Consider the following 115,685-nt stretch of genomic DNA (forward strand, 5'->3'; position numbering starts at 1 on the left):
AACAAAGCCCCATGTACTATATCAGAGCATGCTAAAGAATTCTAGATGGTTGACATTATACGAAACTATTTGGGGTCGCCCACTATGAATCTCTTGCAGCCCGAGGTGCTTTGGGAGGTTCAATTCTATTAATGAGCCAACCAGCAACATTATAATGTAATAGTGAGGACCATTGATTGATATGTGGGGTTTAACGTCCCAAAACCACTATATGATTATGAGAGACGCCGTAGTGGAGGGCTCCGGAAATTTCGACCACCTGGGGTTCTTTAACGTGCACCCAAATCTGAGCACACGGGCCGACATTTTCCGCCTCCATCGGAAATGCAGCCGCCGCAGCCGGGATTTGAACCCGCGACCTGCGGGTCAGCAGCCGAGTACCTTAGCCACTAGACCACCGCGGCGGGGCAATAGTGAGGACCAACAGAACCTGCTTGAATAAAATAGTTTAAATATTAATGGGATGAATTTAATTTCATGGACGCATGATATTTAAGACTTTGCAAAATGCAGCAATAGAAGCATAGCTGCATTACCAGATTGACTGCATAGAGATTATTTAAGTTTATGTTGTGATGACAAAAGTCGGCAATGCTGCAGGAAAACTTCAACACTTATGAATCTACATCACAAAAGTACATAAACAGAATTAGTGACTGTGTTGATTAGTTTAATGAGGGCAGACAATAACATGGAAAAACATGACTGAATTGCAGCAACTTTCTTCCCCTTGCACCATTTTTTGGCAGTCCTAAAGAGTAACAAAAACAAAAGAAATGAAAAGCCAATAACAAGCAGAGTTCCCTCGTTCACTCTTTCGCTTCTCCATTGACTTCCACTGGTTCTGCAGTTGCACTGCACTTCTTGCTCATGGCCACAATTCTTTGTCGAAGGTTGTTTATAACATCTTGCAAAGCTTCAATGTTTCTGTTCTGGTTTTCGATTTCCACCTTGGCTTTAGCCAGTTGCTTCGTCAGCTCCTCGTTTTTGATGCGCTGTTCGTCAAGCTGTGTGCAGAGCTCCACGACAGTCCCAGCCGAGGGTCCGCCTGGCGCAGATTTGGGCGCGGCCGCTGGTGTGGCGCTTTCGTCCAAAGCAGTGGTTTTTATGGCCTGAGACCTGTAGGCTGTGGGCGGCTCCGCAGACTCACCGTCACTACATTCTTCGTACTCTTCCTCGTCTAGACCCAGGGCATCATCGGACTCGTCGCCAAGATCGCCATCGTCGCTGATTCGTTCCGTCTCCGCGCTTTCGTCCAGGTTCGATTCAAGTCGGGCCGCCTTCATCGGGGGTTCTTCGCCGAGGTTGTTGTCGAAGTCCCCGGAGCGCAGCTTCTCTGGAAGTCTCTTCATGCGTGATGGTCGGCTCTCCGGATCGGAAGACGTGATGCGGACGATGATTGGCCGTTTACCGTCCGCTTCCTTTGCTTCGACACTCATTCGCTGGCCAACGGTCGTCAACTGCGCCGGCGAAGCCACAACTTGGCGGAGTTGTTCCTCGTCTAGGCGGGAAAGATGAAACTTGGCGACCTTAACGGGCTCACTGTTCAAGAGATTGCCTTCATAGTCAAATGCCCTCCCTTCCACAACGGCTGGTACGAATACTACTTCTTCCCTCTCTGGCGAAGGTGAAACAACCCTTGATGAAGAAGCATCGCTTTCTCTTGCACATCGCGTGCCCTTCTGCAGATGTTCAGGGATCTCGACGACAGTAGGCACAGCTCCAGTGTTGAGGTACACTCGTCCGTTGAAGTGACGAAAACAGTTCGGCTCAAAATGTATCGAGCACAACTTGCTGTTTACGGTGGGCTTCCAAAGGCCTTTGCCCCTTGCTTTAGACACAAATTCGATCCATTTCTTGAGACACTCCTCGTCTTTCGCTGGGAACCTTCACAGACAGAAACAAAGCCGTAAGCCTCCGTTCAACGGGCTTTACTGCCACTGTTTGCTACTTTCATCAATCTACGCATCACGATAGCCGGTTGGGGGCTGGACCTATTTACCCACATTCCCTTGGGATGTGCGGAATGGGAACTTCGAACAGTTTCGAACGCGTCATAGGATGTTAATTTAGGTCCTTACGATAAGGAATTTACATTCAACGTACCCCTCGCGTATATCACCAAATTCTACAGTCAACGATTTAATTGAGATGATGAATACCACCTCTGAGCTAAGGAGAGGTCGACAGGTCTAGCGAGTCTAGTACCTCTACTACACGTCACGACAACCTATCCTTATAGACGAATACTAGCAGAACACTCACTTGTGAAAGGTCGTTTTGGTGCCATTATTGGATCGGTTTTTGCACGCCGAACAATTAGCGGGCATCTCTAGGCAGGCTTTGCAAAGCGCTTCTCCACATTCGTTCGTTGTTGCCACAACGCCATTGACGACGCCAGAGAAAGAAAAAGTGTGCGCGAGCTTAGAGGGCGCCACTAAACATTCGCCACATATTGAAAAGAGATATAAAAAAACGAAGCACAAGAAAATGATGTTCTGTGCAAGCATATCGAGTGTTTGAGCTCTGCACATGATATCTAGGATAATATGTATGTACTCACGCTAACTGCTAGCGAATCACTGATTTAATTCAATATTCAGTCACGAGTACCACGCTTTGAGGGCGAAGTAAAAGCTGGTAGGCAAGCGCCAGGTACGTGCTCAAATCGCGCGCCTTTGCATTTCGCACAGCTGATAGCGCAGCAATGACAGAATCTGCTGATTCGAAGAAACAGCTTCTGTCTTTATCCCAAACACCGACAAATTTCAACGACGATGCGTTTCAAGTAAGACTTCTTTCCTGTGCAGCATGATGAATGTGCATGCAGCAATTTTTTACAGGTTGGCTCTCTAGCAAAGTTACAACGTATATGGGTATTGTTTGGTAATCGTTTTTCTGTTTTTTTTTTACATTTCGCGCTTACAGCGGGAGCTCCTGCAACTTCGGGCCAGCAGGATTCACACATATCCCACGACAATCTTCGCCAGAGGTGGCCTCACGCCGACTGTGCCCTCGCGTAATAGCATAACTATCACGGGCCGGAATGTGTCCCGAGCTTCGCTGTTTGAAGCTTCGCCCTTCGACTCGGACGACGTCAGAGTCATGCAGACAATGTCGCCTGAGCATATGGAGCCAGCTGCGAGGACTCCGGAACCGCGGCCGCCGTCTTGCGAGAAGGTTGACGCCAAGACTCCGGAGTTCTAAGACTTCCTATCGTCATGCAACCTGAGCGGCGCAACCACTAGACTAATTTGAAGTTGCCTAAAAAAAAATCACAAACTGCGCAGCGCGGGTCGTCCTCCGACAACAGAATAAAACACACTCCATTGAGCAATGTTGCGCTGTCATCTTCATATTTGATCGGAGTTTTTCATTGTACCTGTTAAAGAATCGTTTTAGTACCATACTTCGGCATGGGTATCTTTAGTATTTTTGCCGTAATAGTAGCTAAAACGAATGTCGAAGTCATGACAGAAGCTGCACATGACCGAGAACACAAACAGGAATCATATATACTAGGGGAGGTCAGTGACAGCAATACTAGTTTTGGTAACGGAAACCAAAAGTGTGAAAGCTTGGGCTAGTTGGTATGACATGACGATGGTTATAGCGCGAGAACAGAACGACGACAAAAAGACAAAGTCGTGTCCTTCTTGTATCTTTGTCGTCGTTGTATTCTCGCGCGATAACTATCGTCATGCAAACCAAAACTCGCGCTCTTCTTAGTCTGTGTGTGCGTGCGTGTATCTGGCGGCTACTGGGCGTGAATAAGGTCCCCAAATGAAAAAAAAAAAACGTGGTAATAGTGGCGGATTCCGATAAAAAAAAAATTCTCCGCATGTCTGTAAATACGGATCACGCGAAATAAATAAAATCTCGCTGTAAAATTGTCTTCGTTTTATTTCTCTGCAGGCCAGCCTCGGTGCCATCGAGTTGGACATGAGAGTGATGAGAGGGCGTTCACATCAGACGCTGGTCTCGAATTTTCTTCGCTGCACGTGAGGTACGCACGCTTGTATTCGGTTTTTGACTGCTGCTTCTGTATTTTAACCTTGCCCAGTTCACCGGTGATTAACGTTAACAGATGCCGTGACTGTGTGAATGTGTACCTAACCTCCAACAGATCTTAGCGGCGTGTTTTTTTTTCTGGTCGGGTCGTGGGCGCCTTACGACGAGCGCAGGTCTCGGTGCGCAAACAGCCTTGTTTACGTTGCGAGGTGGTATTATTAGGCAGGTATAGGCTTTGTCGACACTGTCTCGTACGTGTTTGTAGAAACATCGCGCGCACGTTTTCATCGACTGAAGGATCGGTAGGCGCTGTTATTTGTTTCTGTAATCTTGAAGCAAACAGCTTTCCAGGCAAATTACCAGCGGCTTATCCTGCCATGACACTGCGCGTTAGTTACCTGGACGCTCAACGCTTCTCTCTGGTGTTTTCGAAATAAGCAAATAAATAAAGAAAGAAAGCGGAAGTATTTATTTTTCTGCTTATGCTAGCCACACGTTCCGTCTCAGTAAAGCTTGGCCGACGGATTGGCCATGCAAACGTTTTGCGAAGAACGTGCGATGCAACGCTAGTGCGCGTTTTTTGTAGATCAAGGGAGTGCGATGTCTCCGGGCTTTTCTACATATATGCCGTCTGGTAGCGATACCGAATTGTCCGATCTGCATTATTGGCGATACATTCACTGTTATTTGAGTTACCGACGGCGGCATCAAGTCGATTAGTTATCTTCCAATGCGATCGGCTAGCAGACACGTGCGCAGATGCCATTAAAAATTTGTAGAAAGTCGCCTTTCTTCTTGCACAGTACGGCTTGTTGCCTATTGCGTCTGGTTGCAAATGAGGTGTGGGCGACATGCTATTAAATGTGGACTTTCTTTTTAGTGCTGGGCGCTCATTGAGGTGTGCAAAGATGTCGTACCTTGGAAGGGAGCAGCTGCGTCAGCTGGAAGCCTTTGTGGATTTCTGCAAAATGAAGCCCGAGATCTTGCACAAGCCAGAGCTGAGCTTCTTCAAGCAGTACCTGGAAAGGTAATGCCAACTAATCCACTTACCTCTAGTAGCCATGTCCTGTGATTTGAAACAGCCATATATTCATAACACTTACATTCTCTTCAGAATATTTCCACAATGGAAATGCTGTTGAGGGTGCTAACTCGCTGACGCTTGGTTGCGTCAAGTACACTACTTAAGGGTTCACATGCATTGCAAATGAGTGCTCGTAAGGTGTGTTTTCTTTTAATCAAGCCCCCCCCCCCCCCCTCCAGCCATGCAGATGATTGTGCTCTGTTGAACAGAATACGCAAAGGGTGGGTACTTTGATGAAGCCTGTGAGCTAAAGATGTGCTGTTTGGCCTGCATCGATTCAACGAAGAGCATTATTTCATGTCTCATTCTCCAAACTATCAAACGTAGACCTGCATAGTTCATTAAAAAGGCGATTTGCTAAAGTAAACATGTCGTGCAAGCTAATTCTTTCTATTTTTTGTCATGCTTGCAGCCTCGGGGCTAAAATTTCACCTGCTCCTCGTTCACCGAGTCCACCACCAAAGACCAAGCAGACGGTTAGTCTTTGTTAATTATGCTCCTATGTGCCTGTGCATCAAAAAAGATTTAAAAAAAATGCAGTGCTGAATGATGATGTGGATTATGTTTCCAGCCATCCGAGCCCCCGTTCTAGAAAACCTAGACGCAGCAAAATGACTGTGTACTTGTATTGAAAAGCCCAGCGTGGTTAAAGCTGCCAAAAACGGTAAAATATGGCATCCCTCGTGCTTTACAATGCACCTCTGGAATGTAAAACCTGGTATAAGTAATTTTTATTTTGCTGTAACCGTGAAATTCATGCAACGAACATCTTTGCTAACATTTGCTTGGTCCCATAGCCTAGCTGGCTAGTAGAGGGACCAATCTGCCCTTTCCATTTTCCCGTGCTGGCCTCTGCCGCATTGGTGGGCACTGGGAAAACGCACTGCTAAAGCATAGGCTTCCGAGACTAGGAGGTGTTCCGCGACATTTCCACCAGGGAAGGGCACATGCACCGGGACATCAAGATAAGAGTGTATTGTGTGACACGCCAACATACGTGTAAAAGAACATTTAACAATGACAAATGACAAGAAGTTGGATATAGATACTTAAAAAAATTCAATTATGCAGAGAGTAACAGCAGGCAAACTGTACATTAAGTGCTTCATGGCAGTAGAAAAATTATTCACAGCCGGTATGGCACTCCAAATGAGAGCGCCTTAAAATTCTGTGAGCCTATGGCGGTAGGTATTTCTGGCAACTGTTAAATTAAGCCAGTTGTTTTCTGCAGCTCATGTTCAGTGCATGGGTAACGTAATGGGTCATTATGTTTTATTATTCTATGCACTATATCAGCAACAATGGACACATTTTGTTTCTTCTCCCGTTAACATCATGTATAAGGGCCCCCCTGAAAGTTTCCAACTTTGGGGCTCTTTGTGTGTATTACCAATCCTGTACGCACTTTTCTGTAAACTGACGTTGTTGAATGAAACTTGAAACATGAACCGAGTCATGCGGTAGTATATGCACTAGTTGAAACAGTTGTTTTGCTTTATCTGCCCTGTTTAATTTTAATTGCCCTCTTTTGTAAGCGGCTAATACATTTCATGTGGGTTTTATATGTACAGTCACACAAATCTCTATCGTGTTCAACAGTGACCTTTCTGTGTGTCAACGCCACATGATCAAACGAAGTTTCAAAAAATTGTGTGGGCATGGGGTAAGTGGGCATTCACAGGCCCTCATCCTTTTTCAAGCATAATTCAGTCTTACAGTGATGATACACAGAAAATATGGCCACTCACAATTGATAGTTAGAGGTTTGGGTGACTGGATTACATAGCTATGCAGTAGCTCAAGTGTCTCCACACGAATGGGAAACACAGGATGTGCGGAATCATTGCACTGAAACATTCACGGGTTTTTAGTTGCTTGTGACACCCATGTGCCAGTTTCTAGCATGTCTTTTTTATATGCAATTTCTAATTCACATTAGGGTCAAGCATGACCCCTATGTACTTAAACAAGGCTACTCACCATTGCATAGCAGTATCTGGAACCAAGTCGAACCTTGCAAAATCAAGCTGCTTCTTCCTAGAGTTAAAGAACATGTATTTAGTTCTATCTGGGTTGATATTTAGGTGGTTTCGTTTATACCATAAATGTACACTTGGTAAAACTGTTTGTTAATTTTACCTTTGTTGTGTGGGACACGAGCGCAGCTCATCGCACAAAGCGAGTAGTGTGTCCTTGAAGGACAAGCAACAACTAACTTTATTCCTTGGATTGTGCTGCCGCTGTGGCTCGGTCGTGCATCCTCACACTGCTTCTCTTTCTCGCACACAACACGATAAGATTTCATCGAAAGGTGGGAAAGGGTTCCTGGCTGCTGCTATGCGACCATGAGTCCACCACACCTTCAATATCGCTTCAGCTGTCACCAATAAAGATTAGTGCCATATCGTCGGCTTACATTAAAGTTTCTAAGTATAGTAGAATGGAGGGGAAATCGTCAACATACAGTGAAAAAAGAGTGGGTCCAATAACTGAGCCTTGTTGTACCCCAGAGACTATTGATTGAGTAGAGGACATGACCCTATCTATCAATACCCATTGCTATCGCTCGGATAGCTAGCAATTAAGGAGCTGGTGAATTTTGCCTCGAAAGCCATAGTCATGAATCTTACTTAATGCGATGTTGTGGTTGACAGAATCGAAATATTTACTCTGATATCCAGGAAAAGTATGGCGGAAATATTGCTGTTGTTTGAGGCATTGTTAACTTATTTGGCCATTACCAAAACTTATTTTCAGATCAAATGCAGCTTCGTTACAATGAGTTCTGAGTCCATTTTAACACAGATATTGGTCTGTAACTTGAAGGCTCTTGAACGGTCACCATATTTGTATTCAGGGACGATTTTGCCCAACTTGAGCTCATTTGATCACAGTACTGCATGTGTCGAAACATGCAGAGCAAATGCTCTGCCAGAATGCCTCAAGTTATTTTTTTTATTTAACTGTAGTAGTATCGAGCCCACCCATGTTATTGGCATCCAGCTTTTTTACTATTAACACAATATGGGCCATTTAATGGCTCGATATGAGGCATGTAACATTTGAATTGATTTAAGTAATACACATTGGTTCTTGGCTGCTTCCCCCTTTGGTACCAGTAGTCTTTTTATTTCAGTATTGCCAGAACACCAGACAAGTTTTGACTTTCCTCTCCGTTTCTGCTGAACCATCCTTAGTAGCTCACAACTGGGCATTATTTGTGCTCCCAATTTTTCTCTTGCTTTGTTCTGGCGCATCCTGTCATACTGTGTGGATGACATCAATACAGTGTGTGACATAAATTATGCTCGGCAAATTTGTGATTTACAACGGATGACATTAGGTGAACTTAATGCTATTTTAGCTGCCCCTGGTCACATAATGAAAATATAATATGAACGAGAACTAACATACAATAATGCCTAGGAAAGTGTAGGGGATACACATATACATCCCTAATATACATTTAAATTACAGTTACTACAAGTGACATACCCTATACTTTTCTTGTAATGTAGATGTGTATAGGGGATGTGTTTGTGTGTTATTGTCAGTCAGTTCTCATTAAAGAAGACAAATGAGCCCTTAAATTTCTCCTCTGACGAAAATATATACTTTAAAATGTTGCCGATGACCTTACCCCTCATGAGCCGTGATCTTGGGAGAAATGAAAATCTGTCAAAATCTTGCACATGCGTGCCTGTATCCTTGAAAATAATTCCTATCACTAAAAACCTGCTCCAGGAATATAAGTGCAGTTGTTTTGTACAATTTGCCACGGCTGCACGACACAAACAAGCTCCTTGTCAAGGCGAGAGCAAATGAAAAACCAACATGGCCGATAATATGACCAACATTGGATATGAGAGTGGGGGGGCACAATTGACTCTTTGGTTGCACGTATGAAACAGCAGCTTGTGTGCTCACCCCCTTGATCACCAAAACACGTGCAATCCAGGAAACATTAGGGCTTTATCACGCGACATTGCAAGACAGCGCATGCATTTTTGTTCAGGTTGGCACGGGCATTTTAGTTCCGCATGAAAAAGTTTAGTGCTTCCGGCAGGACTTTCTTGCTTCGATAAATGATGAATGTCTCAATGAAGATTTGTGTTGACATTGTAGGAAGAAGTCAACATGGAGGAACCAACCCCCGAGGCAGAACCAGAACCTGTTACTCCAGAAAGCGAAGAGAGTGAAGTTGGTGAGAGAACTGAGCTATTTTGAGCAGTTGACCCGAATATTGAAGTCGAGAGAGTGTGATCTAACTTGACAACTTGCATTTGCAGTGCATGTTATGTGCAGTGAACTAAAACATGGTTTCAATACAGGCCTATGTCCATGCAATGTGTTGATGAGGAAGCATTTGCTACACTTGTTCTCATAAATTTCGCCACAAGTTGTATTTATGTCATATGTTCTCTCTATAGACAACAAAAGAAGAATGTATTTTTTTTTACGAGAGTTACATAACGAGTGGCCCGGAGGGATTTAAAAAGGCAAAACGAGTGTACTTGGTATTGGCGAGGCTTGTGCATGTTGTTGTAGCCCGAGTTTTGTGGGGATTGGCAGTGAAAGAGTTAACAGAGCCATTTTATTGCGATAGAAGTTATATAGACACTGTCGACTGCTTTTTCTTGTCACAGTCATGTCACCTATATTTTCCGACGCATGGAATCGAGCGAGCGACCTGTCACTCTGCAGCACGTGGCATTAAGCATTGTGCCACAAAAGCACTCGTGCTTTAATATATAGTCGTTTACAACTTTAGAAGTCGGTCGCATTTTCTCCCCAAAGGCAGATGCACACAAGCCTGCACCAATGGGCATGTACTCCAAACTGATGTCACGAGCCAGACGGTTGTTGACCCTGCCTGCAGAGAGCATTGCCGAGAGCAAGAGCAAGACTATTTCTGTAGTCGTTAAGTGGATCGGCTGCCGCACTTCGATTGTTTGGCCGGGTCCTCTCCCGACTTCTGAAGTTGTATCCGACTGTAGTCTTCACATATTACGTACATTTAGCTATTTATATACACCATTTACTGCTGATGGTATGCCGATCTCGAGGGGAATATTGGCATGTTCTCAGCATTACCAGCGAGATGGCAAGCTTGGCGCCCTGCTCCTATGAACATGTGCGGGGTCGTGCACGCGCTTATTTAGTGAAAGGGAGGTTTGTACATCCAGGGTTTTCACTGGAGCGATTGCGTTGCACAGTAAAACTTGTAGTTGGGTGAGTTGGTTCATAATTCTGGGTAACGTGGCATGTGCAAATGCAGACGAACGATGAATGTCTTGTGGGAAATGTTATGTAGGTCATAAGGGTCATTGCGTGAACAACTATGCAAGGTAACATGAACTTTCACTTAGAAATAACGGGATCGTGCATTTGGCCGCGCATTGCAAGGCTTGCATGGGCTGACAGGTTTTCTCAGAGATTAAGATTTTGGGTCGAAGTGCTGATACCACAGACAGTGAACTGATGGAAGCCTTTTGTGTTAGTGATACGTCAATATTATTACTTGATATTGAGCGTGATTTTTTGCGCGGCCTGCTATAAGATGTTTGGTTCGCGCTTGTCCCTGTCTATGCTTTTCTGTTGTCGTTCGTCTGCATTTGCGCACACCAGGCTACCCAGAATTGCATTGTAGTTGCAAAGCACACGCAGGTCGCTTCTCCCGCTGCCGAGTGAGTCCCTGTTGGCGAAAAGAATGCGCTGTGCAAACACAGTGAAGTAACAACGCTGATGCGATTTAGTTCGCGGTCGTCCTCTATATGCCTGTGCGTGTACAATTCATGCATCCTTTGAGTTTGAGTAGCACGTTGAGTGTTGAGCAGGGAATATTCTTAGCTTTTGGACGTCCTGCTTCTGTTCTTTTTGTGTGTTCGTTCTTTTTTAGCAGTGTGTAACCCGTATTGATCTGCTTGCCCTTCTTTGTGTGATATTTCAGTTTGTTGCTATTGTATTCTTTGTTTTGCCTTTGCGGCGAAACTGCGACTTTTTTTATTTATTTTACAACTTAACTGAAGGTTAACTTAATTTTTTTTTATTCCCAGAACTCTTGCTGCAATAATGCTTTTGTGGTGCTAAAATATTTCAACTCCTGTTCACGGATCTACCTTGGTATGCTTCTTGTATAATACAGACCCTTTCTATCATTGTAAAGCTAGCTTTTCTGCGATGCAGTTTGCTCATCTAATGGTGGTTTGTCGCTTCTGCTAACAGCGTGTTCTAGCATAGTTTGCTTGTGCTATGACGTGAGCAGGGCAGCCACAGCTGTGTTGATATTAACTGAATATACACCAGCGCTTGTAGTGCTACTACGATCTCCTTTCTAAGTGTAGCACAACACGGGCTGCCATTAGTAGGGTGAATGCGCAGTGCAGGGAAGCACATTGGCAGGTGAGAAAAAGTCTGTTAAGCTGCACATTTCAGAGCTCCGTTTCCTACAAAAGCCCACCGCGGGATGTTGTCGCTCACATTAATAGACAGCATAGCCAAGTGTTCGGTGTAACAAAGTAAAAGGACAAGTATGCAAAGTGCCATTTGTTCATGGTTTCATTTCGACCACTAATTTCATTTAGAGTTGGACAACAGTGGAGTTGTGGAGCCTGACCATGATGATCCATTGCCTATGGGGGACAGCAGTGTTGAGGTGAGTACATTACAGTTTCAAGTCGAGCTAATTATTTTGTTGAACACATTTTTGTCTTGGTGTGAAGGACTGCGAAAAAATCGGCATGACTTGTTATTAACATTTCTGGCTCAAACATCGGACGGTCCTTATGACATTGGTTAAGTTTGTCGTTACTGCATCACTTTATTACTCAGATGCATTTCTATTTCAGCATTGAAGAACATTATTCCTATTTCTGTAATGAGAACCTTCTTTTTTTTTCACAAGTGCATTTTATGGATCTCATGGTTGCCATTATATTAAGGCATTGTTGCCTTTTTTAAGTTGTAGTGTAGTGTAGGGGACCAGAAGGTCGCATGATCGAATCCTGCCTGTGGTGACCATAGTGTGATGGCCACAGTGTGATGGAGACAAAATGCTAAAAGTTTATTTGCTCGTATATAGGTACATAGGACCCCGCCATGGTCGAAATTCACGGAGCATTCCTCTGTGACATTTCTCATATTTATGTAGAAGTTTATTATTTGGAGTGTGCTGTAGGCAGGGTAAGCACTTGGGGGTGGGGGGGCAGCTGCTTTCTAAAATTTTCTCCAGCCTCCCTCTGCCCGCTCCCACTCCCCAAAAAAAGAGAAGACATATGCAAAGCACAGCTTTTAACTTCAGAGTGCCCCCTCCTCCCTTCTATTAAAGGGCCTGTCAACAGGCTCCAAAACGCGAAGGATAAGCTCACGCATTTTTCCTGCGCGTGACCAACCTCCTTCATCGCGCAGTGACGTCAACTCGGCGATCGGCGACGTGCTGTAGCACGCAGCTCGTCGATTGGTATCAATAAAGAACCAGGTATCCAATAATGGTATCCAATAATACCAGGTATCCAATAATATCCAATAACCAGTAACCAATAAAGAATAATGTAGTGAACATTGCCGATCGCCGAGTTGACGACACTGCGTGTGGAAGGAGGTTGGTCAGGAGTACGAAAGATGCGCGACCTTTTCCTGCGCGTTCCGGAGCCTGTTGACTGGCCCTTTAAGGTAATCCTCGTGCTACCCCTGGCTGTAGGTATTAACAGATATCAATAGGAAGCTTGTAATGCTTTGCGGGATGTTGTATGGATTGGTTGTAATTGAAATCAGACCTTTCATTTTCTCTCTCTCTCTCCAGGTTACAGAAGAGCAAATGGAACAGAGTTCTGAAAAGAGGGGACAGGCTATGGAAGCTCAAAGTGAAGGTAGGGCTTGACTTTATGTTTGGTAATATTGTTGGTATAGAACGGCTTAGACACATTACTTTCTTATAATTTTCATCCTTACTTTTTTTTCATTCTCTGTCGGAACTTCTCCTGGCCTTTTTCTGGGGCCCTGTTTAATCATAGCCAACTGTTTAACTGCAATAGAGATGGTGTTCGTGTTTCAGAAGGTGACCAGATAAGGCAATGTGTTTGGCCAGCATTAACGTGAACCTTGCCTTAGTTTTTCCGATATTTTTGTTGCTCAGTGGTGATAATATTGCATTTATGCCGTGATTTGAGTGAAATGTGGAAATCTCTTCCTGCCACGGAAATGGATTAATATTGGTCCATGAATGATTGTAAGCTTGGCCTTCCCTTTCCTTTCTTTTTTTCTGCAGGCAAACTTGAAGAGTCATTGAAGCTGTGGACCGAAGCCATTGAACTGAATCCATCAAGTGCTATTCTGTTTGCCAAACGAGCAAAGTGAGAAATTTCATTTTTGTATCGTTTTAGAGGAGAATTATTTTGAGTGTTCAGCCATTTGCGTTACTGGTTTTTTTTTTCTCTCAGAAAAGTTGCGCTTTCGGTCTGGTTAATTCTTGTCGTGGTACAAGCATTTCAGTGCCGGCAAAGTGGTATAGGCCCGTGCATTGTGCGTTATCAGTGCATGGAAAAGAACTCGAGATGGTCGAAATTTTCAGAGAAGGCATGTGTCTTCATTATAACGTGGTTTTGGCGTGTAAGCTCCAGATATTATTATTATTATTGTCATCTTAGGCTGGTTGTTTGCCAATTCAAATTGAGAATAGCCCATCTATTTGCGTGTACTCACATACTTGCCTTAAAATGCAGACCTTTCTCTGTGTGGGTAAAATGCTCTAAGGTTACATTGCTCCACTGTTTTCACATTTTCTGAAGCAGTGGTAGCACCGACTTGGATAGCTCTGCTTGGTGATGTGAGTTTGGCCTCCATCCGCAACGGCCACATGTTGGCAGGTATGAAATACGCAAACACCTGTGTACTTAGATACAGTGGCTCGTTAAAGAAACCCCAGCAAGTGGAATCACTCTGGAACCCTTGACTATGGTGTGCCTCATAATCATATTGTGGTTCTGGCACATAAATCAGCAGAACTCATTATGTATTTAGTGGTGGCAGATGCGTATTAAGTAGCTTAGGGCTTCATTTTAATCTCTCGTATTGTCACAGTGTAATGATGGTAAATCAGCAGAACTCATTTTGTATTTAGTGGTGGCAGATGCGTATTAAGTAGCTTAGGGCTTCATTTTAATCTCTCGTATTGTCACAGTGTAATGATGGTGAAGGAGCAGTAATGCTATGAGAAAGAACAAGTGAAGAACCAAACGCCAAAAATGTAGTGTTTCAGTTGTGATACCTGCGGGTGTGTTTCTTTTTTTTTAAGCGTGTTATTGAAAATGGAGAAGCCAAATGCAGCCATTCGAGATGCCAACAAAGCCTTGGAGTTGAATCCTGACCAAGCTCTGGGCTACAAGATTCGGGGCAGAGCACACAGGTTAGTGTTTCATGCACTCTGAATTCCCGTGATGACGTTATGGTTTATTATAGAACTTCACTTTGGGTTGCCTGTGTATTTTTCGGTTAGGTGTTACTTGGTGTTAACCTAATACAGCCGAGTGTCACGAATTGGTGACATATAGAAAAGCTTTGAGCAAGCTAGTCATGAAATGAGTGCGACCTTTAATGCCAGCTGTGAAGCACTCCCGGAAAAGTAGCTTTCAGCACAGAAAATTAAGCGCCGTCTCGGGCAAGGTATTCTATGCCAAACCCGATTGTATTATAGCTGGTGGTGGAGAGTGCAAAGCACGTGCTACAGCTCTCACTTCGATCTCTCTCTTTTGGTGATGTATGTTCTATAATAAATAATTTTGTTTATTTGGTGTGTACGCACCCAAGAGGTGGCACACAACATGTTACGTTGTTCTGAAGTACATTTTTGTTGAAAGGTCCTCATTTTTGTGGCATATCAAGAATTCACCACATACCTAAATGTATGCATTAAAGTTGCATTTTAGATAATTTAACTGCATAAGAAAATCAAGGCTGCTATTTAAAGGCAGAAAATGAAAGCAATGGTTATTTTGTTTGGCAGTTTCATAATTCAGGCATTGAGAGGTAACAACACTTCAATATAAAAACTACAAATGATGCTTTCTGTGCTCTCCGTGGATTTGTTATCTGTAGGCTTCATGGAGTGTAACTCAACTTTTTTTGCTTCCTGTGAAATTGGTGGCAGTAATTTGCGTAAACCAGAATTGTTGCTTTACTTGCAGGCTGTTGGGTCACTGGGAAGAAGCTGCAAAAGATTTGGCCACAGCCTGCAGGCTGGATTACACTGATGAGGCTAACGAGTGGCTGAAGGAAGTCGCACCAAACGTGAGCTTTGCAGCTTGTTTCACTTTCCTAGTTACTACAGCTACTTTTCACCCTGTGAGGCTCTTTCAATTGTCCAAATTTTCCGATGGGTGCATTTAAGATCCAGTAGAACTCGTCGTTTAAGATCAGTAGAATTCGTCAAGCAGTGGAAAGGAAAATGATAGGTGTAGCAGTAAGAGACAGGAAGGGAGCAGATTGTCAGACGCTGGAAGTTGTAAAAGACTGTCTACTTAGGACAGGTAGTAACCGCGTAGCCGAACCATGAGAGTGAACTAGCTAGAAAAATGAGAATTGGTTGGAGCACATTTGGCAAACATTCTCAAATCATCACTGGTAGATTGTCACTATTGCTCACGAGGAAAGTATAGAGCAGCTGCATCTTGCCGGTACTTGCCTACAGAGCAAAAACCTGGAGGCTTACAAAGAGGGTTTACCTTAAATTGAGGACGACGCAGAGAGCGATGGAAAGGAAAATGATACGCGCAACCTTAAGAGACGAGAAGAGAGCAGAGTGGGTCAGAGAAGAAACCGTGGTTGAGGATATCATTGTTGAAATCAAGAAGAAGAAATGGACATGGGCCGGGCATGTAGCATGTAAGCAGGATAACCGCTAGTCATTTAGGGTAGCTGACTGGATTCCCAGAGAAGGCAAGTCGGTGAGAGGGAGACATAATGTTGGGTGGGCAGATGAGATCAAAAAGTTTGAGGGTACAAAGTTGCAGCAGCAAGCACAGGATCGATTTGACCGGCGGAACATGGCCTGCAGTGAGCATAGTCAGGCTGATGATGATAATGATGATGAATCGCATTATTTTTTCACTTTTTTTTTACACTGACCATTGTTTGTATGGTGCTCTAATGAAAATACTTTTCTGTCGGAGGCAACTTTGTTAAGAGGTTTCACTGTACAGTTTGCATTAGAGGATTCATTGTCAAGTAACATTTCTGGAGAATCTGCTTATTTTGTATTGAGCATAACATTCTGCAGCCGTTTTTTTTTTATATACTAATTGCGTTTGCCTCTACCAACACACTTATTCCACCTGCTGCAAGGAAGAAGACAAACACATTCTAGTTCACATACCAGTGCCTTTGTATTTTCCTGTGCAGCACAGACCATCTGGGGACTCTGTATTGCTCTATTGTGCGAAGTGCCTGATCTTTCTTTTTTGGATAATAAAGCAATCACGTGAGCTAATGTAACCCTTTGCTGCTTGTTTACTTACTTTCTGAGGCTTCTATGTGGAATGTAGTCACTTCAGTACTGTACTATTTCAATAAAATCCAACTCGACAGCACCAGCCAGCCTGTGCCAATATCACGGTCAGGGGCACGCCCTGTCCAGCAATTTCTTACTATGGCACTGACGTTGCCTAGTTACACAGCTAGCAGCAGCTGATGGGAAGTGACATTGTGGTATGGTAGGAAAGGGAAGGCGGAAGCTTGTGACGATAAAATCTATAAAGAAGGAGTGTATGCTCGAGGAGACGCTCCGCAAGTGAATGTGTCGTCCTCACGGCTGGAACTGATTTCTGTAGTGCTAGTGCGCATATGCTTTGTACCCTCTTCTCTGATCCAAACAAAGGTGGAAATGAGGGGAACTGGGAAAGTGTGGCTAGTGTTAAAAATTGGGATGGCCACGATGAATTGCGTGAATCGAGGTCAGTAAGTAATACAGTGGACTCCCAAGAAAAAAAACTTGCTTAAATGAAAAGGCCTCAATAACGGAACTAAACGGGCTCATATAGATAGATTTCTATGTGTTGTGCAGTAAAATTTGTTCGTTAATCGAAACAGTGCTTATTGGTCACCTGAGGTTAAACGGCACAAACTCTAAACACAGAATAGACTCGCTCATGTCAAAGGTGGTCTCACAACCATGGCAACATCTCGAGATTGAGACAAACAATCCAGTAGCCATTCTCGCTTGTGTCTGTGGGAGCGGAGCCGGTGAGTCAATTGTGCGTTTGGCCTATTTGTGCGGCTAAGTGCGGTGGATCACGGTGTTATTTCAGCCCAATGGAAAGGAAGCGGCGGTACCATGCACTCTTGCTTGAAAAAAAAAAAAAAAAAGCTTCATATTCTTCAGGAGCTTGATCGAAGCGGCCTTCCCAGGATGGAGGTGGCGAAAAAATACATCCCGAAATCGACGCTGTTGCGGATCTAGAAAGAACGGGACCTTTACATCTAAACGGATGCGAATGCGGACGACGCCTTATGAACAACTAGAAAAAGTTCTTTTTCTGTGGTTCAAGCGTGCACGGAGTTCCAATTCGCCCATAAGCGGACCAATTCTCGAGCAGAAAGCTCAAGAGATCGCCGTGTAAATGGGTGTTAAGAACTTTATCCTAAGCGACATATGGCTCCGCCACTTCAAAACACGCCATGGCCTAGTCTTCAAAGCAATCTCAGGTGAGAGTGGTGCAGTCAACAGGCACATTTGCACCGACTGGCAACAGGGGCGGCTTAACGAAATTTTGGTGAACTTTGAGTCACGAGACGTCTTCACTGTCGACGAGATGGGTCTTTTTCATAAGGCACTTCAATCAAAGACTCTCATGTTCAAAGGTGAAGCCTGTAGTGGAGGAAAACACAGTAAAGATCGCATCACTGTGCTGATGGGTGCAAACATGGCAGTAGATGAGAAATTGAAGCTTTTGGTGATGGGAAAATCAAGGCACCCACATTGTTTCAAAGGCGTTCGACACCTTCCCGTTGCATACCATGCGAACGGAAGAGGGTGGATGACTATGGCCATTTTCGAAAACTGGCTACAGGAGGCAGACGCAAGATTTACTAGGCAAGGCTGGAAGGTTGTCTTCATCTTGGATAATTGCCCAGCCCACCGTCAGGTTCAAGGACTCCAAGCCATCACTCTGGAGTTCTTGCCAGCCAATGCAACGGCAGTGATCCAGCCAATGGATCGAAGGGCTATTTAGAACATTAAAATTCATTACCACAGACAATTGCTCCATCAAATGCTGCTGAGAGCAGGCAGCGGGAAATGTTACAGCATAGATTTATCGGCAGCCATCCACATTTTGGCTTGTGCCTGCGAGCAAATGAAGGCAACAACAATACGCAGATGCTTTCACTATGCTGGCTTTTAAGCGCCAGAAAGCAATACCTGATAAAGAAAGCCCTGCTGATGCCGACATTAAGACAGTATTCAGTCAGGTCGTGCCATGTGCCCCTTTCACGCTGCAGGACTACGAATTAATTGATGAAAATGTTCGTACCTGTCGTGAAGAGACTGTTGAAAAATGATTGCCGAAGTGCAAGATGATGATAAACCTGCCAGCAATGAATGTGATGACAATACTGCCAGTGCAGTGGTGCCACCAGACTGATCTGCTAAAGAGGCTGTTGAACTTTTGCAGTGCTATTTTGAGCATGACGCTTGTCCAAAATTTCTAGCTATTTTGTCAGGCATGGGTACGTACCTCGTGAAAAAACAACTCAAGCTTGCCAAACAAACCACTCTCCATTTTTTTTTTTCTCCTACTCATCCTCATGAGTAAGGTGAGGTTTGGGCTATTTGAATAAAGGTCTTGGTTCACTAAATAAGTTTACTGTGCTTAAATAAAACTTCTGATAAATGGAACAGTTTTATGGATCTCCTTCGAGTTCCTTTTAAGAGGAGTCGACTGTATGTGGGGAAAAAAAAGGGGGGGCACGTAACATATAAACGCACACCTGCCAAGTCTCCCAGATTGTCCGGGAGACTCCTGGAATTAGACTGTTTTTTCTGTTTGTCCGGTTGTCATGAAAAGCCCCCAGAAATAGAAATTTCTGTGCGTGATCTGGCCGCATTGACAAAACTGCAGGTCAGTCCGCTCCAGGCTTCTTGCGAAGCCGCCGCATTTTATTATCAACGAATTTAGTAGGCATTTATCTAAAAACGTACAGTAGAGTATCATTGGTGGCAGATACGAATTCGTGAAATTCCTCAACCAAGTTTCACTGTGTCCATGGAACCAAAATTCGAATATTCCGAACACTTTTCCTAATTGCGGTGTGTGATATGACCTTTAGTTGTAGTGAAACCGTTGAATGAAGGCTGATCGATATGCAGCGTGCTCGAAGCTTCAGAAGTACGCGTGCGACCAGCGCACACACTGTCTTCTAGAGTGCGTGTGGTTGTTGCCACAACTGCTGTGGACGAAACCACGGTCGTTCTTGACACGATCATCTATGGCGACGACGTTACTGACAGAACTCCGAAAGTGTGCGCGCATCCAACGCTCAAGTATCAAGTCAAAGCAATGCTGCTTTCCCCAAACTTGTAGACAATGCCACGGCAGATGCGATCATAGATAGGATAATAAAATGACTTAGTTTTGAAGGCACTTGTGCAGCCAACGCATGTGGATTGAAAATGAACTACAGTTTCCTGTAACTGCGGTCTCAGTGACGCGATAGTAATCTACGAGCTCCGAGGGCACGTGGCTAACGCAGTGGTAAATCAAAGGCAGTAAAGACTTAAGAAAAAAAGAAAAGGCTAGAAGCGTTTTGGCGTTCCTGTCCAAAGAATTTAGTAGCGAGCAAAGCCAAAGCTTTGACCCGCGCTTTCGCGGCAGCCAGCTGCGCTGGTCTCGTCTGTTCACGTGTGTCCTAGGAAGACGTACGCGAGTTGTTTTGATGGAAATAAATTTTGCTAGTTTTTTTGGTGACGCAAAATTATGGGAGTATTCGCGCTCCCCCTATGACTATGAGGAGTGGGAAACCTACCCTGTGTGTTCGACTCCAAGCCATCATAAGACCGAAACGCCGATGTTGGCGCTTGCGATTAGGACCCTACCCCCTCCCTCCTTTTTTTGTTTGTTTTGGGGCCCAAAAAAATGCTGAAAAATAATTCCTTGAACTTGGCAGGTATGTAAACACTAGTGCTAAGGAAATGAGTTCCAGCGTTGGAGAAAAGTCAATTTGTCGAAACGTTGGCTCGAGCTCGCACTCTATTTACGGATTTTTTTTTCATAGTGATATGGAAAACGCAGAGCTTCAAAGGCTTGTAAAGGACATTTTTATTGCTTTGGAAAAAAAAAAAACGTCACCCCAACAGCTTAGCCATTTCCATATATCACAGATCCTGACTAGAAGAGCTAATCTGCTAGGTTTAGTTTGATGAGTAAACCTGAAGCTGTGCTTATATCAGCCTTACTAGGCTTGAACAAGTCCAAAGTCGGTGAGGAATAATCATTCAGTGCTGTACGATGACTTGACTGTTCACTTCATAACTACGAAGAAAACCCTGAGATTCTTAGTGTAGATTTCATTTGGAATAGAGAAAGCGGACTCTGCACTCAAATAAACATTATGAAGTTAAAAGCTTTGGTAAGACATTTATAGCTAGCATGTGGGGGCTGTATAATGAATGTAATTGTTTTTTAAACCTAATTGATCATGCAATCTGTATACAACTTACTGTATTCTTTGTTATGAGTGCACAACTTAGACAGTAGGGAATGTGTTCTTAATGTGGGATTCTCCAGATACACGCTCTGTGGAACAGCCTTGCAACATTTTGCCAACCCTTCTTTTCCAAAGGCATTTGAGTGCTCATATTCTGTTGAGAATAGCGTTGATCTCTTCAGCATAGATCTCCAGAGCACAAACTTGGAAGCCATTCACAAAGACTTAGCACTGCCAGCACTCAGTTGTTGCGCATTTTCAAGGCTGTTGCTTTGCTTTATGTCATGATAACATCCCATTTCGTCTGGTTCGTGCCTTAGCCATCGGAATACATTTGATTTAAAAGCATGCTGTTGTAGGTTGCCTTTTGTTTTGTGCATTTCAGCTAAAATTATTACAGAATGGAAAAGCTCATCTGCCGCTGAGTATTTTTTACAGAATTGAAAAGCTCATCGGCCGCTGAGTGTTTACAGGAACGCCACTTGTGGCAAAGGAGAATAAATGCCATCTAATGACGGCATATAAGTAATGTTTCTAGCAAACTGCTCTATGAGGCGATGAATGGAGACACCTATCAGCTTGTGTCTTCTAACTAGGTGAAGAAACAATGAAATGCTCAAGATGCTTTGATTGTCACATTATCCCGATGGCACCAGTTTTGTCCACTCTTTTTTTATAACATAGGTAAAATTAACAGATTTTCTGAAGGTGATCATAGGTCACGTAACGGAGGCCTGTGTTGTGGATGGTATTGATGCTTGTAAAAGGTAACCGAATTACTCCCAGAAATATTCAAATCTTTTCGTTCATGACTTTGGGTCTTGCAGTTCAAACGCAAAGTTAATTTTTTGTGTATACGAGTAAAGGAAAACAAAAGTCATGGCCAGTTCAACTCATGAGTTCTCTCGTGCCACAAGCTGAAGACCAATAGCAGTGCTGTGATTCACAAAGCTGCAGAGGCCGCATCTAGCAGATTTGTTCCTGCCGTGGCATCGACTAATGCACTGTAATCTCAAGGCTCTACAGATGATAGAGCTTGGTGCTTCCCTGTTATTCAGTATTTCCAAGAGAAAAAGCTTTATTACGTCTGCTGTTGGTAGATGGCAGGCACTGCTTTCTGGCAGGAAGCAATATTCTAGATGCAGACACTGCAGCTTAGCATGGTCACCGTGTCCAAGGTGAGAGATCTGCGTGCTGAAACTGTCACACCTCAGCTGTGTCGCTGCCCAGTTGGTAATGGCACTGGAGCATGTCCTGCCATGGACTTGTCCTGGTCCTTCTTCAGTTTGGTTTGGTCATTGTACTTGCCCAGTAGCTGTGGCAAGTCGTAGGCAATGGCAATGTCCAACTTATCAAGCGGGCATCCCTTAAAGTAGGTGCAGGTGGCAGTGAGTGGCTTGAAGTCGTACATGGGGTTGATCTTGAAGAACTTGTAGTACAGTTGGGGGTCTGGAAGATCGTAGCGACTGATGTTGGTTAGCCTGCTGAGCCCTTCAAATATGTGATACTTGTTTGGGTCTTTGGCAATCTGCTCTGCCACTTTCTTCTTGCTTCCAAACAGTCCCTTCTGCTTGTAAAATGTGCTCAGGTAGCAGTCAACAAGTTTTGCATGGTTGCGTACACGTACAGCATGTCGACGGGCAAAAGCAATCGTGTTCTCTACGCGTTCATCCATTATCTCACGCAAGTGCTCTAGCAGGGCCAGTTCTTGCTCCTCGAAGAACTCTGCAGGGGTGCCAGCATGGAAAGGCCTTGAAGCCATCGAAACGACATGGATTATTGGAGCATCACTACTCCCCAGGAGGGGAGAGATATTCCATAAGAGTTGTCCGGTAACGCGCATGATGTCATGAGGCTGGATGAAGTCTGCCTTGTTGAGAATGAATCGGATCTGACCTTCACGACCCTTGAGCTGGTCAAGTAGAGTGGCCATTTCTTCCCCTACCTCGAGCTTGCTTGGGTCGAACACAACATAGATGGCATCAGCACGATCGATGAACCACTGAAAGGCGTCATTAAAAGGGTAGTTCTCTATTTTGCGCTTGTCAAGAATGCCAGGTGTATCCACGATGGTCACCTGAAATGGAAGGTTCACACTAGAGTGGTTGCAAGTTGCGTAGGCTGCCTGAGCAGTGCGTTTGCATCCAGTCATTTTTTTTTTTTTTTCGCTGTTCAAGATGTTGGTCGTACCTTTTGCAGCAGTGGGTGAGGCAGGCCGATTCCTTTGAAATGATCCAGGAACCCTTGGCCAAACTTCTGGACACTTGAGAAGGCCCAGTGTGCAGCCATTTCGGTGCCACTGAGTCGTTGAAGCTTGTCAGCGTAGTGAACAATGGTGAAATCAATGTCAGATGGCTGCGGACCTGCATTGTACCAGGACCGATATTGTCAAACATGGAAGCTCTTCTTCTCTTGTTGAGATAGTAAACAATGAGTACTGCGCACCTGTTTTGAGGCCTGCCTTGGTATGCTCTGTGCCCAGCAGGTAGTTTATGATGCTGCTCTTGCCGGCGCTCCAGGGCCCAAGGAAAAGTGCCATAGGCTTGTTGAATATCTCAGCATCTGAGTCAAGGAAAAGGAGCAGGGTCAAGAATCCATCCGACTTTCCTCTCTAGCCTTTGGTTCTAAAAAGTTATGTATGAAACTATCCTTGGGGGCACTCTTCTTCTAGAGACTCGCTAATTAGTGATAATTGGTCCTGTATGTGCTTTTCTCTGTTGTAATAGTGGCTGTTATAGGACTTTAAGTTATGAGAATATTCTTTTCTTCATGTACTAAGCTTAGTGCTACAATTAGCCTCATAATTTAATGCAGCTTGATCCTCGTATTCTCTAGCAAGCCTCAACTCGAACCTTTTTCTTGAATTCGCCAAGCTGAGTCTAGTGCCACCTCTCGCCAGAAGACCATGCTGTACTTTTCAGGCATTGCTGGGGTGTACCAACATGGAGATTTCTGTCGAAGGGTGGCGCTGTCACCAATTTTCTTGAGTAGCGGCAGGGTGTTGAGTGGAGGAACGCTCTAGAATACGGATCTGAGCCTGCTACAGAGAACTGTTTGGGCCATGGTGTGATAGCTACCTCCAAGCAGTCTGGTGCTTATGTCCTTGAACTTGTAAAGCTTCTCCATTGGCTCGATGTCATTCACGGAGAGTTTTTTCAGTTCCTTAAGGATAGACTCGATGAGTGCCTCTTCCTCTTTGTCTTCTTTGGTTCCAATCTCGGCAAATCCGAGCACTTCAGCGATGTGCTTGCGTGACCGAGGTCCTGTTCGAGCCTTTTCCTCTTCGTGTTGTTCTTCAGAATCCTCCTGCACATTTACTCCCTCCTCTGCTTCTTCTCCCACTGCTCCTGCTTCCTCACCTCCCTCCTCCGCCTCCTCTTCTTCCTCCTCAGAGGCAGCCTCTTCCTCTGATGCGGCTTCCTCACCGCTATCCTCGCCTCTATCCTCACCTTCCTCCTCCTCCTCTTCCTCCTCCTCACCATGTATTTCAGCCTCGGCACTCTCTTCCTCTTCTGTTTCCTGCCCTGCTGATACGCCTCCTTCCTCGTCGGCCTCCTGCGGCCGATTTGGAAAGTTAGCGCATTGAGGAAGACACGTTTGCATTTCATCACACCGTCTGCCTGCTGCAACATACCATGTACCTGCCAGATGAAGCATCGGTTTGATGGTATATATGCCTATATCGAGCCAGAAAACATCATAACTATGTTGCAAGTTAGTAATGGTACGTATGCATGCATTACGAGCTAGACTATTCCGCTGTGTCCGTGGTTACTATGGCTTTGCTAGTCTTCTTGCATAAGAATGGGCTGTGCTCTTGCCCTCTTTTTTTTTTTTTTGCTTAATATATGCATACCTCCTTTCTGTCCTCATAATCGTGATATATATATATTTTTTCATTCACTGGGCAAAGTACATTGGTTCGGTCAAAACTCTGTTTTATTCATCTCTCTTTTCTGTATCTGCCATCTCGTTAAATTCTCTTTGTGCTTGACCTGTCATATGCTACAAAATTTTAAGCACCACTTTACTCTCGAGACGATTATGTTAGTGCTTAGGTGTTGTGCTATTTTCTGTATACCCACAATTTTTTTCATGGCAGCCTTACCACTTCCGCAGGTTATAGCGGTGAATCAACGCTTGGTATGAAGCTATGTCTTAGGAATGCGTAAGAAATCTGATTTTGTCTCGGAAATAAAACAGTGCAAAAAATGGAGTACAAGAAAGCTTTAGCTGGTTTCGTTGCTTGACTTAGATCCGTGTGGCAACACATTGCTTAATTAACCTAAACTTGAGATTGACCATACCTTTGCTTGATATTTTGTTTGCACACAACCAATCATAGAGTAAGCCATCTACATATGAAACAAGGATGCTTGCCTATTGATTCAATAAAGATATTCGTCAACAGTAAATGCACGCCTTCCTATACATTTTTCTAGTTTTTTTATTTAACATTATTATTGGCAGTATACATCGCCAGGGGCAATGACCGGGCAGTATCTTCTCAACTCAGCCGTGTTGTATACCTCGAAACAGCTGTGATTGAATCGCTAGGTCCAGAATAGAGTGAAATACAATGCTACATATGTCACCCGAATTTTTTCGTGTGTGATTGAAAGACGGTCGGGAATAAATCACTGGAATCGCAAAGTGGTGTCGATCGGGATGGGATGGGATCTAGTATTGATAGTGGTAAGGTGAAGGTGTGAGACAGGGCACCGTTTTCTGCAACCTTAGGCGGCAGCTGTCTTCTTGGCCTTCTTAGTTTTCTTGGTCTTTTTCGGCTTGACCTTTACCTCCTCGCTCTCGACGACATGCTTCTTGGGCGGTTCCTCATCGTGCACTTCCTCCGAAGAAGCAGCAGCCCTGGTGTCCTCATCTCGAGCCTTGGCTCTGCTGAGGAATTCGTCCAGTACGGCGGGCTCCTCCTCACTGCATCAAAGTAGAAGTAGGTGTCAGCGTTCAGCTCTGTTGGTGAACACTGTTTACCATTTTTCCACCTTAACCCCGCATGCTCGCGGCTTGTGGAACAGCCACACTAGTGTAGTGAACTCACTCCCTGAAATCTCGTTATCTTGAACAATCTCATAATTGAAAGTGTGTTGCTGGCAGTGTCTGGTGCATATTATATCAAGTGGGGTCGGTGCTATGCTGCCATTGCTGGAACATGACGTTATACCTGTGCACGCTCTGTTGGACTGCCTTGATACTGGATTTGATTGCAACATAGACTTGTCAGGAATGTTCTGTTTGTTTTTGACTGCAGAAACACACTAAAAAGCCAAGCAAGTAAAGTGAACATGGTTGGCGATATCTGTCACCACACTTGTACATACTTGCATGACACATGTGCATTAGGCGCACTTAAGCTGACGAATCCAACAAAAGTATGGAGTAGGACAAATCTGTTGTGTGGAATGGGAGTTTTTGCTGTGCCCGGTCTGTGGAACTAGATAGAACAGGTTAGAGGAATGCTTGTGAGTGCTTGCCTGGCGGCCTTGTCCTCGGTCTCTTCTCGTGTGACCTCTGCTGAGTCGTCCCTCTCGATGGGGTGTCGTTCGACATACTCTCGGACGGCCTCGAGCGCCAGCTTGCCGCAGTCCTCCACTGTTAGCAGGACTGGCCGTGGGGGCTCGCGCACCGCAGGCTCTGCCGCCTTGCCACGCTTAGGTGGCTGGTACACATAGCCCGCTGCCAGGAAGAGGAACAGCTCCATCTCTGTTCACTACAGGCATGCCTTCTAACTTTAAACTGTCTCCCTATGGTGTTGTTTTGAACTCTGTAATTATGACTGAACTTTGGCATACTTCTCGGTTGCATGTTTGTCACTGCTACGAACTACTCACTTTGTTCAACTGCAGAGCGCACTGGCCCATCTGATTGAAAAAAATTGCTTTCGTGCTCATGGCACTTTTCCATGAAAAAGTTTCTTGGCCTATGAATGACTTCAGGATTGCCAAATTAGGTGCATTTCAAATGTGATGAATGCAATGGCTTTCCATTCGAACTTTGATTGGCATTTATTGTCGGGTTTTTTGCAAGTGCCATCCCATCAGTCTTACTGTACCCTACTGACATTCGCTTCACTATCCTTTGATTTCATTTTTTTTCGTCGTAAAGCATTACGTTACTGCATGAAAAGTTCTGTTCTTCCTGTTACTTCCAATGTTATTGTTTGGATGTCTTATTCTGTGACCCGTTTAAACTTTCTGTATTCTTACCGTTTAATCACCGATTCCCAGCATGCTTTTCATTTTATTATTCCTGTATATGCAAGAGTGTCGCTGTTTACGCATCAGTTGGGTTGATTTGTTTATGTAGGAGTGGTATATGTGCATGTGTTTCAAGTAGTTCATCTTACCAGGGTAGTTGTCCTCCGACACCATGAACTCTGAAAAGAAAAAAAAAAAGTAGATAACCTTATCACATTCCTGATTACCTCTTGGAGACAAGTTGTGTTTCCTCACTTGATTGATCTTTGTAAGCTGGCTATTGTTTAGGATTTATTGTCAAATTAGGAGTTCACATGTAGCACGTTATGCAAAATTATGCTGCTCTTCATGCACCTCTTTTCCCCACTGCCCGTGCTGTCATGCATAGGAACACTGAATGTGAAGTCACAATTTATGTGCTTTGAAAAAGATAGTGTTTGTTTTTCTTTCTCAGTTTTCAAACAAACTGTCCGTTTGCAAAATCTGACTGCAGAAAGGATTTCTTCAGGCTGGGCAGCGGGAATTTCCAAGTGATAGAGCCAGAAAAGAAGCCTGTTTCCACGCACGAAATGGCTGCACTGGTGCATGCGCACACCTCATAGGCAGTGCATAGCGGCAGGCTCTGTTTATAGTAAGCAGAACACGGAGCTATGGTAGGCTGATAGTTATCACTCACTTATTTGAGGACTAAAGAAACAAGCAATGATTGATAGGTGTATTCTTTACACTTTGTTCATCCATGCCAAGGTTCCAGTACTCTGACTGAAGAGAAATGCAAAAGAATACTTAATAAAAGAAGTTAACCAAATAAGGCTTCAAATTTATGAAGACTATTGTTGTGCCAGAATTCCAACAAGGATACTTGACATTATCAATTCACACACCTACACAAGAAAATGTAAGGGTATCTTGCCCCGTGCTCTGCAGTTAACTTTGTACTGTTTGTCTTTAGTTTGACCTTGGTAATTATTTCATGTCTCCCGTCTGTATCATCCGTGAAAAAGTGCTTGTATATGTACTGTTGGCAATGTGTCAATATGTCTGCTTAATGCCTTGAAAGAGAGGTCCAGAAACCCACGCAGAATTTGCCAGCAACAGGTCTTGTTGCGTTCACAGATATTGTTCAAATTGACAACTTTTTAGAGGTTCAGTATATGCAACACTATTATCCAAGTTAATTTTGACTTTGAAAAAATTTTGACTTTCAAAAGAAGGCAAAAGTTTCAGTTTCGTTGAGGATCTAGATGTCTTGCCAGGGTATTTTTCTAGGTTAAAAGCCGCTGATGGTGGAACACTACACCACCTTTGCTGTGGAGGCAATAGGAAACCAAATGCAGTGGCTCTATAGGGGCCACATATCCATCGCTATTCTTGGGTTTGAGAAAGAACATGGAATTCAGTACTTGCATGGGTAGATGTACCCTTGCAGGTTTAGGCAACATTATCTGAGGCATCTTTTAACTCGCTGGTTCCTGCTCGTACGCACTTATCTACAAATGTCCCAGCTTGATCCACGTGAGCTCATTTAGTTCTGAGAATTTGACCTCATTGTGGGTCGCTCAAAGACCGATTTTCATTCACTTTTGCCATGGCACTTGGCCTTGTCCAGAAGCCTGCATTTTTAGAAGCTTTGTCTTGTCTTGCAATACGAACAATTGATTAGCTGTCGACGTGGTATGATAGTCCATTGAAACTATACTTTTTCAAATCGTTTTCTGAAGTTCAGACTGATATATCAGTGCGGCTCGTCTGACTTTTTGACATTTGGCCGGCCCCTTGCTTCGCCCGTTCTCGTTTTTTTTTTTTCCTTTATTGGTTGTGCACGCGCGTGTGTTCTGACGGTGTTTTTTTCTAAGGCAAAATGTGTTGTATTGCAGCATCGCTTCATGTTCTGTTTCTCTGGAACACGTTTTTCTGCGCTTGGTCATAAATCCGCATCTAACGCGACGTCCTCATGAAGTCACATGCCCGCGGTCGTGCTCGCATGCGCTTGCGTTCTATTCCGCGCTTGCCGCGGTCGGGGACTCCTGGAGGAGCCCCGAATTATCTCTTGCCCGGACGGGAACTTATCTGGGCGTGCCCAAGTCTGGCAGTAGTGTCCGTCTATACTCCGTGCGTGCCAAGTACGGGGATGTTCTCTCCGGTTGTTTGTGCGTGCGTGTCGTACACGCCACGATTAGTCCGCCTCGCACGGTCTGGGGGACTGCGATGGCGTTTAGCGTCGCCGGTTACCGCGAACAAGTGGCGCGCCGCTTTATTTCGGGGGGTGTCGAGGGCGTATTTATAGCGTTAAGCGCCGCTCTCTCGAGACGTGCTGTGTCTCCCCCCGACGCGCCTTTGCTCGCTGAGCGTGGTGACGGGCGACAGCGCCGCACCCGTTGCATACGGAATGGCCGCCCGAGACACCGTGACCCACTGGGGCTGTTCATTGACGAGTCCAGTAGCACCTTGGCCCACTATCCCCGCCCTCCCCCTTACCCTAGCTAAGGTACCGTCATGCCGAGAGCTTACTTAATTCAGTCAACCCTGGCAGTGGCGTCACTCGGTGATTTTGTCCCGATTCAGATGGGCTGGAGCTCTTTAAACACGAAGAGAACAGAGAGCTCCACATTTGCACACAGAGCTTTTCGTTAGCGTTGATCGTCATTGCACTCGCGTCATGCTCTAGCCTGTAGCGTATCGCGCCCCGGAGGAAATCTCTTCGTATACTATAGTCTAAAGTCAAAAGAGACTGTATTCAAAAGCTACAGGCTTACAACGTGTACGGTCCTGTGTACCAATACGCGATGTACGGAACTCCGTCTGTTAAATTGGGGGAGGGAGGGGCTGAAAAGAACTTTCGGTGCGGGCACAAGCGATTGCACTCCTAGTGATTTCCGGTTTTTGGCGCTATGCATCTTCTCTACAACCGTTACAGTCCTCATTTTGATGTTACCGCTAGGACGGCGTTTCCTGGCTGCGTTTCTACATTTGAGATTGGAAATCTGCAAGCTCACTCATGGGCATAGTGGCGCTGTAATTTCGTCACTCAGGTTCGCAGTCTGGAACATCGTTACTGATGGGGACACTCTGTAATACGCTTTGCCAGAACACGCAACATTCTTAAAATGCGCAACTTTTGTGCTGTTGTGTATGCATTACGAGAATGAAATAATAGATAGTCTTTGGATAGAAGGCCCAAAGGAATAGCGTCGAGGCCACTGAGCATGCGCGAGACCCAAACAGCGTTTTGGTTTTGCGTTGTGGATGCTATATTTCTCGAATTTAATGGGAGCTCCAAAGCATGTCCCAAAATCTTTGCGTCAAATAAACATGACGGTATGCCCACTAAAGCAACGGTCCTCAGCAAGACTAGAGTGACTTAGAATAGGGGCAGTGTCCAAAGTGCCGGAGACCTTATTCGAACTCTCTTACCTTCCTGCTTGGCCCAAAGCGAACGCCGGCAAAGGCCAGCTTTACTGTTCAGTTGTCATGTGGGATATTCTGATAAGAAGAGTACTCGCGCTGTAGAAAATAACTTCGGTTTACTTCGCTATCGACGTACCATATCAACTGCACGGTTGCTAAGTTAGTAAGCTGCCTATTCGGTTACCACCCTCGTTTCAGCAGCACAGTAATTCGCTAATAGTAACTATTTTTGCTATCGCAAGCAGTGTTAGCTCAAGCACCGAACTTTTGTGGTGAACTCATATAAGAGTGACGGATTGCATAGACACCTTTTAAGATTTAGTATTAGCACTTTTGCTCTTTCCGACTGCGTTTTCCAGTGTTCCACCTGATGTCGCTCGCGACTGTACATCGGAATAAGTGAATCGACAATGTGCGCATTGTGCACGTTTTCTAACTTCTCGCCTTCGATGGCGGAGTGTTGCGGATCGTGTGGGCCGGCGCGGTTGTCGCGATCTTCCTCGAGTAGCGGCAGGCGGTTCCGATCGGGCTGACCTTGGCGCGCTGCCAGGAAGCTAGCATTACGCATGATCGAGATTCGGGCACTTCTTTCGGCACGGCGTGTAGACCTCCGTGGTGGGCCACCCGTCTATGGTCGTAAGCTGCACCACTCTCGCGGTGGGCGAGCTTGCCGAAACGGCGAAGGCTTGGCTGGCGCGTGGTACATCCTTATCGACTGATCGCCTGAAGTTTTGGACTCCGTATTTGCAGGAGTCTGCTTCCTAGCTCGGCCTGCTGTTGGATTCGCGCGTTTCGTGAATGGGGGGACAGGTGGTCTAAATTTCCGGAGCCCTCCACTACGGCGTCTCTCATAATCATATAGTGGTTTTGGGACGTTAAACCTCACATATCAATCAATCAAATCAATCGTGAATGGGGGGGGAGGGTTCATGCAAAGCCTCGATGTAACGATCCACAGGAGCTCTCTGCGAACCGCATGAGCCTCTATCGAATTTGTGTGTGAGATAACACGCTTGTTTAAAACACTTCTTGATTATGACGCTTGCAGCATTTCAATTTCAACATGCATGCGCAAGTGAAACTTGAGACCAACAGTAATGCCGTCCCCGCTTCGGATGTCTTTGCGCTGCCTTGGTGTCGGAGTAAAGGAACGGAATTTGGCGCTTGTTTCCGCTCTAATCCAGCACAGCTACCAATTGATGTATCCTTTATCCTTGACCGGACGACTTTCAAATATTCCCCATGCACTGTTATGTAATCCAAACATTTATTTTTTTTGTCATTAAAGGAAAAGCGTTTGCGGTTATTATACCGTATGGGAAAATTCCATATCGTAGCCGGACATTTTGTAATGTCTTGTAGTAACGTCAGTCGACTGTTAGGCAGTACAAACAAATGTGCACCCAAGAAGCGTTTGCGAATCTAGACTGGCCAGCGTGATAGACCGTCATGCCCTCACTATACTCGAGGCACCCCCACGCATAGGCCGCAATAGTCTGCAGCATCAGCTGGTCAGGGCCGACCTTGCATCCGCTTCCAGGATGTCGACAGAGAGCCGTGCGTCCGTGTACGTGAACCACTGCGCATCGCGACGGTCTCCTCGGCGCCGCCACACTCACCGTTCACCCAAAGGCCGACGATTCCTCCGAGGGCGACCAGCATGATGAGCACGCCTCGGGCGTCCAGGCTGACCTTCTGCTCGTCCGCCGCCGGTGCCATGTCGAGGCCGCTGCTAGAGCGTCGCCGCCTCACTGGTCGTCGTCGTCCTTCCGCTCAGCGGCCGGTCGTTGGTGTCTTCTCGTTTCCCGGTGAATCGATCGCACCACGGCGTGTGTGTGCTCCGCTGCTCGACCACAGCCAGCACTAACCCGCGACCGTGGGCTTTTCCCAGGGTCTCCCCGCAGCCCCGGTTTTTCGTCCCGTCGCCCGCTAACGCACTCGGGGGCTAGCTCCGGATTCGAGCTGCGTGCCCCACTCCTTCCCTCTCTCTTACAATCGAGGGCAAGGGGGAAAGGCGAAAGGAAAGGGGAGAACCTAAGTTTGGGACCCCGGCCCCTTGGTCCCTTGCCAGCGTCTTAGTCGCCTCGCCTCTTCTTTCTCTGCTTTGCCGCAGAGGACGCGCTCGCTGGCTGTGTTCGTTTTAGCTCTGCCCGCAGCATCTACTCCGACCGTGGCTCAGGTGTGTCCCGCTCGGGGACCATGGAATGTGTTTGGCTTTCCCCTTGCCACTGCACCCAGAGCCGGCCGCCGCCTTTCCCTGGCGCTATAGCTTCGACTCCGGTCTTTCGCCGCCGATATGGGACCGTGCGCGTAAGCGTGGCCGGCAATTTGCATCGTCTGCCACGCACGGGATAAAAATGATGTTTCAGGGGCATGCTTCGTGGTGTAGGGGTGGGGGGCCGGGATGTCTTGCGGACGTGCCAACTCTAGATGCTGCTGCGATGGTGTGTGTAAGGACATTGTAATTCTATAGCGGCGAGGAATCCCGGGAATGCGATAACGCGTGCAGGGTGCGCGCTCGTATGCGTTTTTGTACGTGTGATCGGTTATATCAGGCGAGGTGTTATACGTATGTTACAGCTGTTCTTATAGCTGATGGTGTCGAAGTGAATTAAAGGGGAAAAGTGCGAGGGAAGAAAGAGCGTGAGAAGGGGTGACCTAATCCTGTACCTACGTTTGCACAAGGTTTGTTTTGTCCTTGGAGAAGACAAGTTATCGTGTCTAGACGTTGGCACAGAACAGTACACTCTAAAAAACAGAGGGATCCTGCCAACTCCTTCGTGCTAGAGTGGATGGTTGAGTCATACTTAATTAACTCTGCTCCTTCGCGGTTCTTTGGGGAGTTATCATGCACCTGAAGCAATGCGAGGGCTCTCGGAAACTATTGCTAGCCTTTCCTGAAAAGCAATACGTGACGTTCGATTGTACCTCAACAAAATGACTGTTGACGCGTTTCTACTGGCTGAAAGGCTACGAAGGCAGTTGAAATAGACGGCCTACAGAAAGGTGACAATCTCGAGATACGTCGAGCTACTTCAACAGGAAACCAAGAGAGTAACACACTATGTATGTAATGATTTTAGTAGGGATGTGTGCGAGTGCAAATGGAACAGCGTTTATGTTGGTTGGGCAGAGTTCTTTAAGTGCACTTACTTTCTCCACGTAGTGTTAAAACAAACAAACGTTTGATACGAAGCAGGCAGGTCCTATGACGCTATGGTTCTTATAGTGGCTTTCCTGTCGTGCTTTCGTTCTGAAATTAGTATTTCTTTGGCGAGCTGATGCCTACTGAAGGAGACGGATGTTTTAGGGCAAAACTCGAGGCCGATTACTTCGTTCTTCATCTTACTGTTTCGTTTCGAGATAGGGTGTAGGGCCTTCACCTCTGAGCGCCCTTTGGGCCCCGTCTTTGTCCCGAAACGTACAGTCGGGAGCCGTACGAGGGGGAACACTGATGAGGATCGTTGGGGTTTTAACGACCCAGAACCACGGTATGATTATGAGAGACGTCGTAGCGGAGGGCTCCGGAAATTTCTACTACCCGGGTTTCTTGAACGTGAACCTAACCGTAAGCACAAGGGCCTGAAGCGGTTTCGCCTCCTTCGAGAATGCAGTCGCCGTGGCCCGGATTTGATTCCGCGACCTGCGGGTTAGCAGCCGAGTAGCCGCTAGACCACCGTGGCGGGGAAGAGGGAACACTGGAATCACATTCTAAGGTCATGGCGGTTGTACGCGCTCGGCAAGCGCACATTTGTTCGTGACACGAAATGCCCAAGCGGAGATGCATCTTTTGCTGTTCGGTGCGTCAGACATCTGTGTACGTTCCAAGTAACCGTTTATTTGAACATGATCTCGGTGTTCCCTTTGGTATTGATCGCGACTGTACTGCCTCTCCTGTGTGCTCCGTCTCCTTCCACGTAAGCGCGCGTATAACGCGGCTTTACGTGTAGGCCGCTGAAAACATTTATTACCAGTGATAAGATGGTTCCACGGGGGAACTTTAGTGACCGTCCCGTTCCCAGTAGAGCTTTCGACGATGCGCGTATCAAAAACGGGGGCCGTGTTTTCCTCCGGTCGAGTCGGGTGTTTGCGGAAGGGCGAACCGCGAGTTCGTTTTGGCGGGAAACCGTTAGAAGAGTTACGGCTTCTCCGAACAACGAAAATAAACGCGTAAATTTTCGAGCCTCGGCTCGTTTTGTTTTGGCGCGCTCCTGGCCCGCCTTTTCTTGTTGGAGTGAGAAAACCGAAGGGAAAAAAAAAACTGCACAGCGGTAGCGTGGAACAGCGACACGATCGACGTACATTGATACAGCGTAGTTGGTGACTTGCGTGTATATTTAATTTTTTTTTCCTCCACGGAATGTAGTTGGGCTAAACCGGGTGTCATGGCTAACACAAACCACATCTTAAAGCTAGCCGTGGGAACCCGCCATAGTCTAGGTCTAGTGAGTGTGGTGCCAGACTGCCGACCCGAAAGGTCGTGGGATCAAATCCCTGCAGCGGCGGCCGCATTTTCGATCGAGGTGCACTGCTTGATGCCCTTGCACTTAGATTTTGGTGCACGTACGTTGAAGAGCACCAAATGGTCAAGATTGCCCGGGGACCTCCACTACGGCGTCCCTCACAATCGTGCCGTGGTTTTGCGACGCAAGGGCCGTTCCGCGCGCTTCCCGCACAGCCGCAACACACGTGCCCGGGACTCCTACCGCACGCAACCGGGGGACAAATAAGCCAATTGGTGACGCTCTTTCACCCTCCTCAGCGTCGCCAATTGGCTTATTTGTCTCCCGCTTGCGTGTGGTAGGGGTCCCGGCACGTGCGTTGCGGCTGTGCGGGAAGTGCGTGGAACGGCCCCCAAACCCCAAAAAAGTTATATGGAGACTTAATCTAGCATTTCTGACTCGTACTCTTAATTGGAGAGATCCCGTAATATTGCTTTCAGTGAACTCTTATTGGGGGGTTGACGAAATGCAGCTGTTGGCATCAGCCATTGAAGACCCGAGATCTGACGTCACGCATAGCGACATTAGAGAAATTGAGCACTCGCAACGCAAGCGTGTTGTGCACCCGAGCCCATGAGTTCTTGTGGGCTCTCCTTGCGGACGGCTGGCGTATAGAGGGACGCAGGGAGCGTATACAGCGCAAGGGCCTGGTGACTCACCGGCAGCTGGAAGTCGCCGACCCTGAAACACTCTTCTATTAGTCACAAAAATTGATCGTCTCAGAGTGCGGCCCCTGATGCATGTCGTATGTCTTCCCGTTTCTCACTTTCTTCACTTTTCCACGAAGGCGCTGGGTACTAAGCCGTTTTTGTCTCGCAAGCATCTCGGTATGTGCAAAAAGGTTTGCGTTTGCCGGAATGTCGAGTGAGAAGAACTGTGCACGCGCGCGCCCGAGAAACGTGGCCGCACTGCCATGGGTCGCCGTCCACATCTAATTTATCTAGTGGCCATCATGCGCTCTGTAGCTGGTTAGCTCCGAGCTGGTGTTTTCATTTGCTTTACATTACAATCCTCAAGCTTCGATGGCAAACTATTCGTGTCGATTCGGCACCATTTTTCGAGAGCCATATATTAATCAATGCCTGCATCGGCTTAGAAAGGGTGCTTCTGGAATCTCGAAAGATAGATTACGTGTTTGTTGCTGTTCATCCTCCGTAGCTGGCGCCACTTGACAGGGTGGCAGGTTTGCACATGCGATCTGGTAATACGATAGATTTTGCATACCGCACAATCCCGGACAGGGTAAAAAAAACAAAAAAAACGCTATTGCCATCAACACGTTGATCGCGCGTACACGATGCGATTTGAGGCAGTTGGTGGCGTCTTGGACGATGTGTGTGTGTGTTTTAATTGAGAAGTTAAGCCAGATAGTTCAAGAGACTGATGTCGTGTGCAGGCCAAGAAGCTGCAGGAGCACCGACGCAAGTGGGAGCGCAAACGCGAGGAACGCGAGCTAAAGGAGCGCGCCGAGAGGGTGCGCAGGGCGCGCGAGGAGCAGCAGCGCAGGTACGAGCAGCAGCAGAAGGAAGCACAGGTGCGTATACGTGCATTTATGTAATGCATGCATGACACTGCAGTAAGCGAGATTACAGTAGTAAACTTGCCTTTTGCTGTAATGAGCCATATGATGAATTACTTCTCACTAGTAATTTCGAGAAGTGGTCCTCATTACATTCAGCTAAAAGGTTCTCTGCGGAATGATCGCGCTAGTGTTTCGTTTCTGCGGGGGGGGGGGTGAAATAAAAAAGTCGAATCATGGCAGAGTTTCGGCGGCTCGCGCTTGCACCTCACATTCTTTTGCCCAGCCCGATGTCGCGGATTTGAGTGCTGACCGTGGTCATTGTAGCATTCTTGTGGCTTTCCCGAGCGTTTGTGAGACATCGGGAAATAGTGATTCGGAGGGAGCCCCGTTGAAGTAGTACACGATGCATGTGTAAATATCACAGGATGATGACGATCTCGGTGGCATTCCTGGTTTCCCCGGAGGCATGCCCGGCGGCTTGGGAGACTGTTTCCAGGACCCCGAGATCTTGGCCGCATTTCAGGTGAGCGGCGACGCGCGGTTTTGCATCTCTTTAAACTGATGATGTTTACGTTGACATGTTCAAAGAGTAAGCTCAACAGGTAACTTAATTCACTCTGTCGTAACCGGTCGACAATTGGCCAGAAAACATGTATGTTCCTTTTGGTGCTCAGCTTCAGTTTGTCGGTAGATTGGCCCGGTTGATCAATAGTGAGACGGTTTTGCTTCTGGTTTTCTGACCCGCCACCGAAGGTCTGGTGGTTGGGGCACTAGACTTTTTGCAGGATCGAATCTCAGCCGCGGTAATCGTATTTTCGATAGATGTGAAATTCTATAGGCCTGTGACGTAGATGTAGGTGCAGTTTCAGTGAACCGAGGTGGTCTCGAAATTCGCAGAACCCTCTACCACAGCGCCAATCATAATCATATGTTCTTGAGACGTAGAATCCCAGCAAATATATTATTGTGTATGCTACTGGTTTCGAAGTTTTTTTGTTGCGGTTGTGATTTTTCGGCAGGATCCGGAAGTGGCTTCGGCATTCCAAGACATCAGTCAAAACCCGATGAACATCGGCAAGTATCAGTCTAACCCCAAGATCAAGAACATTATGACCAAGATGGCTGCAAAGATGGGAGCCCAAGCGCCGCCGATGTGAAGCGGCGTGCAGTGCTCGCTTTTGCCCTTTCTCTTACTTTTTTTTGTTTGTTTGTTTTCATTGTTACTTGTAATCTCTACCGCCCTACTTCTCATCGTAGACGATGCTTGAAGCGCGCTATCCTTGATCTTGTTTTTTTTTTATTATTTTCAGGCAGTTTCTTACCACTGTGAGTGCGTGTGTGTTGAAATAAAGCAGTTTGAGTCTGGTAACATGGTGTGAAAATGAAGAATGCTTATAGCTGGTGTTGTCGTCGGCCTTCGGTCTAAAGCCATCGCCGTTATCTGGGCACTTCGAGCGAAGCATGTGGAGAACTCAACAAGAGGCCTCTTCGATTTGGCCGCACTTCCTGCGCGTAGTTCACGCAAGTGCCGTGCAAGTGCCGCGCCAGTTCCTCCAGTGTTAGTGTAGCACGACACAATAGCAGTTTCGATGCAGCGATCAAATCGAGGGCAAAAGTGCTGCCACGTCATTTACTTCGCTATTTGTACGCGACGAGACCTCGCGGGAAAGCTTGGGCTGGAGGGCTCGTGCATTACGCCGTCAAATCGAGAAGAGACGGGAACGTGGTGCGAGCTGCACTCGCAAAATCGAGGGCCAAAGTGCAGTCGAATCGAGGACACCTAAGAACACAGAGACATTCAGACTAGATCATCCGGACAACCAGCCCAATAGATTTAGAGTGCCGTCCTTGGCAGTCGACCTTTCGTACGGGGCCGCATTACGTGTAGCCTAGATGCGGTCCAAACTGTCAGAACATATGTTGCTTCACAGTTAGTGCTTGTTCGCTGTATCGCTGAAGCGGTAGCTTAGTGTACGCTGAACTTGTATTTACTGTTTACCATTCACAACAGCGGTGTTCCATCGTTTCGCACTTTATCTCCACCATATTGTCGCGGCAGTGAGTCCATGCTGCGTAGGGGAGGAGTCGCTGTCGCGACAACCTTCCAGTTTTTGGGGTTTTTTTCGGGGCCGGTCGGGGGTGGGGTGTCGAACAGAAGCGGTGCTAAATGCGCATTGTGGGGATTACACAATCGGGTCAAATATACATGGCCAAAACAAAATGAACCCGCATCTGCGCAAGTTTTGTGTCAGAACGTGGTAAGAATTTTGACTGCAGGCGAATCAAACAGCGCCAAAGATGGGTCATGCCTGAAAATCAGACGATGTATAACAGGTTCAGATCACGCGAGGCGGCCCTTATGCACACGAATTGGAAGTGACACACGAATTGCGATGGAAAACAAGAAAGGTGACAAGGCTAAACGTGTGCGAAACTGTGAATGGTTATAAATACCCCTCCCCTGCGGCACCATGTGAAGATAGCAAGAGTTTGAGTAACACATGAAACGCCTCAGTTTAGGAAGTCTCTTGGACCCATACATTTTCCTTCAAGATGGTACAATTTTTCTACAAGGAAGCTGCGAGGTATTCTCGTACAGGTGAGTGTGAAATACGGCTAGCTGAAGTGCTTGCTAGCTACTTTATGCAATTTGAAACGTTGTTCAACGCATCTGCGTCCGTGTGTGACGGCAGGTTGTTTCGCAATGCTTGCAATTGCGCAATGACAGCCGCAATAAGGCTGGAACACGGGCTAGTTAAAACGCCTTCATGCTGTAATGCAATGTAGACTTACGCAGACCGAAAAAAAAAACGAGAGAAGACACATGGTGATTTACGCTTTTTTTTTTTTGCGGTTCGTGTCATTCCTGGTTAGCGCATGGCAACATAAAGGCATTCAAAATTTTTACTATGGTCCGGCTTTCCAGCAGGCCCGCTATGCGGCCGACAGGCTTGTCCTGGAGGTCCCGACGTGGGAGTTGCCCGCTGCGCACTATAGGGCGCGTCCCGCAGGACTTGATGTTCCAACCAACCAACTTCTGAATGGCTGGTAATAGAGCGTGCTTGCTCAGCCACCAATAACTTATGCATAGGTATATTTGTCCGATGTAAAAGCGCCCACCAGTTAACTGAATCTCGTCGAGCACCGTGTTGTTCTTAATCTACTATATGCACCAACCAGCGCAACCAAGTACTTGCGTGTCGGGGTGAAAGAGCGCCTAGATTCGTTGTGACCAAAAGTTGCCCTTTTTTGAAATGTTTGCTATGTGGCTATATAAAACTATAATTTACTTAGTCGTTGTAGAGTAAGAGTAGCGTGAATGCGACCCACGACGTTTCTCTGGAAGACCGTGTCTTCACGAGGAATGACATGTTAAATGGTATTCGCATTAGTTACTCGCCTACTGCGATTAATAACGCTTTCTTCGGGTAAGCTACTAATACGGTGGCTTAACTCGAACATTATTTTTCGCGGGCAGTATATGAATTGAGGCATAACCGTTGAACAAAAGCTCTATAGTTCACTATCGCGGTGTTCAGATTTAAGTCACTCTGGAGATTGGTGGTGACGTAAACGCAGAAAGATCGCAAGGGGAGACGCATCTTGCGATGCCGGCCACCTTGTTTAAAATTTGTAGTGTTAGGGAGTATCTGAACAGAATCCTTCCGGAGTGCTCGAGCGAAGCCATTCGTGTTAAACACGTGCTGCGCTTGCGAAAAACAAACCGGACCACGTTTCCGAATCTACAGCAAGAAACAGTCAATCGATTTTCTCTCTCTCTCTCTTTCATTGGATGTGGTAGAACGCTGCGTATTTTTTGGTGGTACTCGGCAGCATCATCAACCACCGCTTTAACACCAGCGAATGGCCAAATCGCACATGAACGCCTCCATGCGACAAAAGTAGAAGTTGTCAACCGTCGAGGTGAAAGCGGTTAGGGACATTTGAAAGTCTTCCCTGAATCCAGACAAATGGATTCGCCTGGGAATCCGGGGACGCAATGTCGGATCCGGAAAGTGACAACTCGTAAAAAAGTTCAGGGATGGCTTATTTCTCGCTTCACACGAGATTGCGGACATTAGGATCCCGAACTGGAGAAGCGGCGAAAGGCGACCTATCTAAGGCATAACTTTAAACTTACAAAAAAAAAAAAGAAAAAGAAAGAGTGCGAAGACGGGACGAAGGAAGGTGACAAAGCTCGTCTTCGTGTTGCCTTCCTTCGTTCTGTCTTTGCGCTAAGTTTCTTATATTCATACAGACAAATTTTTCAGTGCAGCAGTCATTTAATCGCTGCGTTTGATAGTTTGGTTCACGGAACGTTGTCTTTTTTTTTAATGCAATGAGTGATTATACATTAACCAGCCCTACTGCAGGTTATCGATTTTAGCAGATCGATTTGAGCAGCCGTATCTTTAGGTGTCGTAATGCAAGATAGTTCGAATCTCATTAGGTGAAAATAAGCCGGATATTTTTACACTGTCATTTATGACACACAGAGCAGTACCCGTTGTTTGAATTTTACATCGAAGCTAGGGATGGCTTTAGTTCATTCCGTCGGTGTGTGTGGAAAAATCTCTAGCGCAAGTACGTGGCACATAAATTGGGCGAACCCCACTATACACACCACAGAAGGGAACACATGAGGGGAAAAGTTGATAACATTGACACACCGAGCTCATGAGGCAAGCCAGGCAAGACGACGCGTATCGTGAAACGGAAGATAGATGCAAAAAAAAAAAAAAAAGAGGATGAAGAACACACGCACTATGCCGTAATGGTTTCTCTTCAAAATTGTACACATACTAAAAGAACTTGTTGTTGGGCTAGTTGGTAGAGCATTTCCAAAAGTTAATTCGAGCGCGAAAACTTGACACGATCACTCACACACGCACACACCACTTTTTGATGCATGGGTGTGTGCGTGTGTGAGTGATCGTGTCAAGTTTTCACGCTCGAATTAACTTTTCGAAATGTACACATACTGGGCGTCCGGAGAAAGGTAGAAGGGGGGGGGGGAGGGATTGTTCTGACAATTTTTGACAACCCCGATTTCAACCACGAGGCACCATGCACAGTAAGTGTAGTAAGAAATCATGCGTGTATTTAAACACTCCCAGAACTTGTAATAGGAACCGTTGCTGCGTGATTCTGTAACGAACAAGTTGGAAAGAAAACGAGAATGGCGCGAAGTGAGGCCATTGGGACGCTTATATACTCTGACATTGGCGCATTTCTCAAATTAAGCTAAAAGGAGAAGGGGGCGTTTGCTCGAGATTTCGCGGTACAATCTTGCCGGTCTGCTCTGCACACTCGCCCCTAGCAGTGCACCCCCTGCGAAAAGTTCCTCAGACGTCCTAGTACACAAATACTTCCCAAATTAAAATTTTTTAAGGGGCACAAGCCTAATTCAAGACGGTCTTTGTGTACACGTTGTGAGGAGGGCTATAGGGTGCCCACCTGCACGTGTATCGAAGGTTTGAAGGCGGATAGGATAGGGGGGGGGGGGAATAGGGGAAAAAAAGAAAGATGGGGTAAAAAAGTGGGAAAGAAAAGGGAGTAATGATGTGTGCAGTAGAGGAAACGTGAACAAAAGTGTAATGGGAGAGAAAAAGAGGATTTTAGGAATGTTGTCCAGCAAGAAAGAATCGGTACGAGAAGGCTTCCACAAGTAACCACCACAGTCATGAGAATAAGCCACCAAAATAATCGGACATCCATAGCACCTTTCCCCAAAATAAACAAAAGGATATTGACCAACATGAAGTAAATTCAAGCAAATTTCGGTCTAAATTATTATTCTCTCTTCTAGCCCCTTGTTCTCCTTGTCTTGAGGATACTTTTTTATCGGTGTCTTCTGGGCCTCCATGCTCAAGGCTTCCGGGTGCGCTCAGTATTGCGTTCCTTGAAGTCCTTGATGTTCCTGCGTTCTTTGTATTTCTTGCTTTTTTTGCTCATCAAGTAATTTTAGTAGTACTGTTGTCGTCTTGAATTTTCGGCGATCGTCTCAGACTGAGTGGTTGCTGCCAGATTTCGCCTTAATCATTATTGCCTTTACCTAACAATATTTTAATAAATATAATAATACTAATTGAAAATACGTTTTTAAGTGCCTGACGAAAATTAATACCAAGGTATCCTCTCCAATATTGGTCTTTGTTCCAATTTCTCATGTCAGGCACTATTTTATGAGCCTTGACTGTTGTGTAATTTGTTTTGTGTTGTCTTTAATGTTTAGTACTGCACTATAACCTCTTTGATTTTCTGCCATTTTTCCAAAAGTTTTTATTGTTTCTTTTTTGTTTAATAATTTCGAGTTTCCTATTTTGTAGATTATTCCCAAACTTTTTGTAAGCTCCTTTCTTTTGTTACAATATGGGGCAACCCTCACAAAAATCATAAAAAAATATCAATCGGCTTTTTGCGATGATAGTTTGACTTCTGATGTATTTCAAGTCCAGTAATGTAAAATGAGAATCTATCATGTCCTGCAAATACCTGCGATGTGTAATAATTCGTGGGAAAGTGATGCGGGGTGAAATTTATAATTTTGATCCATGTAAATCTGTACCCATTTTTGCCTTATTTATTCCACAATTCATTCCAGTCTTCAGTTAGTTTTTTTTTCTTTTCAATTCTTTTGACATTACTGTTTTTGTTATAGGAACCAATATGCCCTCCCCATCTTTGGTTGCTTCTTTTGCGTATTCGTGTTCCACATGTTTCCACCATGTCCTTTAACATACATTAATTTAATGACTTTATTTAGTGCTTGATTAATTGTCTCTCTAATGTTCCAGGAATTTATATTTATGTTATCCTTTTATTTTTTTATTTTTTTGTGCCACAAGTGCTGATTGGCTTCGTCTAAACAGTTTATATTTAGCGAGAGTCTGTAAAAATAGTATATGTTCATTCGCTTTATCGGTGGCAATGATTTCCGTACTGTCACTTAGGATTGAGTTTCAGGGTGCGTGATCAGGTAAAGTTCGATATTCTGTGTCAACAGTTTGCTAAACAGCTTCGCTGGTCGATTGGTCATCCAGATTCACAGGGTGCAGTGCTCCTCAAGTTTTCAAAAAGTTTTGAAGAAATTATATTTTCTCTTTTTAGGGACGAAGCCCTTTATAGCGGCACCTGTTTGTCCCTCGTGGCCGCAGTAGTAGTGTGCAACAAGCATCACATTTTGACCACCAAGGTGGTGCCGGTGAGAGATTTCTTCTGTGCGTTGTTGAACAATAAAAGATAGTGCTCAATGTACATGCCAATGGCTGCTAAGGGGAAAAGAGAGACAGGAAATTCGGCTTTTAGTTAGCGCGCAGGCTGCGAATTTTTTATTTTTCAACAACGCACAGAAGACAAGAAAGGGTTGCTACGTTATACTCGCTGGGTGTAACCTCCTATAGGTTTTAGGAATGTTTAGCGAGCGTTGGGCCGCAGTGCCATGAATACAGTGAACTAGTATATGCCATGAACTCGAGGTGGTTAAAGGTGGGAAGTAGACGCGAAGCGCAAGCCGTAAGAAAGTGTGCGTGTGCCTCCTCTCGTTCAGTCCTTGGAATGTCCGCTGGATGGCGTTGCTTCTATATGAGGAATATATGATGAAAAGATGCGAGATGGTGGTACTTGTAGTGTTGAATAGGTGGACGAACGGACACACAGACAGATGCATGGATGGCTGCATGGACGGATGGACGCATGGACGGACGCAGGAGCGGATGCATGGACGAAAGCAGGGACGGACGCACAGATGAACGTGCGGACGCACGAACAGACGCACGCACGGACAGGCGGATGCTTCGCCCCACTATCCATCATTCACTCCGGGGATATGCTGCCTTTTTTTTTTTTGCTTGGTTGGAAAACTTGTTTTAATAGCTTTCCAACGTGCTATGTGAAGCATGAAACATCTCGCTCGCCTATAGGCGTGCGCAGGTTTCTTCATTGGGGGATACCCTCACCTCACCCTCCCCACTTCGCGCACTCCCACGCCTCTCCTCACATAGGCACACAAAGGATAAAATTACAGAAAGGGTTCGGACTGATCTACATAAACTAGATCACATTGTTCTCCTTCGTTGAACTCTGACACTTTGAATGACACGCAGTTCTTCGGGGATTCAAAGTATTCGCCGTATCCACTCCATCCAACAGCGATTCGAAAGGAGGTGCCCTTGCGCGCCACTTCCAGCTCCGGTAAAGAGATGGCGCCAGCGTCCGAGGGTCACGCTGACGGTGTTGATGGCCGGTCTCGACTCGCGAAGAAGCGGCGTGTCTACGCCGTGCGTTTGTGTGTTCGTACAGCGTGGCGTGCCATGGAAGCGTCGCCGCGGAGCATGGCTGTGGCAGCGCGGCGGCCGATTTGAGTGGCCGCTCGTCGCGCGTGCCTTTTGTGCTCGGATGGTGGCGTCCGTGCGATGGCCGCGTCCGACGACGACAGCAGCACCAACCTAAGCCTCCGGCTGCGCGCGGGTTCCAGCGGCTCGCGAGACTCGTACTACATGGACCTGGACCGAGGCATCGACTCCGACATCGAGATGGAGCCCCTCTCGGAGAAGACGGCCATCGAGCTCGTGCGGATCGGCGCACCGCCGCACCTGCCGCCGGCTGTCGTGCTGCCCGAGATAACCGTGGACCCTGGCTCCACGGCCACTTCGGAGCAGCTCGAGTCTGACTCGTCGGCCGACTGCGCCAGCGAACCGTACCTCGAAGGCGACTACCCCGGCAAGAATGCCAAAGAGTGAGTGTTTGCAAGGCTGAGACGCGAAACGCGCATGGGCCGCGCCCCCTCTCGCTTTTGCGAGTGTTGTCAGCGCGTGTAAAGTCTTTGCAGTTGACAGCGGCTGTTGTTGCCGGCGCGCTGCACTGGGTGTTTCGCTGAGGGCAGGCGGCACTGACCCTGTGACAAACGTAAAGGGGCCTGTCGTGACGGGTGCACTGTATCCGCGCGGGCCATCGGCAGACTCGTCTTCCTCCCTTCTGTTTGCAACGTTCACTCACGACGTCTCGTCAGGACGTCGTGAAGGAGTGCCTGACCATTTGGACTGTCCGTGCCCAGAATCGGAATGACGAGAAGCGCGTTGATGACCTCACGGCTGGTTAAATACTTCATCTGATGCATTAATGGTCACATTACGAAAAAAAGAAGTGAGGTGCTCTTTCGGGAGTTTGTATAGAAATCCTGGCAGACCGCAAGCCGTGCAATTTGCTTAGGGGAAACCTGCCATTTTCCAGGCGCGTAGCCAGAAATTTTTTTTTTTTTTTTTTTTGGGGGGGGGGGGGGCACCATTTCGATTTCGGGAGAGGCACACTCTTAAAAGGGCCACTTTTCAACTCTCTGGCGACAAAATTTCGGGGAGGGGGGGGGGGACTAGAAACACTTTGGGGGTGGCACACCGGGCACGCGCCCAATGTGCCAACCCCTGGCTACGCCCCTGCAATTTTATGGTAAATGAGTTTCGTTACGCGTGACTGTGTGCAACTGCATTGTTGTTGGACACGCAAGGAACCGTTGACCTGCAAAAGAAAACAAGAGAGAAGATTTGAGGTGAAAACCTGTTCCATTTGGATTCGTATTGGCCCATATTCGGATGGATTCGTTTTCGAATGCGTCTCTGCATGGTAAATGCGATTTCCTGTACATTCGACACATTCTAATTTCTGGTTCGTGCTGCGCGACGCGAGGTTTCTAGCGTTTTTTCAACTTCATGTCTCTTGCGCATCAAGCAACGAGGGAAGAAACTTGTCTGATCTTGTTGCGCACGTGAGACACGAGTTTTTAACAAAAGCCGACTGGCCTACCTGAGGACGTGGCTAGAAATATTTTTTTTTTTTCGGAAGGGTAGGTGGAGTAGATTTCAACTGCCCCAACCTGAGTAGTAAGCTAGGCCCTCCGTACTTTTGACTAAGCCGGAGTGTCTCAGCTTATTTATTACTCGTACGGCGTTTGCATATTGGCGTTGGTGCTGCTAGGCAGGGATTGGGACAGAGGCGATGACCTCTTAAGGAAATGGGGCAGAAAATAAGTATATAAATAAAAAAACGACTATGTCTATTGAAAACTGTTTAGATTGAATAGTAAGTAGACCAGAAACTATATTACATAATCAACTTTGCTATGATAATTATTTGGCACAGTATATTAATGTCATGAAGCTTCAGTCCCATCAATAAAAAAATTGCTTACCCGAACATCCTTCCAAATTTCCAACGAGTACCTGAAAGCACTGTCTGCCCATGCGATTTCGTGTTGTATTTCTTTTTTTTTTACTTACCTTTTCGAAACTCCGCAAACATCGACGACTGTAGGAGAGACGCTTGCGTACGCTGACAGCCGCAGCTGCTGAGCCGTCGTTTTTTCATGCAACTTCTACGCAACGAAGTGAATAGCGCAGAAAATGAGCCTGCATTGAAGGGCTGAAGACGACTAATATATAGCCCTAATTAGCACCCTCTGTCTGCGCGCCGGCTGTGCTATTCAAGTTTGACAGATCGAAGGCTTGCTTTGGACCGATCATGCCAGATCTCCTTGGGGTCGGCTGGAAGTGCACACATATTTAGATACATTTTTCTTGTAGAATACTGTATGCTCGGTGATGCATGGTTGTTATTTACTTTTCTTGTTCGAGTGGCACTTGCATTAGGGAAGTATCGTCAGGAATGTAGCTGTTTATTTGTAACATAAGAGAATGTTGACCATCCAGGGCCTTTGTTGAGTTGAATGTGAAGCATCTTCGAGCATGGGCTCAAAAGATGCTTGTGTAGGTGTATGCGTCATGTATCATTACGTTCCCTATATAGCCTCTAGGCTGGTGTAGTGGCCATGGGGCTTCTATGCTGCCCGAAGGTTGCGGGATAGAATCCCGGCCGTGGTGGCCGTATTTAGAGTGAGGCGAAGCGCTCGAAGTCCGTGTACTTAGATTTAGGCATCCATGAGGCGCTTAAAAGCAGCAGGCGTGCAGCATAAGCCGAATGGTAAGTCCCTAAATTTGTACAGTCCCTCTGGCGTCGAAACAACCGAAACTCACGACTACCGTGCCCCTTGCGATCTTATATATATATATATATATATATATATATATATATATATATATATATATATATATATATATATATATATATATATATATATATATATATATATATATATATATATATATATATATATCATGATTTTTGGAACGTTATACCCTAACAGTTATTGTTCTTATTAGATTTACGTCAAAAACCCCAGGTGATCGAAATTTCCGGAGCGCTCTGATAATTATGTCCTTGTTTGGGGACGTAAAACCCCAACAACAACAACAATTATTATTATGTCAAACTCAAACTCATTTATTATTATTACTCAAAATTGTTCATACAGAAAAATACGGATTATTATTATTATTATTATTATTATTATTATTATTATTATTATTATTATTATTATTATTATTATTATTATTATTATTATTATTATTATTATTATTATTGTCATCCTTAGCGTTACATTAGTTGAAAAGTAGCTGGTTGAGTGTATTAACTCGTCGTGAACGACAATTCTCGCACTACGCTTGAATTGACAATTTAGCCGCCTCGGTGACCCAGTGTTTATAACAGAATAACAGAAAACATGGGCGTACAAACACGGGCACAAGAATTAAGTCGAGGCACCGCAAACGCCAACCATCAACTGAACAGTCCCAGTGGCGAAATTGATTGGTATGTGGGTTTTAACGTCCCAAAACCACCATATGATTCTGAGAGACGCCGTAGTGGTGGTCTCCGGAAATTTCGATGGGGTTCTTTAACGTGCACACAAGTCTGAGCACACGGGCCTACAACATTTCCTCCTCCATCGGAAATACAGCCGCCACAGTCGGGATTCGATCCCGCGACCGGCGGATCAGCAGCGGAGTACCCTATAGACCACCGCGGCGGGACAGTGGCGTCTTGACTTCTTCCTTGTCGTGACGATAGTTATAGCGCGAGAACAGAACGACGACAAAGAGAGCTCGGCTGTTCTCGCGCTATAACAATCGTCAAGTCATACCAACTAGCCCAAACTGCCACACTTCTTCTTTGTGTTCGCATGCCCTGTCCTTTGGAATTTATAACAGTGCTCGGCTGTTGACCCTAGAGTCGCCGGGTCGATTCCGGCCGTGCAGGTCGGATTTTGGTTGAAGCGATTTACACGAGGTCCGGGTACTGTACGATGTCAGTATAGTGCATGTTAAAGAATCCCAGGAGGTTGAAATTATCCGGAGCCCTTCATTGTACGGCGTCTCCCCCAGCTTCACTCGCTTTGAGGCGTTAAACCCCATAAACCAAGCCGAACCTAAAATTTGCTGCCGCGCCGCGATGTTTTTGCTTTCATGATTCCTAATTTAATGTGGGTTAGTCATTCGTAAGCGAATAAGATAAACATAGTTTGTAGCATACCGCCTCATATAGAAACGCGGCCGGGAATTGAGGCCGCAACTTTGTCGAAGTGCTACGTCATAGCCACTGGATACATAGCAGTACAATCAGAAATGCTGCTGTTATTGACATCAGCACGTGCGTGTTATTTAATGTGTTCTTCTAAATCACTTGTGCAATTCGTGGCATAAATAACAGTTCCAATGACAATAATACGCAAGACACAAACAAACAAACAAACAAACAAACAAACAGACAAACAAACAAACAAAAACTGGATTCTATACACTTCCGAAGCTGCCGTCCTTGCTTAACGTTAAATTGTACCGCAAATTTTGCAAGGCTAGATCCGCCGGCAACCTACAACATCCTAATCCTAATCCCCAAGAATACTATATTTTTTTTTCACAATACGAAATAATTGCGCTGTATAGGAGCTTGAAAGGAAAAGTAAGACATTTAGCTTTGGAAGCTTGTCCAGCAGCGAAACAGCGCAAATGCGCAGAGGTGCTCATGCCACCATACGCTTGGGTAAGCGATTTCTCATATACCCTTGAAAAATCGCCATTCCTATGACGTCACATATCTGACGTCACATAATAGGCACTGAGCTGCTTTTAACGTAGTCGACGCTTTCTTGCGAGGCCAAATCATATCTCAGACCGAGATGCGACCTCTCACTAGCGGAGTCCTTTCACAGAAATTTCGGAATTTCGTTATGCCTCAGTTTCTATGAGTAATTATTTATATGCGCTTGTCCACAGGAAACTTATTCTCTAAAGTGCAAACACTGTCATTCTATATAGGCATAGTGGCCTTGCGCCGTGTGTCTGGTGTTTCTTCAAGCCAATGTCTGCAACGTTCGAACGGCTGTTTTAATGTCTTTCAATGTATACCAGAATCAAGCCGAAATAAATCTACTTTACAAAAATTTGTTGGCAGTTCAGAACTTACATGGACGAATCTAGAATGCTATAAGCGATGATCATAATTCTCGTGAATCTGCTGTCGTTCAGGAAACGATGCCACTATACAGTATAATTGTTCGCCATGCCCAAAGATAACCTGATTTATTGGCAGAAACTTGTAGGCATCTTGTGAACTATAGCGTGAGAGCTCCAGAGACAGATTTGAAAAAGAAGGTTTCTACTGGAGCTCAGCGCATAACTTCTCTTTGCACGTGTGCTGTCATTATGTTTTGGAAATATAGTTGCATGCGGAACATGGGGTGGAAGTGAATTTTCAGCAATATTCGAAAGATTGCAGAGGGGGGTGGCGCCAGCGGGGGGCACGCGAGGTGGCTGGAGCTCCCCAAAATTATCACCTGCCCCTCCGCCCCCTCCCTTTGCTCCTCAAGAGCGAACATAGTGAAAGCACAATTCCCAAATTTCCCGCCTCTCAGCCCCCTCTGAAAGAGCTTTCCGTGGGTCCTTCAGCCCAGCAAAAGAATCCTGGCGTCGCCCCCCTGGTGGCAGAACGTGAACCGGCGAGAACAAATGTGTCCAAACCATTCTAGAAGTCTGATAGATGTATTTCGTCGTTACAATATCAGTGCCAAAACACGTTTTCTTTCTACGCGTTATATCATAGTCATCCTTGGGATTCACTTGTGGTTTGCTAAAAAAAATGGGCGCTTGAGCTTCGCCTTCAAGGGTAATCAGACCCTGTTCGCATCGCCTTCTCAATCATATAGCGTTGCTTCGCTTCTCGGTGGACCGTGCCCTGAGGAAAGAAACGTCTGTGTGGCTTCAAACTGGCTCTTTCAGTCTACCTACGGAATATCGACATTTCTACTTATTTATTTATTAGATTGCCTATTTATATTGCATCTATCTCAAGGCTTCGCTCACGGACAGTGCTGATTTTTCGCTCACAACCAAGGACGACGACGCCGTAATTTATTGCAGTTCACTTGCGGGCATCTTCGAGACGACACCCGCAAACGTCTAGCAGCTGCAGCGCGCATGACGATTTCCAAGTGTCCATGGGTGGTCGACTATAGTAAATAACTACGTACAGTTGTGTTGGTTGGTTTGGAATCGTGATGAAAGACACGACGAAAGAAGCTGGCGTGCAGACAGAATTAGAGATCATAACAACATAACGCCGTCTTGATCGGAACAGCTCGTAGTTTGCGTTGTTCTGATCATGTCTCTTGTGAATGAGTCCGCACGCCAGTTTATTTCGTCATTAATCGGCTACAACTGGCAATACAAAGGCGATAGAGGTCTTTTTAAAGGAATTTGGAGGCCTAGCAAATGTCTGTAGACATTCTGTACACTGTCTTAAACTATTTTCTTCACGCGCGTGCCTCTGTTCTCCCCTGCAGATTGATTTGCTGCATGTGTCGAGGCGAATCGCTTGCAAAACATTCGGCAGGTGCAGTGCGCTTTAAAACGTGCATCACGGGCTCAGGAAGAGGAGCAAGTGGAAAAGGAAACGGGTATTGTCAAATTCGCAGCAGGGTTCTCCCCGCATTGCGGTGCTGGCAAAAGGAGACATCAGCAGCGGTCACGATTACGATCGGCGGCAGCACTACGCGACCAGGAGGGTTTCGGACGCTTCAGGGTCCGCTTACATGCTCACTGCCGCTCCTAATGGCGCTCGAATTTGCGATTCGGTCGCGAGGCGTTCCACTTGTAGGCCGGTCGTTGTGTGGGCGACGGATAGGGGGGGGGGGGGGAGGGGGGCAGGTCCGTCCGTGTCGGCCGATCCAGCTTTGCCGAAGGCTGTTTTCCAGTTTCGGGTTCCTCCTGCCTTTTGAGCATGCGTGCGTGCGTGCGTCGGTGCGTTTTGGTTGAGCTTATCGCTGCTTCAAGAGCGCGTTGTTTGCTCAGCCACCATCTGGGCACCCCCCCTTTTCGCGATGATGCGTAAAGGACGTCCGTGCCCTTTCCGTTTCTGGACCGTCTCTGCGTGGTGCGCGCCGCAAAGCGCCCGTGGGTGCGGGAGATGCATGACCGCGATGTTTGGTGCGCGTATATAGATCGCCTGGCTGTGTAATTCCCTGCATCAGACGTTCGCAGCAGCTGTCGAATTCGTGCATGACCGTTTGTTCCACGACCGCTTCTGTAGTTTTGTCGTTGTCGTGCGCCCATTACGATCAGTCCGGGTCGTTGCGCAACATCTGCCCCAAATCTGGCGATAATCGAAGCACACGAAGTTTCTTGCGGTGATTGTTAATAACGTTACTCGGGTGGCTCTTGGTTCTGCTTTCCGAACACGTGGTTGCATTCATTTTTTTTTCTTCTATAGGCATACACATTCTCATAGTTTCTTGTTTGTCCCTTCACCCCCTGCTCTGAAGAGATTGTGATCACGTCTTTTTTTTTTTAATCATTAGGTATACTGGCTTTTTGCCCTTCATTGCATTCATTGCACTGTATTCGCGTTGACTAGCATTCACCGATATGTATACCGTTTCATGCGTTCACGCGCAGAACAGGCGTGATGACCCATTAAAAAGCATAACAGTGCGGTGATTGTGAATAAAAAAACGCCAGTCGTTTACCTGTTCTAAAGACCACTTACATTGGTTCATGCTCTCTTCACTTGTTTGAATTCTACCCACATTCTATCCCCGTCATACTAGTTTCTTGCGCGCTCTAGTGTTTGTACAACTGGATACGACATAAGGGCCTCCTTCACAACTCCTCTGCGAGTTATGGGGCCATGCCTTTATAACAAAACTGATGGACATATCTCCTTGTGAATAATACATGAATTTAATTGAATTGATCAGGTGGTCAGCTAGATCATGTAGAGTATACGTGATCAGTCAAAACAGCAATATGGAACGTATTCTCCAGGTATGCGCTCGACCTGGCACCGTCCTACACATTCACGTCTACATTTCGCGCTGTCGAAGACTCGTGGCTGTAAACTTTGTCGTTATATAAGAGTCCTAGATTAGGAAACGCAGGTGCCTTGTGGACCCAAGAAGCCAACGTGTCCTTCTTGTCTCTGTGTCATCGTTTTGTTCTCGCGCTATAACTATCGTCATGTCATACCAACTAGCCCAAGCTGCCAGCCACACTTCTAAGTGTACATTGGCTTCTGCTGGGACACAAGCCAAATTGTTTACGTTCAAATGGCCATGGTGTGAAAACAATCAGGTAACAAAGAAAAGAACTGGGAGTCCCTACAAGAAAAAAAAAACACATAAAGTTGTTGGAGCTTTGCCTGAGCGTAAACGTTGGAATTCGGGCGCGTTATCCCGGAAACAAGCTTCTTCGAGCGAAAGCGTGCGTCGTAATGATAAGGAAGGATCGACCGAGACGTATAGTGCAGCAGGGGCTGTCCACTATATAAATGTACAGCCCTCTTGCACTGCTCGCATGCACCTCGTTTTGGTATTATTTGCCTAATTACTACACTGAACATTCGACGAGAATGTGCAGAAGAGTGTTCACTTCGTACACGAATGCCGGCACTCTGTGCCGTCTTTTAAAAATTCCGTTTGTCCTCTGCGGAGTTTCAGAGATGCCACAATGTTGGCTGGTTGTTTCGCACCGAAATTAGTTGTTCCTCAGTGATCCTCAATGAGAAGAGCTTAAAGCTTTTAAAAAAAGTGTAAAATTTGTCAATTATGATAAAGCAGAATGTTTGCATGAGAGAGAGAGAGAAAGAGAGAGAGATAGATAGATAGATAGAGAGAGAGAGAGAGAGAGAGAGAGAGAGAGAGTTTATTGTGCGTAATCGAAGCTCTCTGGCCGAGTTTGGCGGCCTGTTTGGCCCAGGAATTCGCTGATGTTAGCCACGCTTTGAGCCCGATGAAGCTGGCATTATCGAGGAAACCGTATGTCTTGCACAAGTACAAACAAATGTCGAGACATTAAAATAACAGCAAATACAATGACCAATTTCTAGTATCTAATCTTGATTTCATCACATTATAATTAACATATCTTGTTCTCTTGAAGTATTATAGTGGTTCAGGTGGGACAATCCTTCTTGTGGTATTTTATGAGCATATCGCCATTCTTACGTCTCGGAGATGCGAATGATACAACCTGTGGTTGAAGAATTTACAGGAATCGTATAGGATGGAATGACGAGAGCTTTTAACGGCTTCGTCCCCACGCGGGAGGGCAATTTTGCAGGAAGGCAGGCTGCTCTTTAGGTGCGGGGAGTCAGTGTGCGTCGACCCGGCTTTTCGTGATCGATTGCGAACCTAAAAGCGGCCTCTCATACACGGAAGATCCGCACGGTCACTGCGCAAGAACCGCGCACCCGAGTCCGGAAGGAGCTCAGGCTGCTCCATCGGCTTCGTCGTGCAGCGTCCACGAGCACGCCGCCGCGGAGGCTGACAACGACGAGATGGGCTTGAAAGACAAAAGAGAGTTTGCATGAAAGAGCGACGGCGGCGTGACTTCCCGTGGCCAAAACAAGGGGGCGCGAAGAGGGGGGGTCAACGGAGCGGCCGGTTGCCAAGGCGCCGCTCTGCCTCCGCGCGGACGTCGCCAACTCCTCAACTCACCCCTCCGTCGTCGGGAAGTGCGCGCTCTGATCGACGGTGTGCGTCGGGCGAACTTGTCGCGGCGCGAGAGTCTGTTGGGTGGCGCGTAGTGTGGCGACTCGCGCACTGCAAGTCCACCGATGCGCGCCTATAGAGCACCGGTCGCGTTGCCGCCGCCACAAAGGAGACGTGGAAAGAGGAGGGAACCTGTACGCGCGGTCCGACCCTGGAGACTCACGTGAGCTGAAGAAGCGGCAACTTGCCACCGCGACGTCGCATTCTGAAGTGCGCGTGTGGGCGTGTCTTTGAGCGTTGATCGTATTACAGGAGCCGGGTACGTTGTCCTTCGCTTTAAAGACACGCAAGCTTCTATTTTAGATCGACAGAGCACAGTTTCTTCCTTTTTTGTTTCTCTGAACTCGTCGTTTTCTCTCCGCGTTTGACGGAAAGCGACAGTTTGTTTATGCTGGTTCAACGCACGGACAGCGCAGCTCATTAGCAAAGGGGTCTTGTTCCTTGAGATAGAAAAACTTGGCGACATCGTCGGGGGCGACTCGAAATCGTCATTGCGGTATGTGGCATCGCGTCCAGAGTTAGTTACCTGCTTGGTGCTGACAGAAGAGGTCCGTTAACTTAGTGCGCCGGTCTGCTTTGACGGGCCGCATATGCCATGCCACTGTCGCTTCCCGAAGAAGCCAGCCGAGCTGAGAACTGGAAGCGCGGTTTTCTCACTCGATAAAACGCGTCGCTTGATTCGTCGAGGGCCACTTCAGAGATCTTTTTTTTTCCGGGAGCCCTTCGCGCGGATTGCTTATCGGTAAGCGGCCGTTTACCATGCGTCACAACGTGGGCGGCTAATCCAAACTTCCCGTTGTCTCGGGAACTCTCCGCCGTAGCTGCAGAAGCCGGTTTCTCGAGGTTTGTTAGTTACTAGGTCCCTGCTATCTTGAAGGGTTGGAGGGTGATGCGCTGAGTCAGAGAGTTTGTTGAGATTGAATAAGTTAGGCAGTTCATCACTCATTTCGATTTGGCAAACGCGGTATTGATGTTTGAGGCTTGGTTAGCGATAACTGGAGGACTCTTCGCCGTCGAGACCTATAGACCTCTAAGGAATAAAGGCGGCATATCTACGAGACTGATTGGCGTAGCTTGTTTAGCACTTGACATATCATCGGGCAGGTCAAGGGAAGGGTCGACCTCCGTTCGTCATGCTGGTGACGTCCGAGGATAAGCCAGGCCGCCTGGCCGGACTTTCGGCCCTTCTCGTGCGCCGCCTGAGCCGGTGCTTGCCGACGTCGGTGGCAAGACTTCCGTGCGACCGATGTGGCCACGACGGCTCGCCCAATAGTGGCCCCGGGTGCGACTACTGCAGGCCGAGGAAGAAAGTCCAGTTCATCGTGGGCAAGTGAGTTGGCCACTGTGCTTCGCTGGCACTGCATCGCTGCGCTACTCATCGCTTGTCTCGACGTCGTTGTCACCTTGTGCTCTGTCTGCTTTGCTTGTGTCAACTGTCATGCTTTGTGTGTGTCATTTATATGTCCATATATAAAAAAAGTATGTTGTGTACAGCAGTGGCTGATAGTCATTCTGGGAGCTTTGATCTTTTGATTGCTCTGTCAGTGCAAATACACTTAACTTACCGGTTGGTTAAGATAGAGGCGCACTTGATTTCAGAAACTATTAGCAAATATGCAATAAAGAGGGGAACCGTTATGAAGTCTATGCGAATAAATTTCAGAGGACCGTACTGAGTGATTGTAGAATTTCTGTGTCATTTATGCTTTCATCGTTCATCGTATCGCCTGTAACCCATTAGCTCCCCGTATCATGCCACAAGGGGTTCGTAAGGTAGACCAATGTGTTTCTCTTTCTTTCAAGCCGACGTGTGTGGCAGCTGCGTAAAGGGTGTATGGGGTGACTGCACCCCATACAATTTTTTGTTGTTGTTGTTGGACGTCCCGTTTTGCGGTTCGCTAAGCTCCCAATTGATGCTGTCGTGAAAGATTGGCAGACTTACAAATTATATTTGATAATGTTAACGGGGTGCCCACATTCGGCCTTTTTTGGCCTTGGCCACGAAAAATAGCTTGGTATAGGACTCTCGCGGAAGGGGCTGCTTCCGAAACTTCGTGCACCTCATGGCTTCACGAAGTTTCGGCGCTGTTCGACATGCAACAACTGACATCGTCAGGTATCGTTTTTGAATTTCATGGCCGTGCGACGGAAGGTCTGTGCTTCAGAATTGAGATATTTCTTAGCTTTTATTTTTGCACGATTGTGGACTGGCCGAAATTGAGCGTTTAATGGAACCCTTTATTGTCCTTGAATAAGACTTGAACAATTCCTTATAGTAGTACTCTATTATCATACTGTTATGCTCTTCATTTTATGCTCTTTCCTATATTTTACCCCGCCGTGGTGGTCTAGTGGCTAAGGTACTCGGCTGCTGACCCGCAGATCGCGGGTTCGAATCTCGGCTGCGGTGGCTGCATTTCCGATAGAGGCGGAAATGTTGTAGGCCCGTGTGCTCAGATTCTGGGTGCACGTTAAAGAACCCCAGGTGGTCGAAATTTCCGGAGCCCTCCACTCTGGCGTCTCTCATAATCAAATGGTGGTTTTGGGATGTTAAACCCCACATATCAATCAATCATCAATCGTTCCTATATTTTTTAATAACAGTAATGACATTTCACCTTCTGCAACTCGCATGCACAATGCTGATTGTCGCACTAAGACGTACCCATTATCAATCGTATCGATACCTGGAAATTCCAAAACGTTTACGCGTAGCATTGATGTAGCTACGAGAATGAAGCAGTGCCCAAGGGTTTAAATGAAATGCGAGTGGGTTTGTCGAAAAATAAACAAACAAACAAACAAACAAACAAAAGTGGCAGGAAAGCATGTTGCCAATGTATCCGCAAAAAGCTCGAATTGTGGCTCGCCGGATCTGACGCATCACTCAAAAGCTGGCAAACGTGGCCAGAACTGGCGTGCCTACTCTGATTCGCATGCATTGCGGATTCCGATACCTTCTCGCATAGCTTAAAATGAGAAAAAGAAAATACTGGTGATCTGATCTCCCCAGTGATTGTAAAAATGACGTCGTTGTCGTGTAATTGTGTAGTGACGTGATCCACCGCTTCGGAGGCTTGTCGTTTACTGAGAGGCAACCTGAACGAATGCATCTAATCCAAGATATGCGCGTTCGTTCGCCCATTGTCTGTGCTACGAACTTGTATTCGACACATCGATTTGAAACAGTGAGACTTCGTTGCAGGTGATGATTTATTATGGTTTAAAATAAGAGAGAGCTTAGCCAATCGGTGCGTATACATACGCCTTGACTTCTCTCTTGTATCCCTCCTTTCACGCCTGGTTTTTGAACAGGACCATTAATTAGAGTTTTTTTTTCCTTTTTGCGTACTGCAATGGCATACATGCCGGCCAAATCGCTCGACAGACATGCAAATCAAAATTCCATTTTGTGCCGACGCAGTTTCTGTTTTCAGTCTTCTGCCTCTTGGCGGTTCCACCGCCTGATGACCCAAGACGAGAGCGGTGGCAGGAATTCGATGAGGGGCTGTCTGCAACAGCGAACGTGGGTTCGGCAATTAGCCTTCAAGGTCGCATCGCTATAGACCCGCAATTACGATGCTTCATAATACCCCCCCCCCCCTCCCTTCCCCGTCACGGGGACAGCTTCCTCTCTCTCTCTCTCTCGTTATTTCGGATGGTACACGCTAGGAAAACATCTCATCTCCACCATCTACGCGCTCACTTCATGTTCAAGGTCACGTGTGTAGACGTGGTTCCTGGCCGATTTTCGGGGATGGGCAACAGTTTCGATTTTCACGAACATTACTAAGTGTATACCCGTGGTCAGGAAAGCTCTGAAGCGTACACTGAGATTTCGCATGACATGGAAACTGTGAAAACGAAATTCACTCTTACAAAAAAGAAATCATCACTGCGCAGATGTTGGGTTGTCTTTGTAATATACTAAAATGCACACCATACAGAAAACTGAGTTTTCATTTTCTGATTATTAGTAAATTACTCTTTCACAGTTCTAAACCCATCAAGTTTGCTTCGAGAAGGCACTCGACAAGAGAGAAAACGTGCAAACAGAAAACGCGAATGGCGACGCCGTTTTGAAATTCTCGCACCGAACGCTCTGACGTTGTCAATTTTCGACGACGTCTACCAGGGCATGCGTATAGTTCGTAATCGGTAAATGTGAAGTACGTAGACCTCTCAGGGGGTCATAAACATAGCATGCCAAGTTTCAGGAAATGGTTTTAAGCAAACGTCGCCAAAATACGACATAATTCACTAGGGAATCCGTTAAATTACGTGCGGAGATTTTAGCGCGAAACGTAAAATTTAAAAGTTGCACCTCGACCTTACTTTTTCTCCTCCATTAATAAGCCTATGATGTTGAAATCAGCTACAACAAACTTCCCACAGTACACTTCGAAACGTCGCAGAAAAAATAAAATGCTTGCATGCGTCACTACAAAAAGCAAAATTACTTCCCACGGATTCCTTAGGAAGCCGCGAAAGGAAACTCGATTTTTCAGTGTATATAGGTTGTACAGTGCAAGTATAATTCTCATTCTGAGATCTATCATAGCTTTACGGAGTCTCCAGAAGTCTTGTATTGCGACAGCTTACGGTATACGAAATAATACTCAAGATCCATGGTGCCTTGTGATCATGAAACTTGAATCCGATTGAACGACTGATATATTTGCGTCGAGTCCGCCGCGGTGGCTTATAGCGATTAGAGTGCACGAATGCTGACCCGAAGATCGAGGTTTCGATCCCGGCCGCACCAGATTGTCAGAAATACCGGAAGCCACCATTACGGCGTCCCTCGTAATCATATCGTGGTTTCGGGACGATAGACCCGGGTCCAGTTATTATTATTATTATTATTATTATTATTATTATTATTATTATTATTATTATTATTATTATTATTATTATTATTATTAATTGTCTTTACGTCGCAAAGCAATGCTTGTTACTTTTGCGATCACGTGATGAAGGGTTCACGTTAACATAAAACATGTGCCTACTGCATGCTTGCTCTGAATGGTCGGAACAGACTCTCTCACCCAAGAGCCAAATCCGCAACCAGCAGAGCGACCTCATTATCTCAGAGAAAGTTTATTTAGCACCGATTCGGCGCTTCAAAAGAATACTTTATCGTGCGACCGTCGTAACTGTAAGGCCAAAGCAAAGTTCCGTCTTGTCCTACGGAACCACGGCAGCGTATACTTAAGGTCATACTCAAGCTATCGAACACGGCGCCTGGACCGCACATTCGTTCAGAACGGCGGATCCACTCTCGGTCGTATACACACCACATGACGGATACATCCGAGCTGTTCACCCCGGATGATGATGATGATGATGATGATGATGATGATGATGATGATGATGATGAGCCTTCAGCTTTGCTGGCACTCGCCCACAAAGGGGGATCGGCCAAGAACCGGGCGGCAGGATCATCAAGTGTGCTAAGTCAGGCATTCAGGTAGTCTCGTAGCCGTAGATAATAGCAATAGGCTAACAGGGTAATCTCTTTGTTGCCCTTATGTACTCGCACACAGCAGAGAAAACTTCCCTGCGGCTATAACCTAATGTAACTAATGTAACCTAATGTAACTAATGTAACCTAATGCGGCTATAACCTATAACCTAATAACCCACGGAACCGTTGCGCGAACGCCGAATTTTCTTTCCTTCTTCTTTTTTTTACATGGGGGATAAAACGCGTCTCCATTCTGTTGATAAGAAATGCACATGGTGTTTTTGACGTCTGGAACACTGACCCCGGCTCGAGTGTTTGTGTCTGGTGTCCTGGCACTTGAAAGCTGCATGGACGTCGTATAGCGGAAATACCCTCGAATCACAAACCGATCGACGAAACCGGCATAGCGAAAAAAATTGCGGCTGATAAAGTGATAACTGTGCAAGCACCAGCAGGGCTATGGATAATGGAACTCATTTTCTGAACTTTCTAATGATCTTACTGGAAGCTGCTGTACCCTTCAGACTCCGAGTTCCTACGTTATTATCAATAGTTTTTTCGGTGAGTTGGTTCATTTTGGAGCAAGTAAGCGCCGGCGCGAAGAGACCCCATCGAGAGAAACTGTACGCATGGATATACACGCAAGCGCTATGCGTGTGTGTGTGTCATATCTCTCGGTGGTGTCTGTTCGCGCTGGTATACTTCCCTACATTACCGTATGGCGCTTTCCTGTCTGCCCTCACATCTGGGATTGTCGCCGTCGTTTTTCTGCTCTACTCGCTGCCCTGCTTTAAATGCATGTAAGTGCGATTATGCAAGCTGTGTTTGCAAACTGGATGTCTACAACTGGATGACTTTAGTATACAGTTCTTGATTATTTGTCATGACTCATGAGTATACAGACGTGCGCGTCCGTTTGACACAGGGTGTCAGGTGAATTGGATCACCTCTTCCTGACGAACCTTTGGTTCATCAGCTCTCAAATCTCGCACAAGGGTGACGTTTTACCGTCGATGTCGTTTAGGCTTCCTACTCGTCTTTTTGCTCTAGCATGGAAAAGAAGTATACATGTTGCCTAGAACAGCACACTTACGTGTCAAAGAGAGGGAGAAGATGAACGAGAGAGATCTTGCAGGAACAGGCCGCCTGCAGAGCTTCAGAAAACCCCCCTCTCTCTCTCTTATCTGTTGATTTGGAGGAGTTCCTGCTCGGCTGCTTCGCCCGGGAAGCTCAGCGCTCCTTGGTGGCCCGCGCACGAGCAGCGATAATTTCCAGTAGACTTCTCGATTAAGGAAACCACCCAAGTGCATTTGCAGTGCAACTCTCAGTGCGTTTCTCAATAAATGTGTTAGGAAGATAGATATGCGAGGTTTAACGTCCCAAAACCACCGTATGATTATGAGAGACGCCGTATAGTAAAGGGCTCCGAAAATTTCGACCACCTGGGGTTCTCTAACGTGCACCCAAATCTGAGCACACGGGCCCACGGCGTTTTCGCCTCAATCGAAAATGCAGCCGACGCAGACGGGATTCGATCCCGCGACCTGCGAGTCTGCAGCTGACTATACCTTATCCACTAGACCACCGCGGCGGGGCCAATAAGTGTTTTTCCATTTCTGCCGCCATCTGGTTAGTGCGAATGAAAACTCAAGCCTGTGCGTGTTTTTTTTTCCGTCGAGTGGTCATGAAGGAGCTAGTACGTGTAAATAATTTTATTCTTGTTTACTTGTGTGTGCCTGCAGATGGAGCACGCGCGTATGCAAAGCAACTTGTGCGCTGTACATGTATACGCGTTCCAAGAAGAGCGGATCCCTGCAGCTCAATTACTCCGCGCAAGAAGTGCGTGTCCTCACGAAACCTCGCGACGAAACCTCCTTTGTCTCGTGCTCAGCGTGCGCCGCGAAATGCGCGCGTGGCAACGCCCTGCAGCGCAGCTTCGTAGAGCATGCGAGAAGCGATTCATCACGGGTTCGACACCTCGTGACGTCTCGCACACGGACTCCGCCGGAAAGGGCCGCGGTGCGCCGAACCCCGCAAGTCCTCGCAGGTTTCCAACCATCGGGCATGTCCCGTAGCAACAGTTTGCCGTCAGCGCTGTGGGAAATACACAGAAAGAGTAGCGTGTGCAGACTCCTGGTTGAAGCATATATTAATGCGTGCGTGCGTTGTGTCCTGGTCGTCTACTCGATAACTTGTCGCGATAATCGGACACAGAAAACAATAATTGTCTCGGTACTCACGTTGCAATATAATATTGTCACGTGCTTGATCAAGAAAGACGATGGCAGTCGTGCATGTGCCATGAAGGGCTATGAAATAAATGAAAAAGAACTCGCATGTTCTATTAAAAAGACCGACCTGCTTCTGCTGTCTCCATCTATGCGGCAAGACCTCTGTTTTGACCTCGGGACAATGTACTATAATTGTTGGGGTTTTACGTTCTAAAACCCCGAGATGATTGGTCAGCCGTTCTCGCTAATGGCATGTCCCGTATCGTGCGTGGATGAAATATTCTCTCACAAAGATTTTGAACGTAACGCATTTATAAACATACAGGCCCAGGTCCTCGGCCGCCGTTGTCGTCAAAGACCTCTGTGGCCATAACCATGTACTTTAAACAATTATCAGATTGGTCAGAATGAGTAAAAGTGAGGGGAAGAGATACCAAGGTGGAGTGAGGAAGGGAGGATGCATCCTTCCCCCACCCCTGTGCGCGCACCTATGAGGTTCCAGGAACGCATCGGCGTCTATAGACTCGTCGCACCTTGCGTAGCATTGTTAGCGCTGAATGCAACTGTTCCGCACGCCCCCTTCCGCTCATCAATCGTGCGTGAACTGCAGTGCCTGAGAAGGAAAAGAGAGAGAGAGTGAAAAAGGCGTGCGCACTGCGAGCTGCATGCCTCGTCTCAAGAATGGAAGACACGGACTTTGAAGACGGCTCTCTCGGAGACGTCAGGTAAGGAGTGACACAGTACTTGAAAAAAAAAAAAAATGCTCCTCTCAACAGGAGCGTTCCTTGAGAGCTGCAGAAGAACCCCCAGTACTGTCGCGACGCGCGGCTTCAAGGCGTGCATGTAAATTCGCGTAAACGGTGCTTGCGGCTGCTTTGTTTTCCCCGCTTTCATCACCTCGCCTTGGATATCAGCTGTCGGTGATGTAAGGCTTGTACGACCCTTACCTCTGAAGCGCGCAATCTGTCACGCCTATATGTAAGGTTGACCTCAATAATGAGCCGTTACGGTTTTGCCTAGCGTTATCTCTTCTTGTATCGCCCGTGTATGTTATTTTTACGTGGACGCTGCATGTGGCTGACTCTTTAGAGACTGCTCTGTTCGCTTAAAAAGTTATGCCGTGTGTGCGCGCACGAAACGTGTTATGGTTACTGATGGTGATGTGTCGACCCAACGTCTTGCTTGATGGCGTTCCCGTATTGTATTAGTGCATCATCATCATTATCATGAGTGCGCCCACTGCAGGTCAACAGCCTCTCACATGTTTTTTTTTAATTAAACCTCTCATGTGCTTGCTGCAATCGCGTTGTACCCGCAGACCTGTACAGCAATGTCTGATGTATAAGGACTGAAAGCTGGGCCAGTTGGTGACTGTACTTGAACACATTTTAACACAGGGAGAAGCAGCGCTGCGGTTTGTCCCTTCTCCGCTGTCCTCGTAGTCGTGCGCTGTGTTAAAATGTGTTAAAGTAATGCCTGATGTAGTGGCCACGCCGTATAGTATGCACGAACGTTTAGTTCAGCTCTAAGGGGCTCGTTCCGTTGAAAGGCATACGTATATTGTGTAACAGTGCGCGAAAGAAGACGTTACCTATGCTTTTATATGCTCTGTATATAAAGAAGTTTCAGACTAAGCAATAAAGGTGTACCGAATCATGGCTAATGACCGCTTGATTGCGACAATAAAGGCTCGACCCTTTCGGGCTAGAACTGTATTTAAAATGTCTTAATTACCTTCTTCAGGCCGATAAAGAACATCGTTTTTTTTTCTTATTCTGTATGTTTGTAATAATAACATTCGTTGGACCTTTACGTATCAAAGCCGCGATACGATTATTCGAGACGCCGTAGTGGAGGACTCTCGAAATATCGACCACGTGGACTTCTTTAACATGTACCTAAATCTAAGCACGCGGGCCTTTCGCATTTCACCTCTACGGAAATTCGGCCGCCGTGACCTTCGGGTCAGCGTTCTCGCCCCACAACCACAGCGGCGCGTTCTCTTTAAGTGTGTGCATGTGTCGAAAGGGTTATTTCTTGTTGAGGTGTTGCCTTATGTATACGTTTGTCGCTGTCACGCAGCGAAAGGAGTCGAAGAGTAACCCTCCCACCCCCTTCCAGTCAGGTGCGATACAAACATTCGTAAATAGTGCAGTGCGTGTGAGTGACTGTATGTGTTACGTGACTGTTATGCGTGTATGTAACTGTATGTGTTGTGTGTTTATCATTGTATATGTCATTGTCATCACCCGGCAACTTGAGTAGCCCGTCTGGTGATAAAGCAGGCACACCACCTCTCCAGCTCCCCATAAAAAATAATTCTATCTCATGCCCCGTATAATGGTGTAACTCTCGAGTGGTTGTGTTGTTAGTGTCGTGAGCTTAGTTTCCTGTCGAATAGTCGCCCCGCCGCGGTGGTCTAGTGGCTAAGGTACTCGGCTGCTGACCCGCAGGTCACGGGTTCGAATCCCGGCTGCGGCGGCTGCATTTCCGATGGAGGCGGAAATGTCGTAGGCCCGCCCGTGTGCTCAGATTTGGGTGCACGTTAAAGAACCCCAGGTGGTCGAAATTTCCGGAGCCCTCCACTATGGCGTCTCTCATAATCATATGGTAATTTTCAGACGTTAAACCCCCCATATCAATCAACCTGTCGAATAGCCGTAGTAGTCCCCTCGCTCACAGCGTTCAGCACAGGGAGCTGTAGCAAGCGACAAAACAAAACCGGCGCCCCGTTCCTTCAGCTACTTCCTTGAGCGGTCTCTCGGTCGTTTCGTCAGCGCGCGCTTACGTCTCGAGTCCTTGCGATAAACTTTTTATCCGAGGCGTGAAATGTACGCGTACATGCTTCCCCCTGCACTGCTTGCGCGCGTAAACTGTGAGCGCCGGCCGGACCGTAAAACACGCAAAGCCGAATCGCTCGTAATCTTTACTGTCGTCGCACTGCGGGTTCTGCGCGGAAAGGACCACCGAGCTCTTTTTTTTTTTTTTACCGTGCTCTTGCGATGCGGTGCTTCACCCTTGTGGAGAAGCTGTGCTCCCGTATAATAGTGCGTCCATGATTTTGGGCAGCTCACGCAATGGTACGCGTTAATGCCTCGCGATCTTCCGGTTTAGGGGCCAGATTTCGTTACGGTTTTTTTCTTCTCTTCTTGCCTTCTTCTGTAGTGTCTTCATTTTGGTGGCGTTAACGTTTTGATAAGCAGCTGTGTGCGACGGGTGATAAGCGAATAGAACGAAAACTAAGTAATCCTTGAAAAGTGTTTGAAACGCGAATACAAAAAGAAACAACAACATTTGTGTGGCAGAATGCATTTTCAAGATCGCCATCCCCGTGGTCATCCATGACGACGAAGAAGCAGGACGACGTCAGTGAGGGCAACCGCGCAGTGAGGGGAAGCTCCTGGTAGTGGAGGGGAACAACTTTATTCAAACCAGTGGATTGACGCCTGGGCCCAGGCCGCACCAGGGGTGGTGGTGGGACGCTGTCTCTCAGCTGTCTCCCGTGCTCGCTGGATGGCCCTATGCTGTCCCTGCGTGTGCTACCGCAGGAGCATACACAGTAACTCTATAGGCGGCCCGATAAGCTCTTGCTAGCGCGAACATTTGCGATTCTAGCCACTCTTACCTGTTCCTATGCGCTATTGAATGAGCTGCAGCCTGAATACAGATCCGGTATACGGTAGTCTGGTAGTTGAACTCGACCGCTGACCCGAAGGTCGCGGGGTTCGAATCTCGGTTGTTGCGACCGTACTTCGATGGCGACGAAAGGATTGAGGCCGGGGTACCTAGATTTGGTACACATTAGCTGGACAAAATTTCAGGAGCCCTGCACTATATATACGGCGTCTCACATAATGTTGTCGTTGTTTGGGTGGCTTAAACCACAATAGTTATTATTGCCAAATGACGAAAGGCGAAAATATTCAAGTTCGCATGTGTTTATGTACTCGCACTCGCCCGAACGCACGCGCGGACATAAACAAATAGTGATTCAACCCCTTGCCCACCCGCACCCCCCTCCTCTAAAAAAAAGAAAAGAAGTATAGTTATATCGCTGATCGCAACGTCTGGTGTTTCATCCGTGCAGTGTTTGTGCCTATTCGTTATTCTGTATAGCTGCGTGTTTATAGTTTAAAAGGGCGTGGTCGGCCGATTTCATATTTAGGTGATGCTTTAGACGCACGCGATGTCGTGGAGTCCTCACGCGCGTCTTGCTGCTTAGACATACGCTACCCTCTCAAACCTTTTTGCGGTCACGTGCACGCATCGAACAATGCTGGCCGTTTGGTGAGAATCCTGTTTGTGCCGGTTGCTCAGTTGTCGTCCGGGACGGCACCGATAAGCCTATCGGTGCACCACCGAGGACGGTCTCTTTCAGGAGGCCACTCGAAAATTCCCAGTTTGGCCCCGCGCGTGGGTGCTTCTGCGAGCAAACGCTATATAGAATGACCTGTTACGGTGGTGGGCATCACAATAACGCAAACCAGGTGCGAAATTATAAGGCACGAAATGAAAACTTTATTGTTGTACTTTAGCGTTCCAAAACCACTATATGATTATGAGAGACGTGCTGGTGGGGGGATCCGGAAATGTCGACACCTGGGAAGCTTTAACATGCACCTAAACCTAAGTACATGAAACTGTCGTTTCGTTTCCGTCTAAATGCGACCGCCGTGGCTGGGATACAATGGTGCGTACACCCTTATTTTCGCAGCATATATCGCGAATGAAGAAAGTTCTTGCCATAATCAGCCGAGAGGAACAGTGCGTGTCGTCTTTCTCAAGAACAAGTTATATCGTTTACAGCGATTTCAGCACCACTTAAAATAAGTACCGTGTAAAAATGTTACACGCTTCTTCGTTAGACACTCTAATAAACGGAACTGACAGACAATGACCACAAAATATGTTGCATCATTGTTCTTATAAATATTCATGATGTCGTTTACCCTTTCGTACCAGCTCGACCTCTTATTCATTCTATAACACATGCATACATAGCCTTTTCATGGGAACTGCTGTGTCTGTTTTCGTTTAAATTATGTAATTATATTGATTCACATTACCATATTTCTGTATAGTATGTTATTTTTTATTTATATGCCAATGCTTCCGACCCATTCGTTTTAGGTAGCGGGAGCTAGTCAAGCTGTTTTAATACAGCTCTTACTCCCGCTATCCTTCATGTAGTCTCAAACATGAAAATAAATATTCATTTCGATTCAGTTCAATTCAATGATGCCAGGAAAAGTATAGAGGATGTTAGTAGTAGGAATAGTAATAATAATATTAGTAATAATAGTAATAGTAATATAAATATCAAGAAATAAAAGTGGACGAAAAGGTGACTTGCCGCTGGCAGAGACCGAACCCGTTACATTCGAATAACCCATCCGATGCTTTATATCAACTCATGCTACGGCGGTGGCCGTCCCGCTGTCCACTTTGTGGGGTATATATGTGCCATTTAAACTTGAGAGTGTTAGTCAGCGCCGCTTGTAGCCATAACGGCAATTGTGGAACGCGTTTTCTCTGTTAGTTGGCGTCACGTAGCGCATGATCTTATTAAGAGCTGGCAGCTGACCAATAGTCTCTCGCATACCACCTGACGGCATGAAGTCTGCCAGCACGAGACCATCGTCTTAAATGAAGGAAAGGGATGAAAATGTAAGGACCTGTCTTTTTTCTTCTCCTATGCTTGAGACAATATCAACGAGAACTAATGGACAATCATGCTAGCTCTAATTAATATTGGGTGTTACAAAGAAAAAAAACCCTAAATTTTCGCTTATTTCCTTTGTTATATGCTTTTCCCACTGAGTGGAACACTACTACTACAAAAAAGGCAATGTAATCAAATTAAATAAGTAATGATAACCTTTTTATAAGGTATGATATTTGTTTGAAAATATGGCGACCTTTTTTTCTAATCTTTTTCCTTTTGCTTCGCTTACTTCGCTATAACTAAAATATACTTTTTAGCAGTACCTTTAACGCGTTGACGTTTCATTGCGTTCAGGGAGAAAAATATACTTTCGGTATTCGATTGTAACACAAGGGTTGACTTTAGGTAGCAAACATCTGGTAAAAAACTTGCGTTACACTCGAGTAAATACGGTATCTATCGTGTACAAAGATCATGTTACACTTTCGGGTAAATATATGTTTCAATTTCACACGTATGCACATGCGTTTGTGTGTATAGATGTTTGTATACCTAAAGATGCGGATATAATGTCGCGGTATGTTTTGCATTCCCTGTGTGTGATTGTCAAATAAAAGTGCGAATATTCCGTCACGTGGCTGCTGTGCGGATTTTTGTTTCTTGTTTTAGCATTTTTCGTTTTAATATTCATTTTTCAAAAGGAAGGGCAATGCGAGATAAGTGTTATACTTGATTGTATTACCCCTTTGTCAAGTTCCACAAGTTGTATTGACAATTGTACAGCAGCTATACGTTTTTGCCTCTCACGTAAACACAAGCAGTACACAGGCAAAGCTTCTCGTAAGTCCAGATAATTATTTCCATACTAGCAAGTCCAGATCATTCTAGTAAGCCCGTATGCTTTCTCTGGCAACTTGATCCGTATGCACGAGCCGCCTCTGGTGTCGCCTGTGTGGTATGCGCAGTCCAGGGTATACACCAAGTGCCTTAACCCTGTTTACTGCACTCGCCGTCGATTCAATCGCGTTCGTTTTGAAATATCAATCAATCAATCAATCACCAAATGTATACATACGTTTTCTTTTTATTCGTATACTGTCACGTCCTTTCATACATACAGACTAATTATTTTTTCTTATCATCCCCCTATTTAGCATAACAGAGACCTTGAACTCAACTCTCTTTTTCTCAAATAAAAACGTTCAATCTCTCCTCTGTACGTTGTTCATGCGCGACGTATGAGTGCGGTAGCGTCGGGGTGGCGCGTCTCACAGTTACACACTGCGCAATTTGCCGCGCACGTGCAGGAACTTTGTGGGTGGCGGCTTTATGAGTCGTTTCGCTATACCACGTCTGTATGCCACAACCAGGTCAGTAACCGAACAAACCGTATGCGCAAACAAAATAGCCACCGATAGAAGGAAGACTCCCGGCAGCAACAGCCGTCCTGCATGCGTGAATCTGCTGTGAGGGCTCCTATACTTCGAGCCCGTCACATGTGGCCTATTATCGGACCAGATGGGCATTACCGCGGCAGTAACTTGTCGGCGCTGTTTACCTACGTCGAGCACGTGGTATCGTCGACGGCGGCAAAGGTGCTCTCCTCTCGAAGGAAAACCGCGCAATCGCTCTCGTAATCTGCATACCTCGCTTCCTAAGCGCTGTCGAGATAAGGCTCTCCTAAGCGCTGTCTACGCGGGGCGGAAAGTGGCTGAAGGTGCATTGTCTTCGAGTGTCTTACCCGTGCGAATGGGAATAGCATCGCACTTTGCGCCTTATCAAAACTAAGCTATTGAAATGCACATGTATACATCGGGATTTTGTACTTTACATCAGCTGCATGTTAGCGAACGAGTGTCACGTTTTTGTACACTCGCTATAGTCTCTTGCCTGGCAATCAACGTGAGCCGTCGTTGTTTTACTCGCGAGGAAATCAATATTCCTTAGTTTGATTTTCTCTGAAACTGGTTAAGTATTATTGTTCGCAATCTGATGGCGAAACACTTTGCGTCGATCTTGGATGGGCATGTCGTGTGACCTGGGCCTAGGCCGTTCCCAAGGTGTACCGGAGGCTGGCTCCCAAAAAATTGCGACGTCGCGTTCCGCTGGACTAAATGAAGTTGTGTACAATTCAATTCAATTTGCATCGAGAATATGAATATTCGAGTTACTCTAAAGCGTGTCTTCTCGCGTCACGAATCATGGACTAGCGTACATTTAAAAATATTCCTAATATGCTCCGTTCTTTTTTTTTTGTGATAATATGAGTTTATTGACGAAAATAAAATTTAATCGACTACGGCTGATCTTTTTTTTTTATTTCGTTTAAGATGTGCAGTGATGTGTGCCAACATCACTTCGTCTGGTTGCCTTCTTCCTCGTGGCCACTTGATGTTATGGTGGTATACCCATACTATAGCGTGAGCCTATCCTTTATATACACATACTTGTTTTCTTACCTCAGCACAAACCGAATCTTATCTCTTTTGTTCGAGCGCACGTTGTATAGCTGTCTGCACCAAACATCTGCTCTCGCATTCGCAGAAGCGTCTTACGATAAAAAAATATTCGTAAGTGAAAATTTGAGCCAATCACCGTGGGGCATACCATTAGCGAATCCGGGTGGTCAGTGAGTAAACACACTTCCAAAATAGAGCTTTGTTGCTTCGGCTCCTGGTTACCTTCCCTGCGCATTACGTGAGGGAACTTTCTTTTACTCTTCTCATTGCCTTAGCTTACCCAGTCTTTTCTATTCAGTAGGTTAGCGTCATCCGCATGAGCTTGCTCTCTAAACCCTCGGCATATACGTGCTGGTGATACGAGCTCGGAAACAACTCGTTACGCCAGAAGGTGATCGGACGGACTGTGCGAAAGAAGACAACTGCATTTACATCTACTAGATCTACGCGTCCCCGTCTCTAACGTCCACGTAAACTTAACGCTGACTAAACTAGTTCTTACAACAGAAGGGGCATGCAGGAAAAAAAAGGGGGGGAGGGGGGGTTCCTAATAATTAAAAGGAGGCGTCAATTCTGACCCATACTTCTACTCCGATGGACCTTTCACGCCCTTTATTTGTTTGTTTATAGGGAGCAGGATTACGGCTACGCACGTTTTTTTTTTTTTTTTGACAACGATGGTGATACAAGGACTTTTATTTGATGTTTCCTTCGAATAACTTTTATCCGCCTACCCTGGACAAAGGTCAAAGCACGTCATTGCTTCGTTCTCATTGTTACATCCGTTGTGGAGGTCGTTTTCTTTAGGACTTGCTCAACAGGGTGAGATGGAGTGAGGGGAGGGGGCGACTGTGGCCAGACGTCCATGCTTTCTACGTCACACGTCTTTCGCGATGTCACATTGATTCCCTGCAGAAGCATGCAGCAGCCATTCCAGTCCAGTGTACTGCCGCTTGCGTCCGAACTTCACCGTACACGCCTTAATTTCTTCCGCCGCTATAGGTCAGTGTACGGAGATGGCGCTCAGCGATGAAGGTCGATGCCCTCTGTGCCCAGGGCTCCTGACTCATAGCGCAGTGGTCTTTTGCCACTTCCGTGCTGAGTCGATCGTGCCGAGGGCCTCCTCGTCAGATGTGTGTATTTTCTCAAGCCGCCCCCCTATTCAACACGTAAAACGGCGTTGGCACTGAGCGACCGACCGCCGGTGAAAGCTGGAGGATATATTCGGAAGCCGCGAGTGTTTGCACATGTGCGCTCGCGCGTTTAGTGCAGTGCTAGCCTCTTTTTTTTTTTTTTCCCCGATTCAACCGTTCATAGCCGTTTTCCGTGTGCGCGTGTTTGAATGTGCACGCAATGCAACCCCGCGGGCCGTATTTTCCTGACCTGTGCTCCTCCGACCCTCCTCGCGGCAGCTTCCATTTTGCCCTTTTCGGATGAAGCAGACACGGTTTGGAAGAAGGCGCCCGACTTCACATCTGTTCCGCATGCCAGCAGTTTTTTTCTTTTCTGGTTTTGGTGTGTTTTGTGCTGTATACCCTTTGACCGTATACGTATCGTTAAAGTGGACCGTGATGGGTGGGGGAGGTATTATGTTTATATAGTCAACGGTATTGTACGCAACGCAATGCAGATTAGCATTTCTTTGGTTCCCTTAACTAGCCGGACGCCACGAGTTGTAGAATGTCGCTGCTGCGGTTTATAGAATGGAACCCGTGACATCGTCCTCAGCTGCGGGTGACTTGTTGAGGCGAACACACCGTATAGAAGCAAAAGCTAGGCGAAATAGCTTCCATGAACCTACAGCGGTGTACAGTAGTACATCGACGTCGGAGAGATTACTTTCGTAGAGGAGTGTCTCTGGGCAAATTTATGCGACATGTTCCAAGTTAAACAGGTCGAAAAGAGGACGACAGTGAACACATACATACAGCGATCGTACTGTGTGTAAGTAACAAGAACTAACGGACAATGATGTCAAGGAAAGCAGAGGGCATGTTAATAGTAGTAATGTCAGTGTGAAGAAAGAAAAGTTGATGAAAAGTGACTCGACCTGCGACAGTCGAATAAGGCATACGATGATCTACCAAGTGAGCTACAGCGGTGGTCATCCGTCCACTTTATGTGTGCATTTCAAATGTGGGATGATGATTATGATGATGATGAGTGGTTTTTAATGGCGCAAGGGCCAATTGATGGCCAAAGAGCGCCATTTCGATTGACTAGTTTCAAATGTGGGAGTGGCAGGCAGCGCCGTTAGCCATAGAGGTGAGTGTGGAACCCTTTTTCTGCCGGTTGGCGTCACGTAGCACGTGTTCTTATTACAAGCCGGCAGCTGATCGATAATGCCTCGCGTATACTACCAGGAGGCATCAAGTCTGCCAGAACGAGACCCTCACTATACAGGAACGAAGGGAAGAAGTGAAAAATTTAAGGGCTTGTTTTTAGAACTGAGAGATAATCGCTATGGAAAGTGCATGTTAGTAGTAATGTAAATGTGAATGCAGTAATGTGTGTAGTAATGCAATGTAAATGTGAATGAAGAAGGTCCATATATGTTGTCTTCTGGTGCTGTTTAACTTGCAGTATACAAGGCGAGGGCCCTGGATATTGGTGCTCCATACCGAGGCCGCACCCTCGTTTGGCGTGAAATGCTTTCTTGCTGTGAAAAGCGCATCGAATGCGGATCTGACTCCTTGACGCGCTCGACTGATTTCGTTCGTGGTGAGGAACGCGTCTCACAACGTTGTTGCTCTAAAGTTGCCGGTGCGTCGGCTCAAGGGGACGTCACGTAACTCCCGGAGAGTTATGGCGCGTTGCCGTGCCTCACCCGCACAGCACGGGAGTCCCTCCTCCCGGCTGTCGCGCTCCGGTGCGTGTGGAGCAGAACCCCTGCTCGGAAGCAATCTCCTTTGAAGCTCCCCGACGGGGCGAGCACGGCGGCGCCAATCTACCGTTTCCGGAGGGGAGAAATCGCACGCGGTGTGTGCCTCGTTGCTTTTGGTGCAGTATGCTCTCCTCGGTTGCGTGCCTCATTCCTGCGTATTGGACACGGCTTCTTGTAGCGTTTGTCGATACGAAATCGTGTGTACGGGTGGAGGCTTGGGCGGGTTGGAAATCTATGTAGACTTACAACGCGAGGACACAAAGACAAGAAAGAAGACGACACGCAGCGCAGTATATCGTCTGGTCTTTGCGTCCTCACGCTGTAAGTGTACTGTCTCGTGTAAGATGAGTCTGCACTGGTGACGGTCTCCTTATTGCACCTTAAAAGAAGGGGGACGGGGGGAGAACGTCTATCCTTTTGACGCAGATTATCTCCTTCTTCTAGATGAGCAACCTACAAGCACCTTACAGAAAAACGAACGTTACTGCTCAATGGAGTGTGTTATCCACTGATAATTGTGCCTTCGGCCGGCGCTGCACGCAACTCCCGCTCTGCAGTGTCCAGCTCCGACAGCCCTGGTTGGCCAGCAGTCTCTCCCCACTGCACGGACTGTCGTCCAGATGTTGCTACGACACAGGGGCGTTGCCGACGGGTTTGGCGTCGCGACCTCTGTCGGCGCTGGCTCCTCGTGGGGGTAGAGGGGGTACGGCTCGAAGTCTCGTTAGCTCATCGAGGAATGCAGGGTTGGTGGAGGGAGGGAAGGGAATGACCGGGAGTCAAGGAATGCTCCTGGCGACAAGGCCGTAACGGGATACGGACCATTGGTCCCCCTTCCCGAGTTTTTCCCAGGCACTCTTCTTCGTCCGGGAGCGGTGAGTCGAAAACCCGCCCTGCTGGCGCCAGAACTCGGCACATCGTCTCCACTGTTCGCTTCGTTGGGCTTCTTGGGAGAGCGATGTGCACTCGTGTACTAGGTCTGTCCTGTTGATTCGCCCTGTCGCCAGTCCATCGGAAACGAACGAACTTTTTTTCTCGGAAAGGCCGGTGTCATTGTATTATGTCCATGGAGGAAGTTGTGCAGGCTTACGGAAAGAGAGGATCTGTCTATGATATATAACTAACTGCGTGTTATGTGTTGTTGTTTTGCCCGAATCTTCACTCGTGAAAGCAGGACATAGTTGTCATCCCCTTACAGGACTGTTGAGATGCCTGAGCTAGTGCCTCGAGATTTATTTCGTTCCTTGACGAAAAACCCTGGCTTATATAATCACAATAAAAGTTATTCTCTCTTCACTACGGTACTGCAAGTGATGTCAATACTAATGTGGTTCCCATTGTAACCTCACGTATAAGTCATGTTGGACCGTTTGCACGTTAACTCTCAGATGTGAAGTTTCCTTCCGACCAAACTTGGACCCAACGGGGTAAGGAAAGAACAGAAAAAAATAAACTTTATTTCACAAGTGTCTGGGACAGGGGTCATGAGCTCTCGATGGGTGAGGCCTCAAGTACAAGGCTCCACTGGCTGCTGCCGCCTGCCCGACGTGACTCAAGAGCGCGAGCTGTACCTCTGGGTCAGAGCTGGCCTGCTGTAACCATCGCTAGAACGCATTAGAGAGCTTGTACTGACCTGAAAAGGTATCTAAGTTTAGTGGTCGGTCTAGGCCTCCCCAAGAAATATGGTAAAGAGATGGCAGGCCGACACATCACGGACAGACGTGCCCATAAAGTGTTGAAAAAAATTGTTTAATCTTTGAAGTTTGGGACGTCAGTTTGAATTATGTGGAGGTCTATTGCGTCCTCTTCTTCTAATGATGGGGGGCTGTATCTTTGTCGCGTGCCTGGCTGGTTAGCAAAAATTTCGCGAGGGGCCATTCTAGATGGGTCATTGCTGTACACGTCCTCGATCGCCAAAGCGACATGCTTTGCCGTTGCCCTTGCGATCAGAGCACAGGAACAGAGGGACGAACCACAGACAATTATCATCTCCGACTCGCACGAAGCGTGACCAAACGGGGAGTGTCCTTCGGAGTTGATCCTTTATTATGCTCGTTCTCCGATCACTTCCTACTTTATTAGGTACTTCCGACAGCGTTATCTTTGTACATGTATTTACGGCTACAGCATATCGTTTATAGCCGTTTCGATGAAGGAATCAACGCTGAGCTGCATGCCTTGCGGTGCCTCTTACTGCGGCAGCATTAGCTGCGGTCGACCTTTGTCTGTACGCAGTTTGTGCGCCGGTGCATATATCGGACGCTTTTACCCAGAGGTCAGCTTAGCACTCGCAGAAGCTCGGCAAAGTGCTCGTGATTACGGGACGGTCGCCTTGATCACCGAGCTAATGGCCCGTGGGGGGAACATCCCTGCCAAGGTCGAGGTGCGGCTTGTTGTCCAGAGTGGTCGAGGACACGAAGTCGTCTCCGTCGTCCTAAGTGTGGCCTGCACGGCACCACCCGGAAGTGCGGGTCACAGGGCACTCAATATTGACCCTTCAAACACAGCCGACCAGCGACAGATCTATAAGACATCCACACGAAAGTCAAAACGCGCTCATTGTAGGCTAAGCCCTAGGGAAGGTAATCAGACACGGATAATACGGGACGTATCGTCGACGAGATACTGCCCTCTATTACATCACCGCTAAGAGAGAGAAAGAGAGAAAAATAAATACGAAGAAACGCAACGAGTCAATTAAGGGGACAGCAAATTGTATACGCTGCTAGGATTTCTGCACTTAGTAATGCGTGAGTACACACAATCATCGGTGAATATAACTTTTTGCTAGAACTCGGCAAGAGTTCTTTATCGCATCCCGTAAACGTCTTGCGCTTGTTAACGCCGTTAGTCCTATTGCTTTCAGTGTAGCATGAACTGGACATTAGTGAATCATAACTCGTTCGTGCCACTACTTTGCTCGGTCACTCAACGTATACACAAACCGACACATTTGTGTCTATATAGCGTTGGTGTGCGTGGCGCTCACCAGAGCGAATAATCACGGAACATGACTTCTGAAACCGGGAGTATGCCATGCGTATATGGTATTGCGGCGACAGTTGAGCGTTGAAGAGCCAATCACACAACTAATCGCGCTTCAGTAGTTATTCTCACATGCTTGTTATAAACAAATGACGGTTGTGCGAAGCACAGCACACGTACGTATACAGCGTTTACGGTTTCATCACATGCGCATTGCGATTTACTTAACATATTAAATCCCACATTGCTGGTAACGTCGTCCTGCGAAAAATTTTGTTCGAAGAACACTGCCCTTAATGGGAAACGTCTTTGTCTTGCTTCATTATTTTCGGAAAATAAAACGACGAAATAAACTACACATGAAAGCTGTTTTTCCTATCGACGTCTTTTGGCGTAATCGCATGAGCAACTAAGTAGCTCTGTAGCGCTATTCTGGACATTGTCGAATTCCGCCATGTTGTCAGATTCCGCCATTGATCAATGCTAATTGGCCAAGTGAGCTGCTACGACCTCTCTGATCGGCTTAAAATGCCGGCATTATGAAATTCGACAATATGGCGGAATTAAACAGTGTCCAGAATAGCACCCCTGCAGCGCCCTCTCCCTGGTATTAAGGACAAAACATTCGATGCCTCATCAAACGTGAAAATTGACGGTCGGCGTCAACACGAGTGATGGAAAAGGTCATCGCCACGCGATGACGTCATCATGGAGTCACAGATCACCAAGATTTGTGACGCCGCCATGACGTCACATGACGTGACAGCACATCACGATGTCCTTTAAAGACACGGCATTGTCGCTTGGTCAAAGGCGGGCTGATCGCGGAGGCAGTGCAGTGCCAGGTGAGCTGCAGAAACCTTGCAATGCCTCCGATCATGGAGGCAGTGCAACTCCACGTTTGGCGCAGCAGGCTTTTGGCGGCGGTGGATCTGTACATTGACTGAGAAGTTGTCTCAGCTATTGCATGAGGTACCTATTGAGTTTTATGTGACGTGCAATAAACTTTCGTAGACGTTAAAACCACCTAATACTTAGCGCGCAAGCACGTTATACCTTGAATGCAATGGTGGTATAGTGCTGAATCATCGCTTTTCTTGCTCTACGCAACGCATTGCTTACGTGGAAGTGACAGCGCGACCAGTGCCCTCGATGAACGAGGTATAGTTCCCGGTCGACATTGGCAACGCCGACGCCTGTAAACGGGTACCAAGGGCACGAGGCCTCGTCCAGCTGGCGCCCTACATTGGATTGAAACTAGCCGCTTCCTTTGTGCCGATCGATTTCTTGGCCTGCATGTACGGGCGATTAATGGACAGCACTTGTTGGCACGAGCCGATCTGTTTACGAGCGAACGCGCGTGCACGTTCAGCGCGATTGAGACGAAACGGTCTGGATTTACGGCAACTAACACCGACGTGTACAAGCGGGCATCGTCGCGCCTGCTTCATGCATGCAACGCGAATCTCTAACTATAACCTGCTTTAGACTGCGGATAAATACGTTGCCTACCAACCAAGGACAAGCCACGGATTGTCGCTTCGGTTAGCGCCGAGTCTTGCCACGTGGTCATCCATGGTGTTTATTGATTACATGATCTGTCACACTGCAATGCGACGACGATGTAGAAGGTCAAGGGGCGCATCACCTCGTCGAACCCGAAAAATGTATGTAGGCCGACCAACTCGCATGTCACAGTGTTTCACGACAGTCAGCCAACTTACGTCAGGGGAGGGTTGTTCAAATCACTCTTTCGCACGAGAGGCTGTTTGAATAATAGCTGCTGTGGCTGGATATCTGCATCATTATTTTTTTTATCTTAGCCAAAAGCCGAACTTTTATCTTAGCCAAAAGGCCGAGAAGCGATCCGCCGGCTACCTACAATATCCTTAACCTTAACCTTAACCTTCATTATTTTTAGGGGCGTATAGGGTTTCAGCGTGTCCGCATGCATCGTCCGTCGTCTGCCGTCGTGACGATCGATTTGCTTGAGCACAAGAGAGAGAGAGAGACCACCTTGCCTCAACGTCAGCGCTCGCCTTGTGGCGTAAGACTCTGAACGAGGACGAACTGCTCACCCACCAGAGACAGCGCGCCCCGCATGAACAACCGTTCATCGCCACTGGATTTTTACCAGTTCGTGCAATGAACATCATCTACCAATGGCGATTATAAATATGTAAGTGCCATAAAAGAAATGAAGTCCATGGACACCAGTAACACTATGGAGTTTTTTATACTCTGGGCCAGTCTTTTTTACCAGTACCGGAAATGACAGTGTGTTATTGTTGAATGCATGCACGCCCGGTTTCAGGAGTGGCACCACAAGAGCCTCATCAAAGGAAGCTCTTTCAAAACACTGCATGCTTCGCCCTTCCCAACATTCATGCTATAGGGGAGCTGAAACACCCATCGCTACATGTTATTATTATTATTCTTGGAAGGCTTGGAAGGCGATGCACTAGCCGCAATTTTCGAGCTCGAGCCGCTGCTGCACACTCGATGCTGCTGCCTCTGCGCCGGAGTACTTCCTCTTCTTTACATTATTATTATTATTATTATTATTATTATTATTATTATTATTATTATTATTATTATTATTATTATTATTATTATTATTATTATTATTATTGATGAAAAATAAGATGATGATAATTATGATGATGGCAATTTCAATAGCGGTGTACACATTAGTGATGCTTTGTCAACGGGTTTTAAGTAAAACTGATAGTTAAACATTAAGCTAATTTCGTGCGTTATAGCATCATCATAAATTTCACAATGTCACACTGTTGCTTCGGTGCATGACAGGGAAGTTTTGAGCAAAACTACTTCAACCTGTGATCAATGTGGTGTCGATAGCATAAGTACATGGGCTGTATGCATCCGGGTAATTAACCAAAGCCAAAAAAAAAGCTACCCGTTGCTGTTTCCACGTTTTGTTCCTTCGAGCATTTTATTGAGTTTTTTTTTTTCATCGTCGCTGACTCATTCCAAAACCTTTCGAAAAGTATTCGGTTAGTTATTAGAAATTTTCTAATATTGGCACACCCTTGACTATAAATAAATAAATAAATAAATAAATAAATAAATAAATAAATAAATAAATAAATAAAGCCCCGCCGCGGTGGTCTAGTGGCTAAGGTACTCGGCTGCTGACCCGCAGGTCGCGGGATCAAATCCCGGCTGCGGCGGCTGCGTTTCCGATGGAGGCGGAAACGTTGTAGGCCCGTGTGCTCAGATTTTGGCGCACGTTAAAAAACCCCAGGTGGTCAAAATTTCCGGAGCCCTCCACTACGTCGTCTCTCACAATCATATGGTGGTTTTGGGACGTAAAACCCCACATATCAATAAATAAATAAATAAATAAATAAATAAATAAATAAATAAATAAATAAATAAATGGTTTAAATAAATAAATAGTTTAAATAAATAAATAAATAAATTTCTATATTGAGCACTTGCACCCACTGTCCGTAACGAAGGTACGATGAACACGTGGATGAAAAGTTTTCTGTACCGACCGTTTCCACGGTAATGTGAACACTTTCTAGGTATGGGCCTGTTCTCTTACACTGTGCTCATTCTTTACACTCCACATATTGCATATGTTTGTGGTGCGCCTGATTATTTTTCTCTTTTCGTAGTCGCTCTGCTTTTCCTTGTTTTTGTGTTTTTTCTTCAGTGCTATGTTGGACTAAACAGACTGTAATGTAGCCTACTTTTCCATGTTTTCATTCGCTTTTAAAATTTAAAGAAAATTATACGGTCTGCCCAGATTCAACTACCGTATCTACTTGCGTGCTGTCAACATTGGTTACCACTCGCTAATTTTATCTGAGTGTAGCTAAATGACTGCTAATGTCGATTAGCGTTGTCGAAAGTTCGCTGTCCGCTGTTATAACAAGACTGTCTTCATGCAGTCTCATCGAACGATTCAGTTCGCGATGGTTTTACAGTTGAACAAAATTAAAAAGTGGTATGGGAAGTTTTCCGACGTTTAGTTACATGCAAATACGCCCGACTGAACTGTGCATTTTCGACGCTTGCTAGCCTTGAACAGGCTCGTACTATTTCTATGTATGCACCTCCATTGATACAAGCATCCACGCAAATGCCGTCCTCCTGTATTCTCCTGTGCAGGTGTTTTCATAAATTGCGGTGCAAAAGTGGTTGCCAGTTCTCGCAACCAACTTGCCTGCATCATCGCCTTCGCCGTTTTGCATGGCTCCGGGGCAAACTTAGTTATTGTGCATTTTTTTCGCACTAGAAAAGCTAAGAAACACTTGACCAAGCACACTTGATGAAGTTGCGCAGTAAGGTATTCAACTAGCAACGTTATGAACTCTGCTGATGTTTTCAAAAATGTTATTGCAAAGTGTTTATTCGCATCAGCGTTGTATTTATCTATTTAATAAAAAAATATGGAATGGTAGGCTACGCTACGTCCGGCCATCCCATCAACATATTATTAAAAAGAAACGTACAAAAGAAAAGAAAAACTACATAGAGGAAAAAATAAGAAAATAAAAAAAATTATCAGAAGCACTATGTACATATACACACACACACACACACACTATATATATATATATATATATATATATATATATATATATATATATATATATATATATATATATAGAGAGAGAGAGAGAGAGAGAGAGAGAGAGAGAGAGAGAGAGAGAAAGAAAAGTGGATGAAAAAATAACCAGCCGGCTCACGGCTGGTTATTTTTTCATCCACTTTTCTTTCTTCTTATTTACATTTCATTGGTTCTAATAACTTTCCCTGTACATTCCTTGGCATTACTGTCTGTTATATCTCATTATATTGTGTTAAAACACGGAAAAACGAGCCCTTAGGTATACACTTCTTTCCTTTATATATATATATATATCGTGACTTCCAGAAGCCCATTACCAACTCAGTACTATGAAATAGAGCTATAATGACAAGTATAATCAGTTCGTCAAACTTCTTTGTACACCTTTTGACATCCCTACTTTTTAATTACGATGATTGTTATTATGCTTTCATAAATGTTTCTGTACACTTGATTGTTTCCACCTCTTTTCTTCCTTGTTTGCTTGGTGGGGTGTGTTTAATATTGCTGTGTTATTTCTCTTTGTAAGTTTTTTTTTTCAACACTTCTCGCATCTTTCGTTCTGTGCCTCTCGCAACGGCAGGGGTTTGATCTTTGCTTGCTATGCATGCGGTTTCGCTTGCTCCTGACAGATATAACTGAAGATTACTGGAAGACCTTCGAGACCGGAGTGCGCATAAAGAACCGGATTAAGTTAATTGATGGCCCCGCCACGGCGGTCTATAGTGGCTAAGGTACTCGGCTGCTGACCCACAGGTCGCGGGATCAAATCCCGGCTGTGGCGGCTGCATTTCCGATGGAGGCGGAAATGTTGTAGGCTCGTGTACTGAGATTTGGGTGCACGTTAAAGAACCCCAGCTGGTCGAAATTTCCGGAGCCATCCACTACGGCGTATCTCATAATCATATGGTGGTTTTGGGACGTTAAACCTTACAAATCAATCAATCAATCAATTAAGTTCATTGATGAAGAAAACAACAGATATTATTTTTCTCGTTTGTGATTTTACTCTTCGCACAAGCAGACGCTGGTTGCTTCGTTTGCCGCAGCCGCTGCTGCAAGAATCAATGGTCGATTTGCGAGTCGACTCATTGTAGAGAAAAATGTTACTCCCCGAAAACGGTTCATCGGAGGCACCTTTCGTGATAACTATTGCGGAAGTGGGTGAAGTCTCATTCGCCTGGCCATCTCAATGTGACGACCGGATTAGTCCCTCTATGGAACGAAATAGCCGCAGTTCAAAACCTATCTGGACTCAAGGATTGGGTTTCTTCCGAGACAGCTTATAGGCTCACTAGAAGGCATGCAGGCTGCAGATTGTTTCTATAGCAAATCCACTGCTTGCTGGGAACGCGCGACAGGCAAATGGTGCCAGTTGTTGCCCTTGGCCCACAATGTGAATCCGAGCTATTAGTTGATTTAAGAACCGTATTTGCAGGGAACAGCACGTAACGACGGGGTAGTCGAGCTGAGGCACACATTTACTGCTTACATGTCTGTCTGTATTCGTGGTGTAGGATACTGTGTGCTGCCAGGGCCTCTGGACCTTGTTTTTTTATCCAGCGGCCGTGGTATACTACGTGCATGCATGTGCGCGTTGCAGGCTTGTGTGCCATTATTCGGCCCGTCGATTGGAACGAACACGTTTATCAGGTCTTTATTGTTGTTTGCCGTCTCACCACACCTAAACGGGGGGGAATGGACATTTGCCAGAAGTTTAACACCGACGCGCCGCTGCGCCATGTGACACACGCCATGATTTTGGTGCTAATAAATGGTCTCAGCTCCTCTCTTTATCTCCTGCCACTTTTTTGGTACTTGTGTGTGTGGGAGAGGGGGGGATCAGTGTCATTACAAAGCTCTGGATATATATATATATATATATATATATATATATATATATATATATATATATATATACAGGTATGAGATATGGCACAACGGGAGCGTTGTCAACAAGGATAAATATATTTATTTCCCAACAGTTTCGGGAGGGGTCCTTCCTTCATCAGGGGATGAGTTATGAAGGGAGGACCCCTCCCGAAACTGTTGGGAAATAAATATATTTAAACCTTGTTGACAACGCTCCCGTTGTGCCATATCTCATACCTTCACGAAGACTAACTGGCCCATTGAATTATTACTCCCACTCTCTCTCTCTCTCTCTCTCTCTCTCTCTCTCTCTATATATATATATATATATATATATATATATATATATATATATATATATATATATATATATATATATATATATATATATATATATATATATATATATATATATATATATAATAGCATGTTGTTACATATTCTATAGCCGCCACATTGCGCGGCGCGCTTCTTGAATAGGCCGGAGGTGAGCCAGACAGAGGAACGTGCTTGTTTGAAGGAGTGCAAAAGAAAACGAAAACACCATAAAGGGCGCTTCCCCGTCTATCACGCACGCGCAACCTGTTGTGTTATGGCGCGCGGCGCTGTTCTGTATTAAAAGGGACGTTCCGCTACGCGCACGAACTTTATAGAATGCGTTGTTGGCTTCAAGCGTGCTCGGCGAGGCAATTCTATACCGCTACATAAGCCTTTCTTCTTTGTATAACTATCATTTTCTCTCTACCTTCACTGAGGCAATGTATATCTCAAATATTGCGTTGGTTTCAAGCGTGCTGGGCGAGGCAATTCTATACCGTTCTACATAAGCGTTTCTTCTTTGTGTAATTATCATTTTCTCTCTATCTTCACTGAGGCAATGTATATCTCAAATATTAAGTTATGCGCATGTCATCTGGGGTATGAACAGTTCTCCCGTCATGCACCAGTGTGTTTCGCATGGTAAAGCGGGACGGGTGGGGACGCCTTTTCAGCTGACTCTCGCTATCTCTTTCTTCTTCTTTTAGTCCGCTCGCAGTGCTGACGTGAAGTCCATTTCTTTTACAGGAAGGCAGGCGATGTAGAGGGTACTTGCTTCGTTATTCCGCGTTTGCTACGCTTGTTTCGCCGTATAGTGGAATGTATAGTATAGGCGAGGGACAAGCGTGTACGTTGTCCTGTCGGCACCAGGGAAGTAAATGCGCTAAAAAGTGAGGGTATAGTATAATAGCGTGTCGCCCCACGCCTTCGTTTATTTCGCGTCAAACATTACGGGCGCTTTCACAACGAGATTGAACTCCCCCCCACTCTGAATCTCTATATGCTGCTTTAGTCCCTGCTTCTCTCTTTGCTGTTTTTCACGCAGCGATTGCGCGAGAACTTGTCGGACCTGCCTCATGCCTGTCGTGTGTGTAGGAGCCGGAGCAGCCCAGCGCGATTAATTAGACGCGAGCGCGCACACACATGCGTGTATATGGGGCTTATCGGTCCAAAAAAAAAAAAACGCTGGGCAGGAAAGCCCACGTTCTGGGCGGGCACTTGCCAAGCCTTGCTTCGTCCTGTCGCCGCGGGCTGACATCGCGCGACCACAAGGTGTGCACAAACGACGTGTCCCAGCGTCCATCCTCTCTCTCTTTTTGTCTCTCAAGGCCGTCGCTCTTGACATTGGAGCGGTGGGCGTCCGCACAGACGCGCACCTTGCTGTCCGCGCCCGCGAGTCCACGTGCACAGGTGCACAACGCCGCGCTAGTCGCGTGCACCGTGGAAGGAGGACGTCGCAGAGAGCCCCGCATTCTCTGCCACCGCGTCGTCGTTGTCTCCGCCCGTCCGCGCGGCAGAGATAAGGATTAAAGAGCCCGCTGCTGCCCGCTCCCCGATCCCGCGACATTGATGGAGGTTACTGGATATAGCGGAGTGTGCGTGTGAAGTTCAGTCGGGTCGTCCTCGCTTTGCATCTCCTCCATGCTGCGGTGGAAGCTGGCGGTGCTGCGCCCGGACGCCCTGCATTGCAACCGACGTTGCACCCTTTCGACGACGAGACTCGCTCTGGGACGGACAGCGCCGTAAACACCGGTGCTCGGAGGGGTGTCCGACGTCTATAGCCTCACCGACGACCGCTCCCGTCTCCACCCGGCGCCGTCAACCACGTTCTTACGACGTGCGAAGCGCAGGAAGGCGTCCCGCGCGACGCTCAGGGGTCCTTGGCGTAGAGTCGCTGCCCTACACGCACAGCTATGTCGGCGAGCCCCCTGTTGAGACTCGTGCAGTACAAGAAGTGCAACCTGAAGAGGTACGTGTCTCGTGAACGCGAAATCTCGCAACTTCTCACCTATACTAACCCGCATCTCGGCACCCTTTCCCGAGCACTTACATACATGTTTAATCCGCTGGGACCTGCGTAAAGCGATGTTATAAGAAATTCTGAGGCGCAAATCTTTTAACCGAGAGTGTGGCTTAACACAATGTTCTGATATCATGGAATAGGCGCTTTATCAACAACTTCTGGCTCCTCTGTTTGTGTTGCATGTCAAGGCCCACCTCACCAGCGGCTCATCGCGGAACTCTTTATGCATCGTAAGCATACAGGATATATAGCGCTTTTCGCATGGCTTTTGAAAGTATAGTAGATGCTGGACGCTGCTGTTCTTTCCTCGCTTTCAAAACTGTGCTTTCGTCTGCAGGTAACACATGCGTGTAGTAATCGCTGTTGCGTCGATTTATTTCGCCGCTTAAAATGTTCATATTCACGTTCCTCAACTTTGTAGCACCCCTTTATTGTAACACGGCGACTAGACAAACGTTCTCTATTTACCTGCATAATAATACATGCATAGATTGGAATTTACATTTGGCTAAACGCAGCTTCCGATGTGGAAGTCTTGCCCCGCCGCGGTGGTCTAGTGGCTAAGGTACTCGGCTGCTGACCCGCAGGGTGCGGGTTCGAATCCCGGCTGCGGCGGCTGCATTTCCGATGGAGGCGGAAATGTTGTAGGCCCGTGTGCTCAGATTTGGGTGCACGTTAAAGAAGCCCAGGTTGTCGAACTTTCCGGAGCCCTCCACTACGGCGTCTCTCATAATCATATGGTGGTTTTGGGACGTTAAACCCCACATATCAATCAATCAATGTGGAAGTCTTGCCTTTTGTTTGCGGGAGTGTGAATCACCAAGAATACTCGGCACATATATGACGGCAGTGGGGACATTCGCAGCGGAAAGGATCCACGATGCTCACTACGCGGACTTGCGCGATCCACGCAGAGCATTTTTTTTATAGCCTCGGTCTCTTATCGCCACGAGCCGCCTGCAGTGTGCACGAATGTTGCGTGCGATACCAATCTTGTTTCGTACTTTGTATGTTGCTGCGAGCTTCGCGAACAAGAGCTCACAACAACCGGGCTTAGCGTACTTGCACATTATAGGGCACCAAAAAGCACAGGAACAAACTTTGTCTTTCTGTCCTTGCGCTATTTTATGCGATGACTCAGCCGACCGTGGAGTGGTTGGGTTTTGCGAAATATTGATTGATTGATTGATTGATTGATATGTGGGGTTTAACAACCCAAAGCCACTATATTTATTTATTTTATTTTTATTTATTTATTATACCCTCAAGGCCATGGGCATTGAAGAGGGGAGTGGGAGTAACAAGATGTACAAAACAGAAAAAACAGAGCATGTGTTTAAATAGAAAAAACATAGATTATCCTGATTATACAATATTAGCTAATGCTTGATGAAACAGGTGATTAACGCGTATGGAAACAACATCGGCGGGAAGGTGGTTCCACTCTCGGGATGTTTTTGGAATGAAAGACTCAGCAAAATATTTAGTGTTAGATGAAACAACTCCAACTTTATGATTATGGTCAATTCGACATGATATGTACTGAGGTTGTGAAAGCAGAAGGTTGTGATCTCATATGATCATGAGAGACGCCGTAGTGGAGGGCTCCGGAAATTTAGACCACCTGGGGTTCTTTGGTAGGTTGGTATGGGGGGTTTAACGTCCCAAAACCACTATATGATTATGAGAGACGCCGTAGCGGAGGGCTTCGGAAATTTAGACCACCTGAGGTTCTTTAACGTGCACCCAAATCTGAGCACACGGGCCTACAACATTTCCGCCTCCATCGGAAATGCAGCCGCCGCAGCCGGGATTCGAACCCGCGCCCTGCGGGTCAGCAGCCGAGTACCTTTACTACTAGACCACCGCGGCGGGGCGATTGCGAAATATCGCTACTTTGGGTGGGCTATTTTGCATACCTTCTCAATGTGGTACAATATGCAACCACGCAGTCTACCTTACTTATTTTTTAAAGTTTTTATATTTGTGCTTCTGTATAGCTTTGGTTATGCAAACGTCGGGCACCACACCAGCAAGAGTGTGTGACGTTGTCTGTGTTTCTCCAGTAGTTTTCAATGTCGTATTCAAATTTATGCTGCTCGCTTTTTGTTATGACGCGTTCGTCGCGTTCTCGCTGTGTGACCACGTGGCATGGCTTCTTATATAAGTGTAACATTTAGGTGTAACATTTGCGGCGGCAACGCTGTACGAGTCTTGTCTTTGTATGGTCGACATGTTCTTTGTGTTTGTATTTTCTTGCGTTTTTAATTAAATCACCCTATCCGAACTTTCAAGCCTGCATAAACATCATAGTTGACACATTTATTACTAATTGAACAATTTTATTAACACTTAGCAATCTTTTATACGTCGAGACTAGTGCACTAGAGAATATAAGTTTCGAACAGCCAATCCTGGCGGACATTTTTTTTTTTTTTTTGCGCAGGCGTGCACATGCAGCATTTGCGCCAGGTTAGGAGCTTTCAATTGACCTTGGTTAAATCCGGTTGGCTTTGTAAATATTACGTGCGAATCAAGTCACTTCATGGGTGGCGCGGCACTCTACCTACACGGAGCCTGATTGCACAACGCTCAAAACCTTTTCCGCGACAAACTCTATAACTTACAAGCGCTCTGCGAGAACCAAATCCGTGCACCACAGCGAAAGCTATAGGGCGTGTCTGCCAACTGGATGAAATAATCTCTGTTCCCAGACGATCTTCCGGCGTGGGACAGCTGCTCTCTAGGAAAGGAGGAGAAAAAGAAAATGATGGGGAGACTGTCCCGACCTTTCTCGGTGAAACGATCGATCCCGTTCTCATCTCTGATTGGTTGGCACGCTCCGTATTGCTTTCGCCTCACTGCACGCAATTCGATTAGACGGAGGGGAATATTAGGCATTCCTACTTTGATCGACCTTCTAATTTATCCTTCAACAGCCTCGGGCTACTTTTTAGCAGACTCGGCATTTGTTGCCAGTTGCGTCTCGCGCGCCAAGCCTCGTGCCAGAGGCGGGAAGGGTTGGTCACAGGTTGAGCCGTTTCTGTCGCGCTGTTGCTCTTTTCTTTAGGTGTTTGAAATTACTTCCTCATACGATATCCAGGATGATTTGTCGTGGAAGTGCAAATCGAAACAAGGACAATGCAATTAGGTGCGAACAAGTACTTTCTTTTAAGGTGGAGGCTGTTTTTGTGGCTGAACTTGTTTCTGTCATTGTTGTGTTACACTCATCACACAGGTTAAAAAAAAAAGTTCAGCTTATTCATGAGAATTATACGTGGAAGGCTTTTGAGGGATCTTCTGTGTGTACTGGCATTTCTGGATTCGAAAGCTCATGAAAGTAAATCTTTGGTCGTTTTCGCGACAGCGTGTGTTCACGCAATTCGATATCGGCTTGAGCTGGGCTCACCCCCGCATTCTATAGAACGTCCTTTTTGCCCCGCCGCGGTGGTCTAGTGGCTGAGGTACTCGGCTGCTGACCCGCAAGTCGCGGGATCGAATCCCGGCTGCGGCGGCTGCATTTCCGATGGAGGAGGAAATGCTGTAGGCTTGTGTGCTCAGATTTGGGTGCACGTTAAAGAACCCCAGGTGGTCGACCCAGCCCTCCACTGCGGCGTCTCTCATTATCATATGGTGGTTTTGGGATGTTAAACCCCCACACATCAATCAAGAATGTCCCTTTCACTGGGCGCTACACCTTGACTCAAGAATGACGAAGGCAGATGCACCTATCGGCAAAAATGTTCACTACATATTAGCGATAGCCGGTGTCATTTCGTGATAACCGTCGACTCATTTTCAGTCGAGCGGCGGCGCTGTGCTCAGCTCGCGGTCAAGTGACTAGAATTCGAGTCGAGGTTTGTGTTTTTGTGTCAGTATACGGGGCAGATTTTCTTGTATCTATTGTATTCGGCCTTATTTTACTTTTACGCGATGCCAAACCCATTCGTTGCGGGTAATACACTTCAGTAAGACTTCGATCTGGGCGAAGTGGTTTGTAGCAATAGGAAGACACAACGCGACTGGGACAATGGACGAAGAACACACTGCGCGCCACCACACTACCCAGCGAGGCGCGCTGCGCCTTCCTGTAATACACATTCTTTAACGTGCTGATGTTTCCATATTTACGGCGTAACACGACACAACAGAAGGGAAGGCACACAATACACACGGAGTGCTCCCCTGCGTTTTTGTGTGCCTTCTTATCTGTGGTGTCGTCTGGCGCTGTAAAAATGGAAGCTAGAAACCAACTGTAATCCAACTGCTTGGTGGTCCTGATGCTACTTTCCTGACGTCATTTGAAATGTTTTGTGGAATCTTGTATACTGTGTGATCCACCTTCTAAAGTCTTGAGGGGGGATCCACTGGTCGCGGTATTGAATCCCGGCCACGACGGCCGCTATTTCGATGGTGGTGGACATGCCAGAGGCCCATGTACTTCGAAAGAGGCGTTTAAGACCCCCAGGTGCCCTTCAATACGGCGTCCTTCAATACGGCGTCTCTCATAATCATATCGTGGCTTTGGGATTTTAAACCTTATCGATTGTTATTATTGTTGTTGTTGAGTTTTGAGGAGTAACCACCGCCTCATTTGTACGTAAACACGTCCTTTAAATCGCCCGATACATTTGAGTAAACTTGCATCTACTAGTGCCAATCAATATGAGCGCCATCTACCCCGTGTTTTTTTTTTTTCGCCCAATTTTCGTTCGTGCCAATTTTCCCGTCGTCATCATCAGACGCAGACTGTGCGCATGCATCAAAATGCGCGTGCTTTTCTAAACCTCACTTAGTTTGAAAAGCGATGACCGTTGGAATCGACATTTCATTTGCCAGCAGCCGTCGCGAGGTTAGAGTGTACTAGAACTGTAGCGAGGTGACAAATCGAGCAAAGGAATATACGATGGCGCGAATTTGGAAGAGAATTCCATTCTTCTGGATCCTGCGAAAAGCGCCACTCTCTTCGACTTTGCATAACAGTGCATGCTGGGGTCGCCACGCGCGAGTTATTTGCGTTTCCCACGGGTGGCGCTCTGCGCTATCAGGGTGGCGATGGAATTTGGCGGCTGGAGAGCTGCAGACCTCGCGTCACAAGAATAGCGCTTCTTGCTTGCTCCTGCGGCGAGAATCGGTTTGGCACACACTCCCCAATCCATCGGACGTAGCATAAAACACCCACGCGAGCGCGCATAAAGATGGCGGGCTTCTCGGATCCGATCATTTCGCATTCTCGAGTCGAGGACACGTCCGCGCTTGAATCGCTGTCATCAAAGAGGGCGCTTTTTTTCTTTCAGCGCGCATATGCCGAAAAAGGGAGACAGGCATGAGGAAGGAAGGAGACTCAAGCCCGCGAAGAGCTTTTGAGAAAAACAAAACAGAATGAATGGGATGAAAGAAGCCGAAAGAAGAAGGAAAAGGTGGCGGGGAAACAGTCCAGGAAGGCATATATGTACAGTTGAAAGTGGCTTCCCGCGGTGCTTCTTCCCAGAAAACAGGGCGCCGTAGGTTATTTCGCACAGCGGGATGGGGGCAGCTCGTCACTCCTCCCCTCTCCCGCACGTTTAACGGCTCCAGTTATATAGGTTTTGTGTTTCTGTCTTACAATTAGGTTGATCTTATTTTTTTCTTTGTTTTATTTTCTTCCGCGGGAGAACGCGCACTGCCCATCTTTCCGCGCCATTTCGAAGGACGGCGCTCCCCACAGTGCGCCGTTCGAACGTTGTTTGGGCGGCAACAGGGCCTTTACTAGCGTACATCAGGGAGCGAGTCCAAGCGCCAGCAGCGACAACTGCACCTTCCTGGAAAGCTGGCTTCACGTGCGTGCGCCATCGCCGCTGCGCCGAAGCCAAAGCGGGTACCGCACGGTAAAGCTTTCACGCCCTAAACCTTCGAGACTTGCTTTGCTTTTTTTCGTGTTCGTTTTCTTCCACGGTGCGTTGAGCTTTCCCTGCCATGATTTACCGGAGAGAACACCGACGATCGTGGTTTTCCTGGTCGCTGGACAACTTGCACGACGGTGTTGAGCGATGTTGCATCGTCGGCGGTGGCTTTCATGCGAGGCAGCCAGAGTATCCCGTTGAATGTATACTAAAACGGCTGCTTTGAAAAGCCGCATTCTCGGGAATGTGTCGTGGCAGTCGTGCATGCCCGTAGTGATCCCGTGTATAATGTGCGATGGATGGCGGTTCCATCAATCGTGGAGGCCGTCGTGCATGCGGCTGCTAGCATTTGCGAATCGGTGTTCGTTGGTTTTACCGTTTGCGTTTCGTGAAGCGCTGCAGGGGAACACTTGAAGGCGTTTTCCTGTAGACTGTGCTTCCGTCGAGCGTGATTAAAAAGGAGGAGGTGGCGGATGAGGAGGAATTCACGAGCGTCCAGTTCCAGTGAATCTGTACTGTCTTAGTCCGGGTCTATTTGGCAGTCTTAATGTTGATGTTTTTGGTGTTTGGTGACCATTCCAGGGAAGACTTCTTCGTTGCACACATGCAGATAATAAGGTACTGACTTGAGAACTTGAGAAAGGTAGTCGTTCATTTTGATTGCTGATTACAGCGAATGCTACGAGAGAGTGAACAATCTTGCAGCTTTTCTTTTCCTTTCTTTCTTTCTTTCTTTCTTTCTTTCTTTCTCTCTTTCTTCCTTTCTTTCTTTCTTTTCTTTCTTTTTTCAAAGTAGCTCTCGGTGGGAGTAACGAGAACAACAATTTCTATAACCGAGTCTCACAGACAAATAATATTTATACATATTTGTATGCGTGTAATATGTATTCGCGCGTATACATATACATATGTATATATACACGCAGTATATAGCGGACGAGATAGCGCGTAATAAGGAGATACATTCCTTTGAAATATAGACTAAGAAAATGAGCAATAAATAAAAGCGTGGCAATATATAGTGGCTTTACGCAGAAGATTCGCCGTGCATCAGTATAACGCTGCTTGAAGCTGCATCTAAAATCCGAACATATGCATCCCTCCTATGCACATATCGCTCGTCCACTTGAGAGTAGCGAGACAGTATAGAGGCCTCATAATTGTGAATGTCTGTATACGTATGCATTTTCCTCCATATATATAGCAAACGTAATCGCTTGTTCGAGTAGCCGCAGGCTTCTGGAGTGTTTACGGCCTGCTAGACGCATTCGCAGCAATATCGCGGTGACGTGGCTGCTTATCGAATCTTCGAAGCAACGCGATTGCCTGTTGGTTGCATATACACAACCCCGAAAGCGCGTGCTATAGCGTGTCCGTAGACGTCGCGATCCCTCTGCACTTTACCAGCCTTATCTCGCTGCATCGCTATTTCTCGACCGCCGCGAAGATGTGCTCTGCAGGGCCGCTATCTCATACGGCGCGCCACCTGAAGTGGTGTGTTGCGCGGAAGGCGACTCTGATAAACGCGCGACGACTCTTAAGCCAGTTTTGCTGAAAGGTCACCAGAGATAAAAGAGTTCCCGGGACACATCCGCACCTATAGTTCTATATAGATCTTCCTATATAACCGACTCGAGATAGCAACCGAGCTTTATATAAGCGAGACAACGGCGATAGCGCACAATACATAGCGGTGCTGTGTACACGGATGAAACCGCAGGTGCGATAGGTATTAGTTAATATGAGCCGCTGTGCTACAGTGTTTGACGTCACGCAGAAGTATCTTATTGCGAGGCGAATGTCATATTAAGTACTTTTTGTTAGCTACAAAGACGTCCTCTCGTGTGAATGTGCTGCGCAATGCACTCTATAGCGAACCGAAACTTGTCTTGTTTTCGCCCCCCCTCTCTCTCTCTCTCTCTTTATTCTTCTCCGCGCGATCATCTCAGACGAGTGACTGCATGCCGAGCCACTCCCAAGGTTTATCGATAGTTCGTATCCGAACGAACCTGGCGGAGCACTTCATCGTTGGTTTATCACATTTTGTGCGACGTGTAAGTCATACATCGGGCGTATACTTGTGTACTGTGCTGCAAATATGTCATCGTCTTGCCCTGACGTCACCGAGAACTTTTTTAAAGATACCCTCTACAGCTTATTGAAGAGCTCAAAGCTCTTGTACCTGAAGTCGGACCGTTTAGTCAGAGTATCAAGGACTTTGTGATACACGTGCATACCTCGCTCGTTTAAAAAGCGTGCTGCGTCAGCGACACGCGAATACTTGCTTTATCTCGTGACTGCTTGGCCGGCTTGCTTCGTGGAACGATTTTACGATACAGCACGTAGATAAAACGCACGAGCCTGGATGTCATATATGCTATCGTGTGTGCGTTAGCATATCGGTTATCGTCCGAATGTTATCTGACGTGTGGTTCACCCGCACCTTGAGAATGGAACCAGGGTCATTGCCGCGATCAACAGTATTGTTCGTAGAGTATAAGTACATTGCTTCAAAAAATGAGCGCGAGAAAAACGTTAAGGAGAAGCGCCGGTCCCAGGAGAATTATACTGTGAGCGTATAGAGTTGGTATTACCACTTCACATTTATCTTAATTCATGTGTTCACGGTGCACTGGGTGCCACCTTTTAAATCGCCGTTGTTTTGTCTCGATCACTCATATTGCGGGACTTCGCCGTGGCTAACGTTTAATGCGTCAATAAGGCGCATAGTTGGGGGGGAAAATGTCAGAGTTTCTGCAAAAGGCGACTTATAGTTTGCGTATGGCGTACCTGATTTTCTCGCATAATATTAACACTATTGGCTGTCAGTGTAACTGGAGATAAATAAACGTGTAATCATATTTACAATAGTGGAAGCTTGGGCTATATAGTTGCTGTGTAGTCATACTGGCAAGTTTTTTCGGCGCGCGAATGAAGAAAAAAATAACAGAGTAGGCATCTCTTTCTGTTTACTCTGTCCTTTTTTCCTATGTTGGCGCGCTGAAAAAAAAAAAAAACACAACTTACCAGTGTAGTCATAATGCATTTCACTCGAACTTTACTCTAAATTAACCGCGAATCTTTTTTTTTTCTGGACGTAAGCTTCAAGCTCATGTTTTACAGGAGCAACATTATGGTCGGTCTCAGCGAAATAGTATTTCACCATTCACCATACCACGCGTCACCGCAAGAAACTCTGTATGGACTCTTCTGCCCTTGCGCCAAACGACACCACAGCGCGGGGGCTCCTTCGAACACTTGCCGTCTGAAACGAAACAGCCCAGCGGAGAAGACACGCACGCATGTTATACTTCATACACGAATGGCTTGTTGGGGAGCTATCATTCTCTTTCTGTGGCAAGGACATTGTGGGCGGCAAATTGACTCGTGGAAACCAGGTCATGCAGTGCGGTATAACATGCTTAGCTGCCTCGCTGCACGGAAGGAAGAAGGCTCGTCCGTCGCGCCCGCTATCTTCGTTCGCGTCCTTTGAACACTCCGTCCCGACGCGACAGACGATCTCAATGAGGCTGTGTAAACAGTGTCTCGGTGCTCGCATACGTGTTTGTTTACGCTGGCTACTTGTGCCGAGGAAAACGCGGGAGTGATCTCGCAACATCTGTACAACTTTCACTCGCTTCCGCCACGACTGTCCATGGTCAATACCTTCTATTCACTTCCCGTAGACATCGCCGATGGCGAAATTTCGATGGAACATCTCTAAGCTGTACTCCGGTGTTTGTTTCGTCTCGTCTCTGTTGTAAGAGAGTCGCATACGTGCACTATGTATACATGTGACACTCGAGAAGACTTTGAACATGTCATGTGTGACTGTTCCCGATACGACGTAATTTGATTGATTGACATGTTGGGTTTAAGGTCCCAAAACCACGATATGATTATGAGAGACGCCGTAGGGGAGGGCTCCGGAAATTTCGACCACCCTGGGGTTCTTTAACGTGCACTCAAATCTGAGCACAGGGGCCTACAGCATTTCCGCCTCCATCGGAAATGCAGCCGCCGCAGCCGGTATTCGATCCTGTGACCTGCGGGTCAGCAGCCGAGTACCTTAGCCAATAGACCACCGTGGCGGAGCCCGATACGACGAAGAACAACAGATTATGAAAGCAACACTTCATTTGCAACGTGGTTTGCGCTTGGAGCTATAGGGTACCGTCTCGGTACTTGGCAAAGCTGCGCTTGTGCTTAAGGAAACTTAAAAAGCGAATTCCCTGCGTACGCATTTGTGTTGGTGATTACGTGTTATTTGTGTGTACAGGTCGTCACTGCAGATACCGCACTCGTCATCCGACATCTGGAGTAGCAAACAGGATGATAACCATTAAAATTGCCATCTATTTATACATTCTGCCATTCGTGGTACATGGCTACACGTATTCTTCTGACACAATAAAATGAGTTTACTGTCCCTTTAGCGATACAAGACAGAGGAATTCAGCATTTCAGTAACAGTACTGCTTCTATGGACAATTTCATGGATGGGTTTTGGTGCCGCTATAATCAGCTGTAACCTTACTGACATGTATATTGGGAACAACTAAACGGACAATGCTATACGCATGCGCAAGGAAATGATTGGGTTGGTGCATTCGATATTTCATGACGCTGTTAATTTACGTCGTGTTGTACAAAATAAAAAAAAGAGAAAACATTAGTCTAAAAACCCAAAGTGGTGCAGCACGTGTGTCTTACGAAAAATTATATGTACTGGCGGTAGAAGGCCTTAGCCAACCTGAGGCGAGCATAGAGTTCGCCTGGCGCTATAGGATTTCCGACGTCACGTCTTGGGTTATCACCGCAAATTAGGTCAACGGCACTGAAATATGGTCTTGGAGGACAAATAAAGAGAGTGAACAATGCTATATACAATAATAATAATAATAATAATAATAATAATAATAATAATAATAATAATAATAATAATAATAATAATGTGTAAATGTGTAAAAGTGCTTACACCATAGTCTCACAGTGCTTTTTCTTTTTCTTTTTTTCTCCTTTTTTTTCTTCCCTTGCCTACGGTTTTATTATGCGAGCCTGTTTTCTTTATATTATTGTGCCACTATTCGCTCTTGTTTTGCACTTTTTTTATAACTAGTTGGTGTTTCCATTGTATCACAATTTGTGTTATGTTGTATTCAACTATTGTATATGCCCTCCTGCTATGATCCCTTTGGGATTGGCAGTATTTACAAATAAATAATAAATAAATAAATAATAACGAGCGAAGTGATATTTTCTCTCTTTGCGTCTTACATACAGCTTTGTGTCGATAACACCAGTTAAGGCACCGCGCTTGTCGGATGCGCGCTATAGACTGTTTTCCCGCATGCAGAATGGAGAGAGGGATTACGTCGTACCTGAGCGTCCGCACGGACACAGCTTTTTGCTGATGTGCCATTTCTTGCCGCTTCGTTTTGTGACATAGCACGACGCAGTAGTATAATTGCTTCAGTATTTCGTGGTTGACGATACGCGACTTTGGTCGATGCGACTTCTTTTCGTTCAGCGGCAGAAATTATAGCGTAAGATGAAATGTTGCTGCTCAAATTTATTCGCGTTGTGGTCGAGGTTTGCACGTTGTACGTCTTCGGTTTGCGTCGGGTTGACAGTATAATATAGTGCGTGTCGCATGAGTGAGCAGCATATACGTGTGTGTGTGTGTGTTTTTTTTTTGGGGGGGGGGGTTCTGTATAGGTATACGACATTTTAAAAGGTGATAATTATAAGTTGATGTCACTCCTTCAATACTGACAAAACTGTGCCGTTCCGCAAAGTGACCTTTTATGCGAATTGGGTATTAGATGGTAGAAAAATCTGAGTGGGACCTTCTTCCATTTAATATGGTTACGGAAAAAAGAGCTATTTCTTTCTTTTTTTTTCTCGCCATGCTGCCTCGGCGTTGAGATGTTCTCCTTTCGTGTACGCTGTCTTGTATACATTAAACTTGTCTGCGCGCTTTTTGATAAAAAAAAAAAGTAGGTACGCGGCAGAGTTTGATTTTTGAAATATTTTGCGTTAACTCTCGACACTGTCTGCTTACGTGCACTGGGGCACTGTTCCGTCTCTCTTCGCCCCGCCGCGGTGGTCTAGTGGCTAAGGTACTCGGCTGCTGACCCGCAGGTCGCGGGTTCGAATCCCGGCTGCGGCGGCTGCATTTCCGATGGAGGCGGAAATGACGTAGGCCCGTGTACTCAGATTTGGGTGCACGTTAAAGAACCCCAGGTGGTTGAAATTTCCGGAGCCCTCCACTACGTCGTCTCTCATAATCATATGGTGGTTTTGGGACGTTAAACGCCACATATCAATCATGTTCCGTCTCTCTTCAATTATATTTGATGCCCCTTTCTCCAATGCAGGATAGCCAGCCGGTCTGATGACTGACTAACCTCCCTGTCCTTCCGTTTTTATTCTGCTCCTCCGCCTCAAGACCTGCATTTGTTAACGCATTATTTTGTCCACATTTCGAAAGAGTGTTTGTCCCCTGCATTATATTCCCTGCCAGCAAGTGAATATGCTAGCTAATCGCTCTGGTTTAAAGTCAATAGCTATTTTCAGTGTCTCTCGTTTTACCTTTGACGTACGCCGTGTGTCTTGTTCGCGTGTTTCTTGTTCCGGTAATCTACCCGCTTTTCTGCTAAATTCAGCGCTTCAGCCATACAGTGTACATGATTTAAGGTGCAAGACAACACAACCTCGAGAAAGGGCATGGGACGGGACGCGGTTGCGTTCTTTCGCACCTTAAAGCAAATATGAACGCTCAACAACTCGCCCAACAGCCCCGCCGCAGTGGTCTAGTGGTTAAGATACTCGGATGCTGACCTGCAGGTCGCGGGCTTGAATCCCGGCTGCGGCGTCTGCATTTCCGATGGAGGCGGAAATGTTGTATAGGCCCGTGTGCTCAGATTTGGGTGCACGTTAAAGAACCCCAGGTGGTCGAAATTTCCGGAGCCCTCTACTACGGCGTCTCTCATAATCATATGGTGGTTTTGGGACGTTAAACCCCACAATCAATCAATCAACTCGCCCAACAGAAGTTTAAGCTGCAGTGTACCCTGTAAATAGTGGGAATATATTAACTGGTTGCAATTTTTTTCCATACAAACTGTGGAGGCATAACGGAATCGTACGCTGTCCCTTCACTTGAAATCGTTCGAATTTCGATGTTCGCAGCTGGGACGGCCTGGACCGGTCGTCGCCGACGCCGCCGCCGGAGAGTCCCGACGCCTCGTCGGCGTGCCCGGAGACGAGCCCGCTGATGGAGGCCTCCTCCAAGCCAGTCACCATCCAACGGAGCGCCTCCTTCAACTTCCCTTCCACCAGCCAGCGAAACAGCGCCAATGTGGCCGCCGGTCAGTGGGGCTTTCATTGAGCGCGTGCCTCGGCCGTCTAATACTCTCTTGCGGGCCACACCCAAGGAGGATTAAAAAAATTGCTGGAATGGAAATGATTGCGCAGAAGTGAAGCCGTTCCTCTGGCAAGATGGCGGTTGTGGTGGCCATCTTACTAGGGGCATGATAAAGTGTCACCGTTCAGCGATTAAAAACGAAGCGTTGCCCTCGTATGCCACACGAGTTTGATGTGGGAACTTTTTCGGGTCACATAGTGCTCCAAGTACGTCTTACAGTTACCAGTTTTCCTTAGTGAGCCTCTAATTGGAGGCAAAGTTCTTTGAAGATTCAGGTATCCATACTCGTTTCTGCGTGTTATTTCCTCGGGAACAACTATCTTTTAATACAGAACTAACGTAGCATTTACATAAAATATCAAAGCTACTTCATCTTTAAGTGGGTGCTATCAGAAAAGAACATGTTTCCGCCATCTTGGCAGAGGCAAAAGGTGGCTTCGCTTCTGCTGGCAAGGCATTGTGGGAGCTTCCACTCCAGCAATTTTTCTTCAATCCTCCTTGGCTACACCCAAGTTGTGCTTAGTGAAATGTGTGGTGGGCATTTTAGCACAGTTTGGTGCTTCTCTTTGTAGTTCATGGGCCGGCGCTTTAATTTCATCTGCTTGTTTCTGCATGGAATGAATGGTTTGTTGACGATCTGAAAGATTCGTTTTAAGAAAAATTCTTCCTCTTTCATTGCTTTGCGCGAGATTGTATAGGAAATCGTGACGAAAAACTGAGTTTTTCGCTTCTTCTTGCATACTGTCATCATGCTCAATTGCGTCGTCGCCAACCGTAACGATGCCTCGCTGTCAGCGCCTCATTTACGCTTTGCCAACCTGACTTGACAAGCGTAACTGCCAAGTCTTCGAGCGGCTTGCTCGTTGCACAATGGTGTTTCGCGAAGATTTCTTCGACACAAGGAACAACTCGCTTTCTTTGTTATGCTTCATCGACAATGCAGTCCTTGCGGCGTACTATACGACGTGCTGCATTGACGTTTCCCGAGCGGTCTCCGCTTAACCTCGGACTAAGTATAGGTGCGACGCTGAGGAGCAGCAGCAGTCGAGGACAGTGAGGAATCGCGGAAAAGCACTGATTCGCGAAGGAAGTAACTAGGAAGGCAAGGCATTCTCGGTGGCACTGCGTGGTTTGTCGTGCGCGCTTAGGCGGCCGCCGCCTAAGTCGCTAGCGACTATAGCACGCCCTTTTCTGTGAGCTTACCGTCGTCGACTGCCGTCACTGGGCTTCCAACCGTCGTCATAGACTGGCCCACTTGAGGACTCGCTGCAGGACACGTCGGTCTGTTAAACGAGTGTTTATACTTTTTATTTTCCATTATTTTTGAAGATACCGTGGATAGCTGAGGAGCGCGCGGCGTCACTGTGTACACCTGCATGGTTATCTCTCTCTCTCTCATTATGCGTGTGTAGCGTTGAGAAGCGCATTAGTCTGGCTGATTGTTGATTGTCTGTCGTAATGTATGTGGTGTAATGTGCGTCTGTTGTCATAGGCGTGAGCACGAGGGGGAAGGGGGGGGGGCAAGACGGGCGACCGCCCCAGGGATGGGGGCGCTGCGACTGAAAGGCTTTGTGAAGGGGAGCCCCACTCCTATGTTTGTATACGTGTGCGATCGTCTGTGGTAATATGTGATGTTATGTGTTATCGTTTACTGAAACATGTGGTGTTGTAAAATAAGTGATTCTCGAACTCTTGCGCATTTTTTTTACCGTACCGCTCTTCCCCGGTCGCGTGGTAGCCAATTGTATGCTAAATTGTTTAGTAAGGTGCGCGCTATGGGGCCTTGTACGACGCAGGTAAAAGCACAGAACATTTGTTTGAACTACTTGGAAGATAAAGAGGGGACAGCCAGAAAAGGAAAAAAAAAAGATGCATGTCACGTCATTCACGCCATGCGATGTGCGCCTGTCATCACATGTCACGGCAAGACCTGGTGCATCGTGATATGTCATTTCTGGTAGTTACGCGATGAACGTGCGTCATGGCGTCATTTATGCCATTCGTACAACGCTTACGTCACTTTTGGTATGATAGACCGTTGAAACTGGCGATGGTACCTAAGGAAATTCTGTATGAATTTCATATATAACAAGGTTTTTCATGGTCAGATACAGCACTAGATTATGACACACGTGGTAGTGAGGGACTCAGAATTATTTTTGCCAAATGTTGCGCATGCGCAATATCGCGTGTCAAAGCAGAAGTTTGACTCGCCAGGAGGCGTGAGAGTAGAGTATATGGCGCAGGCTCACAGATCGCATGTTAAGTAGTACTACTCTCCATTTTAGTACCACGTTGCTTATCCCTTTAATGCGTAGCTTATGTGACAATGACGATTCATCTAAGATCACGTGATCGCGATCAGCCACTGCGAGAAAGACGTCTCCTGGCGGTTGTGGCCGTGCGTACGTCATTTCACTTGCTCGTTAGATGTGTCGTCCACAGGCGAATCCCGTCGCAGTATGAGCGTTTTCCGCTATGATTGATCGTACGTACCACCGAAAGTCGACTAAAGGACCCACTGCTGGTAAGCTTGATGCGCTTCACAATTTATCATGAAAAAAAAGGTTAAGCTCGTCAACGCCAGTAGAAATGAACAAAAACAAACACCACAAACGCCTGCGGTGTCTGTTTCATGTTTTTGGTTACGCGCCCAGCCTTTTTTTTTTCATGTATATAAAGTGTTGAATCCTTGCTAACTAGCTTAGTTCGCTGTCGCTCGAAAGGCCACAGCATGGTACTCGCGGATTTAAACGCGAAAACTTAGGGTTAAGTAATGCACGGACTTTCGTTTCCAGCGTCCATACTCGGTGTCATATCCGCGTAATTTTGACCCGGAACACCTACATCAAAGCAAACATCACCTTTAGCTGTACTTTTTCAGGGGCTAGTTGGTGACGCATCTTTAAAGGAAATGCGCAATCTTATACACCTTGTCTTATCGTCTTTCGCGGTGTCTAAAGTTGTATACGTTTACTTTCAAAATATTACCTTTAGTGACCAGGGCCACCGCCGCATGACGCGGTTATCAAGTGCAATCGCTCAGAGCAATCGTTGTACTTCAGATCAACGATGTCGTGTTTCATTTCGCAAGGACTGTACATTGAATCCTTCGCGTCCTTGAGAGTTTATTTACGGGAGGTTGACGTTGCCGTGCTTTTGCCAGGCAACGCCGAGGTGTGCCCTCCTCCTCCGGGCAAGTCGAGCGACGACTCCGGCCTGGGCACGGGCAACAGTCCGCGGGGCAAGAAGCCCGCGCTGACCATCGACATTCAGCGTATCCCGCCGTCGCGCGCCAGCTCGTACGGCGGCTCGCTCTGCAGTCTGCCCACCAGCAGCAACGGGAGGATGTACAGCGCGCGCCGGACACACGGAGACTTGTGAGTACATCCACTGTACTATACTGCACGCCAAACGTATACGAACGAGCGCAGGACACTTGTAATTGCGGATTCAAGATTATTCGTTCACATCGGTGACTGGCAACGGCCGCGCGACCAAGTTGCGTAAATAATTAGGGGGGGGGGAGGTTTTTGACTTGTGGTCGGGACGATAGTTTAACGCGAGAACAGAACGACGATAAAGACACAAAAGTTCTCGCGCTGTAACTATCATGTCATACCAACTACACTTGTGGTCACACTTGTGCCACACTTGTGGTCTGGCTGGGTTGGGGGGACACCCCTTGCGAATGTCATCCCCCCCCCCCCTTGATATTTAGCTTTCGAACATCACATTTCTTTCGCTTGACAGCTAAATATTGTGCACTATTGGCTATATATACAGCTCGGCTTAATACAGCCTACACCTATAGGTATACACGGCAGGAAATGGAGCTGAGGTTAAACAGCTGTACCTTAATGTGCTAGCGTTTGCACTCCTTGTCCAACTCGAATTGTATATTTACTAGAAGTATGCCAGAGCCCATTCGTGAATTAATCTTCGAAAGTTTACTTCGCCAGCCCACGTTGCTACCATTGACTGCTTGTTGCTGCAGCTCCCTGGCCCGGCGCCGAGACCCATGCTCGCTTCATACATTTCATTACAAGGCACGCCTTTTAATTTTTGCATAAATAAAAATGAGACATATATTTATGAAAACCAAATGGCCGCCTTGGCAGGATGTGTGTCCCCCTTGTGATTTTTTCTGGATTTTCGCCACTGTCGACCAGCGCCTGCTCTGGCTCAGTCGCTCGCTGCTCGACTTGTCATTCGCAAACCCCTCATTCAATCAAACGTGCAGGAACATGACGCCAAGCTTATTTTATAGTGCAGTGGTAATGCCAGCAGGCGTGAATTGTGGTATATCAGGTACAGGTCGCACGCGAAATCGTGACCATCGGTCGCCTCGAGTCGCTTTTTGGTCGCCATTCGCAAATGGTCGCGCGACTGGTGCTAGTCGCAGGAGGGAATCGGCCAGTTGCACGCTCCGGCGCAAACTTTAAGATGACGCGATTTCTGCGCAACGCAAAAATTTATGCTTTGTTGAGGCACTCCGTGTCTGGTTTTACGTGAGGCTGTGTCAGTCGCATTAACATTTGCGGAAGTAACCTTCGAATCGCGGCCTTGTGCCCAGGGCATCCCGGGAATTTATTGCCGTGAAAAGTAAACGTATCAAAACAAGTAACCGGTGAAGTGGTGCATCGTGTCTCTACGATATCGCTATTGGGCCAGAAATATCAGGTTAGGCATTGTTGGGCGCTGTCGACGTACTGTATACGCTTGATTTTCGCACGCGTACCTTGCCGCCCAAGAGGCAAAGCCTCATGGGCTCACGCTTTGGGTTTGCTTTTCTCCAAGTCTGTCAATTTCGCAGGAGTCCGGAAAAAATAATGGATTTCCGAAAGTTATATATGAGTTTTCCTTCTATTGCTTTTTTTTATAAGCTTCAGGAAATGAACATCAGTGTCAGCTGACAAACCCGTTTGCCCACCTTTCAAAAAAAAAAAAAAAAACGCACACACGCATGCAAGTAAATAAAGAACCTAAAGGAAACAGTGGAAGAATCGGCATGATATTTTAACTGGTTTCAGTGTGCTATTATGTTTTTTTTTTCTTTTCCGTATTGTTAATTTTTGGGTACCGTTCTGTATTATTTTATTTTTCGCTGCAGAACTTTGTGATATGGAGTAGCCGAGGCAATAGGCACCTCAACCTCTCCCCAGCAAAACAGTGAAAACAGAACGGAACAGTGGAAGAATGAACGATGTGATCTGCAAGAAAAAGGGGCGTGGTGGGGGGGGCGGGGGGGTGACGTGCAACAGGTTACATTGAATAACTTCACTCCATCACCGCCAAAGCACAAGCTGGCTGATGCACTTGGTCAATCCGTCTTTGTTTCCCAGGGACTCCCTGGTAATTATGCTGAGTGCCCTCTACGCCAAGCTGCTCGTGATCATGGGAATCTGCTTCCCACTGGCTGAAGTGATCTCAAAGAAAATACCCGTCTCGTTCTACGAGGTAAGCGCGCGCACGCTCGCCTTTAAGGCGTCTTTTTTTGTTTTACGACCCATTGTGTGACGCCTTATATACGCACGTCACGACTACATTTTGGTTGTCGTGAATCCGTTGTAATAGCTTTGTAAAGCGGTTCCAAACTGGGCGCTGTTGTGTGCATGCGTGTTTTTTTTTCTGTCATTCTCGTTGCTTATTTTTGTACGGAACACGGCTTCTAATCTCAATGCCTGACATCGTCGCGTGCATCTCCCGCGGATGCGAGGAAAACTGCCTTTGCTTCGTCGGTGAAATTTTGCGCGGGGTGCCATTGGATTTTACGTGCGCACGGCGTATTCAGGACTATCACGATTCCTGCAAAGCAAACGTAGCCTGTTCACTTCGCACCTTTTGTTTCGCATGTGTGGTTAGGTAAGCAATTATCTAATTGGCAAAGTTTTTCATGAGGCAAATTACGTGTGGTTTGCGCCGCACTTTCCCCGAGGACCGCTGGTGCTGCAAATTTCAGGCAATTAGAAATGGCTATATAGGTTTTAACCCTATTTTTTCCGTCTTTAAAGACCGGACAGCAAGTGTACTTGAGACAACCGCTACATTTTCGACTATAGGACAGGGTAACACAAACGACCCGTATGTATACGCGACACAGGGCTTCTACCTGTACCTGTACTTCGGCAGCATCGCCTTCCTGCTGTACGTGTACGTGTTCCTGTTGCGCCACGACAAGGTCAACTCCAAGTTGGACCACCTGACCGACAGCTTCGGCGACAAGGTTCGCCGCCTCCTGGGCTTGCGCACGTCTCGCGGCACCAACATGGAGATCCCGCCCACGCCCAAGAAGCGCGTGCACGATGCCACCACGCACGCCGGAAGCTTCTACCTCAGGCTGGGTGCAGTCGGTAGGTGCAGAAATGCAGTGCATTGATTGATTGATATGTTTTAACGTCCCAAAACCGCCATATGATTATGAGAGACGCCGTAGTGGAGGACTCCGGAAATTTGGACCACCTGGGGTTCTTTAACGTGCACCCAAACCTGAGCACACGGGCCTACAACAATTCCGCCTCCATCGGAAATTCAGCCGCCGCAGCCGGGATTCGAACCCGCGACGTGCGGGTCAGCAGCCGAGTACCTTAGCCACTAGACCAGCACGGCGGGGCACAAATGCAGTGCAGTTACTGCGGAATTAGGACTGCACGTGCTTAAGATCGATGATTTTCATTCGTTATACCGCGTCTCGTTTCTGTTGTGCATATACATCAATCAGTCATTCCATGCTCTGGGATAGGGACAGGTCGCGTTGACACCACTACGCCACGGGCCCCGCCACGGTGGTCTAGTGGCTAAGGTACTCGGCTTCTGACCCGCAGGTCGCGGGATCGAATCCCGGCTGCGGCGGCTGCATTTCCCATGCAGACGGAAATGTTGTAGACCCGTGTGCTCAGATTTGGGTGCACGTTAAAGAACCCCAGGTGGTCAGTATTTCTGGAGCCCTCCACTACGGCGTCTCTCGTAATCATATGGTGGTTTTGGGACGTTAAACCCCACAAATCAATCAATCAATCACTGCGCCACGGGTCATACTTTCCCTCATCAAACACTTTAGTATAGTTGCTTTAACGTATCGTGCTCATAATACTGAATGGTGGTTTATCATAGTTTCACGAAGTATTGTCCACTAAACAACTATGAATGTCTATACGTAGTCATCTGACTATTCTGCTCAACGTAGAACTACGCTACTAGCCACGTAGTTTCGTTCTCAGGCTCAGCCATTCGAAAAAACTGTTCTTGTTCGAAGTTTTCTCTCGTTGTGCCTTTCGTCAATTAAACTCAACCATGTGCGATGAGAAAGGAACGTTCTCCATCGCTGATTTGGTCAATCGACATGTCAGACAGGTTGTTCGAAAGGTGATTGATGGAAAATGCGGGCGCTGTAAATAAGCTCTGCATGCAAGCAATGTCTGGCGATGAAACTGTAACATCCGAGGCCTCGTGAACGGTGGGCCGCTCCTCTTCCAAGCCTGCAGCGTCGAATGTTCGTGATGCAGATATGGCAGATAGGTGGCGCATAGCGTGGATACACGACAATGTTTCTCTGAATTTGCGCTATTCAGTGATGCCATGCACGGCGAGTTGCTTCATAGTAACTTAGAAGTGCGACTGTTTTCGCGAGTTGGTTGTTCGTGTCGAAATATAGTTGCTGCGTCTGCCGTTTCTTCTGTCCGCCTTTTTGCTGCTTTTTGCATTTCACTTCAATGGTAAGTTATATCTTCGGAAAGCAGTGACCGCTCGAACCGTGGTGGTTCGTTGTCTTGTGGAATCTAATCGGCGACGGGGGATGAACCGAAGAGAGCGAGGAGGAACGGACGAGAGGGTCACCAGGCTGTTCAGTGACTGTGTGCGGGGCGCAATCGGGTTGACATGGACGAACGGCGGCTGCGGTTGACCTTGGGATGCGTGCTTCCTGCCTTCGCTTTGAGCAGCCCAAGGAGGTTATACTTAGAACGTTTAGTATAACCTCCTTGGAGTAGCCGCGTCCGACGACCGTGGAACCGAAAACCTCCGGTCCGGCTTCTCGGTTAATGGTTCCCACGAAAAGCGCTGCAAGCGGATAACTTCGCTGATTTATTGCGTTGTGGGGCGTCTGAAAGTCTAACCTTTTCTTGACGCGTCGAGGTTCGTAGATTAGATGCAACGGTGTGCTCGCTGAATTATCGTGGCACAAAGAGCCTGCCTGAGTCAACTGTCCGGCCATGACGCTTGCAGAGACGCACCTGAAGTTATACGGTTCGGTACACGCCTCCCTCTTCGATTTTGTCAAGCGTAGATTTTGTCAAGGGTAGAGTCTCTCGCCTCAAGAGAGTAAGAACGGAGGTAAACATGCATATGCTGTGTCAAACCGCTGCTATTTCAGCGCCGGCCATCTTTTGTTAACTGGACTGTTCTTTCTTATGACGCCAACGATGTCGCATGGCGGTCGTTTTTCTCGCTCTGAATCAGGGGCGTACAGGCGGACATTTTTTTTTTTTTCGGGAGCGGGTGTGGGCGCACCTCTCTGATCTGAAAGAAGGGTGGGGTCAGGCAAGTGGTAATTTTCCACTTAATTTCGGGGGATGAGGTGTATGAGCCTGGTGTGCCACCTTCTGGCTACGCTTCCGCGCTGAATTAGACATTTGCGATTGCCGCTCCGTACTACTACAGAAGGAAAGACTACCTGTGTAAAGGAAATCGATATTGCTATATTCACGCTTGCTAGCGTCACCGGTCGTTGGCTATTTTAAGATTGCTTGATTACTTGGCGCCAACTGGCCAAAATTCACGTGTTCAAACCATTTTTTTTTCACCGTAAAGCGCTTTCTTTCTATTAATTGCGTTGCAAAAATCAGTACCTTTGATTGCCAACCCTCTTCCCCGACACACATTTTCTTTCTTTATCTTTTTCCTTTCAGCTTTTGGAACCGGGAGCATGATCTATTCGGGGCTCGAGTTCGGCCAGTTCTTCGAGATGGAGTCCGATTCCAAGTGCTACAACATCCTCTTCAGCCTGACGCCCGCCACGCGGATGGCGTTCACGTTCTTTCAGCTCTACTTCATCTTCATCAACTCGAGGGTGAGCGGATACTCCGAATCATAAGCCGGAACGACTGCTGATCCTCTTTTTTTTTGCCTTACTATCGTTTTTCTTTCGTTCATTGAGCAATACGAATGCGTGACTTGACTAGTCTCAAGTTCTTGTTTCGTTCGATCTTGCTTTCGAGATGCGAAGCAGTCGGCGTAACGCGATTTCTTGCTTAGATCAAACTTCCAAAACGATGCGATACACTCGCCCCGCCACGGTGGTCTAGTGGCTAAGGTACTCGGCTGCTGACCCACAGGTCGCGGGTTCGAATCCCGGCTTCGGCGGCTGCATTTCCGATGGAGGCGGAAATGTTGTAGACCCGTGCGCTCAGATTTGGGTGCAGGTTAAAGAACCCCAGGTGGTCGAAATTTCCGGAGCCCTCCACTACGGCGTCTCTCATAATCATATAGTGGTTTTGGGACGTTAAACCCCAAATATCAATCAATCAATCAATGATGCGATACACCCAAGTGCTACACGGTCGCGTGGCACTTGCGCTTCGCCGAAAATGTGGACGTGCCTCTGAATTAGGAAGTGTACCGTGCTTTACACTCATACAGAAACAGTAGAAATATCCCAAGTCGATTAGCGGTGTATCGGCGTGCGGTCGATTGTCCTTTCTGGGAAAGAATTGCGAAATCTAGGTGCATGTGATAGCGGTAGGTGAACCATTCTGAACGAGTTTTCTGTTTTGAATGTATAGCTAATACCTTTATCTCGTGAGCTCACTAGTTATCACTGTATAGGGTTTCGTTATTCGCGGAAGTGGTGCAGGCGCGCTGTTACCGTTGTAAATGTGTCCAAACAATAAAGCATAATTTAAACGTATATAGCGATTGTGTGTTTCGCAATTTGTTTCGTCTCTTGTCTTGGAAGTTGCACTAAACAAGAAGTTATGCATTAACTACTAGCCCAAACATGCACATTGTGTAACGTCACGGGTGCGGCGTTGGCTTGAAAATAGCAATGTTGATAGCCGCCTTATAAGTCAGAAATTCCAAGAAGAAAAGCTTGCAGACTTAGATCAAATAAACCTTCGCAAGGCGTCCTTTTTTTTTGTTTGTAATGGTTAAACCGTGTGTCTTGGTTCGCAGTACCTTACGCGAACCGAGATATTTTCGTCTTGGCTGGCCGACGTCAATGAACTCGCGCAGCTGCATGCCTCGGGGAAGACAAAACATCGTTTTCGTGGTGTTTTTTTTTTCTACCTTTTTTTTTCTCGTGATGTTGTGGCGGAAATGGGCGTGCACTCCTGGCGTAGTTTTCTAGGCATGTGTTGGGGGAGCGGTGAAGCGGTGGGGCGTTTCAGCGTGACATTGGGCTGTTGCCGGTCCCGCATTCTTGACGGGACACAGTGAGTTCTCGCTCTTAGCCCTGCGAAAAACGCCCATTAATAGCTCCCCCGATTAGCTTGACGGTGAGGTGTCGCGTGCGCTGCCTTTGTGTACATGCCATGTTTTGTTCCTGGCTTGTGTTTACGTCCGGTTATGTTCATTAAATAGTTTTTAAAAGAAATTGGTGATGCCACCGAATTACACTTCAACCGCGAGCGTAGCTGTATGAGAGCAGTAATCCAGGGCTCGGAGCTCGCTGTTGGGCTCGTTTTGTGCATGTCTGAATTAGTCGCTTTCGCGCCGAAAACACGACCACACGGAAGAAGAAAACACATAGACAGGACGAGCGCTCGATTGTTATCACTTTAGGGTTTCACTTGTTATCACTTTAGGGTTTCACTTGTTATCACTTTAGGGTTTCACTTGTTATCACTTTAGGGTTTCACTTGTTATCACTTTAGGGTTTCACTTGTTATCACTTTAGGGTTTCACTTGTTATCACTTTAGGGTTTCACTTGTTATCACTTTAGGGTTTCACTTGTTATCACTTTAGGGTTTCACTTGTTATCACTTTAGGGTTTCACTTGTTATCACTTTAGGGTTTCACTTGTTATCACTTTAGGGTTTCACTTGTTATCACTTTAGGGTTTCACTTGTTATCACTTTAGGGTTTCACTTGTTATCACTTTAGTGTTAGTGTTATCACCTTAGGAGTAAAGAGTTGCAAGTGAGTGCCCGTCCTGTCTGTAAGTTTTTTTTTTCTTCTGTGTGGCCGTGTTTTTGGTGCGCAATTGACTATTTAATCCAGTGCTCAGAGCGTAGTTTCACTCCAGTGCGCAATTCTTCGCAAGAAGCGATTATATATGGATGTTTAATAAAATTATGTATGGTTGTCTATATTAATAATGTAATGTTTAATGTTCACGTGCATTGGGACGTTAAACCCCACATGTCATCAATGTTCATGTTCATACGTTAAAGATCCCCGGGTGGTCGAAATTTCCGGAGCCCTCCACTACATACGGCGTCTCTCGTAATCATATGGTGGTTTTGGGACGTTAAACTCCACATATAAATCAAGGTTCATGTTTATGGCATTCCGCACTACGAGTTGTTCAGAAAAAAATTAGGCGATTTACTTATTCAAAATTCAGCCCTTTTTCATTTATTAAACGTCTTTTTTTACCACCGCATCACGTTTTATGACATACCGGGCTAACCGGCGTAGCATTCCGCGAGGATGCGACCTTCGTCGGCTATCGGTCGTACTTAAATGACAGTAAGGTTGAGTAAAAGTCGATGTTCATATCATTTCGAGGCGAGGTCACCTCACGCGACCCAACTCAGAAATACATGGAACTCGCGCATATGGAGCTCTCGCTTGGCTCACAAGAATATTGTTAGAATTTTCTCTCCTTGTCGAAATCGCAACGCGTGCAAGAATGCTCTGTGGCTGTCCAGAGCTGGCAGTGGTTCTGCATTCAATGGCAGTGCGTGGGTTTCCTTCTGTTTTTTTTTCTTTTTTCTTAACAGGTTGCAATTAACAAGTTCGTGGGTTTCCTTCCGTTCTTCTTTACTTTTTTTTAACAGGTTGCAATTAACAAGTTCACAACGTTCGCGAGGTTCGGCCTGATGCACATGATCTCCGCCAACATCTGCGTGTGGCTCCACGTCCTGATTCAAGAGACAAAGCACCAGCTCCTGGAGTTCATCCAGAGGAACGAGACCAACCTCTTGGCCATGGCTATCAATCCGATACCCAGCATCGGTACACGCTTTTTCGCTTTGTTCGCGTGCTGTTGGGGAGATTAACCGAGTTTCTATTTGCACTAAGTATCTCGTAATTAGCGTTTCTCTGATTGCGCGCCGACAGTGGGCTGGGGTTTTGTATCATTGATGTACTAGGTTACCTCTGCTGATGGCTATAAGCCTCACGAATGAAATCGGTCGCTCACTGCCGTGTAAGGTCGCCATGTTTAACTTGCGATCTGGGTTTAGCGAGGCGAATGAGCGTTCGCGGTGTCCGCAGTGTCGCTCTTGTGATTTTGTTGCTCTCGACTGCGTTGCCTCAAGACGTGAAAGTTGACCTGTTTGCGTCGTTGTCTTTTCTTCGCACGCGCGTCGTCAGCGTCCGAAGAGGAGGAGGAGCACTTGAACCCGGTGCACTACGAGACGCACTCGAAAGACCACCACCGCATCGAGAGGTCGACCGGCGAGCACGGACTGCACCACGAGACGCACAACTGCCGCCGAGCCAACATCATGGGCGAGCTGGTGCAGAACGCGAGTCCGTTCCTCTTTCCCTGCACCATCGAGTACAGCCTCATCAGCGCCGGCATCCTGTACATCATGTGGAAGAACGTGGGCTCCACGCAGCCCGTGCCCAACACTCCGGAGAGCTCGGTTCACACCCCCCGCCAGCGGCACTACTACCAGGTGGACTGCGCCAAGGCCAACAAGGGCCTCTTCACGGGAATCCTGGTGCTCGTGCTGTCCATCATCAGCCTGATCCTGTTCTTCGTGCTGATCAACAAGCCGCAGTACCGCAACCTGGCCGTCATGGAGGCCCACATCGCCGAGCTGGCCGTCTACTTCCTCGCCTCGCTGGCGACCACCACGGCGCTCTTCCAAGTGCGCGAGCTGCGCTACAACCGGCTGCGCAACACCGACCTGGATAGCATCCTCCTCATCGTGGCCCAGAGCGGGCTCTACTTGTACACCATGTTCAGCATCATAGGCAGCCACTTCACCCTCGACCAGAACACCATGCTGGCGCTGCTGACGGCGCTCGCGTGCCTCATCCAGGGTTCCCTGCAGACCATCTTCATCCTGGACGCGTCGCGCCGCTACGTCAGCAGCAGTGACCAGGCCAATCGCAAGCCTGGGCGCGAGATGGTCACCTTCCTTATAGTGTGCAACTTCTCCATGTGGGCCATCAACACGCTGGAGACTCGGCGCGCCGACTCGAACCCCGTCCAGATGACCTTCTATGGTTTCTGGGCCTGGACCATCATCACGCACGTGACGGCGCCGCTGACCATCTTCTTCAGGTTCCACAGCACGGTGTGCCTGTGCGACATATGGAAGAGGGCGTACAAGGTCAAGTCCGACTACCTCTGAGGCAGTCCCTAGCCGAACTGTGCGAAGACGCTCGCTTGCGCCAACTCCCTTTTCGTGGCGAGTTCCCACCGTGTTCTGACCAATTCTTGAGTTGCTTTTTCGCCGCACGTGAGCGCGATTTATGAACGGTCGCACCTCTGGACGAAGTGCTGGCGCACAAATGTGTGAACATGGTGTCGTGATGAACGCGCGGGCATCGTGCGTGCTTTTTATCATTTTCGTTACCCCCATCGCATGTCATATTGTTGCACCGGGACAACCTTCGAAGTCGCAAATCCGCTGGTGCTTCTTTTATTCCTACGTTGCATCGCCGTGTGCGGAAACGGGACCAAAAATGAAATTTGGAAATTGACAGACCATTTTCGCGCAGCTATCTTGATGGCGCTGCGGGTTACGTTAAGAAGGCGAGATTATCGCGACAGATATATACGGCGATGCTGATACTGAACAACACCGCGGATACTCTGCGTCCACTCCGCTTGACCTACTGGAGCAGACACGGCCTCTGATTGGTTCAAAATGCCAAAAACGACAGAGTTTGAATTTGCCAAAGCTCTATTTTTTTTTCGAATTTTACGTACTGCACCCGTATAGCTACACCGTGGTATGTATAGTGCTTGCGCAGTTTACCATGCACGGCTGTTTGGCCTCGCAGATAGCACTGGTTAGAAGTTGGTGAAACGTAGGCGCGGATTTTTGTCGAACCGTGATCACGTGTGATGAATCGTTGTGGCCTCGCTTATGTGTCTGCATGCAGTGTTGAAATGTTCAGGGCAGTAAAGCTACGGACCCGTTTGACAGGATTTTAAATAGCAAGAAAGATAATGCGGCTTGCTACATTTCTACATGCATATACATGTATACTATCTATTTCCATATACAGGGCCCAATGCATTTAGAGCATGCTAGTGTTCAAGACCTCTTGGCCTATGTAAGCAAGGCCGCCACTGAAACCTCGCCATTATTGTCCGGAAGCTGGGCTTCGGGCGATGAAGAGCACGCAGAGTATAGAAGTGTCCTAGCGTGTATTACCTCGTATCTTCGCAGCTATTGATTAGTCGCGCCCTGTCATCTCTTGATAACTTTGATACCATGTGCCAAACGTGGGTGACCGCTATGCAGTTCCGCACGGAAGATGTTGCTGCCGTATTGTATGCCGTTATTAGTGTTTTTTATTTGATACCTGTCCTTAATGTTCTTGTGTGGAGTTCTATGCCAGACTCGATAAGGGCTGTTAAGCACAGTTCCTGCTTTGTGCCGCCTCAGCTCAGCTTAACGGGACACTAAAGGTAAGTGCTAAGGTGTAGCTGGCGATTAACATTTTCAGAAGGTGCAAATACGTACGCCCGTCCTACCGATGGACAGATTTCTCTGTGTTGCATCAGTGACGTAAAAATTGCAGACATGTGTCGCCACCATATAGTTGGTATTCTCGAAGCAGCTGTCAGTGCACCTTCAAAGAAGTCATCCAATTACATCATATGTGCAAGAAAATGAAGCACATGAAGTGACATATCTGTTGCAGACTTTTTTTCTTGCCAAGGAAACACGAGTTCCTGGAAGACGAGTGACGTCACAATAACGGGCCGGCGTCGCGGTCTTGGTGCAACTTCAAGTGTCAATTCAATTGGCCTTCTCTTCCTTTACCGATGAGCAATCTTTTTTTTTTTTCTGCTGCTATGATGCAGGGAGAGTTTTGACAGTGTAATCCGTACTATAGAGCCGGGCTCATCTCTCACATTTTAGTGTCCCTTCAAGTGCGAGGTTGTGCTCTGTCATCTTGATACTCAAGTACGGCGCTTGTTCTAATCGTGTCTGTCGTTGTTCCTTGTCGTATACTCCCACATTGTGTAATCGTGGAAATACGTGAAGTTTGTGTCAACATTGCTTTGTGTACGAACTTTGTTATCGAAAATGCGCGCACACTTACTGATTTCGTGAAGTACAAACTCTGCGTAGATGACGGAGACACCATCAGATGTGGAAAGAGAGTTCCGTACGACTCTTCTATTTTTCTGGTAGCCCCACTTGTTTTACTATAGGTTGCGTCTGATGACTTTTGTACCTTGGCACTTCGTTTGCTTCGAGTACCTTGAAAGAGATTGATCACTGAAATCAGCTCTGCCATAACCGTCAAGGTGGTGGCATGATCGTGAAGCAACGATTGCCTAAAATTTATTCATGCCAATTTTTATTTTAATAAATTCATCTCACTGTGCAAAAAATGACTGCAGAATTTTTTTGATCGATAACTTCCGCACTTTAGTTTTTCTAAAACGTCCTTTCCGAAAAAGGGTTGCCGGACTCGGTCTTCGGTGGCCGAGAAATGTTTTTTTTTTTCTCTTAAGCCTTCTTTCGAAAGGAATACGCCTGGACTTCCTCTGTCACTTCGAGCTATAACATCATGTATAGGCTTGTTTTTTCGCAATACCACTGCGACGACTTCAGTCCTGCCTCTATAAATACACATATATACACATGATATGCACGCTTACATTTGAGTTGAATTGTCTGACTGAAACGTGCCGGTAATATAATTCTGTTTTTATTAGATATACCTGTGGGCGGTAAAAAAACCACCTCAAATTTGTAATGTTAATCACGTGTCCCTCACTATGGCCGGCCTCGTAATGACGTTGTAGTTTGACGCCTAAAACGCCAGGTATTTTCATAAAAGACGATAGTCTTTCTTTAAATACTTTGACCTAAAAATTTTGGTCTGTCGATTGACTTGTCCGTGTATCACCCGAAACGGCTAAAATCTAACCACATCTGCAGCACTCGCCAATAAATTGATTTGGTTTCGGCGTACATACTTGTGCGTGTCGATTAAAATACAATATTGCGCGCATCTGAGGCACAACCTCAACACTTCAATATCTGTGGCGTGTTTTTTTATACTATAAACGACGTGCATAAGTAAGTATAAGGAACGTAGCGTTTATTACGCTGCCCTGACTATGCAACGCTGTGCACGAAAAGGCGGGTGTTTTCTGCACTTTGCTAAGACGATACAGTGGGGGCATATACGCGTCTCCTTGCGTTCTACAAATAATGGCCTCCGAGATTGTACGCAACACGCCACGCGCTTGCTATATCGAAGGCCGTCCTGTCGTTTTTTTATGGTTACTGCCAGATGGCGCTCATGTATCACGCAGCGCCTCGGCAAGGAATCGCAGGTAGCGTGGCGTCGCCTACAGACCCAGCCCTACACCAATCCGTAGTCCGTGCATACTGCCAAATATAGATCCCGACCCACACCCACCACAGTGCAGGTTCCGTGCCAACGAAACAGCTACTCTGTACCACGTCCACACAATCCCCCTTTCCAACTCAGTACACAACACAGCATGGAAGGGTGGGAGCACGGTGCAAGAATACTTTAGGTTAGCGAACGCCGGGACTATAGATCCGCTGCCCGATAACGTTCTGCTTCGCAAGAAGCCCGAGAGGTAGCGCTATAAACCTTGCCCCGGCTCAACGAGAAGATAATCACAAATGGAAACATAATCGATCCCTCCCCACCAAGCGCTCGCTTCGCCGCGTTCGTTCACCTAAAGTATTCTTGCGCCGTTGGTGGGAGGCAGGTCTGTCCAGCTCGGACCCAAGAAGCCCTCTTGAAACGTGCGAGAACAGCGGCCCGTGCCGATGGGATCCCGGACTATAGATCCCACTCACCGATTTACGTAATGAATGCTTTATTAGAAAATGGTAATAAACGTTTTATTATTATATCTCTCTCCAGAATCTCATTCACCGATTTTCTCGCACATAACATCAAATAAACGTTTCATTCACTCCTTCCAGACACAATGCTATCGTCTTTCGACGACGTTTGCTGTAAAACATGCAGATATGGGGCCATTTTTTGTTTCTTGCTGACTGTGCTCGAGGATGGAATTGCGAGATGGTATATTATCGCCTTGGCGTAATCGGAAAAGTTATTGCGGTGTGTGAGTGTTCTATC

At 46.7% G+C, this 115,685-nt stretch overlaps 5 protein-coding genes across 10 annotated transcripts; 3 read left to right on the forward strand and 2 right to left on the reverse strand.

The window, feature by feature from the left end:
- Positions 1-649: 649 nt before the first annotated feature.
- Positions 650-2,419, reverse strand: LOC119179366 (uncharacterized). Its single transcript, XM_037430436.2, has 2 exons — positions 2,266-2,419; positions 650-1,887 (listed from the first exon to the last, which is right to left on the reverse strand). Exons 1-2 carry the CDS (start codon positions 2,328-2,330, stop codon positions 810-812), a joined length of 1,143 nt encoding a protein of 380 aa, XP_037286333.2. The 5' UTR covers positions 2,331-2,419; the 3' UTR covers positions 650-809.
- A 78-nt stretch (positions 2,420-2,497) lies between these two features.
- LOC119160093 (uncharacterized) lies at positions 2,498-3,333 on the forward strand. Its single transcript, XM_037412823.2, has 2 exons — positions 2,498-2,788; positions 2,929-3,333. The coding sequence occupies exons 1-2, from the start codon at positions 2,708-2,710 to the stop codon at positions 3,205-3,207; spliced, it is 360 nt and encodes a 119-aa protein (XP_037268720.2). The 5' UTR covers positions 2,498-2,707; the 3' UTR covers positions 3,208-3,333.
- A 607-nt stretch (positions 3,334-3,940) lies between these two features.
- Positions 3,941-37,807, forward strand: LOC119179376 (hsc70-interacting protein). The gene is made up of 12 exons (XM_075882082.1): positions 3,941-4,006; positions 4,892-5,038; positions 5,508-5,571; positions 9,221-9,299; positions 11,680-11,750; positions 12,897-12,963; positions 13,362-13,446; positions 14,388-14,498; positions 15,277-15,379; positions 36,313-36,450; positions 36,863-36,961; positions 37,458-37,807. Exons 2-12 carry the CDS (start codon positions 4,920-4,922, stop codon positions 37,593-37,595), a joined length of 1,074 nt encoding a protein of 357 aa, XP_075738197.1. The 5' UTR covers positions 3,941-4,006; positions 4,892-4,919; the 3' UTR covers positions 37,596-37,807.
- LOC119179387 (sarcalumenin) lies at positions 21,674-32,387 on the reverse strand. Its single transcript, XM_037430457.2, has 8 exons — positions 32,034-32,387; positions 27,156-27,185; positions 26,284-26,485; positions 25,591-25,726; positions 23,869-24,346; positions 23,237-23,353; positions 22,982-23,154; positions 21,674-22,868 (listed from the first exon to the last, which is right to left on the reverse strand). Exons 1-8 carry the CDS (start codon positions 32,131-32,133, stop codon positions 22,002-22,004), a joined length of 2,103 nt encoding a protein of 700 aa, XP_037286354.2. The 5' UTR covers positions 32,134-32,387; the 3' UTR covers positions 21,674-22,001.
- A 6,872-nt stretch (positions 37,808-44,679) lies between the features above and the next one.
- LOC119179397 (proton channel OtopLc) lies at positions 44,680-113,943 on the forward strand. 6 transcript variants are annotated; one of them, XM_075882084.1, is made up of 9 exons: positions 84,643-84,823; positions 85,066-85,107; positions 97,954-98,132; positions 101,355-101,568; positions 103,534-103,648; positions 104,292-104,541; positions 107,095-107,255; positions 110,189-110,366; positions 110,727-113,943. In XM_075882084.1, the coding sequence occupies exons 1-9, from the start codon at positions 84,768-84,770 to the stop codon at positions 111,716-111,718; spliced, it is 2,187 nt and encodes a 728-aa protein (XP_075738199.1). In that variant the 5' UTR covers positions 84,643-84,767; the 3' UTR covers positions 111,719-113,943. The 6 variants fall into 6 exon arrangements, with proteins under 6 accessions (XP_037286364.2, XP_075738198.1, XP_075738201.1 ...); XM_037430467.2 differs by lacking the exons at positions 84,643-84,823; positions 85,066-85,107 and adding an exon at positions 44,680-45,175; XM_075882083.1 differs by lacking the exons at positions 84,643-84,823; positions 85,066-85,107 and adding an exon at positions 54,351-55,700.
- The last annotated feature ends 1,742 nt before the right edge of the window (positions 113,944-115,685 follow it).

The sequence above is a fragment of the Rhipicephalus microplus genome, chromosome 2 (assembly GCF_043290135.1).
Source record: "Rhipicephalus microplus isolate Deutch F79 chromosome 2, USDA_Rmic, whole genome shotgun sequence".
NCBI classification, from domain to species: domain Eukaryota; kingdom Metazoa; phylum Arthropoda; class Arachnida; order Ixodida; family Ixodidae; genus Rhipicephalus; species Rhipicephalus microplus.

Excerpts from the sequence above, each read along its gene's own strand:
- LOC119179366 (XM_037430436.2), bottom strand. The coding sequence starts at position 2,330 with ATGCCCGCTAATTGTTCGGCGTGCAAAAACCGATCCAATAATGGCACC. Across the intron at positions 1,888-2,265 it reads ACCAAAACGACCTTTCACAA|GTTCCCAGCGAAAGACGAGG; the intron begins GTGAGTGTTCTG and ends CTGTCTGTGAAG.
- LOC119160093 (XM_037412823.2), top strand. The coding sequence starts at position 2,708 with ATGACAGAATCTGCTGATTCGAAGAAACAGCTTCTGTCTTTATCCCAA. Across the intron at positions 2,789-2,928 it reads TCAACGACGATGCGTTTCAA|CGGGAGCTCCTGCAACTTCG; the intron begins GTAAGACTTCTT and ends TCGCGCTTACAG.
- LOC119179376 (XM_075882082.1), top strand. The coding sequence starts at position 4,920 with ATGTCGTACCTTGGAAGGGAGCAGCTGCGTCAGCTGGAAGCCTTTGTG. Across the intron at positions 15,380-36,312 it reads TGAAGGAAGTCGCACCAAAC|GCCAAGAAGCTGCAGGAGCA; the intron begins GTGAGCTTTGCA and ends TGTCGTGTGCAG. Across the intron at positions 36,451-36,862 it reads AGCAGCAGAAGGAAGCACAG|GATGATGACGATCTCGGTGG; the intron begins GTGCGTATACGT and ends TAAATATCACAG.
- LOC119179387 (XM_037430457.2), bottom strand. The coding sequence starts at position 32,133 with ATGGCACCGGCGGCGGACGAGCAGAAGGTCAGCCTGGACGCCCGAGGC. Across the intron at positions 25,727-26,283 it reads ACCGAGGACAAGGCCGCCAG|TGAGGAGGAGCCCGCCGTAC; the intron begins GCAAGCACTCAC and ends ACTTTGATGCAG. Across the intron at positions 23,155-23,236 it reads CAAGGCAGGCCTCAAAACAG|GTCCGCAGCCATCTGACATT; the intron begins GTGCGCAGTACT and ends GGTACAATGCAG.
- LOC119179397 (XM_037430467.2), top strand. The coding sequence starts at position 44,853 with ATGGCCGCGTCCGACGACGACAGCAGCACCAACCTAAGCCTCCGGCTG. Across the intron at positions 45,176-97,953 it reads CCCGGCAAGAATGCCAAAGA|CTGGGACGGCCTGGACCGGT; the intron begins GTGAGTGTTTGC and ends CGATGTTCGCAG. Across the intron at positions 98,133-101,354 it reads CAGCGCCAATGTGGCCGCCG|GCAACGCCGAGGTGTGCCCT; the intron begins GTCAGTGGGGCT and ends TGCTTTTGCCAG.